The sequence below is a fragment of the Chelonia mydas genome, chromosome 15 (assembly GCF_015237465.2).
Source record: "Chelonia mydas isolate rCheMyd1 chromosome 15, rCheMyd1.pri.v2, whole genome shotgun sequence".
NCBI lineage: Eukaryota > Metazoa > Chordata > Testudines > Cheloniidae > Chelonia > Chelonia mydas.
In genome coordinates, this window is record NC_057856.1 from 15,177,202 (window position 1) to 15,320,756 (window position 143,555).

Below are 143,555 nucleotides of genomic sequence, written 5' to 3' on the forward strand. Positions count from 1 at the left end.
CTTAACCTGTTCTTTCATCACCTAGGGCTGCTTACCTCCTCCCCATACTGTGTTGCCCAGTGCAGCAGTCTGGGAACTGACCTTGTCTGTGAAGACCGAGGCAAAAAAGCATTGAGTACTTCAGCTTTTTCTACATCATCAGTCACTATGTTGCCTCCCCCATTCAGTAAGGGTCCACACTTGCCATGACCTTCTTCTCGTTGCTAACATACCTGTAGAAATCCTTCTTGTTACTCTTCACATCCCTTGCTAGCTGCAACCCCAATTGTGCCTTGGCCTTCCTGATTACACCCCTGCATGCTCTAGCAATATTTTTATACTCCTCCCTAGTCATCTGTCCAAATTTCCACTTCTTGTAAGCTTCGTTTTTGAGCTTAAGCTCACCGAAGATTTCACTGTTAAACCAAGCTGGTTGCCTGCCATATTTGCTATTCTTTCTGCACTTTGGGATGTTGTGCAAAAAAGAGAAATGCAAAAAATAAACAGCATAAACAGTTAAAAGTAAATTCATTGTTAACAGTTCTTTTTAAAAATAATCTAACGGTGTCACCACCAACAGCTTAGAAAAAAACAAAGTGATGTTTAACCTGACCATGTCCTTAGCACACGGCCATACACTATAGTCTGATACTGTGGGCTCTGCTGCCATCTAGTGGTACCATATAATTATTTATATAAATGAATAATTAGCATATACTACTGTTTTCTGCATGGGTGACAATTTTCTCATAACAAGTATTTGTTGCCACCATGCATGCTCGTTTAAATCTAGAAAATAAATGAATGTTAGAAAGAAATACTATCTGAAACCACAGAAGGGTGCACAACAGAAGGAAGCATGGCTGGAACAATCTGTGCTCTGTTTATTCTAGGCTACTGGGCAATTACTTGTCTCTGGGACAAAACCGGCCCCCAGCTGCCCAGAATCCAGGAGGTTCAAAGGTGGCATAAAAATACCATCTCTACCCTTAGGGATAAACCAAGGTCAATTCTGCCACAACCCAAAATCAGGGCCTTAAATCTGAAAATTTATTAGGCTTCAAAGTGATTGGTGTATTGTTTAGACACAGGATGAAATGGGAAAACCAAACAAGAGAAGTCAAAAAACTTTTAATCAAAATTTTGCAAGTTCATAACACCACTTTAAGTGTCAATGAAGAACAGGGGCAAATTCTCAGAAAATAAGAAATAAGTTTTATTAAAATACTTTTTTTTAAAATAAAAATGTATCACCAGCACCGATGGATATCACTTTTAAAATTCAAATTTCAAAATGAAACAAATTGCTTTCTTAAGACAATTAAAGTGAAATATGCAAGGAAATTAACATTGGTATATAAGACAGTAAACTTCCCATAGGTCTAAAAAGTAACATCATAACACAAAGAATACATCTCATAAGGAAACATCTGCAAACTCTCCTGTTTTCAAACCCGTCTACATATACAGCTTTGATCCTACTTCAAGAGCTTTGAGTCACTCTTCACAGCTTCTGTAGTCATAGTCTGAATCATACAATAGTAAAACAAGTATTTAGATATGTAAACAAGTAAAATATTTAAATAAGTAAACAAGTAAAACAGTTTAATATCTCCATAAATAAGTGAACAAGTAAAATATTTAAATAAGTTAAAGGACAGAAACTGACCCCTCCATTTTCAATACAAACGGCACAAAAGGACGCCCTGTCCCTGAGAGTAAGTTTGTGCAAGCGGACTGCTGTGCCTGAATGGAGTCATCTCCAGATTGGGAGCCTAACGTTAACCCAACAGAATCCTTCCTATGAAAGCCTGTCATTGGGAGGATTATTCTCTGCAGCAAATGTAAGCCTTACAGTGTGCAAAGCTATTTAACACAGCCCTTAGTGCAAGAACACTTTTGGTACTAACTCCTATGTGGAGCATGCCTTATGTGATCCTAAGCATAAATGCATATTTATAGGACAAATGCCTATGTTAGTAACCCTTGAGATGTGAGACAATGAAGTGCAACCAGTGGACGCAATCCAGCTCTCCTTGAAGTCGACTGAAAAACTCCTACAGATTTCAATGACAGCAGGAGAGGGCATATTCTTTTCAACAAGTGTTGAGGTATTACAGACCTCCCACTCTGAAACAGGAAAGAAAAATTTCAGTGTAAATCACACAAAGAAACCACAGTATTAAAGCATATGTAGCTGTTAAGTTTTGACTACATAATACGAGCTTTAATGGGAGCAACTGGCTAGAGGGAAACCAGTGTCTTCCTTAAAATCAAAATCTCAAATGAAAAAGGGTTTATATTCAGTTCAGAGCTGGAAATCATTTGGACACTGTAATAGGTAGGTGTCTACCGTTAAATATTTTTGTTTTGCTCTGTCAGCTATTGGAACATTCTGCCCACAGTCACTGTAGCATTCTACACATTTGGAACATCTTCCTCTCTTTGAACTGCAACTCTCAATGAAGAAGAGAAGTGGGCTAATGAATCAGTTATTTTTGTAGAGAAAGACATGCTAAAAAGTAGTCAAAGTTCATCTACCCCTTAAGAAAAAGATTATCTGGCATGCTTTTAACAGCCATTTCACACCAATACTGTATGTACTCTAGAAAGTGGGAAAAGTTGATCCATTAAGTACTAACATATTTTCTCTATGTACATCTCCTCCTTATTTAAAAAGAAAAAGAAAAAAAAGATTAAGGTCACACAATGTTTTAAACTGTATGTGAAATTCACTTTTATCTCTGCGATGCAGTCTTTTCATAATCCCTACAGGAAAATATTTAAAAGTTACTTCTAACTTTCTTACAGGTCTTTGAAACAAATGTAAAGGTACCCAGTTTGTTTCACAACTAAAAATCTATTTGGAGTCTCCTGCAAATAGTTCAAACTATTAATCTCATATGAGCGGAGATTCAAGTACATATGAATTGTCTAGTTGTTCAATTCTTAAAAATATACATTTTGTAGGAGGCATTTGCATGGATAGTTTTTAATGCTAGACTTCGCTAAAGATTTAATTGTTCATCTACATTTTGTGCTTTTTTGTTGTTGATATATCAGATTTTTCTTTTCCTTCTTCTATAACTCTCTGCAGAGGTGTCTTTTAAATAAATCCTCTTTTACTCTTCATCCCAAGAGATAGTTTTTAGAAAGTCAGAAGGGATAAGGCCTCTCTGTCCGTTTAACTCCCCATAGTAGAGTCCATCATCATCCACAGACCCAAATACTGTGATGATGTCTCCAGCACTAAATGTCAGCTCACTTTCCACATCTACATTTAATGAGTTCTCCCTTGGATTGTAGTCAAAGACAGCCACCATTGTCTTAGAAGTAAGCTGTTCAGCCTTGCTATCCTGCCAGCTATGTTCTGTGCGAGACTTATTGTTATTCTGTGTATCCACCTTTACTAAGTTAATCACAGATTTTTCATCAGTAAAGGAACCTTGTTTTAACAGGTGCTGTTTCGTTTCATTACTCTCCACCTGCACTTCAGACACCATATTATAGGGAATATACCCTACCCTTCCTGCATATTCACCTCTGTAAAAGCCATCAGCATCTTTATCACCAACCACCTTTAGAATCTGCCCCTTTTTAAATGGGAGCTCCTCTTCAGCTGCATCAAGATTAGGTGACATCAGTATGGGATCATAGTCAAAAAGGGCCACAAATATCCTTACTGAATCATCATTAACTATTTCCTCTGAGACAAAGCTTCTCAGAGGGCCTGTTCTGGAAAATGAAGATGTCCCTGCTTGGCCTATTCTTAAAGCCTTGCTCATTTTTCTGTTTTGAGCCCACTGCATGGGAAACTCTGGAAGCTCCGGTAGCCTGGAATCATTACCAACAACCTTTATTCTATTCTCTTCCTGCGTGTCTAAATCCAGGTCCTCTTCTTCCTCTTCCAAAATATCTGAAAGATCAGAACTGTGGCTGTGGTCACCAACAGGATTCAATTGCCAGTTTTCTGTTCTTGATATTTGGTCTTCCTTTATTTCACCTCTAGACGTCGCTAGGCTGGGGACTTCTTCGGATAATCCTTTCATCTGTTTCTTCTCAGTGGAAATATCTGGGACTTCCTGAACACAGATATCATGTATACCTATGTCTCTGTAACTGTCCTCCTCCAATTCAAGCTGACTAGAACACAGCTCAGGCACAGAACTCAAGCAGCTCTCATCATATCCCTCAATATCTCCAGTGGTTGAATCTTTCACAGACTTGTCGTCAGAGTGCACATAGTGGGTGATAATAGACATTTTCATGTTGCTAGTGTCTGTTTGATTTTCAAGCACAGCTTTTTTAGTAACAAAGAGCTCTTTTATCCTCTTTCTCTGGCTATCTTCAGCAAGTTCTTTTAAAGGTGACATCCTGGAATTGACTGATTCTTCACACCATCTAGTTGGAAAGACAAGGCCTGAATGTTGCACACTGACTGCTGTCTGCTGATAAGACTTTAAACATTTATCATCTTTATCTCTTGCTAAGTTATCACCAATGTTGCACATTGCAAGCTCATGTATCAAGGAAGAACTCTGAGAGGAGAACAACTGGGGTGGAGGGATGCTTGCTGGCAGAGAAGCTACTGAGTCTCTGCAGTTGGAGGTGAAGTGAATGGTGAATTTGTTATCTTGACTGGCCATGAACATCTCTGAAGAGGGTGAAGATATGCAATGTGTCAAAGGGATTTTCACATGCTGAGAGTCTATGAATTCCCCATAGGGTAGTCCAGAGGTCAGGCTGGTAGACATAGACTTTGATGATGAAGAACAACTGGGAACATTTAACATGGCTGAGGGAATCAGAGCTGGCACAGAATCAACTGACTCTCCATTGGGGGAGACAGTTCTCACAGAAACCTTCTGAGACCCTTGTAGCATGTCTAACTGGGAAAGTTCTACTATGGCACTGCCAGCTGTTGGAGATATAACTTCTCTTACTCTTTGTCCATTGACATACACAGCATAACCAGTAACACGTACCCCATTGGATGATCCTGCTGCATCAATTGTCACTGGTAGCCAGCTGATAACCAGAATGTCCGCTGAGGGATCAGGCTGTACTTGGACATCAAGTGGAGCATCAGGTGGTCCTGCTGATGGAGTTATGAACTTAATCATTGCTGATTTCTGCTCCCATTTCTCTTGAGGCAAATCCCATACTGTCCTCTGAAGCTGTGTTTCCACTTTTGCATTGTATTGAGTGCTGGGTTGCAGGTTATGGAAAGTGTACCAGTAGATCCCTGCCTTTGTCACATCACACTCCTTCTCATTAAGGTACACTGCATGAGTGTAGTTGCTACTGCTTGGTAACCAAGTGACCTCCGCCGAAGTGGCAGTGATGCTCCTAAGTTTCAGAAGTGCTGGTGCTATATGGAAACCTTGCCCTACAAGGAAGGTACATTGCATCTTATCCGAGTTTCCCTTCTCTGTCACACTTTGTACTGAGATCCGATAAGCCTTAATCTTTAAATCCAGATTCTCAATTGCTGTTTGAGTCTGACAACAAGACCTCACATTTTGGCAAAGTTCTGTATCTACATAAATGTTATAGCTCTGCACATCTCCCCAGCCAGCTGGCATGAGTGGTGACTCCCAGCCTATAACAACACTTCTTGCAAACTGTTTGATTAGAGTCAAATTTCTTGGATAAGGCACCGCTGTATGATCAGGCATTTCCATGTCTCCTTCTAGTCTACTGGGCAATAGATTGACACTGATTTCTTCATCATGGCAATCACTCTTTTCTCCACTACTAGCACTTCTGCTGAGGAAACTCATTTCATGATCTGAAGTATGGGAGAGGTCACTTGTCTTTGGAGGCACAAAGGTCATGAGGTCATCATCTGAAACTTCTTCTATCAAATTAGAGGGAACAAGCCCTCTTCTGCCATCCATCAGCTCTCCTTCAAAGAAGCCATCCTCATCCATCTCTCCATAGATGTAAATGTATTCTCCAGCTGTCAGTGGAAGCTCTGCCTCAGGGTTCTTATTAGGACCATCAAAAGGGTCATAGCTGTATCGAGCTAAAAACACTTGAAGTTTTGCGGGACCTTGTCTCTCAGGCTCCAAGATTAGGGAAAATTTGTCTGTCTCCAATTCATCCACCTCACTTGCACTATCCCCCTCTGGAGTGGGGCACGACTTAGGACTGTACTGTGTGGATTCTGATTTTGAGGAGTTTGACTGGAACTCCAGTTTCTTGGTTTGCTTCTTAGAAGCAGCAGGAGTGGATACAAAGTCTACGTCACTAATATTTTTACTGCACTGAAGAGCATGGCAATCTTCTGAGGAACAGCACATAGCATGTGGCAAGTTTGAAGTCACAAGGTCAGAATTTTTTATTTGTAATTGTTCGAGTTCCTGAGACAGAAGATTAAAATGTTCAGTTTGACTGTGATACTGATTTTCCAATTCCCTCACCTGGGCTTCTAATAGCTGTACTACCTCTTCATGTTCCCTTTTTGCTTCTACCTGGGCCTGCTGCAAATATTTGACCTCCTCTTCTTTCTTCTGCAGTGCTAACAGTGTTTCCTCATGGTCAACTTCCAGCTGTTGCCTTCTCTCTGCCATTTCTTTCATGTCCTTCAGTACATGCTCTAAATCCTCCACCTTGGTTTGAAGTCCTTTGGTCAACTGGACAGCAGAATTCCGCTCCTCTGTCACTCCCATTAGTTTCACCTTCAGGTCAGCATTTTCAGATTCAACCTTTTCTGTCCATTTAGTTTTCCCACTGAGTTGAGCGTTTTCCTCAGCCACTTTGGCATTTTCAGTCAGCACTTCCTGAAGCTGCATTTCCAACTCTTCACATTTTTTCTGCTTTTTCTCCATTTCTTGTTCAAGGTTTTCACACTGCTTACTTTTCTTACTAAGCTCTACTTCCAAATGCTGTATTTGATTTTTGCTGTCTGGGTCTGTTTTCAAAGGGATGTTTTCATATTCCTCAGACACATTTCCCAAAGGTAATACTACTGGCTTAATATCCTTTGCCAAAGTGATTGATCCTGGTGGTGTCTGTTTTGGCAAAGATGAACCATCTAAGCTTGCATCAGTGTTTGGTGCAAGTGTTTCCTGTATTAGGCACATGGTAACAGCTGGAGAAGAACTGTCTGGACCCATTTTGGAGGACTGTAGAGACTCTTTCAGGTTCTTCAGCGTGATCTGTCTCTGTAATCGTAACACTTCTTTCTGAGACTCCCGCAACAAACGATCAAAGTCACTTAAATTGAGCCAGCATGAGCCCTCCTTGCCTGTGGCCAGTTTGGCCTGCAGCTCCCAACACTCTCTCTGCAAGGCTTCTATTTGTTTATCTTTGGCTAGAAGGATGCTAGCTTGTTCGCTCAGGTCTTTAGCCCGCTGCCGGGCAAATGCTTTCTTGCACAGTTCCACATTGGAGCCTTTGAGGGAAAGTGGTATTGGGGCATGGACCACCTTGAGGTTGGACTCCTGGAGTTTCCTGGCTCTCTCTTCCAATCGCTTGGCAATGATGGCCAGATCTGCATTTTTCTTCTTGAGCCGCTTCACCTTCTCCTGCATCTCGGGGAAACTGCTCCTCCTCAGAAGGCCGTTCTCTTCCTTAAGGGCCGTGCATCGCCGCTCTAGATCCTCCAGGGCACTTAGCAGGTCGGTGTTCTGCTTCACCAGCTGGCTGTAATTGTTGCCAGACAGCCACTCCTGCTGCTGCCCCACTGCCAGGGTGCCACCCTCTCCTGCAGACCCCCAGCTGCCCATCTTCCCTTCAGGAGGCGAGTCCAGGCACTCCAGGGGCCGCTCCTGGCTGGTGGGCTTCAGAGGGAGCTCCTTGGCAGCTCCTTCCTGGGGGTTGGCAGCTTGTTCTAAGGCCTTTTGGGCCGGCTGCTGCCCCCGGCAGGGGCTCTGCGGCGGGCTCCCCTCCAGCGGGGCCTGGCGCGCTGCCTGGGAAGACTCGGGCTTGGCTAGGCTGCTGTCCAGCGAGCGCGACCTGGCGGCTCCCCCATCCGGGGAGGCGGCGGCGATGAGGCTTTCCAAGGAGCGGGGCCTCGGCCCTTCCAGGAGGCTCCTGCTGAGGCGGGGCTGCGGGCCGTGCCTGGGCCTGTGCGGGGAGCCGGCGGGCTGCTGCTCGCCCTCGAAGCGCTCCAGGATGTACTTGAGGAAGAGGCTCCGCTCCAGCTCCAGCTCGGCCCTGAGGTGGCGGATGCGGGCGGCCTGGTCGCCATCGGTCTCCCAGCGCAGCTTGCCCAGCACCTCCTGCAGCTTGCCGCGGCATTCGCTGCTCAGCCCCGCGGGGCCGCCCCGGGTGCTGCCGTAGCCCCGGCTCACCAGCTCCTCGGCCAGCTGCCGCTGCAGGTCCCGGGCCTGCCGCACGGCGGCGTCCCGCTCCCGCTGGAGCAGCTCCTGGGCCTGGCGCAGCTCGGCGTCCTTCCAGCGGAGGAGCTGGCGGATCTCGGCCTCCCGCTCCCGCAGGCTCAGCTCCCGCAGCTGGTGCAGCTCTCGGGCCCGCTGCTGCTCCCACTTGGAGCGGAGCTGGTCGGCCAGCAGCTGCCGGTCGCGCTCGGCCGCCTCCCGCAGCTCGCGGGCCTCGGCGGCGAAGCGGCGCCGGCTCTCCTGCGAGCGCAGCCGCTCCCCGTCCAGCTCGGCCCGCAGCGCCTCCAGCTCCCGCTTGTGCTCGTCGTGCTGGGCCTGGCTGCCGGCGGGCGGCGCCGGGGCCTTGCGGGGAGACAGCCGGGCCCCCGGGGGCGGGCCCCCGCCCGGGCTGTCTCGGGTCATGGCCCAGGGGAGGCGCGGCGGCGGCGGCGGGGCAGGGCCGGCCGAGGGGCGAAGCGAGGAGCGCGGGCCGGCGGGGAACGGCCGCCAACCGCCGCTGGCGCGCGCGCGCGCGGCCCCTTCAGCGCTCGGCTCGGGCCCCTCGGGCGAGGCCCTAACTCCCCGCTTCCCCAGCGGGGCAGCCGCCTCCTCGCGGCCCCCTTCCGCCCCCCATTGCCTCCTCCCGCTGACCCGGGCTTGCCCCAGCCCCTGGAGCCGGTGTGAACAGTCTGCGTCTTGGCAGTCCTCAGAGGTCGCCTCGGTGTGCGTTGGGTAACCCCGCTCCCCATATCCCCAGCCCGTGCGTGGATTTCTCCTGTGTCGGGTTAACCCCGGGCAGCAGCGCGAACCGGACTGCATGCACAAAGAAGCATAAAGCATTCTTCACCAAATCAAGATTATCTTCCAAACGTGAGAGGCTGCTACTCTTCCCACTTATGCAACAAACCCCCGCCCCCCCCCTTGAGACAGCCAGAACGGAGCAAGTCAAAGATGCCATCTGCTAAAACTCCAGAGGAATTGCTGCGTTGCATTCAGAGCAGGGGTTGTCAAACGTTTTAATGGCATGGCCCACTTGGTAACACAAGAAGTATCTCGTTGGCAGCCTTCCTGTTCCTTATTATAGGAATCACCTTTTCTCCCATTTACCATCACGGCCATGTTTTGTCACCAAAACTGCCATTTGTTGATCCAAACAGTGAGTGTGTACACACTGCGAGGCAACTTTTATTGGGGAAAATGCCCGGTTTTGGAGACAAAATACATCCACCCTCATGAGAGATTTACATCTTTTTCCTCTATTTTTTTGTCAACAAAGTGCAAGTGTAGACCCCACGCTTCATTTCATCACTTTAATTGGCCTCCAGGAGGTGTCCCACAATGCCCATCCTGACCACTGTGGTCAGCTGTTTGAACTCCACTGCCTTGTAGTCAGGTAAACAACCATCCGCCCCTCCCCTTTAGAAGCCCTGGGAATTTTTGAAATTCCATTTCCTGTTTGCTCGGGGTGGAGAGGTCTCACTGCATCTTCCCAGATGACCATGGCAGGATATCGCAGCAAACGCTCTCCCGCTTGTACCACTGCAGAGCTGTTGGATCTGCTCAGTATATGGGGAGAGGAGGCTATGCAGTCCCAGCTGCGCTTGAGCCATAGGAACTGGGATACCTATGGGCAGATTTCACGAGGCTTGTATGAAAAGGCTATGATCGGGACATGCTGCAGTGCAGCGTGAAGATAAAGGAGCTGAAGCAGGCGTACCATAACACGACGGAGGCAAACCTTCCCTCAGGTGCTTCACTTAAGACCCGCTGGTTCTATAAGGAGCTGGATGCCATCCTTGGTGATGGAGGTCCTTGGTGATGACCCCACCTCCATCACCAAGAGTCCCATGGATACTTCAGAGGTGGCACACAGAGGTGGCGGAAAGAGGACCTAACCCCGAGGACAAAGTTAGCTTCTTGTGCAATAAAAGCAAACTTTTATAATGGTAAATCATCTTTATTTTTTTTTCTTCAAGGTGAGATTGCAGGCACTGCCAATACATGCACAGGCATTTAAATCACTTTGTTACAGGAATATAAGGCCCCAAATGTCACCATTGCCCCGTAGAAAAACTGCATGTAAGGTAACATTGGAGCAACTCAGACAGAAATATGTTACTGGTGGTCATTGCCTCAAAGCCTCCCTGATTTGAATAGCTCTCCTCTGGGCTCCTCTGACAGCCCTGGTTTCTGGCTGCTCAAAATCAGCAGTCAAGCGGTCTGCCTCAGCACTCCACCTCTGAGCAAACCTTTCACCCTTAGCTTCACAGAGATTATGCAACGTACAGCATGCAGATATGACCATAGAAATATTATCCTCAGTGAGGTCCAACCTGCCATAAAGGCATCGCCAGCGTGCCTTTAATCTGCCAAAGGCACATTCAACTGCCATCTGGCACCTACTGAGCCTGTTGTTGAACCGCTCCTTAGTGCTGTCCAGGTGTCCCATATAAGGTTTCATGAGCCACAGCTGTAAGGAGTATGCAGGGTCCCCCAGGATCACTATGAGCATTTCAACACCCCCCACTGTAATCTTCCGGTTAGGAAAGAAAATCCCCACTTGCAGCTTTCTGTACAGGCTGTTGTTCCTGAACATGTGTGTGTCATGCACCTTCCCAGACCACCCCGCGTTGATGTCAGTGAAATGCCCACAGTGATCCACAAGTGCCTGCAACATCATGGAGAAGTACCCCTTCCTACTGATGTACTCCATCGCAAGGTGATCTGGTGCCAAAATTGGAATATGTGTGCCATCTATTGCCGCTCCACAGTTAGGGAAACCCATTTCTGCAAAGCCATCCACTATTTCACGCACATTTCCCAGAGTCACAGTCCTTCATAGCAGGATGCGATTTATTGCCTTGCACACTTGCGGTCGACTTCCCCACTCTAAATAGATTGGTAGCAGTCTGGAGTTGCTAGCTTCCACAGAGTTGCTAGCTTCTCTGCCGAGAGGGCAGTTCTCATTCTGGTGTCCTTGCGCTGCAGGTCCAGGGCGAGCTCCGCACACAGTTCCAGGAAGGTGGCTTTCTGCATCCGAAAGTCCTGTAGCCACTGCTCGCTATCTCACATCTACATGATGATACGATCCCACCATTCAGTGCTTGTTTTACAAGCCCCAAAGCGACAGCTTACCCTATGCACCTGCTCTGTGAATGCCAAAAGCAATCTAAAGTTGCTCCTATCCATATCACGCAACATGTCGGGCACCTGTGAGTCTTCTTCAGGTAGGAACTTTATGATTAACTGCACTGCCATCTGCGATGTCTTCATGACAGTTAACAGAGCATAGGACAGCAGTGTGAGATCCATCCCTTCTCACAAAGATGCCAGGGTGCACAGCAAAGAAGGGCTGTTGAAAAAATGCTGCAAAAGAAAGCCGGAAGCCCATGGAGTGCTGGGTCAGAAAGCAGTGCATCACGGGACACTTAGCACTGTCCCCAGATGCACCACGTTCCACTCCGTCATCCCACAACACCTAGCGACAGAAGGACTGTGGGATAGATACCCACAGGGCATTGCTCACACCTTCGATGATGGTGCCCCCACTGTGGATGCGGTCTGCCGACAGAGGGAACAAGTGTGAACACAAAATTGCGATTTTAAGTCGACGTCACTTTTGTCGACACAAATTGGTAGTGTAGACATGGCCGTAAATTCCCTGTTGCAAATACAGCAATTTTGTTCCGAAAATATTTGTGTACTTTTTTTGCTGTCTTTATGCCAGGCATCTGGAAGTATTACAGATTTCCACTCTTTTGCACTGAAGGATCTGAATTCATGTACAGGCAGTTGGAAACAAGGACAAGAGCAACTATGTTACCAGCCAGTGAAAACTCCTCAGAGCAACAGTGCTCAGAGGACCACATTTGGGAACTGCTGTTTAAAAATGCCCCATTCTCTGTCCCCTCATTAATCAGGATGTATTGCTTTTGAGAAAGTCATTCACACACACCATCATTGTTCAAAACAAGGTAATGGCAGCAGCTACTAGAACTTCCTCTGCATTAGGAAAGTGATCGTGGCTGACAATGTTTATCAATAGGTCACTGAACTAGTACTGAAAATGGTTTAAGCTCCTATATAGTAGGGATACTTGGTTCTGAAAGTCTCTGTCAGTTTTTGTAATGATGTTGAAAACAGATTTTTCATATCTATACTAGCAGTCAAACCATTTGTAACATTGGTTCAGGAGGACTCATTATTGACAGTGACCCTGATCTTGCCAAGACTTATGGATGGGTTTAAGTGTACGAGTGGTCCAATGAGCTCAATGAGAATACTCACAAGTGTAAAGTTAAGCATATGGGTAAATCTGTGTGTGATCAGGGCCTTACATTGTTGGTAATGGGTTGCTTTCCTAGTGCAAATAAACTTTTAAAGTAAGGTGTAGCAATAGAAGAGAGACAGTAAGATGAGTGACCCTTCTCATTCCCAGCAGAACACAAGGAAGGGAACAGTGAGGATCCATGTTGCAGATTTGTAGCCACCCTTTAGGGTCCATCTGGGTGAGGAACCATATTGCTTGAACAGTTTGGCCTGATTCAGACAAACTCAGTTGAAATACGGTTTGTCTAAGCTACTGTGGATGGAGCTGGCAAAGACATTTTTAAAAATAGATCCTTGGCTACAACTGAGGAATGCACAGCACAGCTCAAGGAAGAAGAGTGCTAAGGTGACATTAAGCCACACTCTCATTCTTGGGATGTCTGTGCATCAGTCCAGTCTCCTGTCATAAGTTTATGCTGCCTGCAAATGGCTCCAAAGAGTCACCACAGCAGCTAGCGCAGAAATGCCCCAGCTACAGGGAGAGTGAAGAAATGCTTCTACCAGCTCTGTGCCACCATTCAGCTGATTCTCCTGAAGCAGCCTGAAATGGGGAGAATGTGGGCCTGAAGATCTGAGCCTAGCTCTCTAGAATACAGTCTGTGCTATGCTAGATCATGTTTTCAAATAGTCTGGTTGGCTAAACCATGTTAAAATATTTTGCTTAATTTACTTTAAATAAAGTTTAAATATGATTTCTATCAAATGTAAAATCCCACTGTAGATGGGGCCAAATGATGATGTCAACTTCATGTGAGTTAGAGTCAGAGAAAAGAGAGTAGAAGGAACTGATGGAGGTTGACATGGGTCTAGCTAGTGGGATTCCTTTCAATTGACTGATAAAAATGAAAAAATTATGGGACATTTGTTGATTGGGTTTTCTTTCTGTTTCCCATTTTTTGTAGTTTATTATTAATATTTCTTGTTCATCTACTTTGTAATTTTATTATCTTACGTGTAAGAGTTTCTTTTGATTTATTGTTTATATTCTTATCTTATGATTGATGGTGGACCAAATTCAGATTTGGCACAACATGCTGCTTTTGGAATAGGTTCTGTTGTGTATAAATCTTAGTTTTGGAAAGAAAAAGAAATATTAAAAAGCAAAAGACAAACATAAAACCTCCAATAGAGGGCACTGGTACACATAGTCACAAACTAGTTGCTCACAAAATAGATGGCACCTGTAGCATATGCTCAAATTAGGCCTCATCTCCAGAATATAAAGCAATTGCTACAATTGAGATTATGTATACACCTGCTATGGCATACTGCATTCATGTGATTAGAACTAAAGTATAATCAAACTTCCATCAGAGAGGAACAGGAACTAAAGAACATGCACAATACGTAGAGAATAACATTAGCTATAAATGTCAAGTATCAGGGGGTAGCTGTGTTCGCCTGTATCCACAAAAACAACAAGAAGTCCGGTGGCACCTTAAAGACTAACAGACTTATTTGAGCATAAGCTTTCGTGGGTAAAAACCTCACTTCTTCAGATGGGTGGAGTGAAAGTTACAGATGCAGACATAAATATACTGACACATGAAGAGAGGGGAGTTACCTCACAAGTGGAGAACCAGTGTTGACAGGGCCAATTTGATCAGGGTGGATGTAGTCCACTCCCAACAATAGATGTGGAGGTGTCAATTCCATGAGAGGCAAAGCTGCTTCTATAATGAGCCAGCCACTCCCAGTCCCTATTCAAGCCCAAATTAATGGTGTTAAATTTGCAAATGAATTTTAGTTCTGCTGTTTCTCTTTGAAGTCTGTTTCTGAAGTTTTTTTGTTCAAGTATAGCTACTTTCAAATCTGTTATAGAATGTCCAGGAAGACTGAAGTGTTCTCCCACTGGCTTTTGTGTGTTACCATTCCTGATGTCCAATTTGTGTCTATTTATTCTTTTATGTAGGGACTGTCCAGTTTGGCCAGTGTACACGGCAGAGGGGCATTGCTGGCACATGATGGCATATATGACATTAGTAGACATGCAGGTGAATGGGCCTCTGATGGTGTGGCTGATGTGGTTGGGTCCTCTGATGGTGTCACTAGAGTAGATATGGGGACAGAGTAGGCAACAAGGTTTGCTACAGGGATTGGTTCCTGGGTTAGTGTTTCTGTGGTGTGGTGTGTAGTTGCTGGTGAGTATTTGCTTCAGGTTGGGGGGCTGTCTGTAAGCTGTCTGTTAGCCATAAAGTTATCTATTTTAAGATATAATTAAATAGCTTGCAAGAAACGTCATGCTACTTTTTAGAACCATCAAACCCCATAGCTTATTCAGATATGGATGTACTCTTGGCCTCTGTTCAGTTCAGTAGATCCTGTCGTTTCATTATATCTACGTATCGTGCCTACCACAATAGACCCCAATCCCTGATTGGGGCAACTAGACACTGATGCAATACAAATTTAAAAATTGATTTTTATATATATCTATATCTATATAAAGTAAAGCTTCATAGCACATTGATTTTAATACTTTGTACAAGTTTGCATCACCAAAGCTTTGTATTCTGTACACTAGTTTCCTGTGTCAGCCAACAATTTTTAAACATGGTTTCTGCAAAAAATGTCATGTCAGCCAGTGTAAATTGAGTATATCTTTGTTAAATCTCTCTCTCTTTCTCTCTCTATATATATATATTTGAAAATGTCCTCAAAACCTAGTCTTGTGAATTGTACATATATGTATATATATATACACAAAACAATTCACAAGACTAGGTTTTGAGGACATTTTTCAAAAATGTTTTCAACAAAGTTACGCTTCATTCACCTTATCCAACATAACTGTATTTGAAGAAATGGTGTTTTAACTTGTTTCCTAGCTTTGGGGAGACTCTGTATATGTGGATCCCAAGTAATGTATTAGCTGAAATCTTGCTAGCTCTTAGAGCAACAGTACTCAATCTTCGACTGCTGGTCTGTGCAGAACAGGCTGGTCACCTGGTGCTGGCTTTCCTTGTTTCCAGCTGGTAAATCACATTAAAAGGAAGCTAAATATATATTTCATATTTTCAAATATTGTTTTTCCATGGAAGCAATTACTGCAGTTGTGACACGGGTGTTATGTGACCATGAATGGAAGGGGAGGCGACTGCTGTGAATGGGAGGAATAGTGGTCCGTGAGTCAATCTCTCCATTAAGACATGGCCCATATTATCTAAAAGCATGAGAAACCTCTGTATTAGGGGTTTTGAGCATCTGTTCATGTTAGTGTTATGCACACAATAATACCAATTAAGTCAACACATCCAGCCTTTTTCTCAGGATGGAGAGCTTTGTGAACTTTTTTTTCTGGAGGGAGAGGGGCTGGGAGGCTGTATTTACTTTTTTCATGAATGCTTTAAGAAATGTTCCATAACGTAGAAAGCATCTGCCTAAAACAGAATTAATATGACAATGTACATTACCCAAATCACAGAAGGCAAGACAGAGGGAGAAAAAACAAGTTTATAAATTTGTATTAAATCCTCAAATGAGAGAGTAAGAGTCACAATAACCACCTCAATACATAATTCATTGCTTAAAAATGCTTACTATTAGAAAACAACTCAAGAGATAAGGCAACACATATAAAAACAGCATTTGTCAGCAAATTTATGGGAATGTAGGGTGAAGAATTTCAAGTGAAAAAAGTTGAAGTATGTCTTCATTCTTTTATCCATTTTATTCTTTTAACAGTTGCAATTGAGAGGCATATAAAATGGTTTGGGACATGGAAAATGGATTTTTGTAAATGTTTTATCCTATTAGTAGTAGTTATTGGAAGTGAATGTCACAGTACTAGATTAGAGATAGACCCTTTAACTGAATTTCTATCTAAGCGTATACAAATTCTACAAGTAAACATGATAAAGGATTTCTTTCTCTCTGCTCCACCCGCCTACCCTCACCCTGGGTCAGCATGGGTTTTTGTGTTTTTTTTTTTGTTATTATGAGAAAGTTAATCAAAGATATGGGTTTTACATTTGTCTAATGAGTCTGTGAGATATGTCTAATATCATATCCTCTGGGACTGAGTTGCTGTTGTGGGCTAGTGGCTGAGAAAACTTTATTTCCTCTCAAGGATGAGTTATCTATCCTGCAACAATGGAACTGTCATGGGAGATCATGATCTTTGAGCGCGAAGAGGCCCTTAAGGTAGTTTTGGGCAGGCCCTTGGAGGATTTGGAAGATAAGGACTGAAACCTGTGCTCTGGACAGTATTCATTGTCAAGTAAACTCAATCATACATTTTGAATTTCTTGGAGGTGTTTTCTCTTGTTTTTGTTTAAGTCATAAGTTTCATTCTTGGGTATAGCGTATTGCAGTAGTCAAGCCTGAAGGTCACAAAAGCAGGGATCACGTTAGCCAAATGCAGAACATGCTGCGAATTCAGTACAGTTGGGGGTCCTGGTCTCACTCCATGTGGAAGAATGGTGGTACAGGCTCTGGAGGCAAAGGAGCAGTTCCCTGGGGGAGGAAACCCCTGCCACATCTTTGAGATGATACAGCAGCATTTCATGACTGACAATAACAAATGTCATAGAGAGATGCAGCAGCATGGTCACTGTTACATAGCCCTTGTCCATGGACAAGAGATCATCCACCAGTGTGATCACCACAGTATCTGTTGTGTTCAGTCTGAAACCTGATTTGAGGGGTATGCAGGATATTGGTAGTTGGTAGGTGGAATGTACACAGTTCTTTGCAAGCTTCTCAATCATCTGGCTAGAAATGGGATTTAGGGATTCAGATGGTTATTTGGGAAGACAACTGCAATGAACAATGGTTTCTTAAGAATGGATGGACTATAGCTTACTATAGTATGGGTGGTAGCTTTTCCTCTACAAAGGAAGTGTTGACTATCTCCATTAGTAAGGGTCACAGATACTGTTTGGACTCTATCTTACCAGCCACGGAGGGCATTCATCAGAATTGCAGATGATGGCTTAGTTTTCATGTAGTGCTTTTAGGACTTCATCTTGAAGAAGAAGGTGGTGGATTTCTTTTTCCAGCAACAGGTGGGGACCTGAGCATCTGTATGTTGGAAAAACTGAAGTTTAAAGAATAGGGATTTATGGTGTCTTTGAAGGACTATAGCCCTGGTGTGATTAAGAGTTTTGGCAGAAAAGAAATGAAGATAAGGTTTGAAACAGTTCATGTGTCACATATTTACAGGACTGGAAGACACATAAGTGCTATTCTCCCCAGTCAGTATGGTATCAGATTTGGATATTTCAGGTTTCAGTACAGTAAGACTTCAACTAGTCCTTGTTAATCAAATATCAATGTTCTTAAACCTTTAGTACAAACATCCAACTTCAGTAGTACGCCAGGAACTTTTATCAGAGAGACTCTGCAGCTTTTCCATCTCATCTGCCTTTTCTCCTTTCTTTCCTGAGCAATAGTCAGCTTTCTCCCACTGTGTACCTGCTAGGCACAGCTGCAATTGCTCTACATATACAGTTACCTCTCTGAGTCACCCTGCTCCTTTTGCTTAACCTCTCTCTGTGCTTCATTTTCCCCATCAGCAAAATGGATATAATAATCCCTAAATGCCTAATATTAGAATAAAGTAATCATAACACTTAACATTTATATAGCATTTTAACTGTCAAAAGCATTTTACAAACTAATTATTTCTCACAACACCCCGATGAGGTAGGTATTAAATTAGTTGCCAGGGGTTGTAGCATGATTTAACTCATTACCTAATGTTAGTAAAGTTCTTTGAGTTCTTGGAACAAAAAGCACCAGAAAGGCAAAATATTTGATTAAATAATAATTATTATTTGATGGATTCATTCTATGCCACTCAAAGGAATTTATTCTGTATGTTTTAATGAGACTTTAAAAATCTCTCGTAACAGTTTGAAATTTCACCCTTTCAAATTACCTGAGTTTGACAGGACTCTACAAGTTTGTTGTAAGACTTAAAGCTTTTCAGGAAAGAGGAACAGCATTTCCTAAAGAGTCAGATTTGCCAAGTCTCAGTCACTTGGGGACATGTCCAATGCAGAGAGGAACTAAGGGGCACAAATACAAACAGAATGGAGTTGGGTAGTACTCCCAGAGAGGATTGTGCCAACAATGTGCATTAGAAAGTCTACTGAAAATTGAGAAGCCAGTCAGGGAGAGATGAAGTTGGGGAGCAACCATGTTTGGAGACCTGGGAAAAGGCTGTAAAGCACATCACATTGTTGTGTTGGTTAGTATTAGCTATACTATTCCACAGATTTCATTCTTTCTGGAGAAAGTAGGAATGCACAGCTTCAGCGGGGAAGCCAGCAGGATGATGGCACCTGAACTAGCTGTACTAGTGTATTTTGTGGTGGGGCTACTCAGCGCATCTTGTCTGATATCAGTGGGGCATATGATAGTTTCTAATGACTTCCTGGTCTATGCTGGAACTGCAGCCCCCCCACTCCTGTAAAGGTACCCCCAAAGAGGGAGTATTAGTGGCTCAGAGAATCAGGTGGATTTATTCAGTAACATTTCCCTTTTTCCACAGATGCTTCCATGGAAGATGGTGCACAGTAAATAAAATACAACCCAGCAGCAGTAGTAATAGTAAAAAACGGATAATACTAAACCGCCCAACCCAAACAACATAAAGGAAGGGGCTTTTAAAACTGTCTTAAAGCTAGTGCCAAAGAAAGGTGTGTGCAGCGCCCTCCCCAGTTTTCCCTCCCTTCAGCCCAGAAGTGTGAATGCTGGGCTCTTCCTCTGCCCCACCTCAGGGCTTTCCAAGGGGGCTGGACGAAGGGTCCCCTCCCCTCTTTCGCCCTGTGCCCCAAGAGGACCGTGTGTGCAGATCTCTGCTCGTACACACACGCGCACAGGGGCCGCCAGGAGCCCTGAGAGGGAGCCCCCCAAAGGGGTCCAGGGGTCCCTCTCTCAGAAAGGTGGCCTGTGCAGTCCCTGTGGCCCCCCCTCCCAAGAGTGTGCAGCTCGCACTCGCAGCGTGTGCCTGGGGGGAGGGGAGTTCATGTTTCCCTGCAGGCCCCCGGGGAGGGGGGACCCCTCGCTCCTGCCCCCAGGGTACAGGCCCCCTAGGAGGGGACGGGGTGTGTTCTCTCCCCTTGCCCAGAGCTGCAGGCTCTCCACGGGAGAGGCGCGGGGAGCCTCGAGCATCCCCTTGCCCCTGGGCGGGGTCTGGTCTCCTGCCCCCCGAGGGGGGGGGGGCAGCCCCGGCGCGGAGACAGGGGCCGCTCGCTCGCTCCCCCCCCTCCGTTCCAGGAAGCACCGGGCTTTAGCCGCCCAGCCCGCAGCCGCTATGCATTGTGGGGCAGCAGAAGCAGATCCAAGATGGCGGCCAGCAGGAGGCTGATGAAGGTAACATCCAGCCCCGCGCCGGGGAAGGACCGAGCGGGGGGCGGCTTGGGGAGGGCGCGCTTCCGCCCCGGGCCCCTTCCGTGCCGGGGGGGGCAGGCAGCGACCCCCCCCCCGACTCGGGGCGCGCGGGGAGCTCTCCCCTCCCCCCCGCGGCAGCCCGCGGGACGAGGAGACCGGAACGGGAACAGCCGGCATCTAGGCCGCGCCTCGGCGGGGCCTCGCTCCACCCGCTCTGCCCGGGGCCGGGCTCCAGGGCGCCCCGCGGCTGCCTGGCCCCGTGTGGGGAGCCAGCGAAGGGCGCTCGGGGGGCCCGGGCCGGGCACCTCCCTGAGGGGGCTCCTGCCGTGACTAAGCAAAGAGGAAGGGCGGGGGCTTTCTCCCCCCCGGGCTCGCCGGGATGGCGGTGATTCGCCCGAGCTGGCTGCAGTGCTGCCCGAGCGCCCCGCAGCCCCCGGCGGGCAGGAGCCGCGGCCTGCCGGGGCCACGAGGATAGGACGGGGTGGGACGGACGGACGGAGGGTTCCCCCCTCCCAGTCTTATTTTAAGTTGAGTTTTGTCCGGCATTTGTGTACTTTTAACGTTAATCTGCCCCGCGCGTGAGGCAGACGTGGCTGGTTTATCCCGTTGACATATAGGTCTGGGTTCAGAAGTCACTTCGCTCAGTTTGCCTTAAACATAAACGCATTTGCGTTTCCAAACCTCTGTTCCTTCTGACGTATGTATAATAGTGTAAAGGGCGGCCGCCGCCTGTGGTGGCTGGTTTTTACTTAAGACTGGTTTTATTCAGTAGTTTTATTCTATTCTGTTGTTCAGTTTTGTATCTTTATTATTTGTTCTCTTGCAATAGCTCTCACAATGTGTAAGATGCTTTTCCGATGCCTAGGAAGACAGTCACTGCCCCCAGAAGTTTACAGTCTTATGTCGTGGATGACATCGTTATCATCAAATCAGATTGCATACTACTCAGGGCAGGGATCTGCAACAGTTTCTGTTTAGCACCTAGTGGGACTGCAACAACTGTCATTATCTCTGTACCTGGTATTAATACAAACATACCTTGATCTTTGCACTTAGGTGTTCATAACCTGAGTTAGATAGATGATATAGTTTAACCACGTGATACATAGATGCAAGAACTAAACTGAATATTGTTCAATGTTCTTCATATTTCCCATATCTTATACTTGATGGGAGAGAAGTTTGGTGCCACTTCCGTTAGTTTTGTTCTTTTAAGTCTGGATCCTGAAACTGGCTTCAGGCTGGTGGAGCCCTGCCCAGAGCCTCACTGAGATCAGTGGGGTTGCACCCGGACATAGGGTTCTGTCCTTGTCGAGCCGGATGCTGGATTGGGGTGTGAAACTTGAGTTATACATTCAAAAATGCCCACGGATTATAAGGGCAAAGAGAATTGTGATAATTTAATATTGATTTCATTTAAGATTAGCTTTGCTCTTTTAAATTTGTTCTGAGTGTAGATTGTAATTTAAACAGCAGAACACCTTCGATGCAGAGTCATGCACACAAGATAACATCCATAACGTCAGCGAGGAACATAAACTGCTCCTGAGGAGCTTGATGAGACTGAACTAACTTAGGTTTTTGTTTATTTTTTGATATATTTTATTTTTAATAATATATCTTAACTGCTACCACATATGAAGCTGTTGTTGCAAATATGTCAGAATAAACCCCCTCCATTTCACATGGTGAACAAGAGTAATTATTTTATGTTTTAATAACCTTAGCTTTTCTGTTTTATTTGAAATTGAATTTCATATTCAGTCATATATACCTTTTTAAAATTTGTGAAAAATAAAAAATGTACATAAATACTCCTAGTACATTTCTAAACAGGAGAAAAAAAATATAATCTTAAAAGTCTGGAGGGCTGCAGAGGCAATAGTTAATATTGCTAAGTGTCTACCAAAGCTAGTTATCATTCTGCTACATTTTATGGTGTTATTGCCGCAGTATGTTTACAGAGACAGTATATAGATGATAGTTTTTTGAAGTATTTGATTCTTCTGTCTGCACTTAGACATATCTCTTCTAGAAGAAATTTGTGGCCAGACCTTGATTGATTTGAGAGCGTGGTGTTGGGAATAGAGAATCTATTACTCGATTTTACTTTCATTTTTGTTTCATGTTCATGAATCATGGTAATCAGAAACTTTTCCCCATGAGTTCAGCAGCTGCAAAATGCTCTTAACAGTTCAGAAATTTCCTTCTTATACACCACAATTAGTAGATATTATTACCCACTCCCATCACCCCACCCCCAGTTTCAGGATTTTGGACTGTAGTACAATTCCACAGTACCACAAACTGCATCCGTAAGTGTTCCATTGCTGAACAGATTCTGTTTTTGTTTTTTTTTGTTTTTTTTAAATAGTGATGATAATTGGATGTTTTCTCAGTTATTTAAATTATACTTTTTAAATAAAGCTTAGAGTCATGAAATGTAATGAATGCTCAAAACCTCAAAGGAAATCCAATTTTAGCTCTGTATTTTCACACTTGTTAATAATAATAATAATAATAATTAATAATAATTTTTAAATCTCTTAACTTTCTTACAGATCTTTGAACTAAATATAGTTTGTTTTATAACTGAAAATAAATTTGGAACCTCCTGCAGATTGTTCAAAATATAACATTCATGTGAACAGGGATGTGAGTGAATTAAAATAAAACAATTTCCAAAGTACTGGAGTTGTTTGGAACCATTGACATGGATCATGGTTATTTATTTATATTACACCAACAACAAGAGGCTGCACTTGAGATCAGAGTCCTGTTGTGGTAGGTGATAGTGCTTGCTGTGAAGAGAGACAAGACAAAGTGTGGGAGATCGTAGTATCATCCCCACTTTACGGGTGAAAACTGATCTCTCTCTTTAAATTGAGAGAGTCAGTATTTATATTTAGTCTTGGCAGAATTCAGTTTTTTTTTTTGTAATTTCAATGGATAATATTGATGTTTATTTTTGAGCATTTTTTAGATTTTTATCAATTAATTTTTTTACATTTCTGTGAAATTATGGGTCATAAGCACTTTTCTCTATCATTTTAAATGTTCAACTGCAGGAAGGTATGGGGAATCAGAAGATTATTTAATGACAGTAGACACTGAGATTCAAAAAATTCAAGCTTTATAACTTAAAATACAAATTGTCAATATGTCAAAATATACAAAGTAAATATCCTTAAGTCAACAAATCATAGCTGTTTTTACTAGTCCTCTCGTTAGTCCATTCGTAACAAGTCTAATTCAAAAGTCTAAGTCCCTGGGTTTTGACTCTGTTCTCAAGTAGCATTTTTCTCTCTTTGCCTGGCTATACATTTTAGTTATTATTGATTGAAATATGTTTTGTTTTGTGACAGTGAAATGGATATTTACCAATAAAAATCAAATAGTTCTAAAATTATATTTAATAACTTTCAAATCTTAATATGACATACTAAAATTTACACACATGCAATTGTATGGTTACAATCATAAACATTCAAAACAGGGCAGGGGCGTTGTGGTGGTGTCTAGGGGCCTGAGCCCCGTTGTGCTAGGCCCTGTACAAACAGCAAATAGTGGCGTTTCGTCACAAACTCTCATTCATCTGAATAGTCTAATTGAAGTCATTGGGGGCTACTTGCATGAGCATTTTATAGGATCAGGCCCCAAGTTTATCATAACAAACTCAGTTAGTGGATTAAGCCCCGAGTACATCAAAGACCCAGTTTTAATCTATGAGCCACCATGACAGCTGAGCTCTTCTAGAACAGTGCAGATCTCAAAGCATGTGAGAGCTGGTGACAAAGCATTCTCTGTCGAGGGGATCCAGCTATGGAACAGTCTTTCAGAAGGGAAGTGGTAAATCTGGAGTCTGTCTTAGGAAACCCTGTAAGGACTTCCCTTTTGAGAGAGCTTTTACACCGTAGCTGACACTCACAATTCAAACACCCTGTTTATTTCCAAACTGTTACTAACCCTTATCCACCAACACCACAAAAACCCTACCCCAAGCAGAGTTTTGATCCCAGAAAGGGAGGAGTGCCAGAGACTCCATGGTGTCCATAATAAAGGATTTTGTTGTTGCTATTGATTTTATGCAGAAGTCACTTGGATACCACAGTGATAGGCAACAGTATAAAATCCTAAGGTAGATGGATGGAGAGATGACACTAGCTGGTGGTACAGTTAAAGATGAGAGGGAGGCTTATATGAGAAAGGTGGTGAAGTTACTTGTCTTTGTAAGTATACATCATGTTAATATAAAATACCATGTATGGAACTTGTACTTTTATTAAATTGGGTTGGGACTACTGTATATAGAGAGATATACTTAAAAACATAATTAGTAGTCCAGAAGACGCTCTTGGACAGTATCTGACACTCCTTCCTCAGGTAAAGCTCCTGTTGAAGTCCCAACTATAATATGACCAAGTAAAGGTTTCTATTAGGTCTATAATATTTCCACTTCCTGGGGGTTTTTAGTGTTTAAAAAAGTATAATTAATAGTTTGTTAATGTAAGCTTTTGTTTTTATGTTTTAAGGAAGTGAGGAATGGCAAAGGAAGATTATTTTAATCTTTTCTTTGTGTCCTCCCATATTTGCATAGCAAACATTTATGAAGCAATGAACTCCACGGTGAAATAAATCTCAGAACCACACCCATGTAATTAATGTTGATGGCATGTATTTACATTATGCCTTAGTGTTGTAAACAGTATAACAACGCCAAATTTATTGAGAATTTTGTATTTTTAATCAGATTTTTTTCAGTTTATAGCTTTCATACTTTGTATGTGTAGGTTTTTAATTGTTCTGGCCTTTACTCCTCAGTAACAACTAGTCAGGAGAAACATAAACTTTATCTGTTTTTGTGTTGGTGTTTTTTAAAAAAACCTTACACATTTTACAGCAGGAGTGAGAACAGTACTGTTTTATAACTCAAAAATGGGTGACTATATTTTACTCAAAATTCACTTTGGAGCAGAGATCAAACGTAGAAACTTTCTGCTGGAAAGAAGAATTATTCAGAAAATAAAGAATATATGAAAACACAAAATTGTAATGTTTCAATGGAACCTTAACTACCGCTTTTATGAAAACTAAATATTCTCATTTTTTTTATTTAAATTTAAAGTTTTTTTTAAAAAAACCAAACACTACCCTGCAGTACCAGAGAACCAGAAATTGAAAAAGATCAACTTCTTACCACTGGCTAAGAGACATATTCATCATAAAAACACCTATGTTTAAAAATTGTTTACCTACTCTTGCTCATAAATAAAAGATTACAGAATATTTTTTCTCTATTGGGTTTATTTACTTTGTGCGTGATGCAAAGCTTATTGGAGTCAATGAGAGTCTTTCCACTGATTTCAATGGGCTTTGGGTTTAAACCCTTTGCGTATAGTCAGTTTCCCTGTTTTCCCTGTGTAGACAATCATTGAGGCAGGCCCCAGTCTTGGGATGGTTCATATGCGCAAGAGTTTGCAGGATTGGGACCAAAGTAGGTTTTCCTTGTTTGTGTGGCTTTTTCAGAAAGCAGCAGGAACTTTTTTTTTTTTTTAGCCTGTTTATAAAATCACAAACTGACAGAGGGACTCGGGTGCAAGTGCAGTACTTGAAATTACTTTTAACTCTTTTTTAACTGACTAGATTTCAAGTTATTTTTCTTTTCTTTTTACTGTTTGCTTGATTTTGAATTTTGAATTTATGCTTTCAAACAGCATAAATGGTGAAAAGTACTTTTTTCATTTTCAGTACTGTAACATACGTAAGAAAAAATACTAAATGCTTTTGTGATCCGGTCCCTTCAGTGCTGTACCTGAAGATTAAATATTACATATCAAACAGTATATTCTCCATGTTATATACTGTACTGTGTTTTTTATCTGAACTTGTCGAAACGCTTTACAGACTTGAAGTCCCCACACATCCCTTTAAAATAAGTAGATGTCTTCATGTTATAAAAGGGAAACCTAATTCAGCAAGGTCACACGCAGGGTCAGTGGCAGAACTGGAATTAGGAGTGTGCACTCCCACTTTTGTGTTCTAGCTATTAGTACACTCTCTCAGAGGCAATAATTTACATTATTTAAAACAACAACAGTAAAGGGGGTGGGAGAGAATGGGAATTCAGCTATTCGCTACGTTTCTAACCTTAAGGTTTCTTTTTGAAAAAAATGCATGTTTGGCCTCAGTCTCTCACTTCCAAAAGACCTTTTTGTCCTTTCAGAGTCAGTGATCTTAAGGTGAAATTAGTCATTTTTCTGTCTCTGAACATGGTACTACCTTTTGCCTGTTGCCTGTGGACATTCAGCAGAATCATATTTTCTTTCTTCTTTGACAAAAGTATGTTTTTATTCATTAGCTATGTTGCCTTTGCTGTGCTAATATTTTATTATGAATTGTGTATCACCAACAAAAGTAACTAAATTTCGGTTACAAAATCTTTATTCCTGGCATTGCATCATCCAGAAAGAACACAATTTGATTTGCAGCTTCCTGGTTGAATTTGCAGGGGGGGCAGTAAGCAAAAAGCCACTTCTAAACTGAATAAGTTTAATATGGAAGTTACTCATTTGCAATAAATATGGAATCTCACAGTGCTACTTTCAGACAGTAATTTTTGAGTATAAAGTGAAACTTTAAGCAGCCACACAAGGGACTGACAAAAAATGTTTGTCTAATGGAGATGATGATATAGTAAAGGCAGAGTAGGATTGTACTCAAGGACTTGATTCTCCACAATCTTGCACCTTGTGTAGTCATGCCTGTTTAAAATATACGTATTATATTCTAGTCTGAGATGGCAACTTTTTATACCTACTTTGTACTTCCTTTGCATAAGTAGAAATTGCTACAGTAGGTGAAAGGTGGTGGAGAATCAGGCTCAGATATTTGGGGATACTTGATGGGCTGGGGGTCTCTTGAATGGGTTTCACTATTATATGTCATTTCAAACGGAAGCGTTGCAGAGCCAGTAGGATTACTGGCGAAAAAAATTTAATTCTGTCAACTTTGAGTGAAGGATTTTAAGGGAACCAGAGAGAGGCTTGCTGGTTCATTTGAAACTTTCTTTGGTTACATACAAAACTTAATGATTTTGCGGTGATCACAGTTAACTTCTGCACTGTATTTATTGTATTTCTTAAATCAACCACATTACAGACATGTCAAGTTTTTAAAACAAACGTGAGAGTTTACCTCTTTAAATTAACATCATTTTTTTTTCATTTTTTCAAAGCTTACCACATTTAAATGTGTTAATTATTTAGAGGGAGACAGACACTGATCACTTGATAGTTAACTTGTCTTTATATAACTACTTCATCCTTCATCTGCTTTTATATGTATTAGATTGTAAGCTCTCCGGTCAGGGACCATATCTTCCTGTGTTTTTTGTATAACACCTAGTATAGTGTGACTGTGATCTTAAATGGGGGGCCATTTGAGAGAAACTAATATAAATTATACATATTATATAAACATCTATCAAGAGTTAGATAATGTTTAAAATAACCAATTTTTCTATCCATCTGTGTTTTGTGGGAGAAGGCATCAGTCATGCATATGTTCTGTTTTAAATGTGTGCTGGTTGATCTGTATCTGTAACTTGCCTGTTTCATGATATCCCATAAGTTATTTTTGGTTTAGAATGGGCTTCATTGTTTAAAATTGTGGGTTATGAAAAAGGGTAGTTCAATGTGACTGCACAACAGTGCTACGTGCAAAAAAAAGAAATGAACCAGCTGAAAACGCAACTGAATTAGTTACGTACCTTCCTGAGTTTCTCAGAAAAACACCACAATCTTCTGTGCTTTTGAACTGAGACCTTTTGTACTTTCAGTGTCCAAAACCAAATACCTAGCATAGTACTAGATTCATAGTTAAAATGGACATATGATGCCTCCTTATTGCTGCTGCTAATAAAGGTTATCTTCCACTGAACAGCATGGTTTAGGTTTAGCATATCCCTATGAATGGCAATCCATGGGACTCGTGATGTGTGTGTCTTCATGCTCTAACGCATAATCTAATCACAAAAACCCCTATTTCTGTAATATTGAACAAGTTGGGGCATATTTAATGGCACTGGAGCCAGGGGACCAGACTAATTAGTCATTTCTAGTGTCCCGAAGACAAGTCTGAACCTTATGTTCTGGAAATGCTCCTTAACTGTGCTTATGTCTATTCTGACATACTTAAAGGTTCATTTTCTATTGTGTATGTTGTATGTGAGTTTGGACTTTGGTCTTCCGGTTGAACTTACATTTAATCATGATGCCCTAGTAACACTCTAGTTCTGAAAGAATAAGAGAGTAGTCTTTTTGTTTCACTGGGAGTGCCCTTTGCAAACTACTGATGTATTTATTAATAAAGGAGATAGACGTAGTGTGTGTTTTCCTTGACCTAAACTCTCTTAAAATATTGTGTACACTTGTATGTAATTGGCTTTTTTTTTTTTTTCACTGAAAACTAGTTAATAACATTTTGGCTCACAAGGCTTGTCATTCCCTCAGAAATAATTTCTGAAGGAAGGGAAAATATAGTTTCTTAGCTCATGCAGTTAGTTAACTATATTGCAATTCCTGAAGGTAGGTAAGTAAGTATCCAAATGGCTGTAATATTGCTGTTAACTTTGTTTTGTTTTTCAGCCTTAACTTGGATCTTTGTCTACATGATGGAGGTGCACTGGCCAATCTAATTCAATCTAATTAGACTGGTACAGACCTCTGTCTGGTTACTTATTTTGGTTTAAAGTGGGCATATTTCAGTTTAGTTTAAATCTTAAACCGAAATAAGTGTCCGCACGGTAGTTTGTATAAGTTTAATTAGATTGGTTTAAAATAATACCTTTAAACCAGCGTAGCTTCCTCGCATAGACAAGTCCTAACACATCTGTTACTTGTATTTGTAGCTGACAAGTTGATACAATATTCTCAATCCACAAATTCTTTGAGAATAAGCTTTTTAAACAAATGAATCTGATATACAAGTGAGTGTAACAAAAGTGTAAATAAAATATATAGCTATTATGCAATATTATTAACCATGCTTCTGTTGTAGCTCCATGGCATATCCCTTAATTCAGCAAATAAAGATTTTGATTCCCTGCCTTAGATAACCCCGATTCTTTATAAGTGTAGGAATTCCATTTGTTTTATTAATTATGTGGCTTGTCACTTCTGAAACCACAAACTCATTTAATATAAAACAAAGGAACCCATTTTCATTTCTAAGTTTCTTGAAAAAAAATAAATGAACATGCTGCTTATTACTGTTATTAATGTATACTTACGCTCTGCTTGCTTTTCAGGAGCTTGAAGAAATCCGCAAATGTGGAATGAAAAACTTCCGTAATATCCAGGTTGATGAAGCTAATTTATTGACTTGGCAAGGGCTTATTGTTCCTGTGAGTATAGAACACTTATATTGTGCTTAAAAGCAATCCACAGACCATTTGTACCTGGTGATGACTTGTGCTGAGGGGGGAAAAAACTCTCACAAATCCATAGTTTATTAGTACTGTAGGTGGCCATTACATAATTGTTGCACCCTGACAAATGGGTGATTATTTGCTGTTATAAAACATTACTTTGGTTATTCTGGTTATGTTTGAAGAAGAAAAGATCCAGTGAATGGTTGACTGAAAATATACCTGTTATTTACTGGTTATAAAAATAACTAGGCTTAGCAGGATTCAGTTTTAATTTATAACTTGGTAAATGTTGGTTTCAGATGACACACTGAAATTGACAAAAAAGAAAATAAATGGGTAACAGTCACTTTGCCTGCAGCAGTCAAGTGTCACTGGCCCTCCGGTGATTCGGAGTCCTGTTGTCAGGGGAGTGAGTGGGTCCAGCTGCAGAGGGCTCCCTGCGCTTCACCTGATCCCACGGTCGAGGCCGCTGGCTGGGACTGCAAGGGGAAGGACGACGAGCCTCCAGCTGTGGGGGAGGCCAACCCACTGCTGAATGGCTCCTGCAACAGTTCAGGGAGCCCTCTGCATCCTCACTAGCACGGACCTGCATTCTCTCACACCAGCTGAGAGTACCAGGAGACTGCAACCTTCCCTGCACCTTGCACCTGTAGGGATTAGGTATCACCAGTGCTGTAGCCATGTAGGGAGCCCACTGAAACTTCGCTGTCACAGCCCCACTCCCTTACTTGTGTGTCAGCAGAGTTGCAGAGGGCTCTCTAGACAGCTGCAGCACCAGTGACGCCCAATCCTTGCAGGCATTAGGTGTGGGGGAGGCTGCGATTATCCTGGCCCATCGGAGCAGAGATCCCTGGCCAGGACTGCAAAGAAGGACCACAAGTCTCTGGCTGGGCCAGACACCACCCTGTAGTTGAAGAGTTCCTGCCTGGGGTTGGCTCACACATTCCTGGCTGGAGACACCTAATCACTGCAGGCACAAGATGCAGGGAAAGCTGTGGTCCTGGCCCGGCAGACTAGAGATCCTTGGCCAGGACTGTGAGGAGAAGTCAGTATTCTCCCCAGCTGTGGAGGAGGCTATTCCACTGCTGAATGGCTCCATCATTGGGCAAGAGCCATTTAGCAGTGGGGTGGCCTCCCCCACAGCCAGGGACTCATCTTTGTCCTCCTCCTCTTCCTCCTCGCAGTCCTGGATGGGGATCTCTCCTGTGCCCCGCCAGGACCCCAGCCTTCCCTGCACCTTGTGCTTGCAGGGATCCAGTGTCACCGGCCCTGCAGCTCCATGGTTACAGCCCCACTTGTTCATTCACCAGCCCAGAACATGGGAGCCATCCGCAAGCAGAAGCAGTTCAGCAGTGGGGTGGCCAGCTTCATGACCCAGGGCTAATCCTTACCCCCGGCCAGGTCTGAAGGAGATCTCTACTGGGCCAGGATGACTGCAGCCTCCCCTGAACCTGGTGTCTTGGGCCCCTCAGCTGCACAGGAAACCCCCTGCAACCCTGCTGTTAGCGCTGCCCTAACCCCAGCCCTACCCCCACCCCCCCAACAGCAAAAATCACAATAGTTCAAAATAGGGGGAAAAAAACTTTTTTTAAAAAAATTTTTTTTTATTTTCAACAGTAAAAATTAGAAAAAGTTGAATTCTGACCGCACTAAATGTAACCTAGGTTTGTACATGATGCATAATGAAATTTTTAGAAGTCTCTAGGGAGGATGGAGCTTTTGAGATTAAGCTGCGTAGACTATAAAACAAACACTGTTGTAAGGTGATTTGAGCATTTAAGTTGCTTAACAATCACTTATTGTCAACTTAGTTGCGGGTGGGGAGAGAGAGAGAGATGTAGGCACGCTACTATTTTCCGGGTATCTGTTTATGTGGAGGTAGCCCATAATTCACAGGTCACGCAGTAACATGTAAAGAATCTTGTGCTTTGAAACAGCTAGACTAAGCAAATACAAAAGCTTTGTGTATGTTGGCACTTAGATCATGTTAGTGAATCCATTTTTACTATTTTTAAATGGTTCCTGCTAATTTGGTGTAAACATAGTTTGCCTGGCCATTAAGACTTGGTGATAAGAGTATTAAAACAGTTATGATTGTATCATAGTAGCCAGGCAAACTGTATTTACCCTCATTTTAGCAGGAATAATTTTGAAATTGTTTTAAAACAGCTCTGCTAGAATGCTTTCTTTATGCCAGAGAAGGTGGGCCTAAACCAACAGGTCTTAAACTGGTGCAGGCAGTACAAAAATAACTGGAGTCCAAGGTGTGCTGTGGTATCATAGCTGACTATCCACATGGTTTAAAACTGTTGACTCAAGATAATGGAGAAAAGGATGGAAATACATGGGAAAACATGTGCAATTAATTCCATTTGATAGCCTTTCCAAAAAAATTTAGTCTCACTACTTGAAAATGCTCAGTGTGAAAGAATTTGGCCTGGATTTTCAGGATTGGGTATTTAAGTTAGGCTCAAATTGCTAGGTTTTTAAAATCTAAGCACCCCTTGGAAAACAGGCCACTTATGTATGCACTTAGGCAAGGATTTAGGTACCTAACTTTAGGCATCCACTTTTAAAAACCTTGCCCGTTGTTTTGTATTTTTGAAAGAGGAGTGTTAATAGGCAACTTTGGGGCTTGTCTACATGGTGGGGAAATGTATTATATGGGCGTATGATTTCTAAAATGCACGCTGTGCACTAATTGGTCTGTGTAGAACCTGCTGGCGTGCTTTAACAGCATGCTGTTTATATTATGTGAAAACTCACTAGGGAACCTGTAGTATGTACCACCAGGATCCACAGGGATATATTGATATGTTAGAGCGCTTTAGAAATCACACCTCTGTAGACTGTATTACCCCACTGTTTAGACAAACCCTAAAAGTAAATTACTACTATACTAGTCAAATAGAGAGGGATTTGCTGGAAAGGGGAAGGGAGGAATCCAATGTATTGGATTGTTTGGTTGAAGTCATATGGATTTTCACCTTCTTTATTTTGGGCATTTTCCACTACCAAGTTCCGTGCTCACTTTCCTGAATGAACAGCTGCACCTAGTCTGTGGAAAGGAGAGCTGGGCTACTTGGACATCAATACTGCCTTTTGGTTGGATGCAGTAGAAAGCTGGAGAGAAATATAATCTGCATGTGATCTTAAAGACTTTCAGCATCAGCTCTGCAGCGCTTCTGGCTTTGTTAGTTGAAAGCCACTCCTGAACGTGGATCATGCGTGCTACATCAAGATTCTTGCTGATCCTTTGGATTTGAAACACTGTAGAACGACTGATGCAAATAATCCCTTTGAGTCTTTAGTGCCTCTTTTGTGAATAAAGTGAGCAGGATTTGACCGTTAGAGAGGAGATTTCTATTAAGTAATATATTTTTAATAAAACACTGTTTATGGTTTTTGTACAGCATTTTACTGCTTTGGCATTCTTCCTAAAGCTGAGAGTGTGCTTTTCTTTTTAAAGAAAAACATTTTATGGTGATCTGTTTCTTAAAAAATAAATAAAAAAACAAAACCCTCAAAATGTTTGATCTTAAAAAAAAAAAATTAACAGAAAATATGTAGCTTTAAAAATGAGGTGTTTGTTTAAAACAAAGATTTCTGCTCATCAAGACTTGAACTTTGCAGAGGAAAGTATTGTAAATTCATGACATCACAAACACCAAAAACAGCATTGGGAGCTGCATCCCAAAGACCGCTTTAGGTTTTTGTTATGTGCTTTTGCAGGAGAAATGGAACTTTGAGCTCCTGTTTTGGCATTATTATGAGGAAATTATTTTAAAATAACGTTTTGTCGCTGAATCTACATGTATTAAGGATCTTATGTTTTTGTACATATTTAAAAAGCACCTTGGGTCGTTATTTAAAGGGAGGACATAATACAAATAATAATCCTCTCCTTTCTTTGCTTCACTGGTCTAGAATTGTCTGAAATTCAGCTGTCACACTGAGTAAACTTTTTTTTTAAATCGGCAGACATAATCTGGGTACAGATGAAAGCTTTTTGATGTTAAATTTGCTTTTGAAGTACCAGGTATATGTATTTTTTAAAAGTGCTGACAAGGATTTTTTAAAAACAACAAATTATCAGTATTTCAACTAGCTTTGGCTAGTTATTGATTGTCCAGTTCTATATTTTTAATCTCCCTTCTGGCCAACCCCTCTCCACAGCTTTTGTAAAAGTGATGCTTGATGTACAATTGAGAAATTATCTGGCATATGCAGTAGGCAAGCTTATTGAGTGATATTTTGTGTAATGCTCAGTTAAGGTTGTTGTGGAGGATACAGTTCTAGAAGTAGCTCAGCCTGCTATATTTGTCTCTAAAACATTGTTAAAGAAATAAGCAGTCACCTGGTTATGAAACAAGTCAAAGACAGCTTGTTATCTTGGGTTTTTCCTCTACAGATTTGTGTCAGATTTTTTTTATATTGCTTGTTTTACATGATTTATAACAGGACATTAATTTAAAAAAAAACCTTGCAGGATAAGATGGTTTCATATTCTATACATTGAAACAAATTTATGCATGTCATTGAATTTCTATACTATATTTGTTTCAGTTTCAAAATATGAAACATAAAAGAACATCAGACTCCTTGTGCCCTTGTAAAATACATTTATTGATTTATCATAAACTGAATCTTCCTTTTAAATACTGGTCACAATGGATGGCCTTTTGGGAAGTGAAAGGTGTAGCGCAAACATTCAAAGTGAGCATTACAGTCATTCATGTTCAGGTATAAGTGATGAACAACCCTTTGCATGCAATCTTGTAATTCAGCTTCTTGAGTCAGATCCTTACCCCTGCTCTGACCTCTTGTGCTGGGAATAAGGGTTATAGCTGTATAAAGTAGTTGTAAAAGCCCGGGATCTGTGAAAGATTTGTAAGCCCTGACTCGACAGTGTATCTGGGCCAGGGTGAAGCCTCAGTATGAAGTGTTGCAGAGATTCCAGGCAGCACTACGGCTCATAGGGCACGCTGTTGTAAGTTAAACAGGCTTCCAAGGCTGACTAAATTATGCCAGGGTCACTTGAGAAAACTGGATGGATGTAAAGTGGTTTAAAGGCATCTTCACCACCCCAGAACCTAGCTTTTGAGTTCTTTTCTGTCTTCGAGGACAACACAGAATCTCTCCCCATAGGTTTAATACTATTTTCCTTTCCCTGTAGAGTGTTGTTCTTTCCCTAAAGATGCTAATACTGGAGAGCTCATTTTTAATTTCTAAAATGGCTTTGATTAAAGGGATTGGACTGACTGGCTGCTAGGTGGGGGAAGTTAAACCGTACACTAAGTAAAAACTCACTTCCAGCTATTCTGAATCTCCCTTTCCCCAGTATCCTGAGTAGTTTTATCATGCTGGAATTATTGTTTGCAGTATAAAATGTTATATTTTGATAAACTCTAAAAATATCAATAGTTGATTTTTCTTCTGGGTTTCTCAAAATAATTTTTGAAACTAGGACTACTGTGTCTAGCCGCAGTTGCTGTCGGTTTCTGAGCATTGTCTTGTTCAGTTTCACTCTCCCTACTTTCATAGTCCTCTTATTGTACTCCTCCCAGTATGATCTGATGAAAAGCACCCGAAACTGCACACGAATTCAGTGTTCTCATCAGCAGATGCAGTAAAAAAAATGAATGATCGGCAGATTTTATGCAGTCAGCTAAAGCAAAAAGGTTCTCTCAGAACATAGAGGGAAACCTGACAAGTCAAATTGCTCTGTTGTTTGTACCACCATGTTGGGAGAAATGAAATAACTAGGTTTAGGGACAGAAACTGAAAACTTGAGGAAGAAAATTGGTATCTAAGAAAGGACTCGAAAACCTTTGTGAAATTGGGAATAACTAACAGTTGTGAGATTGGAGGCCTCTTTATCAATGTCACAAAGTTCTGCTTTCACCAAGTAGAAACGTCAGCCACCCCTCAGGGCTGCCATAACATGCGTGGCTTTTTTTTTCCTTTCAAGGTAAATACAAATACTGACAAAACACTGTTACCCCTTTGCAAAAGAATATTATGGTTTTGATATTTTCTGGCACATAAACCTAAATCTAGACAAGTAAATGGACTTGAAGGCCTATACAGACAACAGGTGTATCTTAAACATGGACCATTCAAAAGATTGAGCACACAGTCCCTTCCCATGTATCTCTTCTGATGTCTTAAGTCCCGTAATGTTCTGTCTTCTCATTTGCAGGACAATCCTCCATATGATAAGGGAGCCTTCAGAATCGAAATCAACTTTCCAGCAGAGTATCCATTCAAACCTCCTAAGATTACATTTAAAACAAAGATCTATCACCCTAACATCGATGAAAAGGGGCAGGTTTGTCTGCCAGTAATTAGTGCTGAAAACTGGAAGCCAGCAACCAAAACTGACCAAGGTAAAACACTGTGTATGGTGAACTTAATCTCAAGTAACTGTGTTGGTTAAAGCCAAGGGATGCTTGGTATTATCCCAAGGTATCTGTTGTCTGTAGGTCTGTGCAATGGAGTACCCCCTCTGGGAATGTAGTGAATCAGTGGTGGTTGATCTTCAGTTATACGTTAGGATAATGCCATGACTTAGCATGTGTTGCTGTGGAGCTCCATCACTGATGATCAGAGTGTCAGGTTTGAAATACCTGGAAACCATAGAACGACAGATTCAAATCCTAACAAAGATGGCTCCTCTCTTAGTTCTTAAAAGATGATAAATTGAGTACTCTGAGACTTAGCGTGGAGGTCTCTTGGATAAGACCTTAAACATTTTAGGGTACGGTTGGGTTTGAGGGACTTTTCTATTTCCATTTATTGTCAGGCTGAGAATTTGTCTCCGTTTGATGCTGGCTGGCAGAGCTAAGTGGTTTATATATTGGTATTGAATGCTGCTGGGTGACTATTGTAAGTATAACTATTGTTAGGGAGCTCCTTTTTTGTATGGGCTTTTTTTAGTGTTATAAACCCAAATTAATAATAGAGAGATTCTATATTTCGTCAGAGCTTTAGTGACCACGAAGAGCTTTTTTTTTTTTATGTAGGAGGCAGAGTCTGTGCAGGTATCCTTGACCAAAAATTTCCCTTCTCCTAGTCCCCATCTGTCAGTTTCTCGCCATGAACTATGTGTTGACAGTAAACAAATACTATAGTTAATATGGATGTCCATGAAAATGCTTACATCTCTGAACTCCCCTTTTCACTTCCATATACTCATAACTTCCTAATACTATGTCTGATCTCAGCCCAGAGAAGGATTTAGGAAACTAATTGAGGTATTTTTGCCCACCAGTAACTTAAATAGCCAAATAAAAACCACCAAATCTATCACATGGTGAGTCCTCCAGGAGGAATAGCCCTTTAGCCAGACTTGGGGGAAAATTTAAGTTGGGACTGTGCATCTGCTAAAAACTTAAAATGGTGCTTCAGAGTATGTCTGGTACAGAAGAGTAAAAGGAGAACTATACAGTCTCTCTACTTGGCCTAACACCTGGGCTTTGCTCAGCAGCTTCAGCTGATACTAATCATTGAAAATAGCAAAATCCTCTTTTTAAAATAAACAAGGGGAAAAATAAAACTGCCTTAAAATCAGGAATCTGGAAAAATCCTGGGTGAAAAAACATTGCTGATTTTTGCTGCATTTTGCAAGTTTACGCTGTGTTTAAAAATTCAGTTTCTCTCTCGCAATGGCAGAGAGTCTTCACAATGTGAATTCACTGCTTGTTGCCCCAGCCTTGCATAAAACTGTCTGCAACCAAATATTGCCAGTCTGGCTGAGGTGCACATTCCTCTTACCGTAAGACTGGAAGGGACCTCGATCATCTAGTCCAGTCCCCTGCACTCTTCCTCATCCCCGTGCTGTGCTGCAAGATATGACTTTTACAGTCTGCAGGAACCAAAGGGAAAAATGCAGCATCACTCAATGCAGTATCATGATAGCTTTAAACAGACAAATGTCAGGAAAAAGGAAAGTTTAGGGGTCTCAACTCATCACACCTTTCATATACCAAATGCACCTCTTAAGGCTATACAACATTTTAAGGTTACAGCCGCTTAATATTAAAAAGATACATGTGCATTGTGATTGAATTACTGTTAACTCATCTTAATACTATTTTAGGGCCTGACTTGTGTGTGTTAAATATTGCTGTAATATTTTTTTCATTGAATTATGTAATGTCTGTGAAAGAGGAGCTGTGGCATACTGTAGTGTTGATATTTGGCTTCGTATGGTGGCAGCTCTCAGATGCAGCCGTCTCATAAGTCAATTGTGAAATCAGCCAATATCAACACTACTTGATTTAAACAACTCTAGTTTAAGGTAAGCACATGTAAGCCAGCCCCTACCTTAGAAGTAGAGGAATAGGTTATCCTACTGGGATCCAAGTTTTGGTCTCGAGCTATGTTCCTCGCTCCCAGATGGGTGAGTGATGTGAATGCAATATGTTAGACCCTCTGGCAGAAGCACCTGAATGTAGTATTCTAGTTACCATTTTGGTGAACTCTGAAATGATGTGATAGATGCCCGAGTGATGAACAGAATCCAAATCCTCATCTGCTGAGATGCTGTTGTGGAGTTGAGCATGGGGAAATATGAGTGCATTTAAAGTTGGGAAGTATGGAGAAGGAAGATGATATGCCTGCAGGAGAACAGTAATTTGTAGCCTGATTTGAGGCCATTCCAAAATCTCAAAAACATGTCCAAACAGTTATCCTCCCACAAGATTATAATATGGTTCATCCTTCTAGCATTGATGAGACTGAACTGTGTGTTAACCATGCCCCTTGAATTTTGCTACAGCCTTTGCAACGTTACAAAAGTCTGTAGCGCATTTCAGTGCTATAGTAGAGACTTCCCTCTTCCCCCTGTTGTACAAGTACTATATTTATCAAGCAACTGTGGTGTTGAGGGAGGGAAGCTTCCTTTAAATGATTTTTATACCCGAACATTCCAGAGAGCTGCTTTCCATTCCATATGACAGCTGGTTACTAGTGTGGAAAATATTAAGTTAATAAAGTTTTGGCATAGTTGCCTGAAAAGCAGGGGAGCAATGCTGTATATTGTTTGAGACCCCTAAATCTGACTGGATTGGGGTATGATGAATGAACGTCAGACAGTGAACTCCTGTTTTTTTCTACACACCTATTTTCTGTAGATCTAAGATATTTATCGCAGATAACCTAGCTTCCATTTGTGCATATTCCTTTCAATGACTGCACACCGTGTAGTACAGTATGAGAATTTGTGATTGCTGCAGCCTGTCAGTTTAGCTAACTAGTTCCTAATGGCCAAAGGAACATAAAAAACAAAGTAGCTTTAGATTTCACAGCAGTTTGCCAAGTCCATAATTTGAGTGCTGAGTCTAGTTTAGGTTAATGTGGTTAAGACAGACATTTCTCATGAAGAACATTGACGTTTTTAGAGCATGGTCATGAATATTGGGGTGAGAATCACCCTGAAGTATTACCAGTTTGTTCATCCAGTATATCTTCACCAGCAGGTATATTTGGCAATTCATGTTGGAGTAATGGTAGAAATTGTTTCAGGAAATGAGAGAATATCCAATGTATTGTATTCATTTTAGACCAGGTTGTTTGTAACAATGGTAGTTTCTTCCATATACAGCTAGATAAAATATATTTCATCAATCGTGCCAGTTACTTAGCCAGAAAATCTGGAATGCAGTTTGAGCTGTATGGGATTTGTCTGTTAGTTTTCTAGTGTCAACTTCCAGTTTTTCCCTTCTTGAGATGAATTATGAATTCAGAATCACTACCAACCTAAAATTTTGAACTGCGTGCAGTTGCTATTTACTTGTTCATACAATGTATTGGTCTGTCTTTGGAAAGCATACAGATTTATAGGGACATTCTTTAACACTATCTAAACTCTTAGTTTTAGTGCATCTCTCTTACATTTTGGCTATTTAAAAATTAAATGTTCAAGTCACTGACAGTACTTGTACTTCTTTTGACAGTAATCCAGTCCCTCATAGCACTGGTGAATGACCCACAGCCCGAGCACCCCCTTCGGGCTGACCTAGCTGAAGAATACTCTAAGGACCGTAAAAAATTCTGTAAGAACGCTGAAGAGTTTACAAAGAAATATGGTGAAAAGCGACCAGTGGACTAAAATCTGACACAATTGATGTCAGCAACGTGTGTTAGAAGATCCGGAGCAGTGCATTTCAGACACACCACAAAGCAGGACTCTATGGAAAATTGACAAGTGCCACCTTTTGGTGTTAACTTGTGGCTGTTACTAACTTTCTACAGTTTTCTTAATCAAAAGTGGTCTAGGTAACCTGTAAAGAAAGGATTAAACATTTAAGATGTTCTAGTTCTGCTTTCTTTGTTTAAAAATCACTGCTTCAGTATACTTTAAAGGATGCTGTTTCTTTTTCTTGTCAGAATTTATCAAAAATATCTTAGACTTATATTCTGCCCTTAAAATTCAAAAGGTTGTGGCTATTTCTTATTTTCCCTTGCAGTTCCCACTATCTTGCATTCATTTAATTTTTCATTTAATTTTCTTCCCCCAAACTGATGTCTTAGAAAACATATATTCCTGTCCTGACAGAAAATGGTTGAACGTTTGGCAGTTCTGTTTACTTTTCTCTTTAGATGTTGCACTGTGCTTTGTGGAACTTAGGTTGCAAGTTCCCCTTAACTTCAGTTTGTAACATAATAAACAAAAACAACCCCCCACAAAAACAATCAGAAACAAAGCCTAGGTCTTATGTAAATCTGGCTGATGTTACCACAATAATGTTTATTAAATGGGGAAACCCAAGTTTTGTGTGCGTGATTGAATTAAAATATGACTTATGTGCTGGTTTCGGAAAACTGAAGAAAAAAAAAAAATTCTGTAGCAAATGAATAGTGGAATGTGATTATGAAGTTCTTTCACTTTAATTCTTAATATCTATGCAGACTAGCTAGGAAAAAATTGCACAGAACAGCATTTCAACCACTTTAGAAGAGTTTCAGAAATTGGGGACCAATAGGTACCAAAGTAACAAACTGTGTTTGAATTAAAAATCAATACTTTTTGGAAATGTTAATTTTGAAATTAAAAGCTAAATCTGACACCACGGCTAATCATTTGAGTACATCTTTCCATCAAAATGTATTATGAAACCATCTGTATTTTTTGGGATGGCAACCCCCTCCCCCCCCCAATTATTGTATGATTCTTTTTTTGAAAATGGTATGAGAATAGCATTAAGCAATAAACTAATAAATAGAATACATTTCACTAGTACTGTTCATAAATATCTGTAAGAAATAATATACTATGCTTGAGTTAGATGATTCAATGAGTATTTAAAGTAACACTCCCTCCTGTCTTATTTTTACCTGAATAAGTTATTTTCCCTTCAATCCAAGGCATGCCTTCTCAGAAAAAAGGACTGTTCAGGACTCAGTACCCTTTATAATCTGTTTTTCATATTTTTTAGCTGCCTGTTTTTTCCCCCTAAATCTAAAGTGAGTTCATAGCCACACAAACCGCCTTCTCTTCCCACCCATTAGAATTTTGATATCTTATTGAACAAGCAGGTTAATTTCCAGAAATTAGGAGTGCATATCATTTTGATGTGCAGGAAGCTGTATTAGTAAATTCTTCACACCCAGATGGTTATTTGTACTCCTACGATCAGCATTAGTACAGCCTCTGTCTTTGCGATGTTTCAGGACTTTTGTGTGTCTAGGAGCAGTAGAGACCCTTTAGGTTTTAATGTCTTGTATGTTTCCGGTCTTTTCTGCCCAGCCCTTTTTATCTAGATCCAGCTTTGATTCAGAATTTAGCATAAAGAATGACAGCCCAGTACCTTTGTTGAAAAGTAAAACATTTTAAAAGTGAGGGACCTTAAGAACTTTTATGTTTAAGTATTCTTAGACAGATTCTTTGGCAGGTAAATAAAGTTAAACCATGGTCACCTTATTTAAGGAAACTTGCATTTCCTAAGTGTTTTCAGGCTTGGTGAGAGCACTGTCTATTACCAAATTTTCTCATCTTTGTGTCTTCATTTGCAGAAAGTTCGTACTGATTTTGTTTCATTCACGCTCACTGATTCATAATAAAAAAAAAAAAAAAAAAAGCCAAATTATCTGTCAAACTGAAGTGTGTGTAACTTCTGCATCAGATACCTAAATAGCCCACTGTTTTTTCTCTCCTCTTGATCACGTCTGTTAGCATGGAAACTTGCCATTGCCCAAATTATCCTTTCATATTTATAAAAACTGTAGCACCTGTTTGTCACTCTTGTTTCTATATAAAAGTGAATATACCTTCTGATTGTAAACCTCTCAGGATAAATGCTGCATACATGTGAATTGGTGCCATTAGATACCACTGAAAGGGAACTGAAGAGGTTGGATAATTCCAGGAACTGCAGTTCAAATTCACATCAGCCTATAGCAAGGTCGTGCCTATTATCTAATTTTATGTGTAGGGGTTAGGTGGAAGAAAATATTAATCTCAATCCTCTTCTTGCTTTCTTTATAGTCCAGTACCCAAACCACAAGACGTGAAACACAAGTAGTAGCTTTTACTTATAGGTGACTCTCTTTGCAAAAGATACAGACCAAATAAGTATGTGTACTGTATGGTTGAAGTGGGAGTAGACAAATGAAGAGTACTAAGCCAGTCCTGTGTTAACTCAGGAATTCAAGCTCTTGTCCTATCTGGTTCTCTAAGCCATGCTCAATTCTAAACATCCAGTTTAAAACCCCAAACTACAGCATACTGGTGAAACTATACACCCAAGAGTATTGGTATAGGCTTTCTGCAATTCCATTCTGCTATCTGTAATAAAAATGCTCTCAAAGGCTTTGTGGCATGATTTATTTTTAGACAGACTGAATTTTGAAAATATCTGTATACAGGGAAAGCTTATCGTTGGTTTGTTGAGTATTCTTCTTGTGATCTTCATATCTCTCAAGACTTTCTCAGAGCACTTTATCATTTCCCTATTTACATAAAAATAAAAGGAGTACTTGTGGCACCTTAGAGACTAACCAGTTTATTTGAGCATGAGCTTTCGTGAGCTACAGCTCACTTCATCGGATGCATACGATGAAGTGAGCTGTAGCTCATGAAAGCTCATGCTCAAATAAACTGGTTAGTCTCTAAGGTGCCACAAGTACTCCTTTTCTTTTTACGAATACAGACTAACATGGCTGTTACTCTGAAACCTACATAAAAATAGTTCAGCTAGAAGTCCATGTACTTAAAATGAGGAGTTCTTTACTCACACTTCCACTTGAAAGTGCTTTCAATTCATTTGACTGTTGAAATCCTGTTTTTGTCCTATTTATTTAAAAATATGGACATTTACAAAATTATCTAATATTCACAGTACAGAACTGAATCGGTTAAGGCCACTCATGCTGATTTCACAGTGTTCAGTGCGGGTGAAGGAAGTAGAAAATGAGCACAAACAGTAGTACAGTACATGAAAAGAGAAGATGTTCTGATGATTGTGTGATCAAAGAAAATTCATAGTAAGTACTCATGAGAATAAATCAAAGGTTAAAAATTATGTAATAAAACAAGGTCATGTTGTGTAAAAATCTGCGATCCAGTATTAGATAATCCACAGTGCCTCCAGGCATATTACTGCATGTGAAAAACATATCATCAAACACTAGGTGGCACTCATACTTCTAACAGCACTTTTACAATCTCATTCTTTCATGGCTGAGTGCAACTCTTCCATTCCTTGTTCTTTTATTCTACTTTATCACAATCAGTAACCTGGAAACTTTACCACTAAATGTAAAGACTGGTATTAATGTAAAGTTGTTTGACGTATCGAGCACTTCCAGAAATTGGTTTCTTTTGTAATTTTGCCTCACCCACATTGTACACCACGTACATATTACAATACAGATTGTAAATCTGGAATTAATATTGTGGCATAATCTAAATTTATGGAATTGCCCTGAAAGGTGCTTGATATAGCAATCTTAATAGTGCATTAATGTTAGTTTTGTTTGGGTTTTTTCCCCTTACACAAAGAAAGTTCCCAGTTGGTTAGGAACCTGAGGCCAGTGAGGTCCTGTTAATCACGGAAAAAATCATGCCCTCTGAGCACACAGCCCTGGTATGACTGGGCAGTTGTAGACTTTGATTTTTCTACAGTTTATGCTTCAAACAGTTAAGACTTTATAAAAATAAAGGCATTGTGCTAAAATGAGGTTTGCGTTGTCTAAAAGGGGAAAAATACTGGTCAGGCTGGGATGAAGTGCATTTTTCCATCTCTTTATAAATCCAAGATGGCTGAACAACACTGAGACATTAAACTACACTTTGGATACACTAAGCTTAGAAAAATCTCATACCTCAAGGAGAAAAGCAGTACTTGTGGCACCTTAGAGACTAACCAATTAATTTGAGCATAAGCTTTCGTGAGCTACAGCTCACTTCATCGGAGCTGTAGCTCACGAAAGCTTATGCTCAAATAAATTGGTTAGACTCTAAGGTGCCACAAGTCCTCTTTTTTCTTTTTGCGAATACAGACTAACACGGCTGCTACTCTGAAACATACCTCAAGGAGGATTTTTCAGAAAGTACTAGATGAATGAAAACTGACCTGGAGTAGAACTGTAGCAAATGGTGCCAGGAACTGGAGAAATTAGAAAGCACTGATGATAATCAGAGTTTTGTTTTGCCCTTCTCATTGTCATTGCTCCCTCTAGACCTTAGACTATCTTCATGTTTACAGTAAGTGGCCATCACAGGAACTAGCTCATGAAAGGGAAGAGTATGCTGTATTGACAGGCGATGGTAGGATTTTTACAGGTAACGTTCTTCATGAACTATCTAATGGGTCAATGGTTGCTGTTCTTGTAAAGTCATCTAAAAAGCCTGTCTGGAAGTGCTGTCATTAAAATGACTTTCTTTCGACTGCGTAATGCCTAGAGCCTACTTAAATAGAACAGTAACTCTGCATCCAGCTACTTGTGTGGAGTATGATTGAAGGCATCAGAAGGCTAATAGCATGAGTTGATTACTTTTAGTGAAAAAAAAAAAAAAGGCCTGCAGTGACCATTCCTTTTCCGTAGGCATGAGTAAAGCTGCAACAGTAAAAAAATGAAAGAAAAATACAGTAATTTCTGACTATTTAACTACTTTAAAAAGGGGAATGCTCAAGGCTACTAGGCTGACAAAAAATCAGCCTCCCCGGGCCAGCTGAGTCTGGGCTATGTATCTTTTTGCAACTAATCGCTGCCACCTCACACACACAAAATCTTCCAAAAGTTGATACGTGATTGTCAGCCATGTGTGGATCTGCTATTGCAGCATCTGCAGGAACTGATTAATTGTTAGTCTGTCAGTTGGGCCTTGGCTTTCAAGTTAAATTTTGGGGTGGAGCGTGAATATGTTACACACAGGAAATCCATCACTTTCCAATCAGCTGGGGTGTTTTACAACTCTGATGACAATGAGAGAGATACAGGCTGGGATATTGCTGCTACGTGCTATGGAGAGTCCAGGTATGCATCCGATGAAGTGAGCTGTAGCTCACGAAAGCTCATGCTCAAATAAATTGGTTAGTCTCTAAGGTGCCACAAGTACTCCTTTTCTTTTTGCGAATACAGACTAACACGGCTGTTACTCTGAAACCAGGTATTTCAAATTACTGCCAATATAGGCTGCTGCCAGTCCATTCACAGTTCCCTTCTGCGTTAACGAGAGGTATACGATCAGCGACAGATCCCCCACCCCTCCGCCACAAGCTATATTTAGCTTCTCTTGCTTAAAGATCTTTAAATGCACAAAGTTGAATGTTCCTTGTTTTGTAATAGCTTTGCAACTCTGGATTCATTAATGTTTGGAGTTCATGCAAGCGTTCCCATGACTGTGAAAAATCATCCGGTCCGTCTCCACAGCCGCCAACAGGTGGAATAGTGGGGTACCCTGGATGTACCATCAGTTCAATTGTGACTGTTCTGCTTTGCTGATGTTGAGGTGAAAATTGAGTCATCAGAGAGTTTTCCTTGGTGGCAGAAGCCGCCACGGCAGTATCAATGGCGCTCTGAATGTTGCTGACAGACATGCTTTTGCCCATGGTGCTCAAACCGATATAAATGTCAGCCCACCTGTTGGGGGGAGGATACAAAAACTAATATGAACAAAAGGCATGAAACTTAGCTGTAGCCTTAGACTCTCAAAAAAAAGTTAATTTCACATGATCTTTTGTTAGTGTAAATATTTAATACAAAATAAAATCAAATACAACTACCACTGAACAGGGTAACTCCTCCTTTCATTATTAGCATACGCCAACACAGAGCACCGGCATTTTACACATCAGTTTTTGAACAAAGGCTCCATTCCTGCAGGCTGTTCGGTGTGGGAGGACCCTGCTCCCACAGAGAGCCCCGATGAAGTCAACCCTAGTCCCACTGGAGAATGTTTAAATGTGTCATGGTACGGCTCTTGCTGGGGCCCTGTGGCTGTAGACCCACCTTAGAATGTGGGGAGGAAGGGTGGTGACCATGCAGGATATTGTTTGCTACTATACATGAAAATAGTGTGTTTTTATTGAAAGTTTCATTTTTTTAAAATGAGTAAATCATAGTTTCAGGTTATAGTTACCTCTAATAGCTTAAATTTGACTCTAAAATGGGAAACCTTGCTAACAGATCTGCCCCCCTGTGCATAGCAGAGACATGCTTGCTTACTTTAGGGACAAAATTACAGGGTTTTACTACAGTTAGTACTGAAGAGCCAACAAACCCAAGAGGCAGGGAGCCAGAGGCAATGCATTCTTATGCATTCGCAACAGAACTGTTGACTATGTTCCAGCTGCAGGGCCAAACTCTTGATGATTCACCTGTGCAATCCCAAATGGGTTCGATGTGTGTAAGGGAGTGCAGAATTAGAACACAATAAAGTTCCTAGGTATAACTGAGGACAGAACTTGGCCTAGGAAGGCCACTTGTCTGGTGTTAAACTGGACAGTCCTCTTTTTGAAAGGTTTGTCCCGTCTGGTACTGGGACAAAACTGGATGTGGTTTTGTTCGGTATTGGCTGAGGGATTCTGCTCCGCCCCCTCCAGCTCTTAAAAATAGCACCCCTGTGTGGCATGACCTTGAATGCACCATTTGTACAAGATTATGCTGATGGGGCCAGGGCAGCAAGCTCTTAAAGATGGAGCTTCCTCTGTGTGGTGGGACCTCACGCACTGGACGCATGAGGTGATGCCAGCAGGGGTGGGCTCATGCTGCTCCCGGAAGCACCAGAATGTCGAGTGAGTGACTGCTTTAATCTGTATTACTGTGAATGGTGCATAAGCAGGCAAGACCCCAATGTGACTTTCAGATTTCAGGCTGAGTTTGCAGGACTGACAGCAACTCAGTCTTTTTAATTGTAAACTGATGGAATTTGACATAACCACCATTACTACACAATAAACATAGGGTCATACCAATTATACAAAGTCATGGCTGGAGCACTTTAAGAAGTCTGGTTTGAATGGCCTGCACAGATGCTAGAGATCAGTTTCATGGGTCTCGCTCTGCTTCCCTTTGGCTTCAGCCATTTTGTCTCCCTCCACCTCTCTACTATTGTTTTTTTTGCATGTGTTTGTTTTATCACAGTTTGTCCCTTTGGCCAACAGGAGCCTAGATGGAGAAGTGGAAGTAAAACAGACATGAACAAACAGAAGTCAGAGAGACAAGGGGGGTGAGGTCATATCTCTTATTGGATCAACCCCTGTTGGTGAGAGAGAGGTCACACAGAGCTCTTCTTCAGGTCCTGAAGCTGAAAGCTTGTTTCTCTCATCAACAGAGGGCTAGTCCAATGAAAGATATGACCTCGCCCACCTTGTCTCTCTCCTATCCTGGGACTGACATGGCTACAGCACTGCAAACAGAAGTTGGTATTTACACTTTCCCTCATGTCTCAGTGGGAGACTGCAGTGCTGCATGTCTACCACCACTTGGTGCTGTGGGAGGCTATAAATCAGCAGCAGTTGCAGGCCAATTACCTGATTCAAGATGGTGTTTCCTATAAGTTAACCTAGTGTTTATCTCTGTGCCCTTGAGTCCAAAGGACACACAAACCATGACAGAAACTGTCCCTTTGAGGTAGGACAATGCCTGCTCTCTCTTTCTGTAATGTTCTGCGTGGGAAGATGAAGAACATCAAGAACTGGTAAAATCTGAGTTCTTTAATGTATATATGCGATGGCTGTGTCTGTCTTACCTTATTCCATGTCTTGTAAACACATCTACTGTGTCAAGGGAATCTTTTTCCACTCCCAGATAAAAGTCCATTAGAGGTGGCTCTATCCACGCACAGCTGTGAAGGCCTGGCTCTACTGGCACACGTGTATACTGGATCCCATACTCTTCTAACACCTGGGCAAACACACGTCTAACCTCTACAAGAAAAGCCAGAGAGAATTTACAGGTAGAAATTAGGTAATTAGGAAATCAGCTCCCCTTTTCCTTCCAATTGAAAAATATAATTCCACATAGCCTTTCTCCCCCTGAAAGGGTCTTCACCTGTGGGGCGTCCCAAGACCCTCTCCCTTTACCTCCCTCCCACCCACAAAGCACAGTGTCCAAAGAATCCCATCAGCACCTGGTAAAATTACTCCACAGCCGGAGCTCTGCTACTGGCCCCGCACACGGGGTGCCAGCTGTAGGCCCTGTGCCCGGGGCTCCGCTCCTGGCCCCATGCCCACTCCCAGACTTTTGCCCCGTCTGGGTCTCCCGCTCCCGGAGACACGGCACTGCTCCCTGTCCTAGCTCCAGGGCGGAGGGAGGCACGGACAGGGGTAAAGGGACTGGCTTTCAGCATCCCCACTATTAAAAGGGTTCCAGTGCACTGGCTGTGCCCCACTGATCCCGTTTGTAAAATGGGAATAAAGATACTCCCCCACCTTCATAAAGCACACTGAGATCTCTGGATGGAAAGTGCTCCACAAATACAAAGCATTATTGGCATTAGGGGCTGTTTGTACTTGAAGACATCATCAGCTTTAATACGATCTGCTAACATGGGATTTTGCAGTGGAGGCTCTTCAGGACGTATCCATCCTGAGCTCCTGCGACTCACATACATCCTGACCCTGCTAATAGAAGCTGGCTCTGAGTGCACCTTTATGTGTCAATTTCACCGAGCTGCTCTAAAATCACCAGCCTCCAGGGAAGTTTTCTTTTGCTGCAATGAGCTGATTGGCCTAGAATGAGGCTCTGTCTCTATCTGAATCTCTGCTGACGGGTGAAAGCTGACTCCAGTCAGGCCCTGTGATTCTCAGAGACTTGCTGGAAGAGTGGGGCCTGAACTGATCTGAAGCTGGGGCTTCAAATTCCTCACCCTTGAAATAGCAGCTCTGTGGCCCACTGCCAGATCTCCCAATGTACACCTTAAAGTGAGGCGCAGCTGATCAATTACTGTTGTCCTGGGAGACTAGCAGAAGCCGAAACCTCTCCAGTCTTGTCAGCAGCTGTACTCCATTTACTGCTCCCTGAAGCCAGCACCACAGCTATGGTGGATAAACAGCTTGGCTGAAACCTCCCAAAGTGCATGATATACTTCTGGGTGTTTGCATGCAAAGCTCTGGTGTTAGCACTTCAGGAGCTTTGGCACCTCCTACTGCTGCACAAAATCTTCCTACGACTGTGTGATCAGTACAACAACTTCTCTCACCAGGCCTGGGCCGCTTGGAAGCGTAATTTGATCAGTTCTTCCTATTATAATTAAATCTTATATTTATTGCTCTTTATTATTATAATTAAGTATTAACAGGCAGCATTTGATTTGTTCTGTTGGAAGGGAAGCCAGGGAAATCTCCACCCTCCACTCAAAAGCTTGAATTTCCCTGGGTGTTCTCAGCATCTATTATCCAGACATGTCTGGGAAACATGCAGCATAAAATGTCTTCCCAACTCCTCTCTGACTGGACTGACCACCTGCCTCTTTGAACACAGACCTCTGCACTGCATGTATGTGACAGGAAGGGGCATAGGATGGTATAGCACAGCTTCCTTCCTCCCACCCACAAATCTCTCCCCGATCCTTCTCCACCCACTTGCTCCCCTCTGTGCCCAGCAGAGAGGGAGAAACATAGGAGCCCTAAATGTATTGTGTGCAATTCCTGCTACTCAATTATAAGAAATGTGCTGCGGAGATCAGAAAGCTGCAGTGAATGGCAGCAAAACAACTGCTGCTTTGGGCAGGGAGTCAGAATGATTCATAGATTCAGAGCATTTAAGGCCAGAAAGGACCCTCATGATCAGCTAGTCAGATCTCCTGCATAGCACAGGCCAGAGAGCCTTGCCATTTAAGGAGAGCCCAGCACAGATATCCGGGGGGAGAAGGGAACATGTTCAAAGGCACAAAATGTAGTCAGTCACCTAACTGCCATTTGTATTTCTGTACATTCTGCCCCATCCCTCCCCGCAAAGGATTAAAGGGTCTCTTCTTCTCTTGTCGTGATGCCTTTAAGCACAATCATCTCAAATGTCTGATGCTAATAAAATGCGGGGGAAAGAAACACCCAGTTATTGACAAAATTAAAACAATTTTAAGAACAAAAATCTCCCCCAACAGCATTTTAACGCTCTGAGTTTCAGAATGGCCAGTCAGCTGCCCGTCCCCCGCTTGACTCCAACTGTGACGGGGGCAGGGAATTAGTAGAGGAAAACCCTGCTCTGAACCGTCAGCCCTGGAAGGGAAGCTGCCATTCTAGGACTGTGAAGATCCTCAATGTTAGAGGCAGCGAAAGGGAAGTTAAATGGCAGCTGATTCAGGCACAAGAAGGATAATTTCCTCTCGTGCTGGCTGGGGACATTTCATGTTATAGTTCTTGACCAAATACCTTTGTGTTTGAACAGATCATTCAGCAAATCGAGAGTGGGGGTGGGGTGGGGGGGTGTTCCCTCAAAGCAGAATTATCCTTAATTCTGGGGGGCTGGGAGGAATATCACCACCGCCCTACCTGGGAGAACATGAACATGCTGGTGTCCGTCCATGTGATGAGGGACATGACCTGTCAATTCACGAAAGAGGTCAACTTGTGCCGTTAGCTCCTGTTTCACCTAAATAATGAAGACAGCAGGCGGTGGGGTGGGGGGGGGGAGAGGGGAGAGAGAGGGAGAGTTGTCACTAGTGTAGAGAATAGGAGATGTCTGGTACAAGGTATTCACTGGAGTACACCCCGCCCCATCCACGACACCGTCCATTATTACTCTTGTAGGGCCTGCTCCTCGGAGGTGCTGAGCACCCTCAACTGGCAGCAAAGCCAACCCTGGACTCTACTCTGTAATTTGCCAAGGGCCCTGGGTTCCCATTAGCTTTCTAGGATCAGGCCCCTAGAGCACAGCCTGTGTGCGCGGGCTATACATGGAGAGTGAGATCGTCAAAGCCACCTAAGGGAGCTGGATTTCCAGTTCCCATTAAAGTGAATGGGAAACAGGCGTTCAGCTCTGACAATCTGAGCCCAACATCCCTGTATGCTCTTTGAAGCAGGCACTGCTGACCTTTCAGTCTGTGCAACGGGGCTGTCCTGGCCAGGGCCTTCAGGCACCACTGCCAGGTTCGCAGGGAAGCCTCTCCATGAATGTGGTTATCCGTGGCTGAATGCGCAGCTCTTCGCAAACAACGGGGAAGTGAAGGCTCTTGGCTTTGGCCAGCCCTTGTGTGGGTGATTCCTACCCTGACCCACCCATGCACCTTAGCACATGTTACTACGCTCCTGGGCCTCTCCTGAAGATCCACCCAGAGGTGTTAAATTGTGTGGTGGCTTTGTGTTCTAAAAGAGTCACTGGGGACAAGATTGAAGCCACAAAACTTCTCTGACTTGCTACCAGAATCCTGTTGGAACACAGATGAAAACCTCTTGCACCAACCCACCAAGTCAATGGGTTTAACATACTCTGAATCTTCAAGTTGATAACTATCAGAATCAAACAGTTTTTCAGCAGGCAAATTAATCCTAATAAGTGCTTCTATTGCATTTCCCATGCAATGATCTCAGGACACCTTATAAACAACAATTCCTGTAAAAGCCCATCCACTTAGGTAAGCGGTTATAACATAGCCGCATGTGGGGAAACCGAGGCACAGAAAAGCGCTGCGACTTGCCTATAGTCACAAGGCAGATCTAGGAGTAGAACCCAGAGCGCCTGCCTGCCAGGCTCCTGCTCCAACTACAAGACAATAGTCTCCAACACAGGCCATGTTAATCCTGGAGCTCACCCTGAGCTCTGACCTCGAGAAGCTTTCCACATGATCTATGGATGAGCAATAAAGCAAAATGATTCTAGGGAAAGTTATGTCTATGGAAAGTGTTTGGGTAGCGTCAGCTGCTTTTTCTCCCACCTCTGACATTTTCAGGAGACCTTTTGCTAGAACTGTCCTGAATCCCATCTTTCCGTGGAAGAATCCGTCTTTGTTGAGCAGGGAGGAGTTCTTCTCGAGTGCCTTGCTGACAGGAGAGCCCTCGGACAGGTTGGCGTGCAGACCTATTGGAATGTTATGCCTAGAATATGAACAAAAGGCTGGTTAAGTTTCACCTTCCTGTAGCCAGTAGGCGAGGTCCTAGGTAAGGAGCTGGATTTATGTGGAGGGGTTTCAGAGTCTCTTTTCACCATGAAATTTAGAGTTGCTGCTCCTCTGGAAAGCGAGGCAGAGCACGTTGCTGAACAAGAGCAGATCCTCTCCAGGGATCACTCCTGTGCTGTCTGCTGGGAGACAATCTAATAGGTCCTTCCACCTCAAATGTCTTTGATTCTGTGCGACACAATGGTAGGAACAGAAGCAATGAAACATCTTGGGCCAAACTCTGCCCTGCTGTAACTCCACTGTAGTGAATTTGGCCCTCATCACCCTGCTTCTGACAGCAGTTCATTGGTATTTTCATAGACAATGCATCCAGAGATGGTGTTTATTACATTAAAAATACGTTGTTTACGAGATATTCCAGGTTTGCCTGACAGCTTATTTTTAAGATGCCCTTTGATAAAATCCAGTTATAGACAGTACATAACACCTATACAGTAGATATTATGGTAACAGTGCAAGCTACGAGTGTATGGTAAGAAACCCCAGAGTTTAAGGGCAACTCAGTTCAACAGGCTGAATCTGTGATCACAGACACTGCCCAGATCTTCTGTTTATGTACAAGGACAACTGCTGACTGAACAACATGGATGGTGTTGTACGAATTAGCACTTCTCTCTATTAGAGAAGGATGGTAACAGCAGACAGTTGGCAGAGGATAAATGCAAAGCCTACACTTAAATAACAGCAAGGGTCTGACTTAATAATTGGATTGAAAATTAACAAAAGCCAGCAGATCTCTTAAAATGTAATTTACTGAAATGCTTTGCATAGCAATTACATTTTCTTGCTCAGTGTTTATTATGGTTTCCCCTACAATGAATACAAGTGCTCAGATATGTTGTTTGTTTCTCTGTTGCTTCTGGAAATGCTTCTGTGTTGGCTGAATTCTGCTTTGAAACGCCTCCCAGACCTATTCCTGGGGCTCCTGTAGACCCAGGAAGGGGTGGGGGACTAATATAGTGCCTTTCTCACTAGCTCTGCTGCAACACGGCTGCCGCGTTAGAGCACTACCAGCCTCTGAGTGGCCGCTTTGAGGGACTTTGCCATTGCACCTTCATACCTTAAAACGGTCGGGTTTGCAACCATTTAAATCCCACCTTTCATGTGACCTTTACACGTAGGTGCTGCAAAGGGCAGTAGGAACTCCCGGGCATGATGGATTCCAGAACAAAGCTGGCAAAAGTGAACTTATTATTTCAAAACTCCACATGCCAGCCAGCCCCACTCCTGGGTTCCCCCGTGTGTCCTGACTTCCATAAGCCCCACTTTTAAAATACTTGGGGCAGCAGTACTGGTGTCAGCTACATTGGGTGCCCTAGTGTGGACAGGGCTCCGGCTCCAGCAGCTGTTTCCAGCCACATGCTCTGAGCACATTTACCTGACATGGCGCTGAAAACAGCTGCTGGAGCCAGAGAACCTTCTCCACAAGGGCCCCAATGCAGTTAATACCAATCCAGCTGAACCTACCTGGGAACTTCGTTACCATTCCCTGGTGTAGCGATGCGTATGGGGTTTGATCTTTCCCCGTGACAGGGCACTCGATGGGGCTGGAATACTTACAATGGATATTCTGTATGGTTTGCCATGTGGGAGTTTTCTAGTTGTCGGGGAGGGAAAGCCTGAAGAAAGGCTCTAGAGCAGTGGCTCTCAAAGCCGGTTCGCCGCTTGTTCAGGGAAAGCCGCTGGTGCACCAGACCGGTCTGTTTATCTGCCACATCCGCAGGTTCGGCCGATCACAGCTCCCACTGGCCATGGTTCACTGCTCCAGGCCAATGGGGGCTGTGGGAAGCGGTGTGGGCCAAGGGACATGCTGGCCGCCCTTCCCGCAGCCCCCATTGGCCTGGAGCAGCGAACCGCGGCCAGTGGGAGCCACGATGGGCTGAACCTGTGGACACAGCAGGTAAACAAACCGGTCTGGCGTGCCAGGGGCTTTCCCTGAACAAGCGGTGGACCGGCTTTGAGAACCACTGCCATAGAGGCCACTGGATCCATAGGGAATACAAAGGACAGTCCCCTGGATCGTGGGGAATCCATGAGCACATCCTGCTCCCAACTCTGTTGCTTCTTGGCTTCCCTTCCCCTCAGCAGATATGCTGAAGTCACAAGGTTAAGAGAGCTGGGCTTGTTTTCATGGTAAAAGGAGGCTTTGAGGTAACTTCAGAGCATGTTCCAAAACTTTGGCTAAGATCAGTTGAAGATCTGGTAAGTCCTCTATTGAGGAGCTATATTCTGCTCTGGCAAAGGGATTGACCCTCTGCTCTTGTAGATCTCTAACTCTATAGTCCTCTGAGGGGTATTGATAACATGTCATCTTCCTGTCCTACCTGTGTGTGTTTTCTTTGGGATACCATAAGCCATTTAATGCTGAGTCCCTGCATGTATTCAGCAACAGATGCTCTGCAGTGGATGGTGTTCCTAACAATTCCAACGCTGGGGACAGATACTCTCCCACATTTATTAAACTGGATGCAAAACACAAGCAAAAGTAGCATTTTGGCAGCGATCTGCACTGCTGCGAGGGAGACAGGGTTCTGTTCCTGATCCCAGGCACGCTTCATCCAGGTCAGTGGGGTACAGGTGTATGGAGGGAACACTGACCCAGTGGGCACTGAAGTCTATAGGAGCGGCCTCCAATGGGCATTACTTCTGCAGGCTGCAGTGCCTCTCAGCACTGAAAAGGAACCTCTCTAGCCACTGATGAGCTATACAAACGGAAAAGGATGGTGAAAGCTGAGATATGTGGGGAGGATCCCCAAGACTCACGTCCATTAGGAACAGGGAGGGACAACCGGTTTGAGCATTGGCCTGCTAAACCCAGGGTTGTGAGTTCAATCCTTGAGGGGGCCATTTAGGGATCGGGGCAAAAATTGGGGATTGGTCCTGCTTTGAGCAGGGGGTTGGACTAGATGACCTCCTGAGGTCCCTTCCAACCCTGATATTCTATGATTCTATGAACCCTGACCCTTCCCTAGAAGAAAACTTCCAGCCTGGGGCAGATAACGTCTCACACCTACAAAGTAGCAATACTTTACTCTTGCACGGCTCTTTACAAAGGAGGGGAGGGATTGTTATCCTCTCTGCACTGATTGACACACACAGACAATAACTTGTCCAACTAACCCTAACCCACCCCCCGTAGACCAGGGCTTGGTCTCTAAATCAATTTTACCCAAGGTGTTAAGCAACAATCACAATTCTATGATCAGTTGACTGAGACCTGCAAATGTATGTTTACAAGATTGTCTTGATAATCTCTGAGTAATAGAGAGAGAGGCAACAGCTGTGCAGCATCAGAGTTTAACTAAATTGTGATAAACAAAGCCAAAAAGACACAATTTCTGTGAACTCGGACACACACCATGACAAATAACCAATGGGGCTATCCACAGGAATCAGGCAAGGAGGATTTAGTTGTTTGATTGTAATCTGCTTGGGGCAGATTTCTAGTCTGTTTTGTGTTCTGTACCACACTGAGCATATTGTCAGCACTCAATAATGGGACAGCATCCAGCTTCTCCTGAGTGAAGGGTAACTGTCAAAGCCAGCCCACTGGCTGTGTTCTCAAAAACCATCATCCAAATCAGGGGTAGAGAGAGGAGAATGCACTCTTGTGGGAAATGCAAACAAGGGAGGGGAATAAACCAGGCAAATGAATCACTGGAATAGTTTCCTTTTCAAGGATCTGTTGTTTCTCAGTGTGAGTACTCTAAGCAAATGTTCCTGCTGAAACAATTGACCTATCCGCAATCACAGTAAATGCTGAGTCCAGAATATAGTTGAGTATCTCTGGTTACTGGGAGCTTCATGCATAACTGCATTAAACTTGTTGTTAACAGATCCATCAGCTTTCTGAACATGTCTGTCTCCTGACTCCAAGTCCTGACCAGCCATATGCTGGGCCCAGTGCAAAACTTGGGATTCATTCTTAGAGACCAGTATCTTCAGTTGTTTTGAATTCCTAGCTGGGAATCTTGAAAGGATCTTCCTAGGCCCTTACACAGAGCTCTTGCTTTAAGCTGCATGTCATCGAATAGCAGTGCTGCTGGGTGAATTCTATTCTCTTCCTTTATAAGTAAATGGATCTCTGTTTGCATCCTGTTTATATCCCTACCTTGGAAACCACCAGCTGGCTGGGCTTGTCAGCTTTTATTACAAGTGGTGACATGATGAAGATAGAAATATCTGCATACAGATGTCACGTTCGTAAATATCAGTGTCTGACACCAGGGAAAGCCATGCTATGCCATGCAATGCTTACAAGAACTTGTGCCAGCAAAGCACCTCCGGATTTCAGCTTGCCAAATAGATTCATAGATACTAAGGTCAGAAGGGACCATTATGATCATCTAGTCCGACCTCCTGCACACTGCAGGCCACAGAATCTCTCTCACCCAACCACTCCTGCGAAAAACCTCTCACCTATGTCTGAGCTATTGAAGCCTTCAAATCGTGGTTTAAAGACTTCAAGGAGCAAAGAATCCTCCAGCAAGTGACCTATGCCCCATGCTACAGAGGAAGGTGAAAAACCTCCAGGGCCTCTTCCAATCTGCCCTGGAGGAAAATTCCTTCCCGACCCCAAATATGGCAATCAGCTAAACCCTGAGCATATGGGCAAGATTCACCAGCCAGATACCCAGGAAAGAATTTTCTGTAGTAACTCAGATCCCACCCCATCTAACACATTTACACAAAAAAGTTTGTTGCATAAGAGTTAGTCACTGCCTCCCTCTGGCAAACTTCAAGAGCTGGTCAAAGAACACGTCTAATTGTCATGCATCTTGTTCTTGTTTTTCTTCCCATTATTTCTGATTCCAAGGCCTTTTATACAGAGACAAGGCTTCTTAGGTCTGAGCTACATTAAAAACTTTTGTTGGTATAGTAATGTTGGTTAGGGGTGTAGTTTTATTAGGACACTTTTATATTGGCAAAAGCCCTCAAGCAGATGCAAAAAATGTCCTTTTGCCGTATAGGTAACTTCATGTGGGGCGCTTGTATAAGCTATACTGGTAAAAGCACTCTTTTGTTGGAGTAATCGGATACCAATTACCTGAATGAAATAAACTACAGCAGTAAAAGCACACTTTTGCTGGTATACGCTGCACTTACAGTAGGAGGGTTTGCTGGAATAGCTATCCCAATAAACCCTATCTAGGGGAAGGTCACTGGCTGGCCCTCAAGGCAAGCCAGGCTCAGCCTTCTCTGTCACATAGTAGCTAGCCCCTGGCTGATAGTGATGTGGCCATTTAATGATCATTAGTGATCCCAGCTGCAGGGAATCATGAACTGCTACTTACGCAGAGCTAGGAGTTCAGTGGGGGAGGGTGGATTGCAGAGCAGGGTCCAGCACCTGTGTGGGTAGAAGCTCTGAGCTAGGGCTTAACCAGGGACAAAGTTAGGTAGAAGGGCCCCAGGGGGTAGGTTAGGCTCCTGTGTGGGAAGTCCTAAGCTAGGTCTGACAAGAGTAGGGAGATGTCTAGGGGAACCTGGCAGGCAGGCAGTGAGGGAAAACCTGCTCAGACCAGAAGTAACAAAGGAAGAACTCTGCAGGAGCAGGTCAGGCTCCTGGGAGGGAGACCTGAGGAAGGGCCCATAGAAACATTGCAATGGAGCCTGAGGGAGGAAAAAATTATTATTTGGACATTTAGCTTGGACTATCAGTTGGACCTTGTGCTACCCGAGAAGGGGACTGAACTTTATGACTTGGCCAGAGGGCTGAGCCACAAGAGACCTGGTGAGACGCAGACAGCTTCCAGGAGGCACTGGAGACAAGGGCCCCTTCCAGAATTGCACCCTGATCCAAGAGGGTGCTCCAGAGGCTGAGTACACTACCTCGCAGGCAGACAAGGCCTTATACTGTGCAGCCCCCCCTTCATTCAATGGTTGGGTCATCACAGCTCACTAAGGAAGTGAGGGCGATGCAGTCAGCAGTCAGATGAGAGTGTGGAGGGAGCAGCAGAAATACTTCCAGATTAGGTAAATGTCAAGCAGGAGGATCAGAATGAAGTCACTGTTTACAAACACATTTTGCAATTAGCATTGATGGGAAAGGAAGTGAAAACAGAGGGCAATTACATGTGGTTTGGTTCAAATTTTTCTTCTAAATGTACCCAGATGCGGTAGAGTTTGTGCAACCAACATTCTACATCTGAGCTATAAAAACAAATGAGAGTAGGGAAGACTATCAACTTCCATTTCACAATGTTTCATTTTTTTCATCAAATGTTTTGGTTTAAGCAGCACATAAGAGATAAGGGACACTGATGTTCAGTCACCATTGAACTGACAAAAGAATGAAGAAAATACTGTGGAAAGCATTTAAAAGGCCCTTCTATCTCCAGCAAGGATAAGATGTTGGAATCTATCTATGAAGGGCAATAAAATAACCGTAGCAGATCTAAGTCTCCATTCCTATGGAATGCTGGTGATACTGGTGGAGTTGCAATTCAGGGTGATCAATAAATCTTTTTACGAGTGTCCCACAACGAGCTAAGAGAAAGAAGATATTAAAGTTGTTTTTCAAGTCTTGCAACATCCTGGCCTTGTTCTGATCACCCACAAACCTGCTGCAACACACAGCTGGTCCCACTGAACCAGCAGAGGGGGCAGGGAATTCCCCTTAAGTGTACCTCAGTTCCTTAGATATTTTTATGTCCCACTGGGTGATTGATACAGTGAAACCTGCACTCAGGGCTGTTTCCAATAGGCAAGCCTTGTCTTCAGAGGTATCTTTAAAACGTCCCCCAAGCTTTCCAGTGTGAACTAAGTTGACCTTCAGTGAAAGTCCTGTCTACATCAGGCAACCAAGTTTTGTTGGCCCATTGGGTGGCTGTCTTAAGCCGGGCTTCATTGTGCTTTTTTAATATAACTTTGCAAGAACACCCAATAAGCTGCTGTGAAGGTGTCTTCAGCTGGGGCATGATGGAAGGTGCCACATTAGACTGGGAGCCAAGATTCAGAGCAGGATATAATGAGGGGCCTAACAAGGGGAAAAGATGTTTCAAACTTTGTATGTGTTGACTCCCAGGGGCATTCAGGTTATATATTTCTTTTCAGACTACTAGACCAGCATCTTATTTCTTTGAGGTTGTATTTATTCAGCTTTTTAAAACCTGCAAACATGGCTGCAGACTAGTGTCTTGTGAGCTATGGAACAAAGAAGAGCAGTACAAAGTAAGCCAAGCAGTACTGAAAACTGACAAGCTAAGTGTTGTGAGACAAAACCTGAACACAACCCCAACAGTGGTATAAAACCCCACATATGCAAAGGAATTTCCCATGTGCAAACCAAGACTTTAATCAGAAAAATACGAATGAAAATTGGGAATTGTTTAAGAACACTTTTTACTAGATGCCCAAAAGCCACAATCCCACAATTGAGGAAGAAGGCAATACTGATTTAAAAAAACAACCTGGTTTAGAGGAGATGTGAAAGCAGCTATAAAAACGCAACAACTGGAAGAAAGGGGAAGTTGACAGTAATGAATATAAATCAGAAACTAGGAATTTTAGAAAACTGATAAGGGAAGCAAAGGGACACAAGGAGAGATGTATGGCCAGCAGAGTTAAGGACAATAAGCAGTTTTTTTAAGCATATGAGGAACAAAAAGAATCCTAACAATGGTATTGGTCCATTACTAGATGGAAATGATAGAATCATCATTAATAATGCTGAAAAGGCAGAAGTGTTCAATAAATATTTGTTCTATATTTAGGGAAAAAACAGATGACGTAGTCATATCATATGATAACATTATTTCCACTCTACTAGTACGTCAAAGGATGTTAAACAGCAGCTACTAAAGTTAGACATTTTTAAATCAACGAGTTGAAATAAACTTGCATCCAAGAATTTTAAAGAGCTGGCTCAGGAGCTCACTGGACTGTCAGGGTTGATATTCAATAAGTCTTGGAACACCAGAGAAGTTCCAGAAAACTGGAGGAAAGCTAATGTTGTGCAATATTTTAAAAGGGTAAATGGGATGACCAGAGTAATTGTAGGCCTGTCAGTCTGACCTTAATCCCAGGCAAAATTATGGAGCAGCTGACATGGGACTCAATTAATAAATAAAGGAGGGTAATATAATTAATGCTGATCAACATGGGTTTATAGAAAACAGATCCCATCTAACTAACAAGATCTTTTTCTTTTTTGTAAGACTACAAGTTTTGTTGAGAAAGGTAATAGTGTTGATGTAACAGACTTACAGACTAATATAAGGTATTTGACTTTGATACTATATGACATTCTGATTAAAAAACTAGAAAGATATACATTTAACATGGCACACATTAAATGCATTGAAAGCTGGCTAATTAGTGGGTCTCAAAACGTAATTGTAAATGGGAAATCATCATCATTAAACAGGTGTATTTCTAGTGGGGTCCTGCAAGGATCACTGTTCTTGGCCCTACACTAGTTAACGTTTTTATTAATGATTTGGAAGAAAACATCAAATCATCACTGATAAAGTTTGCAGATGACACAAAAATTGGGGACGTAAATAATGAAGAGGACAGGTCACGGATAGAGAGTGATCTGGATCGGTTACGAAAATGGGCACAAGCTAACAGTCTGTGTTTAATTACATCTAAATGTAAACGTATACATCTAGGAACAAAGAATGTAGGCCTTATATACATGATGAGGGACTCTATCCTGGGAAGCAGTGAATCTGAAAAAGATTTGGGGGATGGAGTAGATAATCAACTGACCATCGGTTCCCAAGGCAACATTGTGGCCAAAACGGCTAATGCAGTCCTTGGATGCACAAACAGGGGAATCTCACGTAGGACTAGGGAGGTTATTTTACCTCTGTATTTGGCACTGGGTGACCGCTGTTGGAATACTGTGTCCAGTTCTGGTGTCCACAGTTCAAGAACAACGTTGAAAAATTGAAGAGGGTTCAGAATAAAGCCACGAGAATGATTAAGAGATTAGAAAAAATGCCTTATAGTGACAGACTCAAGGAGCTCCATTGATTTAGTTTAACAAAGAGAAGGCGAAGAGGTGATGTGATTACAGTGTATAAGTACCTACATGGGGAATAAATATTTAATAATGGGCTCTTCAGTCTAGCAGAGAAAGACAGAACATGATCTGATGGCTGAAAGTTGAAGCTAGAGAAATTCAGACTGGAAATAAGGTGTACATATTTAACACAGACAATAATTAATCATTGGAACACTTTATCAAGGGTTGTGGTGGATTCTCCATCACTGACAATTTTTAAATCAAGATTGGATGTTTTTCTAAAAGATATCCTATAGGAATTATTTTGGGGAAGTTCCATGGCCTGTGTTAGACAGGAGGTCAGACTAGATGATCACAGCAGTCCCTTGTGGCCTTGGAATTGATAATCCCAGCCAGAGATTCAGTGAAAGTGAGGGTGGAATCTGCAAAGCAATGCTGTGAGGGATGGGAAACCTGGTATTTGCCAAGTTGTCCATCTCAACACTGCACAATTTCTGACTGCAAAGGCGCTGCAAGTTAACATTACCCAGGGCAGCCCTGCCTTGTGCATGGGACTAATTATGTGCTGGCTGTTTGGCTCACAAAGGCTGCAGATGCTTGGGGGAAAACACAAGTCATCTGTCCCCATTGTGGATGGCCTGGGACAGAGACTGTCTAAATACTTCCATACTCAGAACTACCGATGGCTGAAGCAGCTCCTCTTGTCAAAGTGCAGGGTATAGCAGTTTCCCGGAGACGCCACTGACAGCTCCTGCTTCTCTGCAGTGGGGTTTCACCCAAGCTCACTGTTCCTTACAACACTAAGGAATGTGTGCAGATCCATGCGCATCTTAGAGCAACACTTCACTATAGACTTTTGCAGATGCTGAATACCTGCACACAGACTTCCCCCAAAGTTTTCTGAGGCAGGAGGCCATGCAGTACAGCTCCGCAGCAAATAAGGCTGAATGCTGGTATTCCTTGCATGGGGGCTCAGGGACTATATGAGTGGCTGGAGAACAGCCAGAGAGGGGACACTGTGGGAAGACAAAGATCTACATCCGGATGTTGAAAGTTGGCGGGGGAGTTGGTATTTTTATTTTTTTTGCTGCTGTTTGCCACACTCTACAGTCTCTTGTTTTGCTTTATAGTAGCTAATTCCTGCTGTCTTACTTCTGCTGAGTCACCCAACCACAGCATAAGGCAACCTATGGTGCTCCAAAGGAGGCCTAGCAAAGTGGTGGTGAAGTGAAGTCTAGGATGACACACACTTCACCATCACCGGGCTTGTCTGAACAAATACTTAGTTTGCAGCAAGCTGGGGTGTGAATCTGCTATGCGTGAAGTTTCATGTGAACCCTGCTGACGCTCACTAATAGTTCCCTAGTGTACTTTGATCTACTCCTGTGTCAAACCACGATAGATCAAAGTGCACTACGGAGCTCTTACTGCATGGCTGCGGACACACAGTCTGCAGCAGGATACATTCACACCCCAGCTAGCCATGACCTAAGTATTCATTTAGACAAATCCATAGTGTGGCACAAAAAGAAACTAATTCCCATCAGAAGGGTTTTTACTCCTACCATTTCAGTGCAGGATGGGATGCTTAAGAAGTGACGTCATTGTGAAAGGAGATATCTGAGAGAGAGAAGAGCCCTCATTTATTTGTATTCATAGTTAAGCTTTGCCTGCATCTGATAAATTTGAGGGCAGTTACTTTAAGGCTCCTTCTCTAAATCCAAAGCTAATTTCAAAACGGGTAAGTGCCTCACCAATATTGTTGCCCATTCTCAGGCTGAAAACCTCACTATGGAATTCAGGTTGCAAATATTTGCCAGTTACTTCGTGGGCTGGGATGGAACCCAGGAAAGAATGTTGTAGTTTTCTCCCCAAAAGCCAGAGCATTGAAAAGCCACAAAATTCATAGTAAAGCTTAAACTTCAAAATCTCCAAACACGAGAGAGTCACTCAGACAATAGGGATTTCCTTCACCTGGCATTGTGGGATGTCAAAATTTTGGTGCAGGATTCACTAAGGACTTTAAGAAGGTCACAGCCTCAGGGTTGTTTAAAATCAGATTTCTGACAGAAAGCTGGCTTGAGCCTTTATATTAGAGCTGCTAGTATCTCAATCAGCAGAGACAGATAAAAGGGTTCATTTACATAATCAGATGCTACATTTATTGTGGCAATAAGCAAAAACGTACCTGAATTTGGCTCTCCTCTGGGAGTTAACACTTTGGAGCATTATAAACAATAAGATCCTACAAACATCTATGAATATGAATAACATTGCATTAGATAGGTTTCAGAGTAGCAGCCGTGTTAGTCTGTATCCACAAAAAGAAAAGGAGTACTTGTGGCACCTTAGAGACTAACAAATTTATTTGAGCATAAGCTTTTGTGAGCTACAGCTCACTTCATCTTATGCATTCCTGATAGACTTCCACTCCATATGGCTAAATGCAGTGCCTTGCATAATGACAGGTTTCAGAGTAGCAGCCGTGTTAGTCTGTATTCGCAAAAAGAAAAGGAGTACTTGTGGCACCTTAGAGACTAACAAATTTATTTGAGCATAAGCTTTCGTGAGCTACAGGCATCCGATGAAGTGAGCTGTAGCTCACGAAAGCTTATGCTCAAATAAATTTGTTAGTCTCTAAGGTGCCACAAGTCCTCCTTTTCTTATTGCATTAGATGGGACTACCAAAGCTGCTTAAAGTTACTCATATGTGTAAGTGTTTGCAAGACCTGGGCTACAGTTATTCCGTATTAAAATGTTTCCCAGGCCACCCAGCTTGTTTTCCCAGAAGTGATTTAAATCAATTTCACACGTTTAGAATCCAAAACAATCCCTGTTTGCGCTAATAAAATAAGGGAGGGGAAAGGAGGGCTGTAGTTTGTACTGGCAAATGGCCCTCCAACCCTGCTCTAGAACACTTAGTCAGCTGACAGTATAAATGCTGTGACCTGGATTTAGTCATGCCTTTTAAAACTGCACTCACATGGTCTACTTTCTGAATACTGAAGTGTAAGTAATCAGAAACTAGGCCAGGTGGAGTCTATATTTAAAAACCTGCCGGAGAGTAGGGCTTGAAAGTAGAGTTATACATAGTAGACTATTACCAGAGTGCCAGGGTTTAAAGCTTTTCATGGTATAGCTGTATCTTGGGAAAGTGTTCACTTAACCTCACTGTTTTACATGATTTTTTTGATTTACTAATAAGCAGGCCTCTAGGTTACATTTCCCCCTGACACTTCCTTCTGCCTGATCTGCTCTCCTGTCAACAGTGGCATATCATTTCTAACAACAGACAAACCTACCACTAATAACTGGTCTCTTGTAGGCAGAGAGGCGATGGACTGAAGGGGCCTGGAGGCCTTTCCCTTAGAGAAAGTCCCTAGCTCAGGGCTGATGTATGATGGTGGGAAACCTGCGCTGGTGCCACCTATGATCTGTTGCTAGAAGATCAGTCTGTAGGGCTGCCAATTGGGCCCCTTCCCTGATGGTCAAATTCACTGAAGACATTCTTGTCTTTAAAATATGACTACAGTTATACACACCATGCAAAACACACATGCCAGCCTCCAAGCATATCCAAACCTCTTCCAAAGGCGGCTTCGGATGTGCACTGAGAACTAGCATGAAGTTCCCAATATAAAGTTGTCACCCGTGAACAACTGGACTTGGGAAATGGGACACAAGGTTTCAGAGTCCCAGCAGAGCCCGCTTTTTAGTCTACACAGTGCTTTCAAGGTCCAGCTCACCGAGCTGCTCACTGTTTCAGGAAGTACTTCTCAGTCTGGAGCTGCGGTATAAGCTGGCTTTTACCTTCTAAATGAGTTACAAGTAATATTTCATATTAAAGGATTTGCTGGGTTAGTCCAGGAGCCCTGAACATACCGTGTGATGTGATACAGAGCCAAGTGTGACAGCATCTCTTAAAGAGCCCCTGCAGTAATCAGGAATATATAAAATAAGTTAGGTACCTGACACCCCAAACTTCTTTTTGTGTGTGTGTTTTTTATTAATGGTTTTACAAAACCTAATATGAGTAAAATGCTTTCATGACTGTTAAAAACTATGGTTTTTTGGTTGGAATTGCACAGGCTTGCAACCCAAACGTTGCAAAATTGTGCTAGTGTCTGAGAACCAGAGAGAGTGAAACCCGCTAGTTTATTTTCAGTGTCCAAGCTGAGTGAAATGCAAAAAGTAAACAAACAGCATAAATAGTAAAAATAAGTGAGATGTTTAAAATTCATTCAGTTCTAATAATCTAGGGTGTAAGCAGTTCAGTAAGCCATTTGCTTTTTAAAGCGTGGTGGTGTCCCTTGAAGTGCTCTGGAAAGCGAGAGACCAACAAACCCAGATTGTGACAACGAAAGAAATAACTATCAGTATAATCTCTATTCCACCCCCCATACATGTGAGGGGGAAAAATGTGCAAAGTAGTGGCTAAGAGAAAGCAGAACCATTTAGGATAGGTCTACACTGCAATTAAAAACAACTCAGGCTTGTGGGGCTCGGGCTACGGGGCTGTTTAATTGCAGTGCAGATGTTCGAGTTCCTGCTGAAGCCCAGGCTCTGGGATCCCAGGAGAGGGAGGTCACAGAGTTCAAGCTCCAGCCTGAGCCCAAACATCTACACTGCAATTCAACAGTCCCTTAGCACGAGCCTGAGTCAGCTGACCCGGGGCAGCCGCAGGTGTTGAACTGCAGTGTAGACGTACCCTTAGAGTAACGTTTGCAGATGAGTATACTGTTTGACTATGTTAATAAAGTAGTGTTGCAGCTGTGTCAGTCCCAGTATATTAGAGACAAGGTGGGTCAGGTTGGTAATATCTCTTATTAGATCAACTTCTGTTGGTGAATGTGCATAACACCTTCAAAAGATGAGCCGGAGAGCTTAAATTCATAACTGTGCTAGACACTAAAAATCATGGACTGGATAGACACTGAATGTATGGCTCATTACAACAATCTGTAATCCACTAACCCTCCCTTGTCCTACAACTGCAGTCAAATTACTGCCCACTTGACCTTGAATGGACTCTTGCAACGTGTTAACTTCTTATGTAACAAGATGTTACAACTAAATAGAAGGTGTGACACTCTGAGTACCTTCCCAGACCTGAAGAACAGCTCTGCGTAAGCTCGAAAACTTCTCTTCACCAACAGAAGTTGGACTAATAACTTATATTACCTCACCCACCTTGTCTCTCTATGCTCTAGCTCTAGTTTTCCTGCCAAAGTCTGGGAAAGTTGAGTTTTTCCATTTGGCTATAAATGTTATGAATTCACTGAACGTTACAGTCTGGGCTCTGCTCGTACGGCCTGCAGAGGCTGCACGTGAAGGGGACTAAAGTAAGTAGCTCACCTTCTCGCCAGTTGTGCTGCATCTGGCGCAGCGCTGCCATTGACCAGAAGGGAAACATTGGAAACTGCTCCGGCCAGGAAACACTCCACGATTCCTTGGTTCCTCTTTGGGCAGTAGCCAAAGTCATCTCCGGTTACAATTAACTTCACTCTGGCCTGAAGCATCCTTAGGGGTCAGCCCTGACAGGAAATCAAAGGAGACAAGATCAAAGCAATGAACGCTGCAGCACATTAAAAGGCTACAGGAAAAGGCAGGATCAGTATATATGAATGAGAGAGAGAGAATAGAGAAATGAATCAAAAAGTGACTCCGCCTCCTGCCAGATCTGCTGCTCCACCTTAGCTGTTTACAATGGTAATGATGAATATACTGGCAGCGCTAGTTTCATTTCACTGTAATTGTGGCTCTCACTCACAGTACTCTGCCCCTCCCTCAGTGCCAAGATCAGCCTCCTTCACTTTTCTATTCAGGGAAGGAAGGAATGTCATGCTATATTACCCAGCTGGATTAAGAGTAGTTTTTTCCAGTTTAACAGGTCACTGATTTACATAATGATTTAAATGACTGATGGTACATCAAGGTTCAGAATCCTCTGGTTTCTGGACTCCATCATATTGAGCAGCTAGCTTACAGTATCTGAAGAGGAGAAACATCAGGAATACAGAGCTCAGACAATCCTAGAAGAAACTAAACCATTAGTCTCTGTTAAAAGATGGACTTCTTCCAGTAGTCAAATCTCAATAAAAGTCCAGTATGAAGAAGGTACGTGCTGGTTCCTGTTCTGCATACGCTGTCTGAATTCTGCAGCTATTCCACAGAAGCAGCTTACATTCTCCCACATCAGGGTTTCAAAAAGACATCACATTTGGTATTTTTTCAAGTAAAACAGTGGACAAGGGAAAGAGGTTAGAGTCTTAATTGCCTCACACTGCCTCTCCCTTTCCAATTTGCATGCCTCCTCTGATGAAGAATAAGCAAGATTCCTTCACATCGGTATTTGCACTTTCCTGTCACACAGATCTGAGGCTCATTTAACTGTTGAGCATACGGTGTTTGTTCGGCATTGGACACACAGGAAGCTGGAGCTTTCCTGCCTCACCAGAAAAAGCTCTGAGAGCACAGCGCCCCTTGGGAGTCAATCAGACCCTCTTTTTTTGCACCCCCTCTATTGTTCTTCCTTTCTTCTTTGCAGTTAGAAACGGTTCATCGTCTCTGTGCCTTTTTTTCTGAGCTGGGACTCCAGCAGTAGTAAGGGAGCTGCTGTGCATGCGCTGAGAACAAGCAGGAAGTGTGGCGCAGTGCCTCCAGCAGCAGAGAAGTGAGCTATTTATATACTCCACACAGTGTTTGCTTATGGAGAGGGTAAGAGACCTAGAATTCATAACAGCAGCCCAAAATCAATAGGGCAGAAAGTAACTGGCTGAAGCAATAGCGTGCTTGTCTCGTTTTCTAAGTGATTTTTCAGTATAATCAATCTGCTTTATTCACAGGGCCATGCTGCCTTTGCTCGTAGATCATATACAAATAGCCACAAACCACCCTCAATTGGAGCTAAGATGACCAGAGAGCAAGTGTTAAAAATCGGGATGGGAGTGGGGGGTAATAGGTGCCTATATAAGAAAAAGCCCCAAATATTGGGACTTTCCCTATAAAATCGGGACATCTGCTCACCCTAATTGGAGCACTTAACTCTGCCTGCTACAATATTTCATCACAAGAATTCCGAAAGGCAGGGACGTTGCGATCCCATTTGTGGAGTGACAGCAACTGCCCTGATCCCCCTGAAACAACCAGGAGCAGGGGAGGTCCCCTGCTGGGGCAAGGATGGAACGCCCTGAAGAAGACAGACAGGCACCAAAACGCCCCTGCTCAATCAGGGATGGGAGGGCTTCTGACCCCTGCAAGCTGCTGTCAGACCCCCTAAGGTCCTGGGGTGAAGGTGTGGCCCTCATGATTTCCTGGCTCGTCCCTGAGTTAAGCCGCCTGTTGCCAGAAGGCTCCCCAGCCCCGCGACTCCACGGCACAACCCCTGCCCCGGGAGCCGGGCTCTCTGCCAGCCGCCCCAGGGATGCCCCGCACTAAGCAAAGGGGGGCCCCCACACTGCAGGGGGGCTCCCACTCCCCGGAGCGCCGCCCCCGGCCCCGGCACTGACAGCCAGCGCCGGGCCCTTCAGCTAGAGTCCAACTTGCTGCGGCGTCCACAAGGACCAGCCCGGAGCTGCGGCCGCCTCCCTCCCCTTGAACGCCGCAGGCCGGCGGCTGCTCCCGCGCCGGCGCTGCCGCTTCCCTCCCGCTCGCCCCCCGGGGCGCGGAGGGTCCCCGGACTCACCCATCATGAAGCGCCCGCCCAGCCCCTGGCCGCAGCTGCTGCTGCTGCGGCCTCCACGACACGCTCCCGAGCCAGGCGCCCCCGCCGCGCCGCGCTGCTCAGAGCCGCTGGGGCTCGCGGGCCGCGGCGTGCGCGCCCCGTCGTGGTGAAGGCGGGCGGCGGCTCGGATGTCGAGGGGCCTGCTGCAGCTGGGGCACCGACAGATCAGCAGGCAGTAAAAAGAGGGATGGACCCGGTGCACTGGAGTGATTGGCAGGCGGCGCTTAATTTGTGCCGGGGCTGAGCCCCGGCACCTCTAGGGCTTGGCAGTTCATAGCCCCCGCACCTCTGGGCTTGCTGCCTCAGTTATGAATGGGGGGGGGGGGAAATGTTCGAGCCCCATGGCATCTTTCCTTGCAAATTAAGCTTTGGATGCTTGCGGGGTGGGGGTCTGATATGGGGCCACTGTTGTATGCGCAGTAGTTGTAGCCCAGTGTGTCCCAGGATATTAGAGAGACAAGGTGGGTGAGGTCATATCTTTTTGTGGACCAACTTCTGTTGGTGAGGGAGAAGCTGTCAAGCCACAGGCAGAACTCACAGCACAATCCAAGGTGGAAGGGATTGTTTAGCATCAGTAGTTAGCAGAGATTATAAGGGACCATTCCCGGTAGAGTGGCCAGTTAATACCTCCATCCATTTCATCCTCACCCATAACAGTTTTACAATCAACAGCAAACACTTTATCCAAACCATGGCCATAGACATAGGAACTAAGATGGCTTCCCAATATGCCAGCCTCTTCCCGGGCCACCTTGAAGAAGAATTTCAAAACAAATGCACCATATAACCAGTGATATATCTGAGATACATCAATGATATTTTCATCCTCTGGACAGACAACTTAAACTCCCTCATAGATTTCCACTTCAACAACCAACTCACATCCACTAAACTCTCTCTGGAGCACTCCCACACTAACATCAACTTCCTGGACACCACAATCAGCTTCAACAATGGAACCCTACAGACAACTATATACAAGAAACCCACGGATCACCACACCTACCTTCATAGATCCACTAACTGCCCCGAACACACCAAGAAATCTGTTATCTACAGCCATATCACAGAATATGCTCTGAGGAGAAAGTCCAAGATATACCTTAACACACTTAAAACCACTTTCACCATACAAGGACACTCCACCAGAGAAGTAGATTGCATCATGGAATAGGCCACCCAAATACCCCAAGAAAACCTGCTTCAATACAGAAATAAACCCCCCTCTGCCTACATACCCCTAGTTGTTGCCTACCACCTCACACTGGAACCCCTACAGGATATCATCAAACACCTACAACCCTTACTTGATGGGGACCCCATCCTGAAAGAAATCTTTGCTGAACCCCTGTTTCTGTCCTTCAGACAACTCCCCAACTTCTCCAAGCTCATCATCAGAAGCAAGCTCCCGACAGATCAGGGCACAACAACTCAGAGCAGCACCAGACCCTGGCAGAACAACAAATGCAAAACCTGCAGACATATTGCCACTCCTACAATGATCCACACCCCCAAACAAAACACCTTTCAAGATCCATGGGTCCTAAACATGCCTATCACAACATGTGGCATACCTCTTCCAGTGCACTAAATGCCCCAATAACAACTATGTGGGTGAAACCAGACAATCACTATGCTCTTGAATGAACACACACAGGAAAATGATAAAACACAAAAACACCGTATCACCTGTGTGTGAACATTTTTCACAAAGTGATCTCTGTATATCTGACCTGTCAGTCCTCATCCTCAGAGGAAACCGGCACAACACTTTCAAAAGATGAGCCTGGGAGCTTAAATTCATGACTGTGCCAGACATCAAAAATCATGGACTGAACAGAGACACTGGATTTTATTAAGATGATGTTTAAAAAAAGTGAATGGTACAAAGTTGAAGCATAGAAGTTTCTTGTTATCAGGAAATAACATACAGATTATCAAGGAGTGCGAAGTTCAGTTTAGGATCGGATGGCGTAAGGAATACATAATCTGTTGTTGGATCATATTAAAGAAGTTCTGTATTAAAATCACAAATGAGTTTGATTGCCCATAGTTTAAATTCCAGGGTATTACTAATTAAGAGGTCTCTTGGTTTTTGGTACTGTTTCTCTCCCTCTATGTGTGAAACTTGCAAGCTGCTAATTGTGTTAGTACATTCTAAGACAGAGTCTATTCTCAAAGCAATTCTTTGTAACAACAACTACTCACACAGAGAGAGACTCAAAGCAATACTCTGTAACAACAGAAACAGCACCCAGAGACTCCCTGACCTTTTGTTGTATTCATCTCGCTTTGTTAACAATTGTGATTAAAATAGAGATAGAGGATGTATGTGGATGGATGCTTGGTGTGGATAATAACTGAATGATCATTTTGGTGCCAGCCTAAGAATCCAGTGTCCATCAGCTGAAGAAGGCGTCAAGTGGAAATAACCAGAGGACCCCCGGAGGGCAGACTGGAATCCACCCAACAGCCTCAAGAATGGGAGAACCAAAGAACAAGATAACATCTGGCAGCACGGAGCCATCAGGAATGTGCCATCTGCTGATTGATTCAGCAACAGCATGATGAAGCAATTCCCATAGACTGGCATAGGAAGAAATTCCTATAAAAATGGACTCTAGAAAGTGAGAACTTTGGGGTCTGATTCTGCAAACCAACTTCCAGGAGCGTCAGATGAGCATCTGACAAGGCCCTGCTCCCTCCTCATGTCCAGGCCACCTGGCCAGTGGCTTGGCATGAGCAACTCTAAGGCTGGTAACTATGATAACAACCTTGAAGAACCTGTGTGTGTGTGTATGAATGAATGTGTGAATACATATGAAATTGAATGGAATGTTATAGCTATAACTAACTGCTTACTATGATTCTTTCTGTATTCACAATAAATGTGACATTTTGCCTTTTCCCCTTTAATAAGATCCTGCTGGTTTTTATTTTATTGGTATAACACTGTAATATTTCTGATTGGGGGTAAAAGGTTGATGGGTCACACTACAGACATCGAGATATGAGGGTATGTTGTTCATATAATGGCTATGTTCAGGTGTGGAGTATATAATGAGTGGATACGATAATGAGGATGGATTGACCCTCATTTGGCGAGATTTAACGTTCAGTGAGATTATGGTTCCAGTTCATGTGGTCCAATGGACAAAGTCTCTCAGTCCCTTTCTCGTAGTCGAAGCACAATGTCGCTCCGGCTCACACCTCCTGGTACTGTCGGTGGCCGGTGACGTGTTTGATGTAGATGTCCCTGGACCATCGAATCATTTCCGAGACCATGAGGTGCCGCATGAGCCGTGCATAGCATTGACTGATCCTGCAGGTCCACAGCACACGCTTGTTGCAGGGGTCCCAGGCGCCCAGGGCTCCAACGATCAGGGCGTCCATCTGTACCTCGTAGCCCTTCACTCTCAGGATGTCGACTACAACAACGTATAACCCACTAACCCCCTCTTTTTGTCCTGTGACAGCAAAGGTATTAACAGGCCACTCTACCTTGAATGGTCTTTTACAATATGTGTGAACTACTTTTCCTTAACAATCTGTTCCACCTTGGATTTTGTTTTGACCCGGGGAGTTCCTTTCCCACACCTGAAGAAGAGCTCTTCATGGCTGGAAAGCTTGTCTCTCTCTCTCACCATTGGAAGTTGGTCCAATAAAAGATATTTTATTTACCTTGTGACTGTTGGTGGGCATTTCCACAGAGCTCATTGCCATAGTACCTGAGAATGCCAGGTATCCTCATTTATACCAAAAGGGCAGGGTGTTCCTAACCCAGCACCATGGTACAAGAGGGCAAGAAGATGGGATGGTATTATTACCAAACTTTACTCCTGAAACTAGAAAACACAGGCACCTCTCCTTCTTTCCTGCTTTGTTATAAATGAAAAAATCAGTTTACATTTATGCAAAGATGCACTACAATGCTGGATGTTTCCACGGACCTTGGTCTAATTTTTTTTTTCCATAGCTGAACCTAGGGCTGATTTATGGTTTCACATCAGTTTGCATCGTTGTACAGCTTTGTCACAAAACTAGTTGAAATGCTCTGGTTTCAGCTGAGTTTTGTGTTGCATTCTCAGGTTAATGAGAACCTGAATCCCATCAGTAGAAAATGCATGTTATTCAGAATGAAAGAAAACCCCATTGGATCAACTACTCTGGGCTTCCTAGAGCAAATCCAACTGTCCAAACTGTTCAACAGTAAAGCAGGTAGGTCCCCAAATGCTGTGCTGACTGAAGCCTCACTCCTCGCCATCTGCTAAGCTCTACAGGTCCACTAAGATCCATGAAACTGAAGCTATTGTGAGCTAAATCAACCAACCAATTATCAAGAAAACCTGAGTTATCTGAATCCTCACATTTACAAAGGTCTTAGGTGTCCTGTGAGACCTTCATAAAACTGAGGTTCTACTGTATTTAATATTTTCTGTATGACCTTGGTGTATATTTCCCCCTGTTGCATCCCAACATGCCCCAATGGATTCAGATATAAAACTATTCCCAAACACAGCCTTACCAGGCCTGGGAAGCACTTAGATACTACAGTAATGAGTGGTATAGAAAACCCTGACATAGACAGATAGGTAGAATATCCTTCTCTCCCAGACAAAATGCCCACAACACTCACCATACAAAGAGATGATTCCCTTTCTCAGACCTACTGATGAGGTTAGATTTGTACCTGCAGCTGTAAATGGCATGACTAGTGCAATCACACAAGATGTTTTCTTTTGTTTCCCCAGTGTAAGATGAATCAAAATCTTTTTTCACTGGCACCATTTGGTTCATGAATTGCCAGGGTAGCTGCTCAGTCCTGTTTTTTACTTACCTTTGTCTGTTTGCAGCTCTGAGTTTAGGTGTTGATCTAGAGCTGAAATCCAATCCAATTGACCTTGACCAGGAAGTGCCTAAGATTCTTATCCTGGGATGGGGAGGGGCATTGGGTGGAATAGATAAGTCGTCTGGGAGGACATAGTTTAGATCACAAGCTACCATTTAGTATTGGATTCAGGCCTATCTCTTATGTTGCATGTAAAATTTCTCTGGGCTTTTAACTGCTTCTTTTCCTTAATACAGAGAGAAAAAAGGTTTAATAGATTGTGTGAATAGTCCCAAAAATGTATTATCAATGTTCTCAACTATGAAGGTAGAGGACCAAGTTTCATCAATGTTCAGTGAGTCTCATCTCAGTTGTTAGGATTGTCCCTAAATGTTCAGACTACGGCTGTCCTCTTCTTGCATAGGCCAGAAGAAGAAGTAGCATGGTTAAGTAGAGTAGCTGGTGTTGGACTAGGGCAGGGGTTCTCAAACTAGGGGTCAGGACTCCTTAGGGGGTCGGGAGGTTATTACATGGGTGATCGCGAGCTGTCAGCCTTCACCCCAAACCCTGCTTTGCCTCCAGCATTTAGAATGGTGTTAAATATATTTTAAAAGTGTTTTTAATTTATAAGGGGGGGTCACACTCAGAGGCTTGCTATGTGAAAGGGGTCACCAGTACAAAAGTGTGAGAACCACTGGACTAGAGAGAGGCTAACTGAAGTACTCCATTGTTGTGTGTGGGATCCTGTTAAAATTGCCTGTATTTAGACAAATCCCTTTTGGTAGGTTTCTCCAGGAACCAAAAGCCTTTTCTCGATTCTGTGAAATCCTAGGATAAGAAATCCAAATCTCAGGGAATTCCTTGCAGATGCTGATGTTGTTTAGAGTCATTAGCCCGACAAAGGAGACTGAATATGTACACAACTTTCAGAGAGAAAGAGATGAGACATGGATACCCCCAGAAAACAGTCATTCATTTTTGGGAGAGGGCAAAAGTTAAACATTAGTCAGTGGAAAATGGTTTCCAAAAGGAATGTATTGTCTGAGCGAGCTTCCCACAAAGGAAATGACCATCTTGTCCAGACCCGGAGCACCCACGGAGTCTTATGAGGAAAGTTTTTAAAAACTGGGCATGTTTAATCTTGAGAAAAGAAGACTGGGGGAGGGGGAGGGACTATTTAATGCAGTCTTCAAATATGTAAGGGCTGTTATAAAGAGGAAGGTGATCAATTGTTCTCCATATCCACAGGACGTAGGACAAGAAGTAATGGGCTTAATCTGCTGCAAGAGAGATTTAGGTTAGATATTAGGAAAATCTTTCTAACTCTAAGGGTAGTTAGGCACTGGCACAGGCTTCCAAGGCAGGCTGTGGAATCGCTGCATTGGAGGTTTTTAAGAACAGGTTGAACAAACTCCTGTCAGGGATGGTCTAGGTTTACTTGGTCCAGCCTCAGCACAAAGGGCTGGACTTGATAATCCCTTGAGGTCCCTTCCAGCCCTACATTTCTATGATTCTATCAGATGACCTGAAACAAGTAACTGCTAGCTGTTATATATGGGCACCTTGCGGAGGGGAACTGAGCTCTGATCACAGTGGAGGCAAAGCTAGGATTAGGTAACAGCTCGGGGACAAGGTGTTAGACAGAAGCGGTATACAGTTTTCTTCCTCAGTCAGTGCCACAGAAGGGCTGGCAGGAGCCATTATGGACAGAGAAGAGCAAAGAAGGTTACTAGGCATGTTGTACTAACACAGGTTTTATTCTTTTACTAAATTAGGCCCCAATCCTGCAAAGACTTACAGGCAGGCTTAACTGGAATAACTCACATGCTTAAAGCTAAGCACATGTTAAAACTTTGCAGAATCAGGGCTGCAGGAGGCAGAGCTACACCTTCAGAGACATTTACAGTTTGCCATTTTGCCCCCTTTTGACATCTTTTTTTTCTCTCTCTCTCAGCAAATTGAGGACATTTCTGAATCCCTTCCATGCTGCCACACCCCACCCCAAAATCACTTGCTGAGCTGATCCCAAGGCTACTACGCTAGCAAGGACTTTTATATATTGCATGTATTTAACCAAGCACAAGTTCTTTACTCCATTGTGCTGGGCACTAGCCTCAAAGAGACCAGAGCTATTCTAGAAACTTTTGCCAGTATAGCAATGTCAGTTAGGGGTCTGATTCATTTTAGGACAGTCCTATACCAGCAAAAGCCCTAGAGTAGACTGAGTTATACTGGCATAGAATTGTTGCAGAAGAGCATCTCCCACCAACATAGCGCTGTCCACTGGTGTTTTTGTCAGTGAAACTTATGTCGGTCAGGGGGGTTGTTTCTTCACACCCCTGACAAAAGTTTTACAGACAAAAGCTAGTGTAGACAAAGCTTAGGAGAGTTTGCCGATTGTAGCTATACTGGCAAAACTTTCCTAGTGTAGATCTGGCCTGAGCAACTGCATATTAATGTTACCTCTGCCCTTCTTGCCCCATGCTCTTCTTGCTGTCTTGCTGATCCAGATTCCATCAAAGTTATTGGAAAAATTCCTATTGACTTCAGTGGCTTTGGATTAGGTCCTTCTTATCCTCCCTCCCTGGATAGTGTCATGTCTGAAATAAAGTCCGGAACCTGCAAAGGCTTATACACGTACTTATCATGAACCCCTTGTGAGTTGTTGCACTGAAGTCAATGGGACTACTCACACGCTTAAAGTTAAGCATGTGTTGAATCTGTGACATGGCTTGTAAGCTCCTTTGTTCTTTTATCTGTATTGGGAGGCACCTAGTACATACCTGAGCACTGTCAAATAATAAATAACCTGTTCAGCTTTAGTGACAGAGAAATTGTGAGTGATGATAGGAAATTGATTGCTATCAGTTTTACTTGGAAGGTGCTCAGACACAACATTGCTAGGCAGTAGATTAAAACCTTAAGATTAGACAGAGAGACCTACATTTTAACATGCATAAAGAACTGGAGTGACTATAAGCCAAGCATGTGATACAGCTAGAAATATATTTTTTAAAAGCACTTTTACTCCAAGCTGCTCTCAGAGAGCATTCTTTATATAGTGTAAGTTAGTAGACTATCCATTACGCTTGGTGTATTATTCCTATCACTATTTAATTGTGTGCTGACTAATGATCAACAGGATGGCAATTTGCCATCAATAAGTAATGAAATGTTTAATATGTTTTTATTATTGTGAAAAATTAGTCTTTTAAGTCTTTAATCATGCTGCTGGCTCTAGTATCTATTGGTTTGTCAAAAGATAAACAGAAATATATTACTCCAAGTACTCTGAGGCTTTTAATTACAAGCAATCAGAGTAAAACAAGCTGCAGCAAGTAGGGGGACTAGGTATTTGTGAGGGAACAGTGACACTGGGCCCAATTTTCAAACTCGGACACGTAAGTTAGAACACCCAGTTTTGCATATGGGTGCACAGATCTGCACTCAATAGTCATTGGTTAAAGCACAGGATTGGGAATCAGGAAATCTGAGTTCCAATCGCAGCTGTCACAGATTTACTGAGAGACATTGGAGAAGTCACTTATACTTCTTGTCGCTCAGTTTCTCAATCTGTTGCATGGGGATAGTAATAATCACCTCCCTCACAGGACAGCTGGGAGGCTTATTCCTTAATATTTGTGAAGTGTTTTGAGAGCCTCAGATGGAAGGAACTATAGACATGTTGTTCTTTCAGATGCCAGTGTGAGTGCCCAGATGGAGAACTGAGTCCCCTAACAAAGCCCAAGTTTAAAAATTGGTCTCCTCATTTTAGACACACTCAGAACAGGTATTTCTAGGGACTTTAAACTCAGGTCTTTGTGAATGTTAAGTTTTAGAACTTGGAGCACCAGGCTGTCCATCAAAGTGACCATGTCTGAGATATCTTCATTACCAGGCTTCTCAAATTCCAATGTTTTTGGCCTTTGTCTGTGACCTGTCTCTATATGGCAATATGATTGTCCATAGTCCGTATCCTAATATCCAGACCATCTATTTGCTGTCTCCATGTGAGTTTCCAAAATAGCAAGTTTTGGAAAAATACCCAATCTTCATTTTCCAGGGTGGATCAAATAGTAGTGAGTTTGGTTTTGTGAGTTAATTCCCTCAAGCGTTTCCTGGCAGGCAGAGTTTCTTGGCTGGGAAGATTATGGCAGAAGCGACAAGTGCCTGGTTGTTTTCTCTCTTGATGTTTGATGGGTGAATCATTTCAGAAGTATAAATGAGTTCTCTCCAGTTCTCCTTTAAGTGGGTAGTAGAGGCCTGTCTGTCCTTCCTCCTCCCCCCATAACCAGCCCTCTGTCTCTGCCCACACCTGCCCCTTGCACACTTCTCCCCTCCCCACAACCACCTGGCTTGGCTGTTCTTCCCTTCCCCACACAACTGATCCTCTCAAAAACATAATATTCCACATTGCATTTACACTGAAAGGGCTCTAGGCTCCCCTAGCTAAGGACAGGACTGGTGGTGGTGGGAATATACAAGCTCTCTGTCCCACACGGGTTGTAAGGACCTAATCTTGCATGCAGCCAGGACTATCACGTCTATTGAATACAGAGGGCTCAAGTTCGTCTTTGACTAATAAACTCATTTATGTGGACCAGCTACAAAGCCTTTGGCCCAAATGCAGCAGTGCTGCATAATGTGGTGTAACGTACAGACCCCCTTTCATTCCCTCAGACTGCCTTAGCTCAACTTAAACACACTCTGCTGAGGTGTGAAGGAGCAAACTTGGTGAACTTACATGCTGAGGAGGTAGAAGAAAGTGTAAATTTTAGAACCTTCCACTGTACTTTAAATAACAGTAGCTTCTTCTGGCTTCTTCCAGCTTCTCAGCATGTAAATTACGAGTGTCCTCAAACATTGGTAGAGTGGGAGTAAGTAGAGCTAGGGGAAGTGTAGCCTAACTTACACCATCTTACACACTTTTTCTGAATTTGACCCTCTGTGCAAACATCTGCTGATGGAGGGCTGGAAACCTCTCTCCTCTCTCCAACCAAGCTGAGAAATCTCTGTGAGAAAAACTGTATTTCCTGTGAGCTAACATTTTGCATATGGGTGCACAGATCTGCACTCAAATAGTCCAGCAGAGGGAGGATAAAAGCAAGTGGTCTGTCTGGTTTGTGGTCAGGACAAACAGGGGTCTCAGAAGCATAAAGGTACAGGGGACAACCAGTAGCTCACAAGAGAGGATGGATGGTCCAGTAGTTAGGGCACTAGCCTAGGACTTGGGAGTTCTGGGTCAAGTCCCTGCAGTGCCACAGACTTCCTGTGTGACCTTGGGCAAGTTACTTAGCTTCTCTGTGCCTCATTTCCTGTCTGTAAAATGGGGATCAATAGCACTGCCCTATTGCACATGGGTACTGTGATGCTAAATGATTGCGAGATACTCACATACTATAGTAATAAAGGCTATAAGTGCATGATCTAGATAGGCAGAAGAGCTATATATAGTTTGATTTCCAATTGGAGTCCAAATCTGTCCAAGAAAAACTAATTGCATGCGTCCTCCCAACTTTATTTTGGGGAAATCTCAAAAACATTCATGTACAGTTTTCTTGTTTATTTGTGTGTTATTGCTGTGAGGTCTGGCTGTTGCTAGCTTACCCTCCAATAACTGTGAATTGTCTGCATCACAATATTGTAACAAATTGCAAGCAATTTGCAAGCTAGCATTAATTTGAAGAAGAAATTTGTGACTGAATGTGAACAACAAATATGCTCAAGAATTTTGTGATGTGTTTGGATGATTCACAAGCGGGGGAGGGGAGAAAGGTGAAATTCATTGCAGAAATAATTCTATGTGAATTGTTTCAGAGTAACAGCCATGTTAGTCTGTATTCGCAAAAAGAAAAGGAGGACTTGTGGCACCTTAGAGACTAACCAATTTATTTGAGCATAAGCTTTCGTGAGCTACAGCTCACTTCATCGGATGCATGAAGGAGGTATTTTTTCATGCTTTGTGTGTATAAAAAGATCTTCTACACTTTCCACAGTATGCATCCGATGAAGTGAGCTGTAGCTCACGAAAGCTTATGCTCAAATAAATTGGTTAGTCTCTAAGGTGCCACAAGTTCTCCTTTTCTTTTCTATGTGAATTATTTGCCTCTTTCTACCTAACATGCAGCCGAGCAGTTTTAATTTCTTCCAGTAGATGGCAGTAGTGCACACAAATACTAGTTAGTTCAGTACAGGACTGTCTTTCTAGAAATACTTCAAGGGCACTTACTCAAGAATTCACCTAATTCTCCTATGATATTATGAGACTTGTGGAAATCCAGACGTTTTGGTGTGATCACAGATCAATCATAAACGTAGCAATGAATAAAGTTCCTGGGCTTTCAGTTCATTTCTTTAACCAAACATTATTTTATCAAAGCTTAGTATGCCTATTATTTAGGGCTGTCAATTAATCGCAGTTAACTCACATGATTAATTCAAAAAAATTAATCGCGGTTAAAAAAATTAATCATGATTAATCACAGTTTTAATCGCATTGTTAAACCATAGAAAACCAATTCAAATTTATTAAGTATTTTTGGATGTTTTTCTATATTTTCTAATATATTGATTTCAATTACAGCACAGAATACAACTGCTCAATCTATATTATGATTTTTATTACAAATATTTGCACTGTAAAAATTATAAACAAAAGAAACAGTACTTTTCAATTCACCTCATACAAGTACCATAGTGCAATCTCTTTATCGTGAAAGTGCAATTTACAAATGTAGATTTTTGATGTTACATAACTGCACTCAAAAACAAAACAATGTAAAACTTTAGAGTTTACTAGTCCATTAAGTCCAATTTCTTGTTCAGCCAATCACTAAGACAAACAAGTTTGTTTATATTTATGGGAGATAATGCTGCCCACTTCTTCTTTACAATGTCACCAGAAAGTGAGAACAGGTGTTCGCATGGGACTTTTGTAGCCGGCATTGCAAGGTATTTACGTGCCGGATATGCTAAACATTTGTATGCCCCTTCATGCTTTGGCCGCCATTCAAGAGGGCATGCTTCCAGGCTGATGACACTCGTTGAAAAAATAATGCGTTAATTAAATTTGTGACTTGAACTCCTTGCGGGAAAATTGTATGTCTCCGGCTCTATTTTACCCGTATTCTGCCATATATTTCATGTTATAGTAGTCTCGGATGATGACTTAGCACATGTTGTTCATTTTAAGAACACTTTCGCTGCAGATTTGAAAAAACACAAAGAAGGTACGAATGTGAGATTTCTAAAGATAGCTATAGCACTTCACCCAAGGTTTAAGAATCTGATTAGCCTTCCAAAATCTGAGAGGGATGAGGTGTGGAGCATGCTTTCAGAAGTCTTAAAAGAGCAACACTCTAATGCGGAAACTACTGAACCCGAACCACCAAAAAAGAAAACCAACTTTCTGCTGGTGGGCATCTGACTCAGATGATGAAAATGAACATGCGTCGGTCCACACTGCTTTGGATTGTCATCGAGCAGAACCCAACATCAGCATGGACACATGTCCTCTGGAACGGTGGTTGAAGCGTGAAGGGACATATGAAACATTAGTGCACCTGGCACATAAATATCTTGAGTCGCCGGCTACAACAGTGCCATGAGAACACCTGTTCTCACTTTCTGATGACATTGTGAACAAGAAGTGGGCAGCATTATCTTCTGAAAGTGTAAACAAACTTGTTTGTCTGAGCGATTGGCTGAACAAGAAATAGGACTGAGTGGACTTGCAGGCTCTAAAGTTTTACATTGTTTTGGTTTTGAATGCAGGTTTTTTTTGTACATAATTCTACATTTGTAAGTTTAACTTCCATGATAAAGAGATTGCACTACAGTACTTGTATTAAGTGAATTGAAAAATACTATTTCTTGTGGTTTTTACAGTGCAAATATTTGTAATAAAAATAAATACAAGGTGAGCACTGTACACTTTGTATTCTGTGTTATAGTTGAAATCAATATATTTGAAAATGTAGAAAACATCCAAAAATATTTAAATAAATGGCATTCTATTGTTGTTTAACAGTGAGATTAATTGCGATTAATTTTTTTAATCGCGATTAATTTTTTAATTGCTTGACAGCCCTACTATTATTAAATTACCATTATACATAGATAGTGTTTCTGTAGACTTAGCTTGGAACATTTTTGTAACGCAGTCAAAATGCAATAGGGAAGTTGTTTTATTGTAAATAAATAGCACTATTCGTAACAAGTATGTGGTTCGCAAAAAGAAAAGGAGTACTTGTGGCACCTTAGAGACTGACAAATTTATTTGAGCATAAGCTTTCGTGAGCTACAGCTCACTTCATCGGATGCATTCAGTGGGAGATTTATATATAGAGAACATGAAACAATGGGTGTTACCATACACACGAATACAGACTAACACGGCTGTTACTCTGAAAACTGTAAAGAGAGTGATCACTTAAGGTGAGCTGTTTCAGAGTAACAGCCGTGTTAGTCTGTATTCGCAAAAAGAAAAGGAGGACTTGTGGCACCTTAGAGACTAACCAATTTATTTGAGCATAAGCTTTCGTGAGCTACAGCTCACTTCATCGGATGCATACTGTGGAAAGTGTAGAAGATCTTTTTATATACACACAACGCATGAAAAAATACCTCCTCCCACCCCACTCTCCTGCTGGTAATAGCTTATCTAAAGTGACCACTCTCCTTACAATGTGTATGATAATCAAGGTGGGCCATTTCCAGCACAAATCCAGGGTTTAACAAGAACATCTGGGGGGGGAGGAAAAAACAAGGGGAAATAGGTTACCTTGCATAATGACTTAGCCACTCCCAGTCTCTAGTCAAGCCTAAGTTAATTGTATCCAATTTGCAAATGAATTCCAATTCAACAGTTTCTTGCTGGAGTCTGGATTTGAAGTTTTTTTGTTGTAATATAGCAACTTTCATGTCTGTAATCGCGTGACCAGAGAGATTGAAGTGTTCTCCGACTGGTTTATGAATGTTATAATTCTTGACATCTGATTTGTGTCCATTTATTCTTTTACGTAGAGACTGTCCAGTTTGACCAATGTACATGGCAGAGGGGCATTGCTGGCACATGATGGCATATATCACATTGGTGGATGTAAAAGAATAAATGGACACAAATCAGATGTCAAGAATTATAACATTCATAAACTAGTCAGAGAACACTTCAATCTCTCTGGTCACGCGATTAGACATGAAAGTTGCTATATTACAACAAAAAAACTTCAAATCCAGACTCCAGCGAGAAACTGTTGAATTGGAATTCATTTGCAAATTGGATACAATTAATTTAGGCTTGAATAGAGACTGGGAGTGGCTAAGTCATTACGCAAGGTAACCTATTTCCCCTTGTTTTTTCCTACCCCCCCCCCAGACGTTCTTGTTAAACCCTGGATTTGTGCTGGAAATGGCCCACCTTGATTATCATACACATTGTAAGGAGAGTGGTCACTTTAGATAAGCTATTACCAGCAGGAGAGTGGGTTTGTGGGGGGGGGGGGGTGAGAAAACCTGGATTTGTGCTGGAAATGGCCCAACTTGATTATCATACACATTGTAAGGAGAGTGATCACTTTAGATAAGCTATTACCAGCAGGAGAGTGGGGTGGGAGGAGGTATTTTTTCATGCGTTGTGTGTATATAAAAAGATCTTCTACACTTTCCACAGTATGCATCCGATGAAGTGAGCTGTAGCTCACGAAAGCTTATGCTCAAATAAATTGGTTAGTCTCTAAGGTGCCACAAGTACTCCTTTTCTTTTTAAGCTGAGCTATTACCAGCAGGAGAGCGGGGGGGGGGGGGGGTGAGGGGGGGGAACCTTTTGTAGTGATAATCAAGGTGGGCCATGTCAACGTTCTTGTCAACTGCTGGAAATGGCCCACCTTGATTATCACTACACCCCCTCATGCTGGTAATAGCTCACCTTAAGTGATCACTCTCCTTACAGTGTGTATGGTAACACCCATTGTTTCATGTTCTCTATGTATATAAATCTCCGCACTGTATTTTCTACTGAATGCATCCGATGAAGTGAGCTGTAGCTCACGAAAGCTTATGCTCAAATAAATTGGTTAGTCTCTAAGGTGCCACAAGTCCTCCTTTTCTTTTTGCGAATACGGACCAACACGGCTGCTACTCTGAAACCTGTCAAGTATGTGGTTGAGGCACATTCTTTCCATAGTTTTGTTTTACATATAACTGAGGAGAGCTGCATAGGCAGGACTTTCAGGTTTGCACGGTCACAGATAAGCGGCTCTGAGACTGATGAGGAATGCAACAATGTTGGTAAGGGAAACTGACAGCTCACGTTCCCATTTCTTAATAACATTGTCACTGCTGATTGCCAATTTGCCTGATAGGTATGGCTACAGACTGGCCAATGGCCTACGTAGGTAGTATAACTTTTTCAGAAAGCCTCAGGGGTCAAAGGCTTCTGGTGCTTCAAAGGCATCCAGCCCACACGAGTGTTGCAGAGCATGTTTAAGTTGAAGGTATTGTTATTCCTTCTCTGGGGGCTTGGGGCCAGTTGGAACCTCTCTAAAGCGAGGCAAGAACATGAAGGAATCGTTTTCAATTATGGAGTGAATGTTCAAAATCCCTTTTTTTAATCCCATGGGGCCACAGAATGGGTCTATGGGCAATTGAAATGTTGTAGTGACCCCAGACTGAAGACTCTGAATATAATAAGGGATGGCTTTTAAATTTAACGCAACCAGATACGAGGCTTACCTATAGCCACAATTGTGACCAATTTCTCCCTAGGGAAATAATAGAAGTCTGAGTTTAGAACTGATTCTAATAGTGGTGGGGCTTCAATTTCCTCCCACACACACAGGCAGGGTCCCAGAGCTTGGTCTCCAGCCCGTGTCAGGAACTCTACACAGCAATGATCATCTCCACAGCCCGAGCTCCACGAGCTGGAGTTGAGAGGCAGGGGCCAGCCTCGGGTTTTTCTTTCCTGTGTAGACATACCCTTAGTGTCCCATAAGATTGCTTGGGAGACTGAGGGGTTGTTATTGGTGTCAAAGAAAAATTTTATTTCTTCCTCCACAAACTTCTTAAACTGTAAAAAGAAAAGGAGGACTTGTGGCACCTTAGAGACTAACCAGTTTATTTGAGCATGAGCTTTCGTGAGCTACAGCTCACTTCATCGGATGCATTCAGTGGAAAATACAGTGGGGAGATTTATATACATAGAGAACATGAAACAATGGGTGTTACCATACACACTTCTGGCACCTTAGAGACTAACCAATTTATCGGAGCATTGATGCATCCGATGAAGTGAGCTGTAGCTCACGAAAGCTCATGCTCAAATAAATTGGTTAGTCTCTAAGGTGCCACAAGTCCTCCTTTTCTTTTTACCATACACACTGTAACCAGAGTGATCACTTAGGTGAGCTATTACCAGCAGGAGAGCGGGGGGCGGGGGGAACCTTTTGGTGGGCCATTTCCAGCAGTTGACAAGAACATCTGAGGAACAATGGGGAGGGGGATAAATATGGGGAAATAGTTTTACTTTGTGTAATGACCCATCCACTCCCAGTCTCTATTCAAGCCTAAGTTAATTGTATCCAGTTTGCAAATTAATTCCAATTCAGCAGTCTCTTGTTGGAGTCTGTTTTTGAAGTTTTTTTGTTGAAGTATTGCCACTTTTAGGTCTGTAATCGAGTGACCAGAGAGATTGAAGTGTTCTCCAACTGGTTTTTGAGTGTTATAATTCTTGACGTCTGATTTGTGTCTATTTATTCTTTTACGTAGAGACTGTCTGGTTTGGCCAATGTACACGGCAGAGGGGCATTGCTGGCACATGATGGCATATATCACATTGGTAGATGTGCAGGTGAACGAGCCTCTGATAGTGTGGCTGATGTGATTAGGCCCTATGATGGTGTCCCCTGAATAGATATGTGGACACAGTTGGCAACGGGCTTTGTTGCAAGGATAGGTTCCTGGGTTAGTGGTTCTGTTGTGTGGTGTGTGGTTGCTGGTGAGTATTTGCTTCAGGTTGGGGGGCTGTCTGTAGGCAAGAACTGGCCTGTCTCCCAAGATCTGTGAGAGTGATGGGTCGTCCTTCAGGATAGGTTGTAGATCCTTGATGATGCGTTGGAGAGGTTTTAGTTGGGGGCTGACGGTGATGGCTAGTGGCGTTCTGTTATTTTCTTTGTTGGGCCTGTCCTGTATTAGGTGACTTCTGGGTACTCTTTTGGCTCTGTCAATCTGTTTCTTCACTTCAGCAGGTGGGTATTGTAGTTGTAAGAATGCTTGATAGAGATCTTGTAGGTGTTTGTCTCTGTCTGAGGGGTTGGAGCAAATGCGGTTGTATCGTAGAGCTTGGCTGTAGACAATGGATCGTGTGGTGTGGTCTGGATGAAAGCTGGAGGCATGTAGGTAATTATAGCGGTCAGTAGGTTTCCGGTATAGGGTGGTGTTTATGTGACCATCGCTTATTAGCACCGTAGTGTCCAGGAAGTGGATCTCTTGTGTGGACTGGTCCAGGCTGAGGTTGATGGTGGGATGGAAATTGTTGAAATCATGGTGGAATTCCTCAAGGGCTTCTTTTCCATGGGTCCCGATGATGAAGATGTCATCAGTGTAGCACAAGTAGTGTAGGGGCATTAGGGGACGAGAGCTGAGGAAGCGTTGTTCTAAGTCAGCCATAAAAATGTTGGCATATTGTGGGGCCATGCGGGTACCCATAGCAGTGCTGCTGATTTGAAGGTATACATTGTCCCCAAATGTGAAATAGTTATGTGTGAGGACAAAGTCACAAAGTTCAGCCACCAGGTTTGCTGTGACATTACTGGGGATACTGTTCCTGACGGCTTGTAGTCCATCTTTGTGTGGAATGTTGGTGTAGAGGGCTTCTACATCCATAGTGGTCAGGATGGTGTTTTCAGGAAGATCACTGATGGATTGTAGTTTCCTCAGGAAGTCAGTGGTGTCTCGAAGATAGCTGGGAGTTCTGGTAGCGTAGGGCCTGAGGAGGGAGTCTACATAGCCAGACAATCCTGCTGTCAGGGTGCCAATGCCTGGGGCGTCCAGGGTTTCCAGGTTTATGGATCTTGAGTAGCAGACAGAATACCCCAGGTCAGGGTTCCAAGGGTGTGTCTGTGCAGATTTGTTCTTCTGCTTTTTCAGGGAGTTTCTTGAGCAAACGGTGTAGTTTCTTTTGGTAACCCTCAGTGGGATCAGAGGGTAATGGCTTGTAGAAAGTGGTGTTGGAGAGCTGCCTAGCAGCCTCTTGTTCATATTCTGACCTATTCATGATGACGACAGCACCTTCTTTGTCAGCCTTTTTGATTATGATGTCAGAGTTGTTTCTGAGGCTGTGGATGGCATTGTGTTCTGCACGGCTGAGGTTATGGGGCAAGTGATGCTGCTTTTCCACAATTTCAGCCCGTGCACGTCGGCGGAAGCACTCTATGTAGAATTCCAGTCTGTTGTTTCGACCTTCAGGAGGAGTCCACCCAGAATCCTTCTTTTTGTAGTCTTGGTAGGAAGCTCTCTGTGGGTTAGTATGTTGTTCAGAGGCATGTTGGAAATATTCCTTGAGTCGGAGGCGTCGAAAATAGGATTCTAGGTCACCACAGAACTGTATCATGTTCGTGGGGGTGGAGGGACAGAAGGAGAGGCCCCGAGATAGGACAGATTCTTCTGCTGGGCTAAGAGTATAGATGGATAGATTAACAATATTGCTGGGTGGGTTAAGGGAACCACTGTTGTGGCCCCTTGTGGCATGTAGTAGTTTAGACAGTTTAGTGTCCTTTTTCTTTTGTAGAGAAGCAAAGTGTGTGTTGTAAATGGCTTGTCTAGTTTTTGTAAAGTCCAGCCACGAGGAAGTTTGTGTGGAAGGTTGTTTTTTTATAAGAGTATCCAGTTTTGAGAGCTCATTCTTAATCTTTCCCTGTTTGCTGTAGAGGATGTTGATCAGATGGTTCCGCAGTTTCTTTGAGAGCGTGTGGCACAAGCTGTCAGCATAGTCTGTGTGGTATGTAGATTGTAATGGATTTTTTACCTTCAGTCCTTTTGGTTTGCATTTGGAAAGGAGGATGATGTCTGTCTGTATCTGTATGAGTTTTTTCATGAAGTGGATAGATTTCCACTCCATATGGCTAAATTCAGTGCCTTGCATTATGATAGGTTTCAGAGTAGCAGCCGTGTTAGTCTGTATTCGCAGAAAGAACAGGAGTACTTGTGGCACCTTAGAGACTAACAAATTTATTTGAGCATAAGCTTTCATGAGCTACAGCTCACTTCATCGGATGCATTCAGTGGAAAATACATTTTTAAATTGTGTGTCTAGTAGTAAGGAGGAATTTAACCTCCATCTTCTGGTAGCCCTTTGTTTTATAGGAGCTGAGAGCTGCAACACCACAGGTGCGTGATCAGAGATCATTCACTTTTATTTCGTTGTTAATAACAGAGCACACCAAGCCACCCATTACCAAAAAACCATGAGTTTGTGAAAGCGTGGAGGGGAAAAAAAGTGTTGTATCTACCTATATGGTGCTGCAGACTTTAAACCCAATTCCTCCATCTGGGCAACAATGGTCTGCATAGCAGATGATTGGGATCTTTGAGGTCTGCTTGATCCGTCCAAAAGCAGGTTTAACACTTTGTTGAAGCCCCATGCTATGAATCAAATTTTGTAGGGAGGAGACGATTAGTCTTGAAAACAATAGATTGAAAAAGGAAGGCTCCTCTTTGCTGGCGGCGAGAGGGTTACAAGAGTGCATATAACATTGGAGATACAAACTTTAACCGTTAAGAATCGTCCCTTCATATGTTTATCAGTTGATAGGATTTGTGTGGTCAGTTTTGTATTGAAGAGAATGGACACTCCACTGTACTTGGCTGAGTAATTACTAAAAACGCCATCACCAATCCAGACTTTTTTAGAGCTTGTCAGTCTCCGATTCAAGGAAGGGGGGTTTCTGGGAGGAGTATTATATCAGCTTTCAACTTTCTTAAGTGAGACCATTTTTCTTCCTTTTTAAAATGTTACCGATTTCTTTTATGTTCCAAGTGTTATGAGCTCTGTGAAACCTTGTTATGATTTGAGTTAAAACCCTATTGAGATTGGTTGGGGTGAACTCATCCTTCAATTAATGTAACTGGAAGCAGAAGCCCCCACATAAAACAAAAGATATGTGTAAACCCACCCAGCAGCTTTTGGCTTAGTATTGTTTTGCGTTGGTGCTGGGAAAGAAAAATATACAGAAACTGGGAATGGACAAGAATACAGAGAGCAAATGGCACGAGAGCCAAGCAGGAGTCTGCACGCACAGTGTTACTCTGGAAAAAGCTAGAGAGAGCGCTTTTGGGTCTGGTCATGGCTAACAGGCTTGGGGTTGTAAGCTAAGAAACTGCCCCTTTTGGTTCCTCCAACATTCAAAGGAAGACTTTATACATTCCTTGTAAATAAGATTGCATCCGCGGCAATACCAGACTCCATCAATCTGAAGGAGCTAAGGAATTGGCAATCCCACTTGATCTTAAAAATAGCTGGGAAGGCTATAAAATAGGTCAGTCCTTTCTCCTTGGCCAGCTTCCTTGAGGTATTGAACAGAGCTCCTTTTTTCAACTATGGCCCACTGTAGCTGGAAAATATCATTATTTTATGCCTCATCCAATCCAGGTTTCCTCTTTCTCAGGCTTTTTAAAGGATGGATTCTTTCACATGGTATTTTAGGAATTTTAATATAAATGCCTTGGACTTGGCATTAGCTGTAGGTTTAGGAGCTAGGGAGCAGTGGGCTCTTTCTACGTCTGCGTCTGTATCCAGGTGTAAAGAAAGGATCTCAAGAGGGTCTTACACAAAAATTCCACTGGCCTCCCTTTCTCCACATCCTCAGAGAACCCAACCACCCTCAAATGATTTATTCTGGCCTGGCCTTCCACGTCGTTGATTTTAACTTGTAGCTTTCAGATCAGACATTGTTGTCAGTCTGGAGTGATCCTAATAGAGCCCATATTGTCTTCTAAGGTGGAGCTTCTAGTTTCTGCCTCTTCAGTCCTGGAGGATTGCCCCTCTGTCTTGGTGTGCTGAAGTTGTAGCTTTAATTACAAAAGAGAGATCCTCTGATATTTTCCTTAGCAGGATCTGTTCCCTGGATATCTGCTTCAGCATTTTGTAGATTTGATCCAGGCCTGTTGGGACCTCCTCTTCAAGCTCTGCCAGGCTGCCTGGTACAGAGCTGACAGAGAACCTCTGCTTCTTCACACTTTGTGGGGAGTCCAAGTAGAGAGAGGGGTTCAAAATGGATCTGTTTGCTACTATGATGTTAAAAAGCAGGATGAACCATCCAGAAATAAAAGCTGTGGCCTTACTATAGCGGATGACGGCAGATGTTAGCGGGGCCAAGCAAGAGCTCCAAATCTAGGCAGCCATTTTTCCCTGCTAGGTCCCAGTGTGTCATCTTTAATAAAGACCCCACAATTGGAATGTTAGCTAACACTTGTGTTGAGTATGCACGAGTCAGAAGAGAATTCAGCTCACAGTCTTAGAGCTGGGCTGGCTCTGCAGGGATAACAGAAACAAAAAGCAGTCACAACTTATTCTAGTCACTAGAGTCAGTTGATTTGACTCCAAATACTCAGAAGCAGCAGACCTGTGGAGTAAGAAGATAATTTCAATGGCAGTTAGGCACCTTGATACCTTTAAGGATCTGGGCTTTAGGGTCTGATCCAAAGACGACTGAAGTCAACGGAAAGACTCCCACTGACTCAAAAGGTCTTTAGATCAGGTTTTTAAACATGTGCGTAACTTTAAGCAACCTATTGAGCTCATGGAATTAAGTTGAAGTCACTGAACTCAATAGGATTATTTGCATGCCTAAAGTTGCTCATGAGCTTAAGTGTTTTCCTGGCTCAGAGGCTAGCTCACTTTCCCCAGAGATCAGTTAAACTCCTGATTAACAATAGCACTGTCAAGGGTTTCCTGCATTTTGGAAGGTCATTTGCCCAACAATTAATGCTTCCAGCAAGCTGGGAAATCTCTTTGTCTGTACATGTTAACATTAAAATGCATTTTGTTTTTCTGTTCCCTCAGCTGCTGTCAGTTAATGTTCACTTGAGATGATAGTGGTTGCTAAATGGGACAGGATCTTTTCCCTAGAATAAAATTTACTTGAAATTAGTGTGTTTCATAAAATATGAAAGACATTTTAATGAGATGATACAAGAACTGTTTTTAAAATGATAGAATATATAATTTTCTTTTCTGACCCAGTCTCACCGGTTTACGAAATATATTTAATGACAGTTTAATGGCTTCCATAAGGATGTTGGATTTTAAACCTCTTTATCTCTCTTATTTTTAATTCCAACAGCTTTGGATGCAAAGCCTCTTTTGGCAATGTCAGATCATCTGTCATTATCAAGCGCTGTGATGGAACCCAAATAGAACAGAGTAGAATTATTAAAAAAACATAATTACTCCGGGAACCGAGGGCCAGGTCCATTGGGACCATGTTTCATACAATTTGACAGGAAAGGTGAATTGCAATCTTTAGTGCGGCGGTTTTCAACCTGTGGTCTGTGGACCCCTGGGAGTCCACAGAATATGTCTAAGGGGTTCGTGAAAGGTTGTCATTACCCTACAACAGTGGTTTTCAACCTGTGGTCCCCAGACCTCTGGGGCTCCATAGACTATGTCTAAGATTTCCAAAGGGGTCCGCATCACCACATGACATTTTTTCGGGGTCCACAAAAAGGTTGAAAACCACTGCTTTAGTGAGCTAGAAGAGCACATTTCCCCATTCCTAGGGAGTGCTTCTTGAAACAAATGCATAAATTAATCACATCAGATAGATCAAAGAAATATGGCAGCCCTAGAGCTCCAGCCTGCATGAGATGGTGCCTGGGCCTGAGTTCTGCCCACATGGATCCAGCTTTTGCTGCACTAGCATATACCAGTCTGAGCTCCACAGTCACATGCTGACAGTCCTCTGTGCCCCATGCTGTATATGTAGGTTGTTTTCAAAGGGGTGCTTTTACACATTCAGATGCCCCTTAAAGGGCATGGAAAGTAAAGGGTTCTGGACCTAGGCCCACTACCATTGGAGTAAATGGCAAAACTACTATTAACTTTCATTAAAGCAGGATCGAGTGTTTTACTGGATGAGGGTGATAATTTTGTGCTCACCATACATAAAAATAACAATCTTAAAGAAACTGTGGTATACAAGCCAGCTTATCTGGTAGCTTACCCAGGATGGGTGGGTTAGTGGGATTTTGACAGGAGAATTAGCCCCCAACCACTCCTTTCTTCTTTGCCTTTCCTCATCTTTCCTCCCTCTGCTGCTCTAATCCAGCACTGTCCTTAAGCCTTTCTGCAGATCACTCATAAGTGGAGATAATGCAATCCCAGAGGCAAGTTACACCTTAAAAAGCTTTCTTGTTTCCCCTGCTTGTTTCTCCATTTCTCACTGTGTCACTTTCTTTGGCTGGGGGGTACTTACATCAGGGGTAGGTCACAGCCCTGACTTCTTCCTTCTCTCCTCTCTTCTGATCCCCCCGCCATCTCCCATCTTGATCTTCTTTTCAGCCTTCACCTGGCCCCTTCCTTTCCCCGACTTTTCTCTTCCCTCTCCCTCTGCTTCCACGCTGGGAATATCCTATCTTGTGATAGGATTGTGACATCAGAGGCAGTTACCCCCTGTTCCTATCCTTCTCCATTTCTCTTCCCCCTCTGCCTTGTTTCTCTCTCTCTCTCTCCTCCTTTCTCTAGAATTGTCACAGCAGAGGGAAGTCACAATCTGGAACAGCTCATGGTTGAATTGTGGCATGGTAATTAGAGGCCACCAATTCATTTCCTATGCCCACCCAATCCTTTCTCTTTGGTGGGACTGCTCAAAAGGAGGCCAGTTGTCACACACTGTTTTGTGATAAAGGCAGTTGTCCCAAGGAACTGGATTGCAACCAGTTGTCTCCAAGGAACTGGATTGCAACCATGAAGTCCTTTCACATAGGCCTCCATAACAAACACGTCTTCAAGTCCTGGTGTGGGTCATTATCTGGCAATGACTTTTGGTCCCTAACAAATCAAACCTAATTTGAAACAGCATCTGAGAGGTGAAAGGCTCCATGTTCCCTGAGCCATCCACTTTCCTCAGGTTCACTTCCTCGTCTCACATGGTGGGGGCCCCCTAATTTCAACTGGAAAAGGGTCATGCCCTATATCATTTATCTTTGGGCATATTTACAAACTTTTAATGCACAACTGTGCATCCTTTCATTTTATGCAGAATATTCTTTATGATTTCTGGAGAGTATTAAAGAGAGATGATTGTTAGGATCAGTGAAATGAGAGCTTGGAACTGCTTTTTCACCAGCTAGGTCATGCTATGTAAATGAATGGAATCCTCTATGCAAATGCATGGAATCTTTTGCACAAACAAATAGAATCTCCTGCATAACAATCACTGGGAAAGACTGCTTGGAAGAGAGGGTGGGGCTGTGATGTGCTTAACTCTCTGGCTTCCATCTGAACCTTTCAAGTCAGGTTTTTCCCTCATGGTTGCAAGGTCTCGTCCACTGAAACTCTGCTGACTTCAAAATTAGGCACTTTCCATATTCAGATCTTATGGCATTGGAAGAAATCATAAGAAACCAAAGTCCTGGATTCCACATTCTCTAATTGTCCGGATAGTTCAGCCTTTATTAAAGTAGCTGTAAGTATTAAACACAGTTGGAAGGCTGTTTGCCAGAAGCTGGGAATGGGCAACAAGAGATGGATCTCTTGATGATTATCTGTTCTGTTCATTCCCTCGGAAGCACCTGGCAAAGGCCACTGTCAGAAGACAGGATACTGGGCTAGATGGACCTTTGGTCTGATCCAGTATGGCCATTCTTATGTTCTTATCTGGTTATCTTCTGATAAGAAATGCCCTAGAAAAATTAGATATTTGATGGCATTTTGATGTTTTTAATATGCTATAAGGGGCTAAATTCTGCTCTCAGTTACACTGGGATAAATCCAGAATGGCTCCAATTATTCTGACACTGTTTTATTGCCCTTGTGACAAATTCATCTGATCTAGAAATGTGCTTGGATTTTCTTTTAGACTTTCTCCTGGGGCACTTCTAAGGCTTTTGGGTGGGATGAGTGTGCAGAGGGAGATGGCAGGGGGTATTTGACAGATGGTGTGAAATCCTGGCCCCGCTGCAGACAATAGCAAAACTGCCACTGACTTAAATAGGGTCAGGATTTCACCAGTGCTGTGTCTCTCTCATCCCTCGAGAGCCCTTCTGTGTGGAAAACTCTTTCCAGAGCCTTGTGCAGCTGCAGGAGGAGGAGGAAGAAGAAGAGGGAGCTGCAGGCAGGAGAGGACGGAGAGTCGCTGTCCTTTCAGCACCATGGTGGGCCGCTACTACTCAGGCTATCTGGCAGATGATGAAGATCTTCAAGGAGCCCAGGTAAGAATCAGAGAAAGAGAAAACATCCCCTTAGCCTGCATTTCTAGGGACACATCCTGCCATCTGTCTACACAATGGGGGTTGTGGGGGCACACTGGAATCAGGATTTCATTATTTAAACTAATAACACTGCAGACAGCAGTGACTCTGGGCCTCCTGGGCCTGCACCATTTTCCTACCTGAAGTCACCCCAATAACCTTTTATTTCCAATCCCACGGGAAAGATTTCTGGTCCCTCCCATCTACCCTGTACATCCATTCCCACCCCACAGATTTCACCTTTGTCCCCCCACCGCCATAATACTCCCAAGTATCCTTCATACACACCCCCTGCTCCCCATACACCTCACCAGCCACCCCCCCCATGCATGCACCCTGCCACACCCCAACACACTCACATACACAACATCCTCACCACCCCACATGTGCACGTCATCCTTCCCTGCCAGTTTACACACTCACCCACATCAATCCCCACCACCACTTGCACTGCCCACCCTTGCACACCTTATCCTCAGAAACATACCGCTGATGCCCCCGCCCTCTCACACACCATCCAGACGTACCTCAGTACCTCCCAGCGGACCTCATCTTCACCCCCTATACACACCAGTACCACATACATGCTCCTTGCTCCCTCCCCCTGCCACCCTGCACACACCAGAGACAGCCTGACTTGTCCTTTGGGCCTGGTTCTCAACTCACTGAGACTGGTGTAGATCAATTGTAACTCCAGTGAAGTGGTGTGAAAAAGGGAGGAGAATCAGGCCTATATTTTGCCCATGATATTTCTGTTCTGCTTGCTGTAGATAAAACATATGTTTTGGACAGGGGAGCAGTGTGGGAGGAGAGAGACGACAAGTAGCTTTTGTAAAGAACAGACTGCTTATTACAGCTCATCAGAATGTCTGTATTAATGCTTCCTCAGATGAGTGAGATGGTTTCCTCTTCTGGACTTATATAAACTTTCAACAAACCCCATTAATGCATCAGTTTCGACACTTGGCTTTTCCATACCTGCAACCAGTTTCAGGGTCACATTCACAGTTGTTCACCAGAAATAACGTTTAACCTTTTTTCCTTGCAAAGTGAATATTAGAATCACAAAAGTTAGAGCTGGCAAAGCAAAGTGTCAAGCACACAACAGGCAATCTGAATTCTCTGGTCCCAGCTCTGCTACTGACTCACTGTATGAGCTAAGTCACTTAACCACTCTGTGCCTCAGTTTCCCCATTTGTAAAATCGGGGTGATAAAACATTCCTCTTTCATGGGCTATTGTGAGATTACATTCACTAATGCTTGTAAAATCTAGAGATCACAGATGGAAAGCACCAGAAAAGTGCAAAGTATTCTTAAATGATTATTCTCTTATTAATCAAAAACTTACTAACTAATCTAGTCCTTCCTCCTGCACATGCAGGCTTATTCCATAATTAGTGTAATTTCTCGGGCTTTACTGTTGAGTTACAATAGTGACTTCAAAGTTAAGACTGCAAAAGCCAATCTCGTTTTTCACAGTCTCGGGCAATGGGGCTTCAGATCTTCCCAGTCTCCTCATTAATGACACTCCCTGCTTTGCTTAGTTACAGACAGACAAATCATCAAACAAGCCAACTGTCACCCAAGTGAGAAAAACATATGACTGGAAAGCCCTGCTGAGACCAGCTTCTCCCTGTGGATGCCAGAATCCAACCGCATCACCAGATGTTATGGCTTTTAGCGCATTTGAGAGTGACAATAAACTGGAGAAAAAAGGGAAGCAGGATGATCCCTTCTCTAATATCCAGGGGGCTGCACAGGATTTCTCCAACTTTGTGGACTTCTTGATTGACATGGATGCCTTGGACAGCCTCCAGCAAACCATGGAAGAGGCAATCCGGAAAATAAGGGAAGTAATAGTGGAGGATGAAGGGGGTTTACTTGATTTCAAAGAGGATGTCAGTTCTAGTCCAGAAAGTGAGTCTTGGACTATCTCCTGTCGAAAGCACTGTGATTGTTTCAGCTCAAGTCATTATCCCTCCACATCCAGCTCAGAGGAAGACTGTAAAGAATGTTTCAAAAGCAAGGCCGGGCATAAGCTGGGCAGTGAAACCAAACTCCAGAATCAGTGCATGCTGGATAAGTTTGTAGCTCAAGCCACAAAGAAAGAGACAAGGAGGGGGACGGAGGAAGTGGCTGGGATATTCCATACAAAGGTATTTCTACTCCTCTCTTCTAATTCTCTGGGCACTAGGACTCTTTTCTATAAGATTAAAGTAGGAAATAAAGTACTCCCAATTTTTATTTGACACTGCTTTTATAGACTATCACAGACATACACAAGCAGCAAAATTCTGCCCTTACCAGGAGGTGCCTCAGTGGCAGGGGAAGAGATAGGGTTCTGTGCCTGCTATTTACTCAGAGCACGAGCCATTCTGCAAGAGTGTGACAAAATGGCTCAGGGCAGGCAGCTTCCAAGCACATACTTTTCCTCCTTTTCATACACACCTGGGGTAGCACATGCCAAAGAGCATGCACACTCACCAGCTGGGGACTTGGCCATGCCACCTAGTCACCAGATCATGTCCCAGGAGGCCTGTGCTGTGCTTGCCCGTGCAGGCAAACTCCCCCACCCTAGTGCTCTGCAGCATGCTAGCTGCTTTGTAGAGGTAGGAGGTAAGAGGTTTCTTATGCCCTGTTCCTCCGCCCCCAAGCTAGGTTACTCATGCAGCACTGCACTGGATTTGACCCATAATCTATCCCATGCCTAATCCATATGCATGTATAACTTTCTGGGTATCTAATTTGCCTTTTGCATGCACCAGTGCTGTGAACACACATGCAACTGCACTAACTGCACATAAAAATTATGGGGGCAAATGCACACATGTTTTTGTGTACACATGCAGTTGTGAATACTTGCCATAAAAGCCAAGCAATTCCAAGTTCCAGCTAAAATTTCATCCTGAACTTTCTCCTTTGGGCTTCATGTTAGTCTACCACAAAGGAATTCAGGGAGTATGTGTCCCCGTGTCTGAAGGGCATTGCATTATCTAGGCACAATATGGTGAGTTAAGAATGGCATAGCCATCTCTAAAATTAAACACAATGTAGAAGAATCCAGCTATTAAAAGAGACATGAATTCTCTGCACCAAAGCTGTGCATTGAAGATACAGGGAAACCACCAAAGGAACCACCAAAAATAATTGCAGACTAGAGATCTAACAAATGAAGGTACAGAATTGTGATAGAAACTTTAGAAATATTTTACAGTCGTTGCTGAAGGGGTGGAGCTGTTTGGAGTGGATGAATTCTGGGTTCTGTTCCAGGTGTTGAGGGGAGTGTATTCTAGTCACCTCAGACCCATCTGCCCCTGTCCCACCAAAACCTGACCACTTTTGACCCTAGTCCCTGCAGCCCCTTCTTGTCCCAGTCCCTCCCACACACATCCTTGACTCTTCATGCTTGTCTTCCTCCTCCATGCCACAGTGCCATCTCTCAGTCCCAGCCCACTCTCACTCAGATCCTCAACACAGTCCCCCGCATCACTATCCCAGGCCTGGCTCCTCACCCCTCTGTATTCCAGTCAGGCTATTTCCTCCTCCTTCTCCTTGCTGCCTGGGTGACAGCAGGGGGACCACTGAGACCACAAGAGAGAGAGTCTCCCTGCTCTCAGTTCCTATGCCCAGCATTACAGCAGCCCCTGGCTCCTCCGAGGAGCAACTGCCAGGAGAGTCCTGCTCAGCTCCTGCATCCCTGTGCAAATGGATTGTTTGCACAATTTAGCTGCCAGACTCTTAACAAGTCTCTGCTTTACTTATGCAAACTTGGATTTTCAGAGGCTCATAACTTGGCCAAATTTGAGTGTATTTTCACAGAGACGGCAAAAAGCACGTCCCTGACACCAAAGTCCCCCTTCCCTGGCCAAACTTCAAGTTCCTTCTCCAAAGCATGAAGGTGCTAGAACTTGTCAATGAAACAGCTGTATTAATTTTCTAATATGGGCAAAACAGCATGTTTTTTCCTTATCTCGTTCTAAGAAATGGCTGAATCTTTTTTGTTGAAATTTTCTAAAAACAACTCATCCTGAGGCAGACACCAACCATGGAAAATTTCAGCCTGAATGGTGAAAGTCTGGCAAAATTATAAACCACTGAAAACAGGATCTTATAATAGAAAACGTTGGGCAACCCTACCCACTTTGCTTTCCAGCTCCCAGCCTCACTAAGCACATTGTGTACTGCCTATTGCACCACAGAAGGCTCCCTCGTCCTGGCCTGTGCTGCACAGTCATGGAAGGGACTGTCGTCTGCACTACAGATGTGGGCTGCCACTCATCTCCTGAGCTGGCTTGGGGACCCTTCCTTTGGTCAAACCTGTTGTGGAACTGCAGAGTTCCCCTGGATGGTTGTTCCACTGCTTTTCCCTTCACCACAGTATGCACTTTGAGTAGTCCCAATGAAGCTAACTGGTGCTATAAACTAGAAAATGGGGACATAAATTGGAAATGGGCCAAGAAAGTGGTGTTTGGGTCTGGATCTGATTTACTCTAAAGGTTCAGGTGTGGGCAGCATTGCTAGCCCATGAATCATGTACCTAAAAATCACATATAATTAATTTGGGATTCTTTTTATTTGCCTTCTGGTTTCTCTAGAGTGCACTTGGGTCACATTTTCAGGCTTTTTTTCTATAATCATGATGCTACAAAATTACTTATTTAAAAATATGAAATCTCAGCTTCTCCTGTATTCACATGACTCCAGAAGCTGGGGCTTCAAGCATAATACCAAATATTGCAAGATTTGTGATAAAATTGCAAAAGTTGGCAACAGAGCATGAGGCCGAATGAAAGCTGCAGTACAGGCTTGGATTTTATTGTACTGCAATCTTGCAATTTTAAACCTAAGTGCTGGAAGTCTCATGAGAGCAGCTGTTCTCAGAAGAACAATTCCACCCTTACATGCAGCCAGTTCATGGGAATGTTCTCAGAAGAGTTGTGTTGCATCCAAACAGAAAATAGGTCTCTCTTGTTTTTGATCCATCCCAGAACCAATATTTGAAAAGGATAGGTTCAGATACCATGATTAAACTCCAGTCTTTGCTGAATTTCACAGGGTTTAGATTCAAGGACACAGCTCTCAAATCTGAAATGGGATTTGCCTATTGAAACCTTACCTCTTTTCCTTCCTTTGCTACAATGTCCTAATGCTTCCTTTTGCTTTTATCCATTACATTATTTACTCTTTTCAGATCTTCACCTTCTTTTTGTTCTGTTACAGAGTGTTACAGAAAAAGCATCTGATTATTATTTCCGTCAAGAACACTTTCACATTTGGGCACAACTGGCAGACTCTTCTGTTGGCCTCCATGAACAAAGAGCTACATCAGATTTTTTCTCTAAGATTAAGAAGAAAGATAAGTCTCAGTCTGAAAAAGACTCATCTTTTGATATTAAACACATTGAAAAAGAAATCACAAATGTCCTGAAACAACCCGCTCCATCTGACACTGACTATCCTGGTCAGCAGCCATTTGAAACGCTTGATTTCTTAGAAGAAAATAAATTAGTCTCTGCTCTTCAAGATATTGTAAATCAAGCCATTCTAGAAATATTGAATGCAACAAAGAAAGATGGATCCCCTTTATTTAACATGGCCGATGACTCTGGCATTACTGGTGATGATTTGAATGTAACAAACCTCTGTGAAAAAAGTTCTTCACCTGGAAATATAGATGAGTCGACTCAAACAGCTTCAGAAAATGCAGAGGAGGGAAAGACAAAGGAAGAAAAGACAGAAGAGGAAAAGGAACCTAAGACAAGAGAGAAGACATTAAAAGAATCTACACAAAAATCAAAACATGGACCACAGTCACTTCATAAGTCCAAGCCAAAATCACCACCCGAGAAACCTCCATCCAAACCAAAATATGTGCCACCCCCACTCCCTAAATCCAAGCCTAGGGCAGCAGATGAGGCACCTCCACCCAAATCAAAATATGTACCTCCCCCACTCCCTAAATCCAAGCCTAGGCCACCAGCTGAGAAACCTCCACCCAAACCAAAATATGTGCCACCCCCACTTCCTAAGCCTAAACCAAAGAAACCAGCAATGGTAGAAGACGAACTTCCATTTTCCCAGGTACCTTTGCTTTTTTAGCTCAACCAAAATTATTTATAATCATATATCTGTGGAATACTTGAGTATTGTTATCATTCCATCGTGCTTGGTGCTATTTCTACCTACTTCATAGTGTGTGAGGTCGATTTAAGAATCAGGGATGAATTAACTTATTTTGCCTAATTTCATGCCCACTTGAACAGCATGGACTCAAAACACAGATTCAGTCGTTATAGGACTGTGTTCAATTTAGGAGAGCTCACAGTGGTCACTATGCAGCCCTTGTACTTCAGACACACAGGAGCAGAGCTGTGTGAAAAACGGATTTTTTTTCAGTTTGCTGGCAGTTCTGAAAAATTGAAAAAAAAATTATTTGGTGTCAACCCAAAACCAAAACTTGTTGGAATTTTCAGCAAATCAAAAAGTCGAAAACATTTTAATTTGGAATTGAACAAAACTCAACCCAAAACTAAACATTTTGTTTAGATTTCAGGCTTTTTTTTTTTTTTTTTTTTAATAAAAGCAAGGGAAATTTGGAAAGAAAGGACTGGATTCACAAGCGGACTTTGGAGCCATTCACAAAATTGAGGAAATGGTGTTAGTGGTGGCCTCCACCCCTTTAACCTTATAACCCAATGCTCAGAGCACTCACTTGGGATGTGGGAGACTGAGTTTCTAATTCCCATTCTGGATCAGGGACTTTGGTAAATGAGATCAGAACCTGGTCCAGGGGAAGGGCGAGAGGCTGCATCCGTGTAAATGAAGGGAGGAGTTGGCCTCTGGTGGTGATTGTGGCGACTTTTACTGTCACATAGGGTTTAATATTAAATGGCTAATTTTCCAGTATGAAAATGTTAAACTAGGGCCCTGATTCTGCAAGGAAATGCATGTGGGAAGACTCCTGAGTCTTTGCAGTGACTTCAGTGGGACTCGGCATAGGTGCAGGGTCCACCTGGGTGGAGTATCTTGCAGGATCAGGACCTAAATATGCATTTAAGGCTAAATCTTAGTCCCAATGAAGTCAACTGGAGTTTTACTCTATATCAGGGATTCCCAAACTGTGGTAGGTGGTCTTGTTGGAAGTGGTACACTGTAACAGCATGGTCTGTCCCCCCTAAAAAGTGGTGAGGCTCAGGCCAGACAACCTTTATTCCATCACATGACCCCTTTATGGTAAAAGGTTTTCAAGGGAGCAGCAGACTAGCTGGGGAACAGGACCAGGTGTTAATCATAGAATATCAGGGTTGGAAGGGACCTCAGGAGGTCATCTAGTCCAACCCCCTGCTCAAAGCAGGACCAATCCCCAATTTTTGCCCCAGATCCCTAAATGGCCCCCTCAAGGATTGAACTCACAACCCTGGGTTTAGCAGGCCAATGCTCAAACCACTGAGCTATCCCTCCCCCCCCTTAATCACGTAGCTATCACCTTAACATGATAAAACCAAATGTTAGATGACTCCCAGGAGGAGACAGAGGGCAGGCCACTTGGAGAGCAGAATTACAGGGGAGCATCAAGTCAGAAGACAGGTTCCCTGGGATGGGACCTAGAAACAGAAGGGAGACTGGCAGGCTAGGGAAGCCTGCCTTAATCACACCACAGCCTCACAGAGGAGGACTGTGGGGGCCCCAAAGGGAAGAAATGAATGAGACCAAGAGAGGCTTCATAGAATAGGGCTGGAACCTGGATACGGGTGGGATTAGGAAACCTGCTTGAATCACAGCACAACCCCATGGAGGAGGGCTGTGGAATCCCTTAACCAAGAGGAAAGAATTGTGAGAACAGGAGGAGGAGACATGTAGGAAAGACAATCCAGACAGAATCCAGGGGCTGCGCGCACACACAGCACCAGAGCTCCCCTGCTGGAACCACTAACATAAGTCTAACCTCATTAGAGATAGCCAAGAAATGGTATTCATATCTCGTGACATTTTTCGTGGTTTCAAAAAATTTCCTATTCCACCTCAGGACAAAACTGAGATCTTTCAAATTCTCTCTCTCTCTCTCTCTGTCTCACACAAAGACACTCACTTAAAACCAACAGACGTATTGGAGCATAAGCTTTCATGGGTGAATACCCACTTTGTCGAACATGCATTTGACGAAGTGGGTATTCACCACGGAAGCCTATGCTCCAACACGTCTGTTAGTCTATAAGGTGCCACAGGACTCTTTGCCACTTTTACAGATCCAGACTAACACGGCTACCCCTCTGATACTTCACTTAAAACTGTCCCACAACAACGAAGTGAGAAACCCCTACCTTCCCTCAGATTAGACAATAGCCTGTGAACAGGGCATTCACCTATGATGTAGGCTGGTCTGAATCAGCCAGGTTCAAGTACCTGGTCTGAATCAGCCAGACCAGGGATTTATACCTGTATCTTCCACACGCAAGGTGAGTCCCCTGGCCACAGACTATTCAGGGAGTGGATCTTTCTCAATATCTTCAGGTAGAATTATTCAACATGGTATAAATCAAATACGCAGTAGAGCAGGGACTTGAACTTGGGCCTTCTACATTTCAAGTGAATGCCCCTGCCACCAGGTTATCATGGGGTTGGTCTTGCTCTCTCTCTGGTTTTGACCAGAAATTCTATCCTGGATTTGCTAAATCTTTCCCAGCAAGTTTTGTTGAAACTGGTATGCTCCCATGAAAAGTTTCAATTTTGACAAACTGGTGTTTTCTTATGAATAATGGTTTTGTCAGAAAATTCCCTACCTGCTTTAAATGTAATGGCCTCTAATTCTTCCACCCAGACTCCCTCAGGCAAACTCTCTTCTCTTCTAATTTGCCCCAGACAGATCTCCACCAGCCAAATTCAAAACTTATTTTACTGTGAATCCATAAATATCTATATTAAGCCTATTAAGGCTAAAATATAAGTGCAAAAAAAGGAGACATTTACATGTGGTAGGTACTTCAAACATCAATGTTTTTAAGGAAGTGTACATATACCAATAGAATTTGGGAACCACTGCACTAGAGTTCAACTGGACCAAGATTTGGCTAATATTTAGAATTAATATTCATACACCACCATTAAGTCAGAATGTCCAAACCTGTCTATATTTTAATTTAATTAATGTTCATTTACAGCTGATTTTACTCCATTCCCCTCCTCTTCCTCATAGTCTCTCCTACATACAGTGCAAACCCATTAACATTTGCATCTGAGCTGAACTTGGAGTCCATGATTTTTGAAATTAGGTCAAATAAGTTTGTCTGTCCCTACCACAAACAGCTTTTATGCCACATTCTTATAAGAATTAGAAAATATAAAAGGGTTTGTAAAGTCAAAAGAGATTGGGAGGGGGAAGGCAGAAGGAGGGTAATCCCTAACAAACAGTAAAATAATGGGACCAAACATATGAACACTTTGACTAAATGGTAGGAGTAATGGTTTCATCTGGAATCCAAGTGACAGGCTCATCGCAATAAAACTACTTCGCAACTGCAGATGAAATGACAATGTCTGAAAACAAATTCTTAGTCATTTTCTAATGTAAATATGTGAAGGAAAGTGCCCTAAGAAGGTATGTAGCATATCACATTCATGCAGATCACAACGAGCCAGATTTTTAAAGGTGCCCTCACTCCCATTGAAATCAGCGGGAGGTAGGTGCCTCGGCACTTGTGAAAATCTCACTAGGTGCCCATCTGCATTTTTAGGGGCCTAAATACCTTTAAAAATCTGGCCCAAAATATTGCATTCCCCCACCTTCAAATAACGAAAAGGAAATCAGATAAAAACAGCAATCAAAACCAACATTTGGATGATTCCCTTCACATTGGATCTGCTGCAAAACATGCACAGCTGACAGAACAAATGCTATTTGCAGTTAGGCTGGTGTAAATCCAGGATAACTCTACTGATTTCAATTTACACCTAATAGAGAGTGGAACTTGGCCCAAAGGGCTTGATTCTGTTCTCAAATGGGTATAAATCAAGAATAGCTCCATGGAAATCCTTGGAGATATCCTAGTGAGTGGTTGCAGAGTTGGGACCCATAGCTTTAAAACACTGGTAACTTACTAAATTTTACATTTAAAATGTTGGTATTAAATAGACTTTTTAATGAATAACCTTTTTTCCTGTTTTGCCCACTGAAATTTTGGATAGTCTACTGGTCATTTTCTTTCAAGACATCAGTTTCACAGCCAGATTTTTAATAAAGATCAATCAGGTGGACACTTGAAAGGCAAGCTTTCCAGAAGACAAGAGGAGATTGTTGACTTTCTTGTTGAAAATGCAGCCAAACATGTGTTATACAAGTATAACTACGAAAAGTCACTGTCAGAGAAACTTGGATTTATTTCAGTTCCTGTAACAAAGGTACTCCTTGAGATAATGTTTGGCTTTAAAAAATTAAAGGGCAGCGGCATAAGGCTATCATCACAGATTGATTGGGCTGAGGTATATCAGCAAGTACATGCAAAAAGACCCACTAAACCCCAAAAGCTTCGTTCAAAGAGTTGTGACAAAAAAAATGCTCATTCCAAACCAAAAGTAATCACTGGCAAGGTAAAAGTAATTGAGAAGCCCAATGAACAAAACATCTCTGCTCTGCCAGAAATAACTGAAATAGTTCCTCTAAAATTCTCTGATGATATACCACAGAGTGGAGAGGATTTGCAAGGTCTGGATTCTGTTGAAGCCTTAAGACAAATGTCATTTTCTAGAAAGTCTATCATTCCCATTGATAGCCAGAGAAAATTATCTGCTGTTTTACTGGACACTGAGTGCCAGAATTCTATAGAATCTTCTAGGCAATCCTTGTCATCTCGAAGGACTAGCATCACCAGTGAGAGCAACAGAAAATCACCAACACTTTTACCAGACACTGAACTCCAGAATTCTGTAGAACCTCTATGGGAAGCCTCGTCTTCTAGAAGGACTAGCATCACCAGGGACAGCAGCCGAAAATCGTCAACTGTTTTACTGGACACTGAAGGCCAGAATTCTGCAGAACCTCTACGGCAAGCCTCATCTTCTCGAAGGACTAGCATCATGGAGGGGAGCAACAGAAAATCATCGACTATTTTACTGGACACTGAAGGCCAGAATTCTGTAGAATCTCTAAGGCAACCCTCATTTTCTCAAAGGACTAGCATCACAGGGGACAGCAGCCGAAAATCATCAACTGTTCTCCCCAAAATTTGAAACCCTACCAGTTTAAAATAAAACAAATATATTTGTATTTTATTGTCAAATGTCTTCTATTTATTGACATGTATTGCTAACACACCTGAATACCTATTATCGGCCCTCACTCCAAAAAAGTTTGTCTGTTGGGGGCAGGGAGCTATACATTTCCAAAAATTCTTTGCAATCTACCCTTTCTTTTCACTACATCTAGCTCTCCTTGGGTGATTGACTGCTATTATGATTATTACTATTATTTATTATTTGTAGTACTGCAGTGGTTAGAGCCCCAGTTGAGATCAGGGCCCCATTATGCTAAATGAAGTGAGATAATAAAATTACTCAATCTGGAGAAGCATCATTACAACCAGTTTATCAATGTGGGGGGAAAAGAAGGTGGCAAAGAAAAATAGGTGTAGTGAGCCACAGAACAGTTAGGGGGGTAATTTCCTTATCCCCACTGTAATTTCACTGATTTCAGTGGAATGACTCCTAATTTACACCCACTGACCTCAACAGGCTTTGGATCAGGCCCTAAGTAAAGTCAGAATCAGGCCCTGAATGGCTTGCCTCAGATTAGCAGCAATCTGAGGACTAGAACCCAAGAGTCCTATGACATTCTTCATACCCAAGCACTTGTATATGAAGTGTCACGAGTCCAGCTAAATCGGTAAAATTTGGTGTGTAGATCAAACCTGAGAGCTGCCTGCCACGTTAGCCTCATTGTTAATTAGTGCTTTTGTCATGCACACTAAACAGAAAGCTCAAAGCTTTGTTTCACAACGACCATTCAAATAGAAAGGGAAATCCTCTCATAAAATACAGTGCTTTGTGCCAGAATACTCCTCTCAAGATACACCCCTGTATCTCATGGGTCCCAGTCCTGCACTTCTAATCCATGACTGATTTCTACTGCAAAGTCAATTACGGCCTGATTTTCATGGGTGCTCAGTAGCCACACGTACAGTGGAAAGGAAGTAGTGAGTGCTCAGTATCTCTGAAAATCAAGACTACAACCTTAAGTGTCGTTAAGTGACTAAGGGCCTAAGGCATTCTAGCTGTTTGCTAAATTCTGGTCTGGTCTGTTATACTGGTTCAGTTTCACTGAGTTTTTTGTTTCATGTGCATAAAGAGAAATTATAATGTTCCCCTCCAAGAAGCAAATATCTCAATCCCAGCCCCATCATATCATTTCAGGGGACAGTTTACCTGCACCTCACAGCAGCCTACTAAAAACAACAACCGCTCCTAAAGCAATAATGTGGCTGTTAATTGCCATAGTTGTTTGGCACTAATGGGGTTCTTTGTTGGCAACCGTTCTAACCCAATTATGTTTCTAAAGTACAACTGAAAAGCATTGTAGGGAGCACCATGTAAACTGTACTAAATGCACTGGGAGTTAGTGACCTCCCAGAAAGACAAACAGGTGCCAGCTAAAGCCCCATATGATTGATTTTCCATGGCTAAAACGGCAACCACAGACATCTGTTTTGCCCTGTTTAAAAAACAGTAACAAAAGTGAGCTGTTGTCTTAGAAGAAGAGGAAAGCCTCTTACAAGAAACAGAAATAAGGTATTCAAGTGTCAAACAATGCACCATATTCATTTGCATTCTTCTGGATCAGACACAAACACCAAGCAATAGAAAATGATTTTCTGATGAACAGAAATGGACATGGTGTGGGGAGTGGGGGTACAGTTGTGGTTGAGGGAGATTTAGGACTGAAGCTTAATTTAATACAGGGAATTTGAACACACATGAACCAAAAGTCAGAGACACTTCTCTACATATGTAATAGGTTAATATCAACAAGTCAAATAACAAACATTTGAGTGAACAAATGAATGAGTTACATCATGTGGGGAGCAAAGGGCTTGACAGATTCAGCACTGGTGGAAAATTGAGTCAGCTGAGTATCTCATAAAGAAAAGGAGGTCTTGTGGCACCTTAGAGACTAACCAATTTATTTGAGCATAAGCTTTCCTGAGCTACAGCTCACTTCATCGGATGCATTCAGTGGAAAATACAGTGAGGAGATTTGTATACACACAGAACATGAAAAAATGGGTGTTATCATACACACTGTAAGGAGAGTGATCACATTCATAAACCAGTCGGAGAACACTTCAATCTCTCTGGTCACTTGATCTCTGATCTAAAAGTCGCAATATTACAACAAAAAGACTTCAAAAACAGACTCCAACGAGAGACTGCTGAATTGGAATTAATTTGCAAACTGGATACAATTAACTTAGGCTTGAATAGAGACTGGGAGTGGATGAGTCATTACACAAAGTAAAACTGTTTCCCCATGTTTATTCCCCCCTCCCCCCTCCCACTGTTCCTCAGACGTTCTTGTTAACTGCTGGAAATGGCCCACCTTGATTATCACTACAAAAGGTTTTCTTTCGTGGGAGCCCCCCCCCCCTCCTGCTGGTAATAGCTCATCTTAAGTGACCACTCACCTTACAGTGTGTATGATAACACCCATTTTTTTCATGTTCTGTGTGTATATAAATCTCCTCACTGTATTTTCCACTGAATGCATCCAATGAAGTGAGCTGTAGCTCATGAAAGCTTATACTCAAATAAATTGGTTAGTCTCTAAGGTGCCACAAGTACTCCTTTTCTTTTTGCGAATACAGACTAACATGGCTGCTACTCTGAAACCTGAGTATCTCATGACGCTCTCACTAGCCCAAAGCGGTGATGTGCTGCCCAAACTATCCAGGTCAGGATAACTCCGAGCAGAGCTCCACTTCTGTGCTGTTTCACTCATCCAATTCCATTCCTACTTACCTCCTTGTGGCTTGGAGGGTTGGAGACTTTTTGCTCAGTCCCAAGAAAATTATGTTGCCTTCACAGGAGCATTAAATTAGTAGCTTGGCATCCTCACACCATGCAACAATGAATATGGTATGTTGTACAGGCCCTGTATCCACTGTCAGATGCATACCTAAGAAAGCCCACATAATAGTTTCCTCAGTGTCACCTCTTGATCCACGTGCTCCTGTAGATAAAGTGATGAGAAACTCATTCTTCTTCTTTCCAGAACCATGTAAGGAAAGAAAATTTGCTTCAGTCTGCAAAACTGCACTAGGAGTGAAAAAGGATCCATTCATTGTCTCAGTCACTTTCTATACACACTACTTTTCTGTTATAGTTTTTATAATTTAATAATTGCTTTATGTTACAATAACTTCATAGTAGCACTTGGGACAAAAAAGTGACCTTTCTGCTCTGAAAGCACAGGCACACAATCTCTTGAGCTGAATGAAAGTCATTATTAGCAGTTAGCAATATGTTGGCTATGCCACATGGTTGAGAAGCTGATTTTATCCAGTACAGGGGCAGTGGTACACACGCATACCAACCAATCCATTACAATATTTTGGCTTTTCTTTTCAGCCCTTTGTTAAATGTGGCATAGTGAAGGACGAGAGTTATGTGTCAGAGAGGCTCACTGAACTTCTTGGAACTGTTATTTCCAGGATGCCATGTTATTTAATAACCCAGTCTATTGCCAGGGCATTTTAGGGCCCCTTTTTTGCCTTATCATTTAGGGCTGGTCAATAACTTTCCATTGACATTTTTGTAACTGAAACTTGGGGTTTCAACTAAACAAATATTTTAGCAGAACGTGCCTGCTGTCCTCAAAAAAACCTCTTTAGTTTTGTGTTGGGTTTTTTGTCTGAAAACTGAAAATTGTCCAGTTTGGGGGGAGAGGTTGTTTTATTTTTTGAAAGGTAGGGATTTTCAGTGGATAAAAAAAGTCAGATCAACTCTACTCATGGTGTTGCCTCACAGTATGCTGATGTTCTCATGAATGGGGAGTGATGCTGATGCGGTGTCACCGCCTCGCCTTGAGGCATGCTGATGCTTTGCAGGTGGGTGGTTTGATGGGTGGGTGCCAGGGGAAGGTGGCAAGGCACAGGGGTAACACGCTGATGTTTCGGGGTGTGTTGGCTGCATGGCACCGCAAGGGATGACAATTGGGCCTCTTGTTGCTGCCAATCCCTATAGCAGAGACTGTCCATGAGGTAACCCCACGTATCTAAGGTCCACCCCACCTGCGAGCTCCCACCTGCCCCCAGGCAGCCAGGCCCCACTGACTAATTCCCTTCGACTCCAACCTTTAGTTCCCCTCTGGGTCCGTAGCCTGCGAGGTGCCACGCCGCCTCTTCTGATTGGTCGTCTCGGCATCGTCCGTAGCCCAATAGGCTCCTCCTTCGTGGACGCTTTGCGCGGTCCGCAGGTGGCGGCCCAATGCGGAGGCGACGTTGGAAGAGAGGCGGGCGGGGATTGGCAGGCTGCGGTGCTGGCGTCGTATGATTGGCCGGGATGCGGAAGCGGGGTGCCGGTCGGTTGCGGAAGCGGGTTGGCTGGCTGGCTGTGTGTGGAGCCGCCGGGCGTCGGGGCCGCCGGGCTGACGAGAGATGCGGCGCCGCTGCCTCCTGCTGCTCCTGGCGCTGCTGTGCGAGCCGGGCCGCGGCAGCGAGCCCGGGCCGGGCGCTGTTACCTGCGGGTCGGTGCTGAAGCTGCTCAACACCCGCCACAACGTGCGGCTGCACTCGCATGAGGTCAAGTACGGATCGGGTGAGGAGCGGGGCCGGAGAGCGGGGGCGGCCTGAGGGGTCCGGCGCGCCGGGCTGAGGAAGGGGGCGGAGGGTGGGTAGCGCGGGAGAACGCGGAGGGGGGGACTGCAGGAGGGCGATGGGGATGCCGGCGAGGTGTCCGGGGTGGGCTAAGGGCCAGAGCCCGGCCCTGGGACGGGGCGCGACCCAGCGGCCCGGAATCGGCTGCCCGGGGTGAGAGGGGGGCCCTGCCCGCGGGGCTGACGGGCTGGCCCAGGCGCGCCCCGCAGCTGCTGAGGGGCGCGGGTGGAGCCCCGGGGGAGGAGCTGGCCGAGGCGGCGGTGAGCGGGCGGGGGCGCGGGGCAGGAGATGCGGGGGGGGGGGGGCTGGCGCCTGAAGAAGTCTGCTGCTAGGCCAGTGCCGCTCAATTGGCTCGCATGAGAGCGAAGGAAGAGGGTGGAAGGAAGGGCCGCTTCCATGGTTAAATGCCTCTGGCACAAAGCCCGGGAGGGGGAAGAAAATGCAAAAGTCTCCTGTTAGTATCTCACGGGTTTCGGTTTTCACATGGAGAGGCACATCACCAGCTAATTCTCACATGCAGCACACTTACCACGGAGCGTTACTCTTTCCTTAGCAGCAGTAAGCAAATATCCAGGACTGAGCCACACAGAACAGTTAGGGGACATCCACAAGGGGGTCTGGAGCCATAGGCAACAGAGACTTTAATTTAAAAATGCTTAATTTAATGAGCCGTGTTCTGTTTCTACATCTTCAGAACCTGATCTCCTAAGGCAGGGAGGGGTTCTCAACCTTTTTCTTTCTGAGGCCCCCTCAACATGCGATTTAAAAACTCCACAGCCCACCTGTGCCACTGGCTTTCTGCATATAAAAGCCAGGGTTGGGGTTAGGGGATATAAAGCAGAGCAATTGCCTGCGGCCTCATGCCATGCGCCCCCCCACCCCCCCAAACAAAACAAAAAACAATATTGCTCCGGCTTTGGCTTCAGCCCCAGGTGGTGGGGCTTAGGGCCCAGGCTTCAACCCCATGCGGTGGGGCTTTGGCTTTCTACCCTGGGCCCCAGCAAGTCTAATGCTGGCCATGCTTGGCAGCCCTCCTGAAACCTCCTTGGGGGCCCGGACCCCTGATTGAGAACCACTGTTCTAAGGTGCAGAGTACCTGCAACTCCCATTGAAGTCAATAGAGGAGCTGTTAGGGCACAACACCTATGAAAATCCTGGCATCCCCTGGTAATATTTGTGTATTAGTGTCTCTTCTGCTTCTTAACAGTTCAGTATATTTTTTTTTTTTCTGGGTTTGCATCACAGGTGAGGATGTTGATCTAGAAGATGTACAAGTGACAGGAGTGGTGTAAAAATAGGGTGAGAAGGGAAATTAGTCTTGTAACCCTCCTTTGCTGTTCCCCTCCAATTATTAGTCTGAATAGATTGATGCTCTTTAGTAATAAAGTATTTTTGATTCCCTGAACTGGTGAAAGGTGGGTTAGGTCAACCACCATTTTTAAATTATTTTCAAACAGGAAGTGGACAGCAATCGGTGACTGGAGTTGAAGCTTCAGATGATGCTAACAGTTACTGGCGGATTCGAGGGAAAAATGACGACACCTGCCAACGAGGAACACCAGTGAAGTGTGGGCAAGCAATACGACTTACCCATGTTAACACAGGAAAAAACTTACACACCCATCACTTCCCGTCACCGCTGTCCAATAATCAGGTAAGATGGTGGTGCCCTCAAAGCTTGTGCTTTATAAATTTCTCTTGTATATGGAAAAAGTGTCTAAAATGGTCTTCACCCTAATTTGGAGCAGTCATGGTCCAGCGGTTTGGATGCTAGCCAGGGACTCGTGAGACCTACTCTGCCTCAGACTTTTTGCATGAGCTTGGGCAAGTCACTTGGGGTATATCTACACGTAGTTGGAAGGGTGCATCCCAGTGCAGATAGACAGAAACACACTCGTTCAGCTCAAGCTAGCAAATTTAAAAATAGCAATGAGGCTGCAGTGGCTTGGGCTACCTGCCTGAGTACGTATCCAGGGGTCAGGCAGAATTTTATTCAGGCAGCTAGCCCAAGCCACCACCTACGCTGCTCTTTAGCCATGCTACTAATTTTAGTGCACTAGCTTGAGTAGAGGTACCACGTGTCTGTCTAATCATGCTGGGAAGCACCCTCCCAACTGCTGTGTAGACATACCCTAAGTGTCTCTCTGTCCTCATTTTGCTCTCTGCCCACCCCATCAAAAGAACCCTTTGCTTCCACAATCACACGTACACACTTCATCTTTGTATTTCTCTGAAGATCAACGTTTCCCCTTCTTAGTCCTCCCGCCTCCCTCCCTCATCATTTAGCAAGTACTTCTGCAAAATTTGAAAATACTTTTTAAAGTAAATTTCTTATTTAGCTGTTGTGGGTTTCCATAAGTACTCACTGGAGTCTTCCTTCCTGAGAGGAAGCATCGTATGGTGGATAGGACATTAGATTGGGATACATGAGACCTGGGTTCTATTTCTGACTTGGTCACAGACCTATTGTGCGACCTTGGCAAGTTACATGGTCTCCCACCATTTGTCTTGTCTGCTTAGCTTCTAAGCTGTTTGAGAAGGGTCTGTCTTTTTACTATGTGTTTGTACAGTGCCTCACACAATGGGGTCTCTAGGCACTACTGCGATATAAGTAGTAATAAAATAAATGACTGAGAGGAAATGTTTCAGAAGAATGACTTACCGGTAAATACCTGATTGATACCATACTATCTTGCTGAGAGGAAGGAAGGTGAGCCCTGTATCTGAAGAGTATTTTGTTCTTTAGTTTTCAAGGGCTTTTTTCCTCAAAAGGATTGTCCTCCCGTTTCCCTTGTTTCATTTTTGTTCATAATGCCTTTATTTTTGGCACTTCCCCTCTGGACTGTAGAGGGGTCAAATTATCCCATCTGGGTTAGATCCATTGCCACAAAAGCAATACAACATCACTTTTTGTTTCCCACCTACCCTTGTCTTTACAATTCCCCCTACTGGCTGAGTGATTGGTGTCTTAAGTATCATTGGTGTTCCCTTATTTCTAATTCAGGAAGTAAGTGCCTTTGGTGATGATGGTGAAGGAGATGACTTGGATATATGGACCGTACAGTGCAGTGGGACACACTGGGAGCGGGAGGATGCAGTGCGTTTCAAGCACATAGGAACTGACGTATTCCTTTCAATAACGGGAGAACAATATGGTCACCCAATCAGAGGCCAACGGGAAGTTCATGGCATGACTTCTCCTAATCATCACAACTACTGGATGGCAATGGAAGGAGTTTTCATTAAACCCAGCATGGACCCTGCAAAACACGATGAGCTATGAATGGTTAAAGGACTTTAATGTATCTGTTAATCCAGGAATAGGAGCTGCCAATCCTGGGTCTCTTGTAAATACTGTCTTGTCTGTGTAACTGACTCTCTATACAACAGAAGGGCATTAGGATATTCTAGGAATGCAACACTTCTGTGGGGAACTGCAATTTCGTGGATCACATATTGAAACTTGATTGGCAAAGTACTGTTTGAATTTTCTAATTCAATTGGTGGAAAAGGCTTGTGTTTCTATTAGTTTTCACTGTAATTCCCTTTGCTTATTACTTTCTTCCCTTCTACCCAGTCCAAAAGGAAGTGACAGATTTGAACTAAAGCATCTTTCTGATCAATCCCAGATATAATGCAAATTTATATTTTATGTTCCTTTTGCAGTTATAATTAAAATTTTGGAAACTCGTCTCTGCTGTTTAGTGAAAGAACATTACTAAATGACAAGATGGAATAGATCTAGAATGGGGAAAATATTTCTCAAACATGGCATCATGTAGAGGTAATGGAATCAACAATCCAATCTTTCAGAAAAAATTTGCAGTTCACTTGAAAATTGCTTCTAATGTTTGTAATGGGTTTCAATGTGTGCTGTATCTGCATTTAAAGACATCCCACTGGAAAATGTAAATATTGTGTACGTTGGGGTAAGGAGACAGTTATTTTTCACTCTGGATGTGTGGTGTGTGTGTTCGGGGTTTTTTTGTTTTGTTTTTAAGAATTTGCATTTTTGGTAGTGGTACTGCTACTACTTCTTAAGTGGGTAAGATTGTTCTGAGAACTGTTACAGAAAGTTACTATTTATAGAATTCTGTTCATTAAACAAATTTCTTTATATAGTCTGAAGGAGCAATTGCATTTGAACTTTAATTTTTTCATTTCATTTAGTTTTTGTACTCACACATCACTTTGAAAGATCACTAGAAGAAACCAGATGAATTAAGAATAGGGCTATGTGTTCATGATTGTTCAGATTCAGAAAAAAGAGCAAACCTCAGCTAATGTATTTTTGAGAAAGAGACACTAGGGAAATGTGGTCTAGATAAAATTACTATTAGGTGGGTGCACAACTGGTTGAATGACTGTACACAGAGTAGTTATCAATGATTTGCTATTAGACTGGGCGATGTATCTATTGGGATCCTGCAGGAGTCAGTCCTGGGTCTGGTACTACTGAATATTTTCACTGATAACTTGGATAATGGAGTGGAAAGTATACTTAGAAAATTTGTGGATGACACCAACCTGGAAGGGGTTGCAAGCACTTTGGAGGACAGGATTAGAATTCAAAACAACTTTGACAAAGAATTAGTCTGAAATCAAAAAGATGAAATTCAGTAAAGATAAAGTGCTAAATACTTCACAGCTACAAAATGGGGAATAACTGGCTAGGTGGTAGTACTGCTGAGAAAGATCTGGAGGTTATAGTGGATCACAAATTGAAGATGAGTCAACAATGTGAAGTTACAAAAATGGCTCATATCATTCTCTGATTTATTAACAGGAGTGTTGTATGTAAGAGACAGGAGCTAATTCTCCTGCTCTACTGGGCACTGGTGAGGCTTCAGCTGAAGTACTGTGTCCAATTCAGGTGTCATACTTGAGGAAAGATTTGGACAAACTGGAGAGAGTCCAGAGGAGAGCAACAAAAATGATAAAAAGCTTTGAAAACTTGACCTATGAGGAAAGGTTTAAAAAACTGGGCACATTTAGTCTTGAGAAAAGAAGACTGTGGGGGGCCTGATTACAGTCTTCAGGTATGTTGACTTACAAAGAGGACTGTGATTAACTGTTCTCCGTGTCGCTGAAGGTAGGACAAGTAGTAATGGGCTTCGTCTTCAGCAAGGGAGACTTAGGTTAGATATTAAGAAAAACTTCCTAATGGTAAGGGTAGTTAAGCTCTGAATAGGCTTCCAAGGAAGGTCGAATCCCCATCACAGGAGGTTTTGTAAGAACAGGCTGGACCAGTCAGGGATGGCCTAAGTTTACTTGGCCCTGCCTCTTCAGGGGCTTGGACTTGATGACTTCTCGAGGTCCCTTCAAGCTCTCATGTCTATGATTCTGAGTATTGGTCAGGAACTCTGTGACCTTGAAAAAGTCATTTAATTTCTCTGTGCCTCTTTCTCCCCACCTGTAAAAAGGGAATAACACTCACCTGTCATAATGGGGTCTGAGGAAGGTTAAGTAATGTTTGTAAAGTATTTTTAAGATGCAAATTGCTATAGAAGTTACTTGCTCTATTTGCTTTATACAAAAATTGTCCTCATTTTGCTCAGCACAGCAGGTTGGGCAAAAGGTAACAAAATTAGGAGCACTTGTCTCCCTGAATAGACTGTTAGTTCAGTGACTCCAATTGTAATTAAACAATCAATTACTGAAGCAAGAAATTGGTTTGGGCTATTGCGTTTACTCCCTTTACTGCTACTGTCACAACTGTTACAAATGTGAAGCATGCAGGGGCTATACCACTACTTGGCTCAAACACAGCCCATTGCAATTAAATGTGGTGGCAAGTGCTTAATATCATGTGATCATTTATGCAGTTCAGCCTCACAGAGAGGCTTCAGTTTTTCCTTCAAGAGTTAGAGTTGTTTGCAATGAGCTAGTTTGCCAGTGCAAGAATTCTTCTGTTGCCAAGTCTTTTTGCAGCACTTACTTGCTTTTCCTACTTACAAAAAGAGGTGAGTGAGACTGTTCTCTGTTTCTGTAGAAATTTGCTGAACATTGCAATTCAGAAGTTGCAAGTACTTTAGTTGGAGACTGGGTGCACAGACTTTTTCACTGACTTTTTATTTGAGATGTAATCAGTTAACTAGTAGTCAAACATTTTAGCAAATGTACAAGAACTAGGGGCCAGCTGCCACTAAAGTTAATGAGTCTTTCCACTGAGTTCAGTAGGAATTGGATCAGGCTGAAGGATCAGTGTTTGTATTCTCCATTATAGTACAGCTGAACTCATTTTACTAATACTTAATTTTAAAATGAAGATCAATAAATGGTAGACACAAAAGTATAATTACACAAATATTTCTTCTAAATGCTGCAATACAAGCTGCTTCTTTCCTTCCTTGGTCTATGAAAGACCATTCCCCTGAAGCCAGCATTATAAATAACTTCAAGAGGGGTGGCAGCATGTGCTAGATAGTTGGCATTGCACCTTCTTATCTGTACTGTTGCCAGGAACCAAGGACCTTTATGTATAAAGCCAGAGGCTTTGGTGAAGGGGGTGGGAGGTTAGACATTTGCACTCATTGTCCTGCGGAAGATTTTGAGTTTGCTGGAAAAGAGGGGCAGCGCATTGTGCCTGTGGACATGAGCAGGCTTGTTTGCCAGTGGATTGACCGACCAACTGTTCGTAACCCTGCAGTCTCTCTTTCGCAGGTAGGGCCTGGACATTTAGCACTTCTATTACCATAACTGAGTAGGAGCTTGCTGGACTTGGCCCTTTTTTCTTGCCCTTATGACTACTGGTACAATGACTCAAGCTAGACTGGAAGCAGAGATGAAAGAGAGAAAACTGAGAGTAGGGCTATAAGTAATCAGGTACTTTTTGTTTCTGTGTATGTAGGCGTAAAAGCCTACTCAAGTACCCAGGGAGATCTACCCTACCACTCCTCATTCCCTACAACATTTGAGTCTTTAGCACAGAGAGTCAATGTATGAAGTGCTTATCCCTCAGCAAGTTGATCTTTAATTTTGCAGTACAGGTTGACTTCCACAACAAGCGTATCCTTCCCTGTTTTTGAGATGGCTGTTTCTAGAGCCAAGAAGAACAGGAGATGCTTATTTTGGTTAGGAAGGACACAAGTCATTTTTGTCTTCTGTTGACTTATTTTTCCCTTTCACGTTAACAAAGATTTGAATTAGTTTTAAAACACTTCCGGCCCCAGTCCAGCAAATTTGTGGTCAGTTTAATGAGGCTATTCAGAAGTGTAAAACTACTGACATGGGCAAGTGTCTGCAGGATTAGAGCCATATACAATAATGTTAGTTTGCTTTGGATGTTCAGAGAATCATTAACAATAGTGATACCTGCTAGGTATACTAACCAGGAGACTGACTAGACAATCTATTTTTCTATGTTTATGGTTTCCATGTTTAAAACACCTTAAATACACAAATCATTTCCTTGATAGTGAAACTGGCATATCATGCAATTATTTATTTCCAGTTTGTGGGTTTAACAAAAATCCTTGTGACATTTTTGATAAACAATTTTTTTGTGTGTACGGCAGTCATTCTGCATTTGGATGAGACTCAAAAATCCATACTGCTAAGTACTATTTCTTATATGTAAGAGAAATTGATTTCCAGGTAAAAACCTAGTAAAGTAAGGGGTCTTTAGCCTCCTTTATATTCCATTATTTGTTTTTGAAGATAATACAAATTTAAACTGATTTCATATCTATTAAATCACAGATTTCTGCTGTTGCATTCTAAAGCCCTTCTCCATCATTCTTGTAGTATGCACACTTCTTTCTCTGATGTGATATTGACATTTTCTCAATGCTCCGTGTAGCAAGTTTAACGCTAATGAAGATATCCTCTTCCCCCACCCCCCCGTGTCCCCTAAATGTCTTGACAAATTAAGAAATAAGACATCTGGAAACTTGAGATTAATTTATTTTCTGATTCTAAATGAATTGATGATGTGATTTAAATGCTTCAATAATCTTTTATCCAAACAGGAATATTTGTGTCACGATGGATTTATCCTTCATTTCTTCTCATACCTGCAGTCATACTGCTGAAGGTCTTGTAGATCAGTGGCTCTTAATCTTTCCAGACTACTGTATCCCTTTCAGAAGTCTGATTTCTCTTGAGTACCCCCCAAGTTTCACCTCACTTAATTAAACTACTTGCTTACAAAATCAGACATAAAAATACAAAGATGTCACAGCATTGAAAAAGTGCTTGCTTCCTCATTTTTACCATATAATTATAAAAGAAATCAACTGGAATATAAATATTGTACTTGCATTTCAGTGTATATTATATATAGAGAAGTATAAATAAGTCTCTGAAATTTTAATTTTGTACTGACATTGCTAGTGCTTTTTATATAGCCATTGTAAAACTAGAAAAATAACTAGATGAGTTGATGTCCCCCTTGGAAGACCTCTGTGTACCACCAGGGGTAGTTGAGTCACTTTTGGTTGAGAACCACTGTTATAGATTGTCCTAGCTGTAAAATACAGCCAGGCTTGGATTGTCAAGGTCTAGCGTAGACCCAAATCAATTTAATAAATACCAGTTTCAAAAGCCTTGAATGCATATGGGAAATGAGGTGCTACGGTTGTAGAAACAGACAGCTTGTAACAGTGATAGTTTTCCTGTATGTGTGAAGCCCTCTGGAGATAGATGTTTACAGTATTATTCTTCAGTAGCCCCAATGCCAAGTATTAAAAATCATGAGACTTTTAAAAAATAACTAAATTTTGGGGCATTTTTTATTTACCTGTGGAGTCCTTAGCATTCACATTTTCCTCCACACCAGTGAAGGCTGGCAATTTATGGGGGGGATGGGCAGAGGGGGAGAGGGAGCTGAGATTCTCATGTACTTGCCTACTTCAGGAGCTGGGGCTTTATGAAACACGAGTGAAACTTGTGATGAAAATGGTAAGATTTGGGACACTATTTAGTTGGTCCCTGTTGTTTTCTTAGGGCACCAAACTGTTTTTTACAATATTTGTCACTGAGGGGAACTAATCTCTGCAGGTAAGCTTACATCATAAACTCAGCAATTGGGGCCTGTGACTTTAGTAGACTAACTTGTATAAATAACTGGGAAAGGTGGACAAAGAACCTTGAGAACAGCAGTGTTGAAATGGGTCAATTTCTCTTCCAAAATGTCCAATTTTAATTCAAAATAGTGGACTGGAACAACTTTTGGAAAACAGAATTGGGGATAACTTTGTTAAATACTTAAGTGATATGAGGACTATTGGTTTATAAAATCTAATTACTGTAGTTTTAAATAACTACAGCCTGTACCATCAAAGTATCTGCTTAATGCTGAATTAATTCCACACACTTGTAGTTCAGTCTGAAATGTATCCTGTATCAAATATTTGATGCCCTTGTTTTAATTTTTAGGGGGTAAATGTGTATGGAAAATGCTATTTTCTTTCCCTTTCAACTTCACAGCTCCATTTAACTGATCAATATGCGTACATTTGCCATGTCAGGAGCTATAGAGGTCTCATCTGTAATGACTGATATACTGAAAGGGGACCAATAAGGTCATGGTGGTTTCTTTAAAATGTCAGAAGAAACTATGAGTTCTTGCTTCTCTATTCTGAATGTCAGTGCAGAGGAATTATTCCTGAACCATCATGTTATTTCACCCATTACATTTGGGCATCTACTGAGTGAGCGAGCAAAGCACATTTTAAAATGTGCAATTAAAAAAAAAAAAGTTGACACAACCCTGTAATTGCAATGCTGACTTGACAGTACTTCTGACCCCGTTAGTCCTGTGGAAACCCCCTATTTGTCTTCTGCCTGCTCCTTTCCTTCAGCAATGGAATCAACAGCTGTAGCTACAGATGGACCATATTTGACAGCTGTCCTGCACAGAAGCCAAGCTGTAGAATATCTTTTCCAGCAGCAGCATCTTGTTGGGCGTCCGATTCCTTGGCTGGCACAGTTGCGGAGGGTTTTTCTGGTTGGGTTCCCTGCTGGCAGCTGGGAAATTAGCCACGAGCCTGTCAGGGGTTGAAGAATGCAGGGTTGCCTGATCATTTTTCCCTTCTGTATCTCACTTTCTATTTCTTACCTTTGAATTTATGTACTCTGTTCAAGCATAACTTCCTACTCTAATCTATCTCTGGGGCACTGTTCAAAAGTCTTTGTTCATAAAAAGTGATTCAATGTGCAAATTTTGCATCATAGTGCTCTTATGACCTGGGGCTATATAATAAGGTCCTTTCCTCAATTTTTACAATCTGTACTGTGGTAAAAATTTAGGATGAAATCATGCTGCTACAAGGAAATATCCACCTACCAGCCAGAAACTCATGAGGTTCCCTTTACACAGCTTCTCTTGAATTTTCCCATAGAGAAGAAAGCAGAGATGGAGGGTGCCTGCCTGGGGAAGGAACAGACATGCCAATCTTGGGGCTGCTTTGGGGGCATAGGGCAATTTGACCATCTCTAAAGTTGTATAGTATTTGCTGTGTGCATATCTCACAGGTACTCTTATGTAATTATGAAAGGCAGACTTTGGGTCTTAAAGTAACAGCTAAAAATCAATATAACAAATACATAGATCTGGGAAAATGAAAGTCTGATTAAACTAATACATAGCCCAAGCACGTTTTATTGCGCCCGTATCTGTAACAATCCTTTAGTGAGACCCTTCTAATTTATCGTTAATAACACCCTTTCCTCCTACAGGTAGGAGGAAATGCCTCCCCAGAGCCGCATCCACCATTTTGTAGCAACATACTAATTTAAATATATACTAAGCATAAAACTGTAAATGAACAAGAACAAATGGATATAAGAACACCCATACTGGGTCAGACCAAAGGTCCATCTAGCCCAGTTATCCTGTCTTCCGACAGTGGCCAATGCCAGGTGCCCCAGAGGGAATGAACAGAACAGGTAATCATCATGTGATCCATTCCCTGTTGCCCATTTCCTGCTTCTGGCAAACAGAGGCTAGGGACACCATCCCTGCCCATCCTGGCTAATAACCATTGATGGACCTATCCTCCATGAATTTACAGTAAAAGCTGTTTTATCTGGCATGTTGGAGGAATGAGGGGGTGCCTGTAAGTGAAAAACGCCAGTTAACTAAGAGGGAGGAAGTTTGGGTGCGGGAGGGGCAGCAGGGAGGAGGTACAGAGTGCTGGATCAGGGGGCCGCTCACCTTGGATGGCTCCCGGCAAGCAGTGACCTGTGCCAGCTGCTCCTAGGCAGAGGCGCGGCTCTGTGCTCTGCCTTCACCTGCAGGCGTTGCCCCCACAGCTCCCATTGGCTGTGATTCCCAGCCAATGGGAGCTGTGGAGCTAGCGCTCAGGGGTGAACCCTAGTTCTTATGTTATGAGAAGGAATAAATAACACTTCCTTATTTACTTTCTCCATACCAGTTATGATTTTATAGACCTCAATTGTATCGCCCGTTAGTCATCTCTTTTCCAACCTGAAAAGTCCTAGTCTTATTAATCTCTCCTCCTACAGAAGCCGTTCCATACCCCTAATCATTTTTGTTGCCCTTTTCTGAACCTTTTCCCAATTCCAATATATCTTTTTTTGAGAGGGGGTGACCACATCCCAGTATTCAAGATGTGGGTGTACCGTGGATTTATAGAAAGGCAAGATGATCTTTTCTGTCTTATTATCTATCCCTTTCTTAATGATTCCCAACATCCTGTTCACTTTTTTGACTGCTGCTGCACATTGAACTATCCACAATGACTCCAAGATCTCTTTCCTGAGTGGCAACAGCTAATTTAGACCCTACATTTTATATGTACAGCTGCGATTATGTTTTCCAATGTGCAGTACTTTGCATTTATCAACGTTGAATTTCATCTGCCATTTTTGTTGCCCAGTCACCCAGTTTTGAGAGATCCTTTTGTAGCTCTTCACAGTCCTCTTTGGACTTAACTATCTTGAGTAGTTTTGTATCATCTGAAAATTTTGCCACCTCACTGTTTACCCCTTTTTCCAGATCATTTATGAATATGTTGAATAGGACTGACTGGTCCCAGTACAGACCCTTGGGCCACACAGCTATTTACCCCTCTCCATTTATTCCTACCCTTTGTATTTTATCTTTTAACCAGTTACCAATCCATAAGAGAACCTTCCCTCTTATCCCGTGACAGCTTATAAACTGGCCATCAACAAATTTAGGCTTGAAATTAGATGAAGGTTTATAATAATCAAAGGAGTGAAGTTCTAGAGCAGCCTTCCACAGGGAGCATTGGAGGCAAAAAACTAACTGGCTTCAAGACTGAGCTTGATAAGTTTTATGGAGGGATGGTATGATGAGACTGCCTACAGTGGCATGTAGCAGACCTATGACTGCATGCTGCAAATATCTCCCATGGCTGGTGATGGGACACTAGACTTACAGGTATGAGGCTAGGCTCTGGCCCCTGGAAGGGGCGGGGCCTTGGGCAGAAGGGATGGGGCTGGGGGAGGTCAGAGCCAGCCCCTGCCCACCCTGTACCAGCAAGTGCCTCCTTCCCCCTCCCCGGGGTAACAGCGGCAGCCGGGGACTCTGGCAGCGTTTTAAAGGGCCCAGGGCGGTAGCAGCAGCTGGAGCCCTGGGCCCTTTAAATAGTCCCCAGAGCCCCGCCACCGCTTCCCCAGGGCTCCGCAGCAGGGCTCTGGGGACGGGCTCCGGCTGCCACTACCGCCCCGGGCCCTTTAAATTGTCCCCAGAGCCTGCAGGAGCCCTGGGGAAGCCGCAGCGGGGCTCCGGGGACGATTTAAAGGGCCCAGGGCTCGGCCACTGCTACCGCCCCAGGCCCTTTAAATTGCCGTCCCAGTCCCGCCGCCACTACCCCAGGGCTCCGGCAGCAGGGCTCTGGCAGCAATTTAAAGGGCCGGGGGCTGCAGCTGCTGCTGGGAGCCGCAGGCCCTTTAAATTGCGCCTGGGGAAGCCGATCCACCCCGGTACGGCGCACTGGCTCTTGCCGATATGCTGTACCGGGGCGTACCGGCTTACTTTCACCTCTGGCTCTGAGTTAGGACAGACAATTCTTTCCCAGGTGTCTGGCTAATGGGTCTTGCCCACATGCTCAGAGTCTAACTGACTGACTGACCCCAAATATGGCAGGAACTGGCAGAGACCCTGGGGAGTTTTTCACCTTCCTCTGTAGCATGGGCCACCTCTGCAGGTTTAAACCAGTGCCAGTGGTGGATTCTTTGTAACTTCAAGTCTTTTTAAATCATTATTTGAGGACTTCAGTAACGCAGCCAGAGGTTAGGAGTCTTATTACAGGAGTGGGTGGTTGAGGTTCTGTGGCTTGCACTATGCAAGAGGTATGATGAGATGATCATGATGATCCCTTCTGACCTTAAAGTCTATGAGTCTAAATGGCATGAGGAAATAATAGAGAAGGCAATGGCAAAGCAGAAGATGGAAAGGAAAATACTAATTAGACCTGCACTCTCCAGAGCTTTTTCTCCCCGAGAGCCTCCCATCTAAATGCTACTCAGGGAAACTTCCAGAATTTTGCTTGGAAAGTAGCATTTTGCATCTTCATACCAGGCTTGCTTACTGTTTATTCAAACTCCTGTTTTCGGAAGATTTCAGATCCTTCTAAACCTCTGGAAAAATTCATTCACATAAGACCTTGGCATGGCAGAATGCTATGGAAGTGTGGAGTGCCATCTGGCAGTTTGAGGCTAATGAAACACTCCCAATTTATCAGAAGCCTATGCCAGTTTAAAGTTTGCTCAATGGCTGACATACAGTTTTGCTGTATTTAAATTAACATACAAGTGTCAGTTTTGTATGCCTTGGAGCAGAGCGTTAGCAGTGGAGGAGGGTCCTCAAGTCTGGAATCCTACCTAACACAGCCCAAGTTTGACCTTCAGGACACATGCAAGGCCAATACGTTTACCTAGCCTTCTCTTTCTGAAAGGGTTGATTGATAAGTGTGCATTTGTCCAAAGGGGAGTTATGGTTTCTTTAAACTGCCTAGAGATTAATAAGTGCATCTTAGAGATATTAAAATATTGTTGGAAGCTTAGGGATAAGGAATAATTGTCAACACAATACACGTCAGGCTCACCCTGAAATGGGTGCGCCGATCCCATTCATTCTGTGCCCATATTCTGTCCAGTAGCAAACATCTCCCTGCCCTCCCTCCAGTTATTTCAGCTGGGCATGGGATCACCCCCACCTCTCATCTTGCACCCTGCCATGGTAAATGGAGATGAACAGGGATCGCCCTAGATTTGGTTCCTGGAATTGTGTGTTCCAGGACTGGCCGCAGAAGCTCTGTAGCGGAGCGCTCATCCTTTTGGAACTTCCTTTCTTGGGCAGCTCCCCCAGAGCACAGCCTAAGATGTGTTTGTTCGGTTTAGCGTCTGCTCCAGTTTTGTTTGATTTGCTTCAATTCCTGGTAAATATGATGGATTAGACAGCCTTGGCAGCTGGTTCCTCTGCTGCTCATGGTGGGGGCCGTGCACTGTACCACTCTGTACCTCTTAACAATGGTTTTGTCGCCAACTCTTGGACACCCAGGCAGCTACTCTATTTACTTTGTAATAAGATGCACACCCCAAACCCCTGCCCTGCCCATCGCCGGTGGCTCCTCTCACAAGTCGATCCTGCTGCCTTGGAGAGTGGGGGAGCCAGGACTGGACTGTAACACGCCTGTCCTACTATGTTCCCCTTGGTTCGCAAGGAGATGGAGGGGACCGAGCTTCAGACTAAGCCTGATCTACAACCCAACGGGTGCAACTGTCTATTTTATTTGCTTTAACCCGTGGCGGCAGATTTTTAGCAGGGGAAATACGCAGCGCCCCAGAGTGCCGGAGTCAGGGACGTTGAGCAGTTTCTATCACGGCCACTAGCTAGCGCTGCTCTTCTTTCTGTCTTTCTTTCTGCTTGGAGCTGTTATTGTCACGCCTCTGAGCAATGAAAAGCTCGCTTGCTGTGTGCAGAACTTCATGGGAATGTTGCAGATTTGGCAACCCAGCAGCGTAGCCTGGATTGCCTACAAATGTATGCTCTTCGGGGGGAAACAAATAACCTCCACTTTCCTTGCCTTACACCTGCCAAGACGATCAACTACTGTAATACCTCTAGCACGGCCGCGTCTTGCTTGTTAGGTGGGCTCTGCCAAGCCATCTACTACTCAGCTATTTAAAAGGAAAGTTTAAAACATGAGTGCAGCCTGTAAAGCAGTGCATTAGGCGTTTCTGTTTCCTGTCTTTCCACAGGAGCCGTAAAACTCAATCAAAACTGGAGTCTATTTGCTTAAAGTAGACGTATTTGAAGCAATTACCCCTCTATTAAAATGCAAACTGGTTTCTAATTTTATGGCGGGGCCGGGGGGGGGATACACAAAGGGGTTACCAGAAATATGCTGGAAGGCCCATGCTCAATGAGAGAAGAAAGCGCCCTGATAATCTGGCAAATCGTTTGCATTGGGGATCCCACCGAAAACAAGAGCTGAAATCATCATCATGTCTCTAGCCAACGCCGGATACAGGACATCGATCCACGGTAATACTCACATACATGCTCCTTTCCCCTAGCTGCAATTAGCCCGGCTGCCCAAGATCTTCCAGCCCTTGCAACAGAGCTCTCCGGCCATCCCCTAGGGCGGGCCCGCGCCATCCATCATGCACGTTCGCCTCCCCTTGCAACCTGGGTGCGAGACCGTCCATCTGTTACCCGGAAACCATCCGGCCCCTGCGCAAAATCCAGCTGCTGGTTCTGTTCCCGCGGCGCGGCGGCTCCCCGGGACAGCCTTCATCTCCCGCCCGGCGCCTCGCAGCCCCGCACGGTGGGGCGCGAAGGCGGCTGTGTTTCCTTCTCCTTGCGCCCCTCAGCGCAGGCGGAGCTCCCGGGGACGCTGTCCTCCAGCTGGGGAGCGTCGCTCCCTTCTTTGCAAACTCTCCAGGCCGCGGGGTGGCCTTCCTGGCTCTCTCAAGCCAGCCCTTTGGCCCGCTCTGCCCTTGATTTGGTGGGGAGGGGTTTGGGTTGCATGGGACCCTTCTGCAATCGCCTCGGCATCAGCCGGCAGCAGCATGCAAATCTCCTCTGCTGGGGGCTGCTCCTCAGGCCGGTAGCGGCAGGATTGCTCCCACTCTCTGCCCTCGTCCACTGGAAGCTGCTGTAATCCTGGCCCCCACCCTGCCCAGCTCGGCTGCCGCCCCCCTCCTCGGTCCGCTCCTCCCCGATCCTCTCTTCAGGCGCACGCCGGGCTGCTGCCAAATGACGTCTCTTTATTCAGCCTCCGCCTGCGGTCACGTCAAAACACCGGCATGGGGGTGGGGAGCAGCAGGGCCCCGATCCTCGTGTGTGGGCCCAGCCGCGAGAGTCGCCTGCGAGGGGCTTCTGTCCCTCCTTGCACCACGCGCAGTGGGTGTGAGCCGTTTCTGCCTCGGCAGCGATTACAGGCTCCAGCTGCTCTTCAGACATCAAAAGACACCCTCCCCCGCCCCCCGCCTCTTCTCATAAGCCCCCAACACTGATCTGTAGGGAGACCGAGGGGTCTGCACTGTGCAGAGAAGACTCATCTCCGGGAGGCAGCCGCTGGAGGGTTTGGGGGCCGAGCAGCTCCAGCTTTGGGCAGGCTGGTTATCTATCCCGAGGAAACCCATCCTGGCTCTGAGTTCCTGGGAGACCCTGTACTGATCTTCCCTCTCTGCACCCAGCTGAGCCTCCCGCTGGTTTCCCGAAGGCTTTGGGAAAGCTGGCCACAGGGCTCACTGGGACTGGGAGATAGTGGAAAAGGAAATACAGGCCATGTCTACACAACAAAATTATGTGGACTGAAACCGTGGTGGCTGTAGTTATTAAATCGCCAGTGGCGCATGTCCTCACCAGGAGCGCTTGTATCGATGATCTTGTCCTTGCAGGGCACTGTGGGACATCTCCTGAAAGCCAGTAACAATGGATGTAAGCCATGCAGTCTGTACACTGACTCGGCATCAACCTGATTACATTGACCCTGACTCTACACCGCTGGGGGAGGTGGTGTTCCCATATCGGCGTAGAGAGGCACTTATGTTCGAGGGAGACAAATTTAAGTGAAGACACTTCCTCGATGCAAGGTAGCTTACGTTGACATAAGGCTATTTATTATAGGTGGTAGTCAAGAGGTGTAAGTATTCTATATGGGATACATGGTGATCAGGGGCTTATCTGCAGGAGTCCTGTGGCCCACAAGTGATGGAGCATGAGTGAGTTACGCCTGGTGTTCCAAGCAACTGTCGATGAAAACTTTGTACCACTCCGCTGTAGCTTGTAACACAAATTAATTTATTATAAGGGCACGATATAAGACACTAATATCTGGTAGGTAACCAGCTTAAATAAAGCTTAATGTTTGAAGCTGAAATGCAAGAAACCTACAGGCTTATGCCTGAAAGATACCTCGCTTAGCCACTATTAGGCCTTGGGACTTAGATTAAGGTAGCTATACTATATAGATAAGCTAGCACAAGTAAATTAATAAATCTGTTGAGTTTATATTTGTTTGTATGCTCATGTTTTGAAAAATAACTGCTGAGTTTGGAAGAAAATGTCTGAGAGATCAATAGACACCACAGGATGAGTGTTGGTAGCTGCCGTGAAATATTAGAGACTTGTAAGCTAACCACATGTTACTATGGTGATAAGATGGTGATGTCAATGTTAATAGATTTTAAAAAGATCTATCCAAGTGGCCTATCCGATGAAGAGTCCCTGATAACATCAGGGTGAGCCTCCCAAAGATGGACATGAAGGGTTCAACCCTCATGCATTTTAATGAGCTTTGGTGGGCATATGTGTAACTTATTATAAATAGGGCTTGGCAGATGGCTGGAGGTCACCGCTTCTTGGAGGTCATCCTTTCCTGACCCTCAACAGGAGCCGGCCACCTGCACTCTTCTTCAGGATTCCATATGGAGATGTGAGTTCGAAAGAATTGGAAATACTGGTGCTAGATGCTTTTTTGTTTTTTTCCCCTAACCATTGCAATTTATGTGACAGTTATAGGAAAACACCAGTTAATGTGTGATAAGACTTTTCATAAAGATTGTTTCTTGCATACTCCAAGTCTCCAGCAATGATGCTAGAACACATGGTGGTGTTAGCCTTCATGCTTTAAATACTGGAGTAGCTATGGAGATCGGACTTTTCTCTGATACTAGAATTTAAGAGGGATAATCAATATTATTCAATACCATAACCAACAAAAGCCACACTACCTTGTATGTATTGTTCTTGTGATATATTTACATAGCCATAGGATAAAGCCACTTTGACCGCCTCGCCTGCCCACTAATCCATCCACTCTGGGGCTACTGATAACTCGGAGCAGTTTCAAACAACCATCATTTATTTGCACACTGTTTCCTCCCCTCCTTCAAATGTGGATTTTGTTCCCCAAACTTACGTATTCCCTCCTCAACCAGTCACCGCTTTAAAGCTATCCCACTGCCTACCATGCTGACCAGTATTGTCTCATTGTTTCCTTGGACTCCCCGATCTATTTGTCTGCATCCATCTGTTGTCTTTTATCTTATTCTTAAATTGCAAACTCCATGTGGTAGGGACAGTTGTCTTGCACTGTGTTTATACAATGGTTATACAAAGGGCCTCATTGAGTTTCTAGGCACTATGGTATTACAAATAAATAATAATAAAATATGATGTCTCATGACCGTGCAAAAGGCTGGAAAGGGTGATGTGTTATCATTAATGTTATGGTAGCACCTAGAGCCCTAAGCCCCACTGTGCAGCAGCTAGCACGAACTTACAGCTAAAAGTTGGTCCCTGCCCCAAAGAGCTTACAATCTATGTAAAAGATGAGATGTCATAGATTGTTAGAGTGAACGGATTCAGGGACTGCAAGATAACAGACCTTTGTACCATCAAGGAATGTACACCTGTCCCAGATCCACCCAATAGAGCTCACTCACTTCTGGTCCCAGAATGCCCTGATTTCAGAGCAGCAGCCGTGTTAGTCTGTATCCTAAAAAAGAACAGGAGTACTTGTGGCACCTTAGAGACTACCAAATTTATTTGAGCATAAGCTTTCGTGAGCTACAGCTCACTTCATCGGATGCATGCAGTGGAAAATACAGTGGGGAGATTTTATATACACAGAAAACATGAAACAATCGGTGTTACCATACACACTGTAACGAGAGTGATCAGGTAAGGTGAACTACTACCAGCAGGAGAGAAAAAAAACGTTTTGTAGTGATAATCAAGGTGGGCCATTTCCAGCAGTTGACAAGAACATGTGAGGAACAGTCGGGGGGCGGGGGGGAATAAACATGGGGAAATAGTGTTACTTTGTGTAATAATACATCCACTCCCAGTCTGTATTCAAGTCTAATGTAATGGTGTCCAGTTTGCAAATTAATTCCAATTCAGCAGTCTCTCGTTGGAGTCTGTTTTTGAAGTTTTTTTGTTGAAGAATAGCGAGTTTTAGGTCTGTAATCAAGTGACCAGAGAGATTGAAGTGTTCTCCGACTGGTTTTTGAATGGTTATAATTCTTGATGTCTGATTTGTGTCCATTTATTCTTTTATGTAGAGACTGTCCAGTTTAGCCAATGTACATGGGAGAGGGGCATTGCTGGCACATGATGGCATAGATCACATTGGTAGATGTGCAGGTAAACGAGTCTTTGATAGTGTGGCTGATGTGATTAGGCCCTATGATGGTGTCCCCTGAATGTCCTGAGTTAGATTGTGTAGAAAAGCTGTTTTAAAAAAACTTTTCTGTTGTTTGTTACTCCTCTATAGCCCTGTACAGTTGGCCTCGTGCTAATTAATGCACCAGACATCACTTGGGGAAGTACACAAGAAATAGTCCCAATTCCATTTTTTTAAACCTCTAAAACATTTGTAAAATAGTTCTTCCTGTAATGTGTCCTATACAGACTATATGCAGGTGTGATGTGGCACAAAGGCTTTATCAATGCTTGTTTTGGGATGATCTATGTAACTTATATGTGGCTTCACTTATGCATAATGTGCAAATCCCCAACTCCTGCAAATACTGCACAATCACATATTCCTTAAACATGAGGGAATATAGTGTGTGGGGGGGGGGGGGGAAACTGAGGGGCGGTTAGTGCAATATTATGATTGCCCCGCTAAAATAAAAATCGGGAACTGCAGTATCTACAGCATGCTTAACTCAGTGAAGTTGCACATACATAGCAATGTATCTTCCTGTCTGTCTTGCTAACGTGGTAACTTTTTACTATATTGCTCTTTGCTATCACATGTGTGCCACCAGTGGAATGGGGATGGAAAGGACGCTATTGTTCACCTGGAGACAGTTTTCTGTAAAGTTGTTTTACAGCCATTAAAGCAGATGTGCTGCTGCCTTGTATCTTAGCTTTCATTAAAAAAAAAAACAACGTTCTAAAGTACTGGATAATGCAGGGAAAGACAGCAAAGGTCCTAAAATCCCAGGAGAGAAAGAGAGACGTAATATTTTAATGCTCGCTATTTTCTCTAGCTCCTGACACAAAAGCATTGATTTGTGGCAGAATTTTTAATGTTAACAACTTGCTGAAACAGTCTCCCTGTACAAAAGGTCCCAGCAGCAACTTGACAGCAGTCTCTGTGCCCGCTGGCTCTTTACTTAGGGAAAAGGTGTATTATAATATCACCAGGGAACATGGCTTCAGTAGGCTTAAAAAAAGAAAAATCTTAGCAGGTCTTACTGCGCACGCTCAGAAGTGATGTCTCGATGGCTTATAACTTTATTACCTGTCAGTGAAGAACCCTTAGATTATGAATTCGCAACCTGGGGGTCATTGTCCCTACAAAAAGGAGTCTGGGTGGGAGGGTCACCATCATCCCTCCCTTCCCATATTGCTAAATGAGAAGGGAATCCAGATAGATGGGAAGGGGGCTCTTCCTATGGAAAAGGTGGTAAGTGGAGTCCCTGTATGGAAAAGGTTGAGAACCACTGCCTTCGATGCCAAGCTTGAAATTTCAAAGCTCAGCTCTTATAGTTATTTATCCAGACTTTTATTTACAGAGGGGAAAGGAAGTGATCTGATTTTAAATGGGAAAATAGTATTCCCTGCCCTCATCCCCCAGACACTCATAGCTATAAAAACATCTAAGGATTCTTGCTCATACTGTAGAAAAAAGTCACCTTATGGGCAAAAATCAAACACTGAAAATATCAGACCAAAAGGTGAACCACAAAGTTATTGGTGTGAAAACAGGGGCTTCTGACGGGAAATTATGTTGCAACCTTAACTATATTGGTCACTATATTGCAAGTGCGTGTGGTGTGAGAGAGAGAGAGAGAGAATATCAGGACTGCCCTTGGTTACAGAGTTTCTGAAAGCTGTGCTGATTGAAACTGGCCAGCAAAAACCTCAGATGTACACTGACTTCTCTGGAAGAAGAGAGTTTACACCAGTGGGTCTCAAACTTTTTTACTGGCGACCCCTTTCACATCGCAAGCCTCTGAGTGCTACCCCCCCTAAGAAATTAAGCACACTGTTTAATATATTAAACACCATCATAAATGCTAGAGGCAAGCGGGGTTTGGGGTGGAGGTTGACAGCTCGTGACCCCCCATGTAATGACCTCGTGACCCCCTGAGGGAGGGGGGTTGAGAACCCCTGGTTTACACTGAGCTGTGTACCCCCCCTTCAACTGTGTTGTGGGGGGGACGACAGGGAAAGAGGCTATTGGACTAAAGGGGAAATTGGCACATGAGGGGTATGAGTGTGGTTGAGGGTGTGACAGTGCATTGTGGGGGCAACATGGCAAGAAATGTGCAGGTAAAGGATCCTTGAGTCATCCTCAGCTTGTCCCTTCATGTCACTTGTGCCCCTTCTTATTCTGCGTCATCCTTCCTTCCAACACCCCTTGTGCAAATGCAGGACTATCCTATGCTCTATGCTTAGTCTGTGCTTAGATTCACACTAAAATTGAATTGGGATGTAAAATCCTGTACGAGCAGAAAGCAGCTGGTGCTGAAGATGATCCCTTCATAGGATAGAAAGCTGCATGAAGCAACCCTAGTAACGATATTGTTGAGTGTGGCACTGTGTTAAAAGGTGTTTCTGAAGAAACAATTGAAAAAAGCTCTTGCCATCTTCATGCAATTATTCCTTTCACCTTAATTCACACACAGGTTGTTCACCCTAGAATTTTCAGTACAAGAAAAGTGCCTGGTAGTGTTACATCAGACTTTTCCTTAGCCTAACATAGGAAGAAACCAAAGGAAAATGACTCATTGTTTCACTGGTAAATAAACAATTTAATATGAGGGGCGAGGGAACTTTATATATGCCTTGAATGATCTAACATCCTTTAGGAAGGATGGTCATGCGGTTAAGTCACTGGAAGTCCTATTGAGAGAGTTGGCTTTGATTCCCAGCTCTGCCACAGATTCTTTGATTTACTCAAGATCACAAAATCTCCCTGTACTTCATGTTTCCCTCCCATCTGGAAAATGGGAATAATAACCTTTCCTTTATCTGTTTTGGCTGTGTAGCCTGTTACCTCTTTGGGGCAGCGATTGACTATTATTGAGTGTGCAGCGTCTAGCACAATGGGACCCCCGTCTCAGTTAGAGCCTATTGTCAAACACTTTTTTTTACTAATTGCTCAGGGTCTAGCAATAGCTGGGAAAGACAGCGGTGGGATCGCACACAGTGCTCTGGGGAGTGGGGGTGCCGCTTTTGTCTCTGAACTGCTTGCTTTAGTTTTTTGTTTCTTACCTATAGCTGCTTATGAGAGTCTTTGAGGAAGCAGCAAATCCTTGACCCTAACAGTCGTGTTTAAGTTTCAGGCTCTATATGACTGTGTCTGGGAAACAATCTATCAGGAATTAACAAAAATAAAAATAAAAAGTGGTACAAAGGGAAATGTGTGTTCAAACACTCTCAGGCTGTTTACATTAGTGTTTATTTCCTACCTGGGCAGCTACCCAGGTGATAATGAGGGTGGACGCTCTAGTGTAGATCAGCTGCTGGCTTTTTGACCTTCATATCATCTAAGAGTGCTTAGAGCAGGTAGATATCGTGATTACAATGTTTGCAGCCATCCATGCGCAGTCTATACTAGAACTCCCACTGGTGGGAGGAAATTGAGGGGTGCCTAATGTAGACAAGGCCACAGATGGGAGTTCCTGTATGGGGAGAAGCCTTTCTCATGGCTGGAGGGAGACTGGACAGTCAAACGATGCATATAGAACCAGGAGAGAGTCATGTCTACTTATAGGCAACCTGTCGGTTTCAGAAATTCCTAGGCCTTGCCTAGAGAAACTGGGTGTGCTAAATACCATGTTGTCCCCTTACATGCATGTAACACACCTTGTTTCCACACAGTGGTCACCCACCGTAGCAGTGGCCATCATGTGTTCCAGTAGCACTCTTGGCTGCAAGGAAGGCTAGGTTCCATGGATTCTGCCTAGCATAGTGCTGAGACTCTTCAGTCTTGTGACACTAGCCCCTTGGATCTTTTCTGTGCGCTGCTTGTCAGTCTGGTCCTCATCTCAGATAGCTATTTGGACACCTGGTCACACACCAAAGTCTGCACTTAATACTGGAGCTATCCTGTTGGTTCAATTAGCAACAGTTACATTGTCTAGCGTAGACACAGCCTTAAACTCTCCAGGGCGAAGACTGTCATTTCCAGAGAGTGGTGTGTGTTCAGCCTCTAGCACACGTGACCACTGATCCCTGACTGGGGTCTCAAGACTTTAAGGATTTAGGATCACTAGTTTTGTTTTTTTTCTCCTGACTCTAAACACAGGATAAACCTACACACCTCAACATACAGTGTGATAAAGTGATCAAGAAAATACACACATGGATAATGAGTTTATTCGCAAGGTGTCAATCCTGGCCCTCATGCAGGTGGTTTTTTCTCCCCTCCCCCCCCGCCACTTACTCTAATGGGACCAGGACTCTAGGCCAGGTATTTTATTCATTGTCCTATACCCCACTACCATCCCCTCTACTGGGAGAGGAATCAAAGCAATCAGATTTTTGTTCCACATGAGAGACTCACAATAGCACATTGATTTGTTTGTGGAAACCCCAAATGGCAGTGAAAGAGTCTCTGAACCTGATGCCCTCTCACAGCTATTTGTCCAGCACCCAGTGCTTTACTAGCAAGAGTTCCCGGACAGAATATCAGAGAAACTGTAGATTCTGTAATGGATAATTTTCTGAGTTATTTCTAGATTGCCGAGCATCAATAGATTTCAATTTTGTTTCTGCAGATCAAGAAAAGTTTATGTATTTGAGGGTTTCAGGCTAATTTTAGACAGAAGTCTGGGAAACAGAGGGCATGAAAATAGCCTGAGCAATATTAACTGGACAAAATGTTGTCTCCTGGTGGGTACCCCTTCTATTTTATATTGCACACTTGGGCTCATCAAAATAGCATTTTCTTAGCCTAGAAATTGGCTTTATCCAAAAATACCCACCTTTTGTGACACTGTTCCACCTCTTCTAACCTCCTCTCCTGCCTGTGGGAGGTAAGCTGTATCAAACACTAACAAGGGATAATCTCAGTGGAATTGGCAAATTGGAGGGGTCTGATTTGAAACACCTTTATCTCCATAAGAAACAGAATTTCCACCCCACCACCCCTCTCCCTCCTGAATCCCTAGCGCTCACTGGAGGGAGTGTGGGGGAGTTCCTCCCAGACTGACTCCCTTGGATTCACACTCCTTCCCCCTCATCAGTTTCCCACTGGGTAGAGCTGTAGAAACAACAGTATGGACACAAAAATACTGTCAGTCTAGTTATCAAGAGAGGGGGTCCCTTCAATCAAGGGCCACTACCCTGAAGACTCTCAGACATCAGCGCTTGAGTTTTACTAACAACCGTCAGGATCAGTGGCTGCTCTGATTCCCCATCCCTCACATAGTGGCAAAGATGAGACTCAAACATTAATGGCGCTTCAAAATGATCCCTTGGGCTCAAAGCCACTTCCTGCCAAAGGATCCCTTGCAGATTCATGATCTCTGGGTCATGTTCTGCTCACAGTCAGGTCAGGTGACTTTAGATCGGTGATACAAAAGCTCAAGATCACGTTAGAGGAAGTTTCTTGCACTCTTTTCCTAATATGCACGTTTGTGTAAATACCATTGCCTAGACCTCACACAGGCCCCCTCCTCCCCCCCGAAAGTGCATCTCTTCATTAAAGCTTCCCCCAAGAAAGCACCATCTTCCTGCCAAAGGGAGCAGGGAAGTGATTTCCATCCCCTGGCTGGAGACCTGCAGCCACCCCAGCAGTCCCTACCCTAAATAATCCTGCTACTGCATGGCAGGGTCTCATCATGGCCATGGGGTGCCTAACCATCTGTAAGGAGATGCACTTTGCCATGTGCCAATCATCGACCTGCCTTGGTGGATTAGGTGCTCAGCTGATCCTGACTTTAAGGATGGTCTCATAACTTGATCTAGGCATGAGTGAGAAACTGTTTAGGTTTCCCCCCTTTCAGCGCAAAATGTGACTCTCCCACTTCTTTCTTAAACATTCCCATTCACTAATGGCACGCATGGGTGGTTTGGTTGGCTTCTGACAACAGGAGAAAAACTTGACTGGAGAGCCTGAAATAATGGAGACACCAGCCCTGTCAGTTTGTTTATTCCTAACTCTAAATACAAAGTATATTTGGGGCTTTGAAGGTGAGATTCTCTAAGTAAAAAATCTGCAGGGAATGTTGTTTTAGTTCAGCCTTGTCTAGTTAACCACTCTTATGTATAACTACAAAACACTTATTGCACATAAAGGTGGCTTCCAGTTTAGTTTTTAGGCTCAGCTGCTGAGGGATCCATTTCTTTTGGATCTAGAAACATTTTTTTTCTGCCACTCTTAGCCCCTTCGATCAGTAAAAGCTCCAAAGGACAATCTCTTTTGTTAGATTCTTTTTCCCCCTAAAAGTTTGGGAGATGATTTAAAGGAAACCCCAAATTTTAAAAACCCCTCTGAGTTTTATCCCTATTGCTTGTGTAGAGGAGGAGAGAGGAACTGATCACCAGTATTTTAAAGTTGTTCTTAGCTCAATGAAAGTAATAAATACTAAAGGAACAAGAAACTATCAGCTTGTCTGTACTGTGATGTGTGATGGGTGGGCTTTTCTCATGAAGCAGAACTCCCCATTGATTTTAACTCAGAGCTCAGCATACAGACTGTTGGCAATCAGCCGATGAACATAGGAGAGAGGCTGAGGATTGTCATTTGTTTCAAGGTAAATTCTGTTATTTGATAGAAGTTTTTAATTCAATATTGGTTTATTACAGCCTTACAAAATGGGCATGAGAATGGTCACTAGCGGTGATGTAGGCCAATTTACATCTTCTTGATCTAGTTAGGTCAAATGAGTCTAAAGAGAAAAATCTGATACTTTACTCATCTATTAAAAAAAATACTCGCCCCTCACCCCAAGGTAAGAGGGCAAGTAGGATTCTACTCCTCTGGTTTGTAGTTTGAGGGCAGCGTGCTTGGTGCTCTGCAGAGCATGGATGAAAATGATGCCCCAAGGAACTTAAATTCTAAATTAGACAAATCTCTTGACACAACAAATGCCCAGCCCGTTCTGCTAGGGTTCCAAAGGGCAAATCCTTGTTCTGGGCAGCCTTCCCTGGCAGCCCATCATAGAAAGGAGCCTTTATTTAAAGGTGTGCTAGCTTTGAGATTTTACCTCCAGCTGGTCACCCACACAGATACTAGAGATGGGCACGATACAAGGATCTGGCAGATAGCGACAAGCCCTGAATGTGGAAGCTTTCCACACAAGGGAGGACCAGGAGCTGTATTCTCAGAGCACTTTCTGAATCAGGCTCCTGATGACCTGGGGTGGGTGGATTGTGGAGGGAGGGGGCTCAAATCTCAGAGCAGGGCAGTTTTGCTAACACATGCTGCTCCCTTTGGGGGACTCGGGTGGAAGGATTAATGGAAAGGAAGTGTGGTGTTTTAAGGAGGGATGTGACTGAAGACAGAATGGAGGAGACTGAGGGTCGGATTTCCAAGTGAAAGGGGCATAGGTGGGAGGGGTGGGGGCGAGATGCAAAGGGAAGAGGATGGTTTTTGTTAATATGAACAATGCTTATATATTTCCTCCATCTTGTTTTCTAGTAAATAATCAAATGTAACATACAGCTGGGATGGGCTCCAGCCCTTCTCATGCACTCATCTGCTTCATTAGCACTTCTTTTGTCACAAATTGCTAGCCCATATCCTGCCTTGGTTCCACGCTGGGTAAAATCCATGGGAGTTCTGCATGTGGATCAATGGCAGGATATGGCCCTGAAAGGCAGCAGACTAACCTTCCTGCTGGGAAGTAACAGTAAAAATGGCAGCCTTCATTGAGACCCACCAACGCCATTCTCAGTAAGAGACAGTTGACAACAGTGACGGGTATTCCTAGAAGGACATTCTTATTGTGAATGTTTGTTAGTAAATGGCCTGTGAGCTACCTAGGGGTATTAGACCTAATCACTGGAGTTTTCCTTTAAAGCCAGGGCTGGATTTATGTTGATCATTTTAAAACAAATCTAGTAGAAATATTTAGCAGAAGAATGTGTAAAACCCAAACCCAAAATGGTATTATGTAACCAACACACAGGACTTAAGCGACCTTTGTGTAAACTAACTGGAAAGCCTGCTGTTTGCTTTCCATGCCTCTGTTGTGTGGTGGTCAGCTGAAGGCAGTCACCCTGTTTGCTATTCTGATTACTAGCCTAAAAGGAAAGACCCATAGGCCCAAGTCATCCCACAACTTAAAAAAAGAATTAAATATGGCTCACCAGGCTAAAGGAGCCTCCTCAAGTCATGGTAAGGTGTGGGAGCCCCATGGCAGGCTGCCAAATAGTGCAAATTCCCCAGTGAACAAACATTAAAAAAAAAAAAAAAAAAATCAAGGATCCAGCATCACAAAATGTACTTTGTTCATTTATTTTGGCAAGGGCAGCACCGCCGTCATTATTTATGACACTTTGTCGTGGACCGTCAATGCGGCGCAGCGCTGTGCTGCAAAGGGGCAGACGTTTCAGTGTGACCCCTTGGGAAAGGGGTAGGAGTGGGAGAGGCTCCCCTACCAGGAGCAGAGCTTGTGGTCAGGGTGGAAATGGCAGGCGGCTGTATCTCCGTGATCCAGAACAGTTTGTAAGAACCAACTTTTGACTCCGTTATCAATATTGTTTTGCAATGGCCCTTAATTCGGAATGGGCCAGGGTGCTTGGAGCACATGTTTTTTCCATGACTATTTGTTAAGCCTTGACCAGACAGCGATTCCCCTTCTCAGCAATTCACCGCAGTGGAAGTAATTGCTCCTCTTTCTTCTTGCATTTGTCCTTTCCTGTTTCATTCACCGATTGAAAAATGGCCAAAGAGCAACCCCCACCAATTCACGTCCCCTTTTCCCTGATTGACTCAGCAGCTCCTGGGACCGAGAGAGGAAAGGGGCCTCCAGGTCACAACCTCTGCAATCTTCAAAGCCCCTGCCGCTTCCAGCAGCTGTCACAGCTCTCACTGACCATATCCCCAGGTCAGCAAAAAAATAAACACTGGGGCCCAGCAGGTCCCCTTCTCATGCAAACTGGCCATTCCCCTCCCCCATTCTGTGCATTGCTGACACTTGGGAGACCCCTCGATTCCACCCAGTTATGCAGAGCAAAATGCCCCAGCAAATCAAAGCACAGGGGGCTTCCTGGGCAGGCCGAGTGGGAAAGAGAAAAGCAGCTTCCTGTGCTATCCATGCCCACCCACATGCTGCTGCAGCCATTTTGTATGTGTGCAAAGCCTGAAGGTGAAGCTAGGGAGGGAGCTGACTTCTCCCTGGGAGAGAGACTGCAGGGAAGGATCCATCTTTAAGATCTGCCTGTGTGTGTGAGAGAGGAGAGCATCCCAAAGAAATAGGAAATGAAGCATGGACTGTAAAAGCGTTTTCATTAGGATTAGATTGCATCCCTCCTGCACAGCCAGCCTGCCTTCTGCGCTAATCTTCCGCTGCAAAAAGTCATGATGAAGCAGAAATCGTGCCAGAGAGAAGTGCAGGTTCAATAGGCCAGCGTGGAAATGTCCTTTAGTAAAGGAAATACCCTTTTCAGTCCCTCCTCCCTGCCCCCCAGACAAATCCATTTCACCAAAGTCACCCATAATCAAAGGGCTATTTCCTGGACTGCCCAGCCCCGCTCACACATGCAGCGAATGCTGTTCTGATCTAGTTCATTTGTATAGCCTCCTGCAACACCCCCCTTTCTCCCCTACCCACAAACACCCCATTAGTCTATTCCCCACTTCACACCTCTTCCCCCACCCATTCTTCACTATCTCTGCCTGCCCCAGTCCCACCCCCAATGACAACCTGAACTGCAACAACCAGAGGAGCCTTACTTTTTATTATTATTATTATTTTTTAAATCCACATGGTGCTGCTGAATATTGGTAAGTTTCTAGCAACCTGAAATAAAACCAACCAGGCATAAAAGACAGAAAAATAAATGAGTGAAATTACTTTATTTTGTTGGACCAGTGCATTAACCTCTCCCTCTCCTCCCCGTCGGGTAGAGGCATTTAGGAATCTGGATTTCTCTCAGAAGCCTGCGCTTCCTCTCCCATTGATACCAACTGTGCTGAGGTGTCTTCTGTTCTGTTCACTATCCAGGCATGTCTGATTTCAGTGCCTGAGTGGCTCTGCTCAACTCGCCTCTTCCCCACCAGAGCGAATGAGCAGAAACTGGTTCATAGTCCCCAGATCTCCACTGCTTTATGGCTGAAAACAAAGTTCCACAATGAAAGGCCTCCTTTTTAAGGTGGTGGAGGAGGTGAGAGCGACCTAATTCTTAGCCGAGGGGCCTCCTGCCCCAGCTCCCCACCCCTGCAGGCTGTCACTGGAGGAAGGCTGGTCCCTGGCAGACCGACGCCCTTTCATTATTGCACTGCTAGCTACAAGTTTGACAGTAGTGCAACAGGGAAAGAGTGGCAGCCTGCCTGGTGGTTCCCAGTGCAGGCCGGGGCTCAGGCTTGGAACGAGGAGTGGGGGGATTCCTTCGGTTTTTTTGGTAATGACACAAGATGCTTTCCATGTCTCCCCCCCTTCCCCCCCAAAAAAACAAAAAACAGAAGGAGGGGGATAAAGCAAGGGCAGCAAATGGAATCAGATGTGAAATTAGAGTGGCCCCTTTATAATGGGGATCTCCCACCCACTGAAAAACTCCCCCCTCCCAAACCCAGCCTGGCTTCCCCAGAGCTGTGTCATTGGATCCGAGCTGTTGTTGCAACCTTGCGGAGAAGGCTCAGCCCTGAGCTGCCGTTGTAAGGAGGGGCGCAGCGCTCCCAAGGCGGCTTCAGCCCTGCTGCTGGAGGGAATTGATTAGAAACTTCCCTGGCCGAGGGCTGCTCTGCAGTTTTCTAATCCGGTCTGAAGTCCCCTCCCTCTATGCCCTTTTCCTGGGCCTCAAAGGTCCCACAAGAGAGCGAGGGGACCACCTGAAAATACTGGTACAGGCCACCCACTCAGTCATTTCAGGCTTCTGTCAACCCCTCCTCCTTCAGCTGATAATTTACAAAGAGGAATAAGAGATTTAACACCCCTCTCTCCCACCACTTTCCCACATATCTTACCCTACAGCTTGCAGAAAGAGCCTTTATTAATCAGATAACGGTTCAGAGCTATTGCCTGCGTGTTCTGAGGGCCCAGCCTTCAAACAACAATTAGACGGAGGGGCTGGGGCCATCTACGAGAACCACCCCATCAGCTATTTACACGTAGCGTAAACTAAATCACAGCTCCATAAACTGCTGCCTGTGTGTCCAGGCGCTACTGGATCAAACTTAATTTGCTAATCCGCGAAGTTAGATTTGTTTTGAAGGTTATTGGGATTATAGCTTCAACTGCTATATAAACTCCTGCTTCACAGAACTGTGCCGGTTTTCAGCCTAAGTGCAGGAATACAAAAAGCGCATGTTGCTAAGTATATCCTCCCATTCCTTGATTGGTGTTTACAGCATTATGTAAAATCTGCACCCTTCAAACATCTCCGGTCCCAGACTATTTTAAAATGTTAGCAATGTTGGGTTACTCCAGTTTCACACAAGTACAACTGTTCATGCTTGTAATACCAGGCTGTTTCAGTACCCCGCCTAATAACATCAAAAATATACCAATTACTCACAACTTGAGTCATCGCATTAGCATCTATGCACAATTATTTGTCACAGGAGCATTTATGTTCACAATAGCTTCTCTGCACAATCAATTGCCTAGCTAACAATGTTCATAATTTACATAAACTTTTGCCTTAACTTGACCAGCACGCTGCTTTCCTCTTTCCTGTGAAGAATACCCTCCAAAGAAAAGACCCTATAAGCAATATTGCACTACTACCCTGATCACAAAAGCAGAGGCAATATTGATAGGGTCTCTTCCTTAAGGTTAGGAAGCTGGATTGTGCTTCCTGCAGCAGGTGACTGGATCTCCATTACAGGTCTGCAAATGTGGAAGGGGTAAAAAAGTTAGAAAATAAAGCATCCCTACAAAATAGAGCATTCCTGTAAATAATTATTCACCTCTGAAAGGGGAATAAAAAAGGTGAGTGAGTGTAAGAAACACTTATTGAGTGCATGAGTGTTTTGGAAAATAGAATCTCGTTGGTCCCCCTCCCTCCATGACAAATATTTAATTCCAGCATGGATGTTACCCAGATTTGTATACTTTTTCCTGGAGAGGGGGCATAATCTTCCTAAATCCAGATTTCGCTCCTCTATCTAAAACACCAGATCAATTAGCCTACAGTAGAGGCTGGGAAGGTCTACTGTTTATTTTATTACTAGCTAGTTGTATTTTGAACCTATAGTAACATGCTTCAGGTTCTTGTAGAATTTCCTTTCTAGGGCTTTACTGCGTACACAGGCCAAGGTTTTAAAATATCTCTCCGCGTCCTGCATTGGAAACAACAGCATTAAACACACAACAAAGATTAGAAAGCAAAACAAGGTCTGTATAGGTGGCTCTGTAGCTCAGTCCTTAGAATAACATACACAAATTACAACCTAATATTCAAGCTGATGTTTCCCTGAGAACATTTCAGCACGTTTTGTGCGTAACTGAATGGGCAGGAAGGTTCTGTAGACAGCAGTGGCTGTTCAACACATTGGTGTTCTCAACACGTTGTTTTGTTCTCAACACATTGGTGACCACATGAATAAATCTCATCAAAGAGCCAGGACACCTCTCCATCTTCTCCAAATTCAGAGCTGCTCCGCTAAATCAACCTGCTTTTCTCTAGCTGAGCTATTAAATAAACCTGCTCCATTATACTTGTTATCTCGTAACACTTGAGAATCTAGGGCGAATAGGAAGGAAATCTTATTCCCAGGCCATCCCAAACCAATTCACAAATTTGACACTTTAAGCTTCTCTTTCCTCAGCCTGCTTTCCAGGGGATTAAATAAGAGTGGAATGGAGAGACAATCCCCTAATTCATGGATTCCTGGCTAATTTATGCATTCCGCATTGATCTGGTCTTGGCCATTAGAGATCACTGGCGTTTGGCACTCTGGTGGGAGACAACCCTCTATCCTCTTTGATGGCTCACTAGCCAAAAGAAACTAAAAACCAAGGACACTACCCAAAGGTGGGACCAGGACAGAGGCTGCATTAATTTTTTTTTTTTTTTTTTTAAATGGACTGATAAGAAAAAACACATCCAATTTGCCCCTCACTTTCCACCCACCTCCTTTTCAGGTGTTTGTTGGAGGCAGATAGGAATCTTTTTTTCTTCTTTATTTATTTGTATTAACCTTTCCTTGCAGTAATTAAAAGGCCACGTTCACAGAAGGTTGTTGTAAACTGATCAGAATGGTTTTTGCCAAAGTTGAGTATTTTCTTTATCCTGGCAAATTATTTTCTGTTAATCCTGCTTTTCAACAATCTCCAAGAGCCAGATCTTTAGTTAGACTGATGAAGTTTTAAAAGATACAGCTATGCACGACCTTACCTTTTCCATCTATTCTAGTCCAATAATTCCAGTCTCTCTTTCGTTCACATTTACCAATTTTTTCTCCTCCTTCAGCCTGGATGTTATTTCAAACAGAACTAAAACAACCCACATCCTTTTAACCTCTCTAATGGCCCAAACAACTGTTCCCACTGGTGAGTTTAAAGCTTAAAGTTACAGTTAACGCACTTCAGGTGACATTACTATTGCCTCAGCAATCGGGGGAGGAGGGAGGGGGGAAACACTGTTCAACAATCTCTATACATCTTTGATCTGTGACGTTATTATAAAACCTGCAGCTGGCAGGAGAGAGCGAGGGACACAATTCTGAATTTCAATCATAGCTTAAAAGTCTAGGAAAATGCACATTTATGTCACTTTGTGTTTATGCTGCTGGATATGTAGCCTAGATGTGTCTCACGAATTTCCTTATGTTCAACACGCCAAGTAAACTCAAGGGTCGCTGGGATGGTGTGTTTGTGTAGGACCCCACATACACACCCCGTTTTACAGGAGAAAAAAAATAAATGTTGAATCAACATCCAATAATAATCACACCATTTGCAAACAATATGCAAACCCTGTGTTGATCCCCTCCCCTTTGCAGGAATGCTTTCCTGGAATGTATATAGGGGTTATTTTAAAATAAGCGTTTAAACACGAGATTATGAAATGCATTCTATTTATACACCACAAGGCTGAGCGTCTGTGGATATGTTTAGAAAACTCTTTTGCCTTTAATCACATTTATAGAAACTAAATGGAAATGTCACCAGGACTAGTATGGAAATAACGCTTTAAATGCTGCTCAAGAAAGGAACT

General features: G+C 43.4%; 5 protein-coding genes across 11 annotated transcripts; 3 read left to right on the top strand and 2 right to left on the bottom strand.

Moving 5' to 3' along the window:
• Positions 1 to 1,100: 1,100 nt before the first annotated feature.
• Positions 1,101 to 8,797, bottom strand: LOC102942503 (peripheral-type benzodiazepine receptor-associated protein 1). 2 transcript variants are annotated; one of them, XM_027817406.3, is made up of 2 exons: positions 3,521 to 8,797; positions 1,101 to 2,109 (listed from the first exon to the last, which is right to left on the bottom strand). In XM_027817406.3, exons 1-2 carry the CDS (start codon positions 8,724 to 8,726, stop codon positions 1,892 to 1,894), a joined length of 5,424 nt encoding a protein of 1,807 aa, XP_027673207.2. In that variant the 5' UTR covers positions 8,727 to 8,797; the 3' UTR covers positions 1,101 to 1,891. The 2 variants fall into 2 exon arrangements, with proteins under 2 accessions (XP_027673207.2, XP_027673206.2); XM_027817405.3 differs by having other exon boundaries at positions 1,101 to 8,796.
• A 10,895-nt stretch (positions 8,798 to 19,692) lies between these two features.
• On the top strand, positions 19,693 to 40,083 carry UBE2L3 (ubiquitin conjugating enzyme E2 L3). Of its 3 annotated transcripts, none has more exons than XM_037878413.2 (4): positions 19,693 to 19,952; positions 29,278 to 29,373; positions 35,603 to 35,789; positions 39,360 to 40,083. In XM_037878413.2, exons 1-4 carry the CDS (start codon positions 19,926 to 19,928, stop codon positions 39,512 to 39,514), a joined length of 465 nt encoding a protein of 154 aa, XP_037734341.1. In that variant the 5' UTR covers positions 19,693 to 19,925; the 3' UTR covers positions 39,515 to 40,083. The 3 variants fall into 3 exon arrangements, with proteins under 3 accessions (XP_037734341.1, XP_043385233.1, XP_043385232.1); XM_043529298.1 differs by lacking the exon at positions 19,693 to 19,952 and adding an exon at positions 20,475 to 20,493; XM_043529297.1 differs by lacking the exon at positions 19,693 to 19,952 and adding an exon at positions 20,480 to 20,498.
• Positions 40,084 to 42,212: 2,129 nt separating this feature from the next.
• YDJC (YdjC chitooligosaccharide deacetylase homolog) lies at positions 42,213 to 68,833 on the bottom strand. Of its 4 annotated transcripts, XR_006285969.1 has the most exons (7): positions 68,623 to 68,772; positions 66,294 to 66,472; positions 51,725 to 51,884; positions 50,343 to 50,442; positions 47,600 to 47,777; positions 43,935 to 45,489; positions 42,213 to 43,728 (listed from the first exon to the last, which is right to left on the bottom strand). XR_006285969.1 is itself a non-coding variant. In XM_037878414.2 (6 exons), the coding sequence occupies exons 2-6, from the start codon at positions 66,455 to 66,457 to the stop codon at positions 45,147 to 45,149; spliced, it is 945 nt and encodes a 314-aa protein (XP_037734342.1). In that variant the 5' UTR covers positions 66,458 to 66,472; positions 68,623 to 68,833; the 3' UTR covers positions 42,213 to 45,146. The 4 variants fall into 4 exon arrangements, 2 of the variants coding, with proteins under 2 accessions (XP_037734342.1, XP_043385231.1); XM_037878414.2 differs by having other exon boundaries at positions 42,213 to 45,489; positions 68,623 to 68,833; XM_043529296.1 differs by lacking the exon at positions 68,623 to 68,772 and adding an exon at positions 66,792 to 67,588 and having other exon boundaries at positions 42,213 to 45,489.
• A 3,958-nt stretch (positions 68,834 to 72,791) lies between these two features.
• On the top strand, positions 72,792 to 105,176 carry CCDC116 (coiled-coil domain containing 116). The gene is made up of 5 exons (XM_043529402.1): positions 72,792 to 72,879; positions 93,739 to 93,913; positions 95,498 to 96,109; positions 99,174 to 100,034; positions 104,136 to 105,176. Exons 2-5 carry the CDS (start codon positions 93,854 to 93,856, stop codon positions 105,174 to 105,176), a joined length of 2,574 nt encoding a protein of 857 aa, XP_043385337.1. The 5' UTR covers positions 72,792 to 72,879; positions 93,739 to 93,853.
• A 4,224-nt stretch (positions 105,177 to 109,400) lies between these two features.
• Positions 109,401 to 113,944, top strand: SDF2L1 (stromal cell derived factor 2 like 1). The gene is made up of 3 exons (XM_037878821.2): positions 109,401 to 109,754; positions 111,271 to 111,467; positions 112,818 to 113,944. The coding sequence occupies exons 1-3, from the start codon at positions 109,595 to 109,597 to the stop codon at positions 113,094 to 113,096; spliced, it is 636 nt and encodes a 211-aa protein (XP_037734749.1). The 5' UTR covers positions 109,401 to 109,594; the 3' UTR covers positions 113,097 to 113,944.
• Positions 113,945 to 143,555: the final 29,611 nt, after the last annotated feature.

Coding starts and splice junctions, on each gene's coding strand:
- LOC102942503 (XM_027817405.3), bottom strand. CDS start 8,726: ATGACCCGAGACAGCCCGGGCGGGGGCCCGCCCCCGGGGGCCCGGCTG.
- SDF2L1 (XM_037878821.2), top strand. CDS start 109,595: ATGCGGCGCCGCTGCCTCCTGCTGCTCCTGGCGCTGCTGTGCGAGCCG. Junction 109,755..111,270: donor TGAGGTCAAGTACGGATCGG/GTGAGGAGCGGG, acceptor ATTTTCAAACAG/GAAGTGGACAGCAATCGGTG. Junction 111,468..112,817: donor CACCGCTGTCCAATAATCAG/GTAAGATGGTGG, acceptor TTTCTAATTCAG/GAAGTAAGTGCCTTTGGTGA.
- YDJC (XM_037878414.2), bottom strand. CDS start 66,457: ATGCTTCAGGCCAGAGTGAAGTTAATTGTAACCGGAGATGACTTTGGC. Junction 51,885..66,293: donor GCAGCACAACTGGCGAGAAG/GTGAGCTACTTA, acceptor TTCATATTCTAG/GCATAACATTCCAATAGGTC. Junction 45,490..47,599: donor TTTACAAGACATGGAATAAG/GTAAGACAGACA, acceptor TCCCCCCAACAG/GTGGGCTGACATTTATATCG.
- CCDC116 (XM_043529402.1), top strand. CDS start 93,854: ATGGTGGGCCGCTACTACTCAGGCTATCTGGCAGATGATGAAGATCTT. Junction 96,110..99,173: donor CTGGGATATTCCATACAAAG/GTATTTCTACTC, acceptor GTTCTGTTACAG/AGTGTTACAGAAAAAGCATC. Junction 100,035..104,135: donor ACGAACTTCCATTTTCCCAG/GTACCTTTGCTT, acceptor AATTTTGGATAG/TCTACTGGTCATTTTCTTTC.
- UBE2L3 (XM_037878413.2), top strand. CDS start 19,926: ATGGCGGCCAGCAGGAGGCTGATGAAG. Junction 19,953..29,277: donor CCAGCAGGAGGCTGATGAAG/GTAACATCCAGC, acceptor CTTGCTTTTCAG/GAGCTTGAAGAAATCCGCAA. Junction 29,374..35,602: donor GGCAAGGGCTTATTGTTCCT/GTGAGTATAGAA, acceptor TCTCATTTGCAG/GACAATCCTCCATATGATAA.